General features: G+C 35.5%; 5 protein-coding genes across 10 annotated transcripts; 3 read left to right on the top strand and 2 right to left on the bottom strand.

Annotated features, from left to right (window-relative positions):
* Positions 1–206: 206 nt before the first annotated feature.
* Positions 207–12,162, bottom strand: LOC149074950 (uncharacterized). Of its 2 annotated transcripts, none has more exons than XM_089245904.1 (3): positions 11,767–12,162; positions 9,153–9,337; positions 207–2,647 (listed from the first exon to the last, which is right to left on the bottom strand). In XM_089245904.1, the coding sequence occupies exons 2-3, from the start codon at positions 9,271–9,273 to the stop codon at positions 297–299; spliced, it is 2,472 nt and encodes an 823-aa protein (XP_089102030.1). In that variant the 5' UTR covers positions 9,274–9,337; positions 11,767–12,162; the 3' UTR covers positions 207–296. The 2 variants fall into 2 exon arrangements, with proteins under 2 accessions (XP_089102030.1, XP_089102031.1); XM_089245905.1 differs by having other exon boundaries at positions 11,858–11,952.
* A 2-nt stretch (positions 12,163–12,164) lies between these two features.
* Positions 12,165–39,237, top strand: Uba2 (Ubiquitin-like activating enzyme 2). Its single transcript, XM_089245906.1, has 19 exons — positions 12,165–12,722; positions 15,391–15,474; positions 17,059–17,129; positions 18,519–18,583; positions 19,110–19,210; positions 20,660–20,781; positions 22,141–22,208; positions 23,766–23,872; positions 24,068–24,167; positions 25,875–26,026; positions 27,038–27,131; positions 28,540–28,652; positions 29,715–29,822; positions 30,118–30,168; positions 30,315–30,372; positions 32,044–32,082; positions 34,219–34,324; positions 35,402–35,523; positions 38,661–39,237. Exons 1-19 carry the CDS (start codon positions 12,579–12,581, stop codon positions 38,816–38,818), a joined length of 1,863 nt encoding a protein of 620 aa, XP_089102032.1. The 5' UTR covers positions 12,165–12,578; the 3' UTR covers positions 38,819–39,237.
* A 7,057-nt stretch (positions 39,238–46,294) lies between these two features.
* Positions 46,295–68,684, top strand: LOC149074952 (dietary and metabolic glutamate transporter-like). 4 transcript variants are annotated; one of them, XM_089245909.1, is made up of 11 exons: positions 46,295–46,571; positions 52,946–53,158; positions 57,749–57,954; positions 59,668–59,901; positions 61,853–62,036; positions 62,363–62,493; positions 63,469–63,618; positions 66,092–66,224; positions 66,936–67,091; positions 67,222–67,307; positions 68,364–68,684. In XM_089245909.1, exons 2-11 carry the CDS (start codon positions 53,053–53,055, stop codon positions 68,568–68,570), a joined length of 1,593 nt encoding a protein of 530 aa, XP_089102035.1. In that variant the 5' UTR covers positions 46,295–46,571; positions 52,946–53,052; the 3' UTR covers positions 68,571–68,684. The 4 variants fall into 4 exon arrangements, with proteins under 4 accessions (XP_089102035.1, XP_089102036.1, XP_089102034.1 ...); XM_089245910.1 differs by lacking the exon at positions 46,295–46,571 and adding an exon at positions 47,604–47,872; XM_089245908.1 differs by lacking the exon at positions 46,295–46,571 and adding an exon at positions 49,313–49,569.
* Positions 68,685–70,507: 1,823 nt separating this feature from the next.
* Positions 70,508–79,577, bottom strand: HDAC3 (histone deacetylase 3). The gene is made up of 2 exons (XM_089245912.1): positions 79,425–79,577; positions 70,508–73,408 (listed from the first exon to the last, which is right to left on the bottom strand). The coding sequence occupies exon 2, from the start codon at positions 73,316–73,318 to the stop codon at positions 72,035–72,037; it is 1,284 nt and encodes a 427-aa protein (XP_089102038.1). The 5' UTR covers positions 73,319–73,408; positions 79,425–79,577; the 3' UTR covers positions 70,508–72,034.
* Positions 79,578–79,769: 192 nt separating this feature from the next.
* Positions 79,770–105,091, top strand: LOC149074954 (uncharacterized). 2 transcript variants are annotated; one of them, XM_089245913.1, is made up of 10 exons: positions 79,770–80,017; positions 84,619–84,692; positions 85,646–85,796; positions 86,466–86,644; positions 93,826–93,991; positions 99,990–100,102; positions 101,076–101,262; positions 101,619–101,755; positions 101,866–102,026; positions 103,585–105,091. In XM_089245913.1, exons 4-10 carry the CDS (start codon positions 86,496–86,498, stop codon positions 104,967–104,969), a joined length of 2,298 nt encoding a protein of 765 aa, XP_089102039.1. In that variant the 5' UTR covers positions 79,770–80,017; positions 84,619–84,692; positions 85,646–85,796; positions 86,466–86,495; the 3' UTR covers positions 104,970–105,091. The 2 variants fall into 2 exon arrangements, with proteins under 2 accessions (XP_089102039.1, XP_089102040.1); XM_089245914.1 differs by lacking the exons at positions 79,770–80,017; positions 84,619–84,692 and having other exon boundaries at positions 85,647–85,730.
* Positions 105,092–124,604: the final 19,513 nt, after the last annotated feature.

Raw genomic sequence — 124,604 nt, forward strand, 5'->3', positions numbered from 1 at the left:
TTAAAAAAAAAAAAAAAAAAATACATAGAGGAAAATCGTACATGGGGGAAAAAATACATGACAGAATTACGTATTTTTAAAATTTTCTTTTGCCTCACTAGAATATTCATACGAATCCATAAATTTCAACTATAATAAATTCAATACAGTAAGATTACATATCACTATAATCTGGGCAAGAAAATAACTAAAAAAGAAAAAAAATATATGTTCACTAAAACAGATAACTAGGCTTTAATTTCTTTCAGCCGAAAATAACAAGTATTTCTCATCATTGTCACATTGAAACAGCACATTCAAAGCAAGTCTTTGAAGATGATCCTTACCATCTCTTTAACTTGAAGTGGTGTAAACTGGAAAACATGGCCATCAACTTTCTCTTGGCTGCCGTGTTGCGGGCTGTCGTCAGCGCTTTTAGGCCTTTTTCGTTTCTCTGGGAGTTTTTTTTTAGTACAACTGTTTTCTGACGAGACACCACGGCTACTTCCAGCCTCCTCAAGACCATCTGCAAAAGACAACTTTTTAGGAATTCTGGCGATTCTACTTGACTGTGAATGTTTTTCGGCACTCGATGGGGGTGGATTTTTTTGAGAACTTTGATCCCGAAGTGAACTGAAAAGTTCGACTGATGACGATGGACTGTTATAGTTTTGCAAAGCTGGTCCGTGAACAATTGGAGAATTAACAATGTATGTTGAAGTGACTTCCTTTTCTGACACGGTCCTATCATTGCTGCGGAATGAAGCGGAGGACACAAATTCATTATCAGCAATTCCTAAACAGGCATTCTGCGTGTCATATCCAATTTTATAATGTGAATCTTCAGCATTATTCTCTGTAATTGTGGTGTCAGGATCTGACGAATTCAAACCTGGAAATTTCTCCTGCGATGCTGTTTTAACTACATTTTCTGTAATCATGTCTAATGCTTCTTCTACCTCTGCTGGAACTACAACCAGCTTTGGTGTTATTGTATGTGGGTTTCTAGGACTGAGAAAGGGACTGGTGATTGCAGCAGGTACCTTTTCAGATTCTGTATACATGGGTGTTGACGATAAATACAGATTTTCTGGCAATTTGTCTGAAGAAATTGGGACTTTCACAACATTCAAATCATGACGAGCTGATCTCGATACATTTTCATCAACTTCCATTTCTTCGGTTCTGTCTGAAACTTTATCTCTGATACTTGAAGCTGAATTGATACCCCTACTGAAATTGCTGGATTTCATAGTTTTTTGCATATCATTACCGTTAGGAATGTGTGGTAAACCAGAATAGTCTATTTTTGATTTAGTATTTTTAAAATTTGTATCGCTTGAAGCAATGGGTTCACTACTATTTGCAGGCTGGATAGAACTAACAACATTTGCTTGGAGGTTTTCAATACCTGTAACCTGGGCATTATTGTTTGAAGTATTACCTGAATCAATCTTTTGGTTAGCATTATTCCCAGCAACAATAGACATATTCAAATGTTTAACAACTTGAGAAGATGAAATTTCACTGGCAATATTGGTGACTGCTGAATGTAAAATATCAACAGCTGGAGCAGTACTCGCAAATGAACTTTTATGTCCTGCTGTCTTCTCTATAAGTGGGACAGCGACACTATTAAGAGCAGAGGATGATCTACGATTTACAACTGGACTTGCTTTTGTTTTAATAGATGGTATGTTGCTGCCATCTGAGACAGCTCTTGATGAGCCTGGAATCAACATACAATTATTGGTTGGATTTACAGATGATTGATTAGTCAGTTCCGAGATTGTGGAATTATCTTTCTGTGGATTATGATAAGCAATTTCGTTATTTTTAGTCATAGAATTACTAGAAGTTTCTGCATCGACCAAGCTATGAATTTCTTTTGCTTCAGTTATACTCTGAGTCTGCGCACAAGAACCGATTGGGGAATCAACATGTCCATTGTAAATTTCAGAATTGATAGGATTATTAACCATTTTCTCTTTGTTTACTGAATCAGCTTTCATTACTTCATGATGATTGCTATCATCAGTATGATCACACTGCTTATCCCCTTCATGAATTTGATCACTAATTATTTCTTTATCAGTTAAGCAAGAAACTCTGGGGGATTTGGGATTAGAACATTCTGAATTTTCACAATCTGAAGAATTTATGAAACCTCTTTTGGTCCCACACTGCTCCGGTAACTTCACAGAATAATTAATGGGAACGGTTCCGGCTTGTTCTTTCAGTAAATTATCTTGCAAATTACCAATATCTTCTTTTGTCTTTTTCAATATACTGGTGAATCTCTGCATTGCAACATTACCCATCGTTATTAATGAGGAGGGCAAATTGATATTTGGTAATGATTTACGCAAATTATCATTCAAAGAACAGGGCAAGTTAATTAAGGATGGCGAGATGGCTTTAGAATTGTAATCAACGGGTGCTTGATCTTTATTGAGAAAAGTTTGGTCACATGGTTCACTCAAGGTAGACACAAAATTTGACCTGGGTAAGCCATCTTTCTCTACAGTTGGAGGAGCTTTCGAAAGAGTTTCAGAATGTGAAGACAGACCTTTCTTGTCAGCAGCAATGCCTGTTTCCACTGGTGTTACTTCTGTCGAGATTGTTTCTTTACCAACAGCTTTACTTGCTTCATTTTCATTGACCCAACCTGAGAAAATTAAACCAGAAGAAATAAAAAAATTAATAATACTTTACTGAGAATTTTTTTAGGAACTACATAACTTATTATATAATCAACTCAACGAAATCACTTCCAACACATATGGAAAACAACTAAGACAGTGGTTTTGGGGCACTGCGGTGAGCTGTCATTAATATGTACCTATTCAATACCATGAAACACTTTGTTACACTATTCTGAGGAACCACAGACACATATTCACTAGGGCAAGGGAGCCACGGAAAAAAGAAAGTTTGAGAACCACTGAACTAAAGCATTTTTTACTTTTTTGATAAAAATGAATTTTTTTTCTAAAACACGATGCTGGACAAATCCCAGGCGCCAGGTTGCTATGGTGTCTAAAATTTTCTATGTGTAGTTACTGAATTGGAATCTGTGAGGACAGCATAAAATTTTTGGAATTTATACCAGCATATCTATCAATAATGAACACAGTAACTGTCCTGGAAAACTTTAAAGAAATACCAAATATTTATCACCTAAAAAATTGTTCTGGCACCCAGATCTTTTTTTGTCAAGCACTGTTCTACAGTGAATTGAAATATATCTCACTAGAAAATAACCATTGAGTGTGGCAAATATCCAAGTTCAATATTCATGCTGTATAATGGACATCAGGGGTGGATCTAGTGCTTGATGTTGGGAGGGAAGTGATTTTACACTAAGCTCAGAGTAAAAATTACTCTGAGCACAGAGTGACCACATGCCCTGCATTTTGTCCTGTATCTTGTTCTTTTCTCAAATTTTTTTGAAAAATGTCACGGTTCTACCCGTTTTCTAGTTGAAGTTTTCTTGAATTTGTTGTTGCAATATTGTCATATAGAAGTACCGAAAATTTCATTATATCTCATTTCGCTTGGGGGGGGGGGATGATCATATAATTTATATTAAAAACATTAAACAAATCAACTTTATCTTTATCCAAAGATAAATTCAAATAAGCTCAACTGAAAAAAGACTTGACTTTCAGAAATTTCAAATGGTTAAAAATGCAGATAAGTCTTACAAAATACTAGTCATATGATCATCCTAAAAGAGCAACATTAAAACAGATGCCTACACTGGTTGGGATATATTCTCCAGCATGGCGGATTGCTGTGGGACGTGATGTAAGGCAGGATTGAGAGGAAAAGGCTCAGAGCCACTCACATCTCGATGCTACTAAATGAAGCAGAATGTGCCAGCTAAAACAAACTAAAGAACAAAGCCCAAGACATAATAGTGGCAGCTGCTCAATATGGGGGCAAACCAGTCTTAGGACTGATATACCATTGATGATGATTGAACATTAAAAACCAATAAAAAACCTATTCCTCATACTGAACTTAAATTTACTGTCTTGATAAACAGGTTTTTTTTGCAGAAAATAAAATTTTTTGCTTATTTTATATTTTGTACCTCACTCATTTCTACACCTGTAAAAATTAACGAGACACAATTTAATACTGTATTCAAATGATTATGGTTCCTGCAATCAGAATTTTTAACTGTCTTTGCCTAAATCTGTGTGAGCAAGCTAACCTCCTGGTTATCAGATAACTTGCAATGTCACGTTGAAAGTAAAATTGTGAAAGTGACCAGATAACTTACAAAGAATTATGTTTTTAGTAACTTAAAATGATAATAAAAAGAATCTCAAAACTGATGCGTTGCAGCAAAGTACTTCAAAATCATAGATATACCTTGAGATATTCAACCCTATACTTCAAGAGGTACTGCAAACACATCGTCTCTCCCTCTTGTCAGAAGCACGAATATGCATTGTCCTTGGAAAAAAGAATGTGGGAAACGACGCTTGATTGTTTACTCTACCCAAGTTACTCTATGGGAGTTATTTTCCTAAAATGTTTTATAAAAACGTGTTTCAATAGGGATACACATTCATGTCAGGGTTGGGTTTTTGACATGACAAGCGTCAAAAACTGTCGAAAACCGTCAAAAACCTAAATGAATGCCTTTTGATAATGTTTTGAACACAATGGGTATACAACATGATGAAAAACTTACTTTTTTGAATATTACAATGTTTTATTTTTAAACATTAATTTATTACAATAATTAAAACAAAATATCAATTATAATTTGTAATTTTGAATTCTTCAACATAAGATTCTATTCTTCAACTAGAACATGGTCTCCCAAACTTTTTGTGCCATCGCCCCCTTCTTCAGAAATTTTTTTCTCTCATCGCCCCCCCAACTTAAGTAAGCCCATAGGATCCTATGTAAAATCAGTAGGTTCTATCACCCACTTGGACCATTCCATTGCCCACTTTGGGAAACACTGGCCTAGAACATATAAAATATAATTTTATGGTTTATTTATCCAAGTTACTCATTACCTATGTTCAATTTGATAAGTGGAATAGAGCTGCTTACTCAAAATATATATGATAGGGCATCAGGGTTAGGTTTTTGACCCTAGAAACTAACTCAGGGTATTAAAACTATCAAAATCTTACATGTCAATGATGTCAAATAGTTTTTGTTAACTTGATAGGTATTTTATATATAAATAACAAAACACTTACTTTTATTTAGATTAAAGGGTTTTATATTCAGAATGATAATTACTGAGGAAAAATATCTATTTTGATATTTTAAATTTTCTGATCCACCCAAATTCCATATAAAAATTCTCACGCAGCAACTGTTAATGCACTAATTAAACTCATTTATTTTCATCTAAAAATTTCTCACATCTGGGTGTATAAATTCACAGAGCTTTAAAGAGTATTTTCAACCAAAGCAGAGCTGACAAGACTTGATACCCAAAGCATTTGTTTTACACGTTTGAATGGAAAACCATTGCATTATAAATACACTCAAACCTGTTTTTGTACAGTGGATAGGGACAGCATAAAAAAAAAAAAATCACACAAAACTTCACGAGTAGCTATAAAAAATATTTTTTGCAACACATTTAAAAAGTTTTTTTTTTTTATGCGGTGGATAGGGACTGCATAAAAAAAGTCTCACATAGAAAATAGCTCAAAACCTTACGACATAACTAGGAATTGTTTTTTTAAACGAAATCAAGACACGAGGCTTGGCAGCAGGGCCGCAACTAGATGCTTGGTCAGCCGGGGCAACAAAATGCATTTTAGCACCCCCTCATAATATTGAAAGAGAGATTAAAGAGTGAAATTTGCACCCCCTCTAGTACAGCGCCCGAGGCACCAGACCTGCCTGCACCCCCCGTAGTTCCGGCCCTGCTTGGCAGATACTTGGAATCTCGCCAAACCTTTTGGAATCTGATTTAGAAAATACACATGCGAACATTTTTAAATATTTTATTTACATATGTAATTATTTCACACATACAAAACGTTTTTGTATGCCTCTTATAGTGGATTTACCTAATCCAAATTCTTTACCAAGAGCTGTGGATCCTTCACCTTCTGTTATTTGTTTTAAAATCGTAGTCTTAGTTTCCAAGGAAATTGCCTTTCTCTTCGCTTTGTTTTTGCCCTTATTCATTTTCAGGGATTATGTCGAAAAATAAAAATCCTAAAAATTTATGTCTAAATGGAAAAAATAATAAATGCACCTTCAATTTACGATTTGAAATGAATCTTATGTTAATAGTCTAGGAATATGAAAGCACTTTGAGGGACATCAATTAAATAATGTGATTATATACTTCAATACATGTGTAATGTAATTGGCTGACGCAATACTTATGTAATGAAATATTAACAATAGAAAAAACTAAATGGCCGATCAAACCTACTAATTTTTTTTTATTGATAACTTCGTCAATTATGTTCTAATTTGATTGAAATTTTCATATAGCACACAAAAAAAATTGCACAAAAACAGGTTTGAGTGCACTAGTAAATGTACCATATCATAGTGCAAAAGTAACAATAACTAAGTTTGACATATACAAGCCATTGCCAAATTAAATGACATTTTAGTCCTACAATTTAGTATTTTGATCACTAGATATATTTCAGTGTTATGTACAATAAGAGTATCGTTTTAAGTATCAGTGGTTATCTAGATAATTTAATAATAACAGAAATCAACATTACATACATGATGTAATGAACTTTTTTAAACACTTATCTGTTGTAAAAAGAGGACAGCAGATATTTTATATCAATGCAAACATATATAAGCAGTTGAAGAAATTTTGGAAGGTCAAGAATCATCTTGAATCAAAGAATGTCAAATCGTTCCAGTTTTCCCTTCAATGTTCATGCTATACTTTATTCAAATTTTATAAGAAAAAAAACCATATATATTGTCCAAAATAATTCTGTCAAGAAAAGCAAATTATTTTAGAATCATATTAAATATTTATTCTTTGTATAACACAGCCACTTTAAACATTACATGCAATTAACGTGTGCATTTCCAATGGGAATTTTTATATCGAAAAACAATATTTGAGGTTTTTGACGGAGGGTTTTTGATGTAACAGTTTAAACTGCGGTTTAAACCGTCAAAAACTGCCATGTGTCAAAAACCTGCCAACCCTGATTTGTGTTTCAGGTGAAACTTATATAATAAAATAAGGTATCCAAAACTAGCTGATAATAAAAAAAAGAAATTAGAAAAAAAGAAAATTTGCGTACTCATGCTTCTGGCATGCAGGGGATGACATGATGTTTGTGAATCTCCGCTCTTAACCAAAAGAAAAAATTTGACATTTTTTGGATGCAGAAGTCACTCTTTTTCCAGCATTTATGAGCTTTTTAATTCACTTTCTATTTTTTTTATATTAACTATATAGCTGTAAGTTAATTTAAAAAAATGGTAATCAAAAACAAAAAATTGTATACAATAAATTGGTCTTCAAAATGATTCCCAATGACATCATTTTTTTTCCTTTGCTCTTCTTGTGCTCTTAGCTGCGCGATTTCCCTGATGGTAAAATACAATACTTTGAATGCAAAGCAGTTTGTGCGTAAATGCTCCAAATCTGCCTTATTTACGAAAGGTTTGAAGGTAATTATCACGGAAATGGAAAGTTAACAGTTTGTGTTGCCGCACGTTTGAGAATTATGATAGACGGCACAATGTTTGTCTACTGCCTCGTCCATTTCCTAGACCAGTGGTTCTCAACCGGGGCTCCGCAGCCGCTGCAGAAAAATTAAAGAAGTCAAATTCTAAAAACTAATTATAAATTTTTTTGAATAATGAAAATAAGTTAGCAACTTTGACGAATGAATAAAACATAGGACTAAGGGGTTCTGCCATAGAAATTATGTACCAAAATAGACTTCCTGTATCAAAAAAGGTTGAAAACCGCTGTCCTAGACAACTACCTTCATGGAAAATCCTTCGCAAATGACCTAACAACAGGTACTTATTGACTATCTTTCATCCAAGACATCCCAACTTCAAATCTTTATCATCTGGGCAGGCAAAAAGGCGCTACTATTAAACTGCACATGCAGCTTGTGGCAAAAAATGGTGGAGAGACGCCCTGTGGGACAGAATAACTTTATACAATGCATTTGTTTCTGACGATCAAAGAACCAAACAGAATTTCTATTATGATAAGGGTGATACCTCTATCAGGTATTAATACATTTATTTGGTTGTTTCAACTAAGTCATCTCAGGAGATTCAAACTGAAATCTAACTACTTTCACCCAAGGAAAGAAGCTTGTGTTTCAACCATAGACGTAAGACCTAAATTATGTCTGGTAAGGGGTTACCATATTCGAAAACTGAGAAAGGAGGATGCCTGAGTGCACACTTGTGATGTCATTTATTCCGATTTTCACAATAGATGGTGCCACTATTTCGACCAATAAAACTGCGGCCACAACAATAATTTTTTTGAACACTAAAACAGAACCACCAAAAAACCAGAAACAAAAAATTCTGGGAATTCTGACGGCTCTTGGTGAATGTGTGTAGCGAAAAAAAAAAAGAAAAAAAAACACCATGTGTTAAATGAAGTATATGTTTCAAAGTGCCCCACTTTGAAACATTGGAAAATGTTTCCAGAAAAAGAAGAAACATTATGGGAACCTGAAAAAGAGGCCAAAAGGGTAAAATTTCCAAAATGTAGGAGGATGCTTGAAATGACACAAAAAGGACGGCGGTTCATCTGTAGTCTAGTTTGGTGTCCAAGCTGATAGAATTAATCAGAATTTCACCTACATCAGTGTTTTCCCAACTTGTTTAGCGTTGAAGACTCCATGAACTGAAGCAAAGACTGATGCACCACCCTCCCCCATAAAATCCAAAATGTATTTTTTAATAATTTACATACAAAACTTGTTGTAAATTACAATTTCACAGCATCAAATGTGATCTTGTTGACTCCCCCTACGAAGTACTTTTTAACCCCAGGGGGTCTGCGGACCACAGGCTGAAAAACACAGACCTCTATGAAAGTACATATTCTTTGTTAAAAAAAATATTCACACACGTTACTGAAAAAGAAATATTTTGAGAATGGATAAAATTTGGTATGGAATGAGATTTTAATCAAATTAGTACAAAAATACCTGGTATACTGTTCAGCTGCTCTTCGTCCTCATTGTCCACTAAAAGGAGTCCTGTTGCATTATCCTCCATGTTGCGAAAAGAAAACGACTCATTTGATGGAGTGATACTCGACTGAGACATAGTCTCTATTCTTTTCACATAAATATACAGAGAAGAGCATACATCAACTCAATGAAGAATCAACCTGCAATTGATAAAACGATCATCAATGTCCAATTTTAATATTACAGTCAGACCATAAATTCATAAGCCTGTACCCATATAGCTGCTGGCATTTTTTTAGCATAGTGGAAAAAAGAATTTAGTGGCCCCAGCCAAATTATTAAACGCCTGAGTGGTGCAGTGGTAGGGATGCTTGTCTACCACTGCAAAGATTGCCATCACAGTCCCAGGTTCAAACCCGAGGAAGGACATAGATAATTCTCTAATGAGCTTGAGACAACCACAGATATATAGTGCCTTCATTTCCAATCCATCTCATCAATGACAGTAAATTGAAATAAATAGCGATACGACCACTGCTGGTATTTGGAATAGTAGCCAAGCTTTTTTTGAGGAAAAAAATTTAAAAAAAAAATTAATTTTTTTTTCCCAGGACTTACCGAATTTTTTTCCTGTTTTCACACTCACTGAAAAATTCCAGAAATTTTGTATTGTCCTTAGCTAATAATTTAATAACCATACATATAAGTTTCAGATACCAATACAGAATTTATATATGGGGTGCATTTATGGTGCCTGTGGGCTATACAAATTTTGCCCCCTTCTTCCATTCGAGTATAATTTTACCGACTCTAATTTGCAGCCCTGAGCCATAACCCTCTTGGCACCCCCACCCCTGTAAATACACCTCTACCTCTAGGTCACTTACATGTTCACACACTGTTTTAGTCACTAACATACTTGCACACATTCTCTACGTTCACTCTATTGGCCATTAACATGCTTTCACAATGTTTTTGTTGCTCACTAACCTAGTACCTTGATCTCTGTCAACGTCCACGCTCCTAAACTCCTTGGGTCACTATTTTTGCCACCCACTGACCTAATACCTCATTCTATTGGTTCATCTTTTGATAGCCCACTGTACCTCAATCTTTGTTCACTTTCTCTGCTTCTCACATGCTTGCACACCTTCTTGGTCACTCACTGACCTTGTCTCTTGCTCTCTAGGTCACTGTTTTGATCCTTCATGAGCTTGCATGCTCCTTTGATCACTCATATGCTTACAAATCCTGTAGGTCACTCGTTTAGTAACTCATTGACCTAGTCTCTCACTCCTAAGACAGAGGCAGACAGACTTATGGTTTCATCACTTGTGGGCTATAAAACTTTTTACCATGCTTTCCCTATTATAATTTTCTTTGCTATTCATTCCCAATTGAAAACACTGATCTAAATAAAGAAAAAACAAGCAATATTGAGAACAGGCGTGGATCCAGAGTGATGTGTGAAGCAGCCATGGAACCTGGGGGCTGAAGCTGTTCCAGCACCCCCCAAATAATTCATGAATATACCATGCACACCATTCCACCAGCTGCGTACGGGTTTAAGTCCCATATATAAGGGACCATTCAATTATATGTCAGCATCGGGGGGCGGTTCGGATGTGCTGACTTTTGATGACAAGGGGGGGGGGGTTGAAAGTTGCTTACGTCATCAACCACTCCTTTTTGAAGATGTGAAATATTCTAAGCTGCTGACGAAATTTTGCTCACAAGAGTGGGGGGTCAGTGTTTTGCTGACAGGGGGGGGGGGTCAAAAATGACTGAAAATCTGCTTACATAATACTTGAATGTCCCCTAAGGGACAAAGCACACATCAGAAGCAGAGATAGACTTCTGAAGTGTGGGGGGGGGGGCATGATGACAATGACTGATGAAGCTCCTATCTGCTGCTGTGAATGGAGCAAGGGTGTAGCGGAGGAGAGAAACCTGGTCTGGTTCCCCCCCACTGAAATGCGAGAAAATGACCGAAGAATGGGGAAAAAGATGGCCAAATCTATTCTATCACTTTGGTCCCCTAGAAATGGACTAGAAGTGGGCTCCCCCCCCCGAACGAAATTTCTGGCTACGCCCCTGGAATGGACATAGGCAGGGATCCTAGGTTGTGAATAGAAACGGAGACAGGCAACTTCAGCAGCGAATTGCACCAAGGCGGGCAGACATTTTCAGCTATGAAAATAGCAAAAGCAGGCATAAATCCAGGGCAATGTGCCGGGACAGGCAACTTGATCGTGTATGTTTGTTGAGTCACCTCGTGTTTCATGGGCCAGACAAATTTTTCCACGTTGTTCCACCATTAGGCAGTGCCGTCATAACGCATGGGGCCCACCCGGGAGCTTCTAGTGTAGATGGGGGGGGGCCTCATAACAATGAGATATGTTTCATATCATGGAGAGTAAGCGTGTGAATTGGATGACAGGCGTTTCTAGCCAGGTACGGCCGTCAGAAAAGTCTTTTTGGCCGGGGGTCCCCATGATGTTTTTGAGATGCCCCCCCCCCCTCTGGATCCGGGGCCTGATTGAGGGGTTTTTTGTTTTTTTTACACAAGCTTGATTAATCAATACAATAGTCCACGTAAATTTGAAATAGAAAATTCGAAAATTCATACCGAGAAACAACTGACAGCGCAATACAGATGGAAAGAAACTTTATACGGATGCAATTACAAAAGAAATTTATAAACAAATAAACATCGAAACCTTCTTTTCTCTTTAATTCATGAAATTTTTCATTAAACTCAACTTAGAAGTCCACGAAGCGCGCGGGAAAAACTGCTATATGTCCTTACAGATTTGACTTGACTCGACTAAATTAATCAACTATTTCATACGATGAAAATGTTTATCTTTTTCATTCATTAAACGAAAATAATGGGGGTTTTTTTCCGTGCACATTTACTGTTTATATCTCGCAAAAAAAAAATTAGATTTAATAAAATAATTTTATCCAAAATAAAACTCCCCTCCCCCAAGTATAGACTCGATGCTGATTGGTGGTCCCAAGTCTGTAGTCGATCCAAGATAAAGCTGCTTGAAAGACTCAATGTAGCTTTGATCCCAGACTCGTGGGAAATTTCCCATATTCGTGGGAAAAATTGGCCAAAATTAGTCCACATGGGAAATTTTTTGGCGTTTGTGGGAAATTTTGAGAGGTCATCAAACAAAAGAATTTTTGTTGAAAAAATATATAGATGCAAAAAAGCAATGCTTTTCTCGTGTAAAATAATTGACTACATATTTTTGCCGATAGATGACAGCACAAATCTCTGAATGCGTGGGAAAAATTTGGTCAAAAGGGAGATTTTCGAGGGAAATTTTGCGTGACGAGGTTACCATCACTGATCCTAGAGGAAGATTTGTTGTGGTTGTAAACTTAGATAAGGAACCGTAACTGAGCTAGAGGATTCAACAAAAATTGAAAATGGCCGCGCAAATCGAGGGAATTTTCGACAGTGAGACTCGAGAAGCTGTTTTGAGATCGAAATTGCTTTTAGTTGGTGCCGGTGGGATCGGATGTGAACTCCTGAAGAATCTGGCTTTGATGGGATTCACGGACATCCATTTGGTATGTCCATCTTGTCACTCATTTGTTATGTACAGCATGTGTGTTGATTGCAGTGGCTTTTTCTTTCGGGTGCAATGAAAAATAATTTTCTATTATGTGTTGAATCCACATGTTACCTGATATAAATGCTTAGTGATGACCAGTTCATTTAGAAATGAGTGAATTTCTGATTCGAGCACGCACTTGGGAAATAAATGCTTGAATCGAAACTGCGATATATTGCCCTTTTAACTTTCTATCTCGTGGAGTTGAATAGGTAGGGCTTGACAAATTAGTTTGGTGGGGGGGGGGGGGACTAGGCGCCACAGAAATTTTCTCTTGGAGCCATGCAATCTTTTTTTTCAGATGAACTCGCCAAAATTGTTTCAACTTTCCCATTATAGTGATTTCCCTTTCAATGTTAGATGCATTGATATAAAAAAAAAATTGTGCCCTCAGGCACAAATTTAGTAATTGCATTTTGGAAATTTTAGGTGCCAACACAAATTTTTAGCTGCTATAATTATAATTTCGTGAGTGAGATTGCAATTGACAGGTCCCCCCCCCTCCCCCAACAATAGTTTACCTTTGACTCTCAAAATTTTAATAGGCAGCCATCAGTGTTTTTCAAGTCAATTTATAATTCTTATCTTTTTTAATAAATCTTCATTCTTTTTCGTCATTAGTATCTTAGCCTTTTGTTATCCTGCTTGTTACTTAACACTGGAATACTAAGTCAAATGAAAACTGCATGTTAACTTCATACATGCTTACGTTTCTGAGATGTAGAGTTTATTTTAGGGTTAGTAGACGATACAGTGCTGGACGTTCATTAAATATGTGGCAAATTGTTGGAGTTATTGCTTTACACTATCAGAACAACCATAGTATAATATATTTTGGGAATTTTTTTTCTTCTGTGAGAAAGAATGTCTGCACTCTGAAAAGCAAAAAAGCGCTGTGAGCGCATGACGAGAAATTGCCAGGAGTGAAACAGAGTCACTCGTTCAGATGTCCTGTCGAAGAAAAAAAATCGACACATTGCCTGAAAGGGATAACACTATGGCTGTTAAAACAAACAAATGACAAACAACAAAAACAATAACATTCTCAGACTGAATAAGGTGGTCAAGATTTAAAAAAATATCGTAGACTAAATATACAGGATCAAAAAACTAATAAAAACCAGGACTCGTGTAGTTATGTTTCCCTTTCAATATAATCACCCTCCCAATGTTACTTCAATGGGACTGTCTGTTGAAATATGAAATCTGGACTCTTTTAAATAATACAACATTCAGGTCAAAAAAAGCACTATGGGTTAATATATAAAACTGCATAAAATCCTGCATAAAACACTATGCAGGATATAATAGCCAGTATGCAAAAAATTCATTAAAATGTAAATATACGAAATGTGTACAACACCTGAGAGAACCCATAAGTAATCCTGAGAACAAATGACATAGTGGGGGGGGGGGAAATGGTACAGGAAATACAACGTATAATGAATATAAAGAAATAAGTGTAGAAAATGTGTGCATTCTCGGTAATGGACTATTAAATTCAGATACTGCTGTAAAGCTTATTATAATTACAGCAAACTTCCAAATGTGATGTCACCTTCATACAATAACCAATAGCGAAAAAAGAAATAGCAACACAGAAGCCAAAGGAAGAATAATAGTCGGCAGAAAAAAAACAACAATGGAAGGAAATGGCCAATCCCTGAAGAAAAAAAAGCGATAACAGGCTAGAAAGAAGGTTGCCAAAAATAAAAGTCGTCAAAGAAATATGGGATTATACTATAGCTATTCCGCTCTACCTTTTGATAACATGAGAAATTATCACATAGTGAGTGCGATGCGATTTTGCTTTTATTCTGTCATGTCAGCTCATGCAGGGCTGGTTTGCATTTTTTACTTGCTGATCTGCCACCCCTTCAGCAAGGGTTTTTTTATTATCCTATGATTATAAAGTCTGAGGGGGGTACCCCACCTTACGGTTTCTAATTTTTTGAATAGGAACCCTGTGTTTGGCAAAGAATTAAAATTTTGAGTTGTCAAAGGACCAGAACCTTGATGCAATCAGAAATTAGCAAATATGAAAATAACAAAAATTACATGTTATTTAAATTATAAAACAAAATTAAATAGCGCAACCAACCCTTGAGAAGACTAACCGTACACTTCTTTTAAGACAAGATAAGATGCCACCTTCAGGTAATGGTGATAACTATTCAACGCACTTGCATAAAACAAAAGGCTTATGATACGACTTCACCAAACACCAACTCTGACCATATCGCTATATTGCAATTTACTGCCATTAGTGAGATGGGTTGGAAGTGAAGGTATTGTCTACCAGTGGTCGCCTCGAGTTCGTTTGGGAAAATATCTTATCTATATCCTCCCTTGGATTCGAAGCCGGGACCCTGACAACAACCTTCACGATGATAGACGAGCATCTTACCACCATGCCACTCGGGCACAGGCTTATGATACTAGTGCCCATCTAGTACCCGAGAGAGATAACAAATCCATCACCAGTAGGAAGAAAATAACAAACCTGCAAGCATTGTGAAGAAATCAAAAACAAGTTGCTAATGAAAAGGGATCATATTATATGTTTATTATCATATTAAATGTTTATTACCCATTGTTGATATTTTAATTTTTTTTTTTTGTAGATTGATCTGGACACAATTGATGTGAGCAATCTGAACCGCCAGTTCTTGTTTCAAAAGCAGCATGTTGGTAAACCGAAGGCAGTGGTACGTGATTTCGAATGATTTTCTTTGTTCTGTGTGTGTGCGCATTGACCTCATGTAAGAAAATTTGACGATCCATAAAAGTTTAAGTGAGGAATCCAACTAGTGCTCTATAAATAATTTTATGTTGCAAGTATGTACAGGGCATCCATAATTAAAAGACCCTATTTTAAAGTGGCCTAAATAGACAAAACCAGTCATCAGAAAATTTTGTGAATTCAGTGAAATTTTGTGGAGGACTTCTGAAGTGATGAGAATTTTTTTAAGGGAGAAAAAATTAGTTGCACATGTCACCTCCAGAGGATGTTTTATTAGGAAATGACACATTTAGGCAGATGTTTACAATTTTAACAATTGTTATACTTTTGAAATTGTTACTGCAACAAAACATGTTCTACATGATGGCCATCATATTCAGGTACCATGTGAAATCGCAAGATGGCATGTTCCACAACTGACCGAAATGTGTGCTGGGAAATTTTCAGCATGTGGCGTGAAATGCTGCCTTTAAGGGCAGGTAAAGTTCTTGGATTGTGGTGACTTACCAGACTTTTCAAATGTCCCCAAAGCCAAAAATCACATGGTCCAGGGATCGGGGAGGTCATAGATTAAGGAAGTGCCGGCTGATGACTCGTTCTTCTGTAAAATGTGTTTTAAGAACATTCTTAACACACACTGCAATGTGTAAAAGAGCTCAGTCTTGCATAAACATTGTGCCTGCAAGGCAGTGATGCGCTTGCAGAGCTGGAACAATTTCGTTTTGTAACTGCAATGCATATTGCTTCCCAGTGATCGAACATGTCACTTGGACCTGTAGAACGTAACTCTTCATAGAAGTAGGTACCGAGAATAAATGATGCAGTAAATCCACACCATACCGTCACTTTTGGTGAATGCAACAGAACCTCTAAGATAGCGTGCAGGGTATTCCCTATGATCTTATGGACAGTTGAACGTGGCCTATCCAACGCCTGTGCTACTCTCCTGACACTAGCGTTACCACAAGAATTCAAAGCTCTGTCCTCTTCCACGTGAAGCGAAACCTCCTGTACTGCATCTATAGAAATGGGGTTTCTTCCTCTTCCAGGATGAACAGCCAACGATACTTTGGTTTAAAATTTTATCATACTCTGAAGGTTTTTAACATTCATTGAACCTTTTCGAATTCTCTTCCAAGTCTGATATTTCCATAGAACAGTTACTGCGGAATTGCTGTTTTTGTGAAACAATTTGACCAAGAAAGCGCGATTTCGTAAACTTATCATCATTGTGAGCAGCAAACACATTGAGAAAAAAGATCTCCATGAATGTTTCTAGGTTTTATAACAGCTGCCGCATGACATAAATTTACATGTTTACTACAGGCATTGAAAGTGAAATGCCCTCTGGTGGCGACATATGCAACTAATCGCCCCCCCCTTCCCCGAAACAAATTCCCGTCACTTCATGAAGTCCACAAAATTTCACACTTTTCTGATGACTGGTTTCGCCTGTAGGTTACATTTAAATAGGGTATTTTAATTATGGACGGCCTATTGCAATATTAGTTTGCTTAAACCAAATTCTAACATTTAATTTTTGTTTTAGGTTGCCAAAGAAAGTGCACAGCAACTTAATCCCAAATGTAATATCACCACATATCACGATTCCATAACGAGGTACTTTTTAAACTATATCAGTTCTCAAAAGATTGACATATGGGTTGGGAATAGAATTTTAATTCATTAGTTATTTCGTAATTGAAAAAAATTGAGTTTCTAAAAATAAAAAGCTAATTATTAAATGTGATGGGTATTTAGCCTTTGCAGGGGGGGGGGATGCATAGAGTGAGACAGCTGGTAAAGAACCTGTTGACAATGCTTGGCCTAGTGAATGAAATTCTGGTTTGAAGAGTGAATCAGCTGCAGTGAAACCTTGATGCAATGATACTCGGTGGACCAAGAAAAAATATTGTTGTAAACGGATTTATTGTTATAATCTAGTGTCGTTGTGGTGAGGTTTCATGGTATTTGTTTTGTTGTAGGTCTTTATTGCAGGGCTTGATGTATAAATTTTGTATTGTCCGTTGTAAATAAAGTGTAAATACATAAACGAAATCATTTCATAGATCAACTAAAAGGATAATTAAAGCTCCCTTACTCTGAATAGTTTTTCCTCAAAAACTATTCATTCGAACACAGCCAAATTTTCAAGATATCTTAATGAGACCATGGGAGAGATTTAAAATAGTTCAATTTTTGATCACAAGGTGGAAAGGTGGCATTTTTTTTATTGCATTCTAATTTTTCCCCCATGGTTCATAAAGCATATATACCAAGGTTTCAATGGAATGTGTCCACCAGAACGGATGTTACATATCTGTGTAGTGTCAGTATACCGATGGTTGCTACATTGGTCTAAACTGTCAGTACACTAAAGCTGCTCAGACCTCTGTTGCGTACGTTCTAGTGGATGCATTCCATTGAAACTTGGTATATGCTTTATAGACCATGAAAAAAGTAAAATTCAGTAAAAAAGTGCCATTTTTCACCTGGTGCCCAAAAATTGAACTGTTTTTTATTGTACAAATCTGTCTCCCATGGTTTCATTGAGATATCCTAAAAATTTGGCTATGTTTGGATGATTAACTTTTGCTAAAAACTATTCAGAGTACTCGAACTTTAATTATTAATCCCCTGTATTTGTATGCCGGAAGTAAAGAGCATTAAGTCCATTTTCATCAATATTGAGATAAAGGCTTAATTTACATAGATATATATATTTTTCCAACTATTTCCATAACTTAGTAACCACTTTCCATGTTGAGGTAACCCTGCCAACATGAATTTGCAATTCATAAAAAATGTTTTCCAGTTTTATTTTGATATAAATTTCTAATGCATATTTTCTGGGAGTTATTGTAGTGATAAGAGTGTTTTTCCTCAAGTATGGTGATAGTAATATATTATCTCGTTTTTTCCTTCTTTTTTTTAGAAATTAATGTTAAAGTAGTCATTACAAAAAAGTTTATGATGGCAATATAACAGAATTCCATTTTCTCCCTATAGTTTGAAGTATGATGTGAAATTCTATGAGCAGTTCATTGCGGTTGCTAATGCATTGGATAATATGGGTATGAATGACATGATATTTCGATTATTCTGAAAATTGCTCTTTGCATTCTCATTCGTATGATAAAATAAGCTAAACAGACAAATTGTTGCTTTTGGTTTATTTTATTTTTCATTTAATCTCATCTATGAAGAACTTTTAATAAGTTGAATTTAATTCAATGTTTGAGAGCGCAAAGGATATTTCTCTTGCAACTTGAATAGTGGGATACAAGTTTCTATGTTGGCTAGAAGATACAGTGGGTTTTCATGTGTATTGTACATGTTTAGAAAAGCACATTTGAACACTAAACAAGGTGTATATTTTGCATTATGTACAGTAAAACCTGTTTTGCGGTCACCACAGGGACAAAAACATTTATCCATAAAAGGGGGTGACCATCAATTGGGGTTTGAAAAGCATAGTTATCTGTCAATTCTAGCTATTGAATATTGTCTATTATTTATATTGTGTAAATATTGATAATTTAATAGTGTATAAGCATTCACGTTCTTCAGTCCCAATATATATATATATTTTTTTTGTAGCTGCCAGAACGCATGTGAACCGAATGTGTGTTGCTGCAAACATACCATTAATTGAAAGTGGTTCTGCTGGTTATCTTGGCCAAGTAACTGTGCACAAGAAGGTAAAAGAAATGCTTTGTTCATTATTATTTGCTGTAACCCATGTAATTTTTTTTCTATTTACCAAATTATTTTACATTTACCTCAAACTTTAATAAATTATAGGGATGGGATGAATAATGGGCTGATGTTTTGGCCGAATGTCAATTTTCTTAGTTTTCATCACAATTATAAGTAAAATTTGTGTTTTTAATTGAAAATTAAATTATTGGTAATTTCAAACGATTGATATCAAATTTTAATTATGCAATTTATTAATTAAACAAATATAAAAACTGGTAATTGAAAAATGACTATTGCCATGATTCTGACAATCAAATTTAATGATATATTGTATTTTAATGTTACTTACGGAATCAGTTTTTTTTAACACTTGTTGCAATTTTATATCTAATTAAGAAAATGTCAACTATTATTTAGTCTCAACTAATAATGCATCATGGAATTTTTTACTTATTTTCTTATTTTTCTTCAGATGTTTTTGCCTCTCTCAGTAGCTCAATAATTATCTTGTCTAGGTACATCCTTCAGTTAGTGAACTTATGTAATTCATGCTCACTTCCACTTTATTGCAATAGGATTCTATTTTCAGTTTCATATTTTCCTTATCCTAGAAATTCCCCCTGACATAACCTCTTTCATAGAAAGGGATACACACTACACAATAAAATATAATTAGTATAACTTTTTAATTAGTGGGAAAAATTCTTATTAATATAATTTTTTAATTAGTTTGATGTACTAGATATTTGGCCAAATTGAATATTCGGCAAAAGGGCCGAATATTTGTCCCATCTCTAATAAATTATTCCTATTTTCATGATTTAAACTATTTACAGTTATAAGCAGCATTATCAAAACTGCCCTTTCTCGAAGCATTTAAAGCTATTAAATTTAATAAACACAATTTGAATTTCAAAGGTTTTAAATGAATGCCAAAATTTAGTCTTCAAAATTGCAACACATCTTTAGGCTTAGTAATTCTTATTCAACATTCAAATATTGCCAAACTGTACCTGCAGGAAAGAAGAAGAAAAATGAGAAGATTACTAAATAAATAAGTTTAAATGTGGTGTTTCTAATAATTGATATTCATAATAGTTTAAAAAACGCAGTGGTTTCACTTGTTATAAAATTGCTACAGTAAATTTGTCCACTTAAACTTGCCCCTCCCATCCGGGGTGGCAGTCAGTCAGTTGCATAGCAATAGGCTGGAGTTGTTGATTATTCCATGTTTATATGCACTAAATTTGAATATCAAGATATACTTTTGAAAATATTAGATATTATTATTACTTCATTCATAGTTTAGTCTTATTAAGCTCAAGATCATTGTAATCAAAGGTATCATTTAAAATCAGTTTTTAAATTAGTACTTATGTAAAGAACCACACAGACATCATTTTGAAAGTGATGATTTTCATTATTAATATATATTTCTTAATTTTCAGGTAGATTATGAATGTTTTGAGTGCATTCCCAAAGCACGTACCAAAAATTTCCCCACTTGTACAATTCGAAACACTCCATCTGAGACTATCCATTGTGTTGTGTGGGCCAAGCATTTGTTCAAGTAAGAGAAATTAGTTTTTATTTCAAGTATTTATGTCTCTTAATAATTACTAATCTAAAAATACTGGCCGAGTATTTTTAATGTCAAACACAAAAAAAAAGAATTGATGTTTTATTATATGAGAATTTCTGTACTGGCTGTGACCAAATTTATTATTCAGAAAATGTTTGTGTTCATTTATGTGAAATATTACTTGTACAGTTGATGTCAGTGGGACTAGTTGATATTCATAAGAACAAGACTTCATATGGAATAATTAATAATTTCTGTGTATCAGTTATGCATCTTAGACTACTGAGAATTTTCGTTGGTTTATTTTCATTTATCTTATAAAGTAAGACTTCTGTATAACGTCTATCATTTTTAATGTCACCCTGCTTGTGAAGTCTTTTATTTTGTCCTCATCTGTGGTTTTATACAGAGATCTGCCACAGTGATGCCTTGGCTAACAAAGATAATTTGTTCTTGAATAACATTCATTACTGTTACCACAAACATCGTTTTCTGTGGAAAATTGTTTAACTTTATGTTCTTAAATATTATATTATATTAATATTAGAATTAAATTATTTAGAAATTGTTATTTTATGTTCTTAAATAATTGTGATTTTGATGTTCTGGAAACAGCCCAAAATTTGAAATTTGAAGATTACTTTTATAAAACACTAAGGAAACACTAAAAAAGACAAATACTGATCGAAGGCTGAGATGAACAACTTCACAATTGGATGAAGGATAATTTAAGGAGATGAAAAACAATATATCTTTCATTTTACACTAGGTATGCAATGCAGTCTGGTTTGTGAGCCATTAGTGAAAAAAAGTGTGTGAGGTGGTGTGCTATGTGATATAGTCAGCTCATTTCTCTTTCACATACATGCAGATGGAATAGATATGCTCTTAGAATATACAGACTGGTATGGTATTAAGAGTCTTGCTATATCCACTGATGGAGTCAGAGACTTAAAAAAATTAATGTATTTTCCCTTTAGCTTTTTTTTAATCATTCATTCCTCATGAAATTACTCAAAATCTTTCTAAAAGAGAGGTGTATCTCAAAATGATTCCGAGTTGGAAATATATGAATCTTGCTCAAGTAACAGTTACACATTGGATTCATTTCTATTAGCAGGAAAATTTTGGTCACGGCAGAGCTGTTTTATATTAGCACCTGCATCCATATAAACTAAAATGTTTGTTAGCCGAAAAATTCTTAAGCTGGGGTATTCATTAGCCGAGATATCACTGTATATGTGTGCCAAAAAAAAACTTTATAGATGAATAATAAAGACACTGTTTTGATCAAAAATTTTGTTCCATTTCTTTGATTTTTTTAAAAATTTAAAACTTTTCTTGTAGCCAGCTTTTTGGTGAAGATGATCCTGATCAAGATGTTTCTCCAGATCCCACAGACACTCCTTCTGATGGTATTGTTTTACCTTTTCATGGTTATTGTTTAAGTCAATGTTTCCTCGGTTGTTTTGTGATTGAACTGTTGTGGTTATATATATAAATGAGTTTTGTTATAACTTTACTAATTACTGTTTCAAGGTGGAGATCTCCCTGTTGTTAAAAATCAAAATAATTAAGATAATAATTCAAGAATAAATATTATAGAAAAAATTTTGATTAAATAAATAGTTGACAATAATTGTGCCCAAAAAAAAGCTTTAAATGAGGGAAAACATTGTTGGTATTGGTTTTGTTGGTTTTAGGCTTTTTAACAAAATATCTCTCTCACCCAATTACCAGATAAAATAAAGTGCTTTATAACCCAAAAGGAAAATAAATGTTCCCCCCCCCCAACATTTCCTGGTGACTTCTGCAGGTTCATTTTGCATTATCTATTAAATCAATATCGATAACCATTCCCACTAAAAAACATTAAAATCAAGATTGGTAATTTTGATGTTTATGACAATGGTTTTTAAACCATCGCATCAAAAACGTCAAATATTGTTTCAATATAAAAATTATATATATATTGATTATAGGCTTGTGTTCAAGGTACTAGTGTTATACCGGTAGCAAAGACTTGATTTGATTATTAAGTAATTACACATTTTTTAAGCAGTAAAATGCATGCATGTAAAAAAAAGAATTTTTCTTTTATATAATATTACTATTAGTTATTACTTGTGTTGAAAATTCTAAGTATTTGTGACAATTTTTATATACATTATAACATTGCAATATACAGTGAAACCTCAATACAACTACTCTGTGAACCAAAAAAAAAAATAGTTGCAGAGGGTTTATCGTTATAACGAGAGGCAACATTATCATCACATGGCATCAAATTTATTGTTGTGGTCATTTTTTCTAAATAGGCATTGTTAGTACCACTAGAAAAAGTGCTTTTATATATTCACTACAAAAAATAGTGATTGATTATACAAATGTAAGGCCACAACAGGCAAAATGCCCAACTAGGTGACTGACTAGTTAGTTGATTAATAAAATTCAATTGAATACATTGCCCCTGCAAAGTTGTTTACCATGTTGCTATGTAATGTCATACACAGTAGTAATACCAATTATACTTCCTTAGCGCTTTCTGTAGTGCAAAATAGAAATATAATAAGATGCATTAAAAAGAATGAAAACAAGTGAGACATGATTTCTGTACAAATTATTAAAAAATATCTTTGTAGCTGTTTTAAAAAATTTCAAAAATATAACACAGATCAGTCATCACAAGATGACAGGTTCATCTCAATCATAACTCAAAAAGATGTCCTCTCTCTTTTTTTATCATTTTAATCTATATTTTTCATTAAGTTTTTTTAAAATTTGTTTTTTTGCAGGCTGAATATATTTCTCTAATAAGCCAGAGTATGTGTAATATGATCTCCTCTTTAGGGCTAATTCTAAAATTAAAAGTGTGGAAATTAGTTTTTTTCATTCTATCGTGAGTGAATTTGTGTAACCATTTGTGATTTGCATATGATTTCAATTTAATTTTTTTATTTGTATGATTTCAGTTCAAACAAATGCATCTGTAGAGAAAAAAAAAGACAATTTGAAGCGGTTGCCCACCAGAGCACAAGCCAAACAGTGCGAGTACAATGCCCAAATTCTATTTGAAAAAGTAATTTCCTCATCTATATATAATCATATGTGATGTCCAAAATCTGGCCAGTTGACTTCATTGAAGGTTCCTAATTTTAATTGAGCAGCCATTTGCCTCTTGGGTAGTGTTATTTTTGCGAATGTAACTGTTATTTAATAAAATAAATTGAAATTGGAAAAATTGAATGTATTGCTTTTTCCTTTTTGCTCTTAGTTCTTTCATGATGATATCAAGTACTTGCTTAAGATGGAACACCTTTGGGAAAACCGCAAACCACCTACACCTTTAGTATGGAATGAATTGCCTGATGCTGGTAATTTTTTTAAATTCAATAATCTTTAAAAAACTTCTTGTAGAATGATTGCCTTGCCTACAAATACATCAACCTAATTTTGCCCAACAGTCATGTCTCAGATTTGGAAACAAAACTATATTTTCTTAAGTAATTCTCCCATGTTTCTTCCATTTTATGAGTTTTTTTAACTATAGTTTTCAAAAGAATCACGGTAATTCTGCCATATCTGCTGTTAATTGGTTCAAGGCCCAGCCATTAGTAGTGATGAACAATCATTGTGACCTTAATTGTGTGGACATATAAAAAAAACACGGATGGATGAAACTGGCCTGTAGACTGATCTGACACATTTGAGAATTTTATCCAACCCATAAGCAGTATAAAATACTTGATTTTATAATTTTATCTTAATGTGAAATTTCGTGTAATAATGGGATACCTCGGCTTATAATTTTTCAGCTAACCAAGATTTTTTTATGATTTTTCTGCCTCTGCTAACAAATGCAGGTTCAGCTAGCAGACATTTTCGTTGATATGGGTGCACTTGCTAACATAAAAGTCATGTCATGAACTGAATTTTTGCGCCAATCATCACCAGCAGTCTTTTCCCAGATGTATCTACACTTTTCTTTTTGGTATTCTTTGAACCATTTCATGTGAAATAAAAGATTCAGATAATAGAAAATGCATTGAACAAAAAGGAAGCCTAGTTTTGAGAGCAGGTATTCTTTCAGTGCAAGACTTTAGGCATCAAGCTTAACATTCTGGACATTCTAGGAGATTCATTTTCCATCTGCATGCATCAGACGAAAATGAGCTGAACAAATTACATATGAATGGGGGATACGATTGTGTACATACAGGAAAATAAAAAGATCTTCATAAAAAAACTCATCTTCCTGTATATTCTCATTTATCCAATTTTGAAGCTGTTCATTTTAGACTTCAATCAGTTTTTGTCTTTTTATAGCATTCCTTTGTGTTTTAAGAAACTTATCTTTGAATTTTGGGCAGAAGCTAGAACAAATCAAGTGATTTTATATAAAACCTATGGGAAAGTGTTTTTTGGCTAATGAACATGATGCCAGAACAAATCTTTGTTAGCCGAGGTATCACTGTATTGTATACATATGGAATAGAATTATACAAACTACTAATGTTGCTATTCATAAAAACCTTTGCGCAAGTGTAGTTTTATGCAGCAGATGGAAGTAATCCTATGCAAAATATATCCCAAAAGCCATCAGTGTACCTACCTTTACATCGTATATTACGATTATAAAAAAGTCATGGTGCTTATTCATTGTAGAGATCAATGTTTATTTACACCTCTGAAATAGGGTTTGACAAGACTTTTCGTACTTATGTATTGCCTGCTTGAAACTTGTGCATACACATATATACGAAAACAAGGATATGGCAATCCTACTAAATATTTTTATCTGAAGTAAAAATGGTGTTTTAGAGTTTTTGTACGGTAGTAATTTGTTTCTGCATTTTGCAAAACCTTTCATATAATATTATGTCAACACAATTATATTGCCAATATCAATCAGTCAAGTGTTTTCTGTAGTCAGGAGTCAAAACTTTGAAAGTAAACTTAATTTTTTATCCATTTCTGAAGCTAAATTAATATTTTTTTTATGTATCTAGAATAAATGTTCATTTGTTGCATTAGTTTACGATAAAGAAAAGTATGATTTTTTTAATTTGTGAACTTTTTAGTGGCGAGCAGCAGTGACCAGAATCGTCCAGGTATAAGAGATCAAGAACTGTGGAGCTTGAGGGAGTGTGCGAATGTATTTGAAAAAACCCTTGTTGCACTTAAGAAAAAAGCTGATATGGCTGGTGGGGATGGTATTCTAACCTGGGACAAAGTGAGTTTTTCCATCACTGTAAATCTCTTGAGAGGTGAACTCTTTTAATTTATAAGAACTAGTTTAATGATAATGATTTCTGATTGATTGGTCATTCTAACCTTTAACATTTTGTTTTCAAGTCTGAAAAATAAGCATCTTGAAAAAAAAAAAAAAATTTTAGCTTTTTCTCTTTGCAAGAATTTTACCATTGAAATCCTTTTAACATGCAAAAACACTATGCAATGATACCTCGGCTAATGAAAGTAATTCTAATTCGTTCCAGAATCACATTCAATAGTCAAAGTGTGATTTCCCATAGGTTTCTGTGGAAAATTAATTTGTTCCAGGTACGACCTAAAATTTGAAGATATATTTTTTTTAAAACATCAAAGATGTACTCTAAAAAGACAAATCGGCCAAAGATTGAAATAAACAGCTTCACATTTTGATCGAAAATTCACAGGTTTGTTTTTTAAGCTTAGAAACAAGGATATTTTTATTTTACACTATATTCATGACCCAGTAGAGTTCATAGGTGTCCTCTTATGTGATGTGGTCAACTCATTTCTATGTCTCATACGTGCAGATGGAAAAGATAATCTAGAATTTCCAGACCATTCCATTCAATTTTGTGCTGAAAGTCTTGCATGGAAAGAACATGAGCACATTCATTCAAGTCAACTAAAATGTTTGTTCACAGAACCTGTATTTATTAGCCAATGTTGAAAATTCACTGTAGACGAATTTTACTGTAGTAATATAATAGTATGAATATAAAACTTTGTTAGCCAGAAAATTTGTAAGCAAGCTGGGATGTTTGTTAGCTAAGGTATCACTGTATTTGAAAATGAAAAGTTTGACCTCTAAAATGTAGAAGTGAATCTACTCCACACTTATAAAACATAAATGATACTTAGTTTCATTCATTTATCAGCATGTATTGCCTACACAACTTGATATCATAGTTTTAATTTACAGGCCCTATGGGGAAAATGAGTAGTAAAATTCTAATTTCGATTTCTCGCATAGGATGACAAGCATTCTATGGACTTTGTTGCTGCTTGTACAAATCTGCGTGCACATTGCTTCAGCATTGCTCAAGAAAGTAGATTCACTATCAAATGTGAGTTTATTTGGGAATGTCCCGATTATATTTGCAGAGTATAGTTACTCAATTTAGTTGTTCTGTTCATGTCTTTGTGTTTCAAAAAAAATTATGATCACATTTTCTTTTTTGAAGTTGTGTTTTAAGTGTTTTCTTTTATTTTAATTGATTTATGTCTAATTTTTATGACAAATGGGGGATTTTTTTAGGCAAACAATAAAAAATTTAGTTTTTAAACTCCTAGAATAGAAGCTTTGCTAAGATGTGATTCGATGTCCATTGAAAAATCTGTGCTAAGATGGCGCCCCAAAGCATAATGTTTTGCATTGTTCTGCAACGAGCCCTCAGCCAAGTGGAAATTTTCTGCAGTAAAAATCCCCATAATTTTTTTTCACACTCTTTTTTATAAAATTCTTCCACATTGTTATGCGATATATGCCGCAGATTTCGGCATATTATGCTTTGGGGAGATGGTGAAATGTCTTAAGTCACTTTTTGAAAAAATTGAGTTTGCATTCTAGTCTCGTTCATCAAAATTTTGGAAGATGGCAAAATTTTGCCTTTCTCATGAGAAAACATTGAAGGAAAATTGTAATGATTCTAAAGGCATTTTGGTAAAATATTATTTATGAATTTGCCATCATAAAATTTTGAAAAAGTGACGTATGAGAAGGTGTACCACCTGAGCACAGAAATATTAATAGACATATTTTCTTAATTTAAAAAAAAATTGAATCTCTAAGGTGTTTAAAAATTTAAATACATATTAATATATAATATAAATCAGGATCTGATAAATCCCAGGTATCAGATTGCCATGGCTACCAAAAAAATTGGTACTGGCACCTAAAATTTTCCATGTCTGATTAATAAATATTGAGTAATGTTGACTTGAGGGCAACGCTAAATTTTCCGAGTTTATATCAATGTTTTATCAGCAAAGAAAGGGTCTCCCAGTCTTGCAAGATTTGAGAAAAATATTACTTTTAGATCCTTTTTTTTTTTAAAAATCAGCTCAAGAAATTTATCTGGTGTGTGAATTTTTTTTGATTTTTCTAGTCATGACATAACTATGTTAATTCTCCTTTGTTTGAGAATGCTTTCAAATCATCACAAATAACTTGAGAAATTTGAAAAATAATTTATACATTGAAATGGTAAATCAGATTTTTGAAACAATTGAGAACAATTAAAATTTTTCAAAGGATATGTAACTATAATATGAATTTCTATAAGAAATACAGTTTGCCTAAAACCAGGTGAAATCTTGAAATTTTTTTTTTTTTAATGAAATGTGGTTACACAACAATCAAGTTCCAAAGTCTGGGTTTGATGCAATAAGTTTTCATTGTTTCTCTTAAATTTGTTTTCGATATTTGTTTCGATTCCAGGTATGTTGCTAATATCTCCCCCCTTTTCTTTTCAGCTATGGCAGGAAATATCATACCAGCTATCGCCACAACTAATGCTATGGTTGGTGGTTTGATTGCTGTTCAGCTTTTGAATGTTCTCAAAGGAAGATTTGATAAGTGTCGCGCTGTACGTTAAATTGCTTAATTACCTGAGAGTTAATTAGTTTGATTGCCTTCTAATTTTGCATATTTATTTGGCTTCTGTTCTTTTCAATTAAAAAGTAGTATTATGAGTACAGCCTGGATTATAATCCAGGCTGTACTCATAATACCAATTGCATATGTGCATTTGCATATTTTGGCATTTTTTAGCAATAATACATATAAATGCATAAAATCAAAGAATTTTCAGTATAAGTGCATATTTTGGAAGGTTTATTTAAGCTCACTCAATTTTTTCTGTAATTTTTCAAATAAATATTATTCATAATATTTTCATAACATCGGTTTTTTTCCCACAGGTGAAATTTAGTGAATTAATACATATTTATAAAGTATTTTACGAATATTAACCGTTTTCATCTAAGGCTATGTCTAGAGATGTCGAAGTTTTAATTTTTTTTAGAAATAGTGTCGGAATTCTTTCGTTACTGCTATTTTTGCTATTGAGCAGCTACATCGAACTGAAAATTAAAAATACAATAATAAATTAAACATTTAAAACAATAAAAAATATGTAGAAGTTATTTGCATTTCCCTACCGCACATGCAAATAACTTCTACATATTTATGATATATAAATATATAATATATATATCAAGGGATATTTTTTGTAAATATGTAACTAAGAAATAGAAAAGTTGCATGTTAAAAACATATTTGCTTCTCTTTTCACTGTGATTTTTTTTAATGGATATTTTCTCATTTTTTGCACATACAGTATTTCAGAATTTTTGACTTTTTCAAGATTTCTAGTGCATATTCTGCTATGTTTAATGCATATTTTGTTATTTTAAGTGCATATTTTGGGATTTTCAGAGCATGTTTTGGCATTTTAAGTGCATATTTTTAGAGCATATATTTTCATATTTTTAGAGTATATTTTGCCACTTTTTAGTGCATATAATCTGAGCTCTAATTATGAGTTTTGTTATTCAAGTATGAAATGTAGCATTAATTATATTTTGGTTTTATTTTTAGTGCTATATTTATTTGTTATGCTATATATAATAGTATATTTCTTTATCAGGTGTACTTGAATGCAAATACCACAGCAACAAGGAATCGGTTAGTATCATCCTGTCAGTTACAGAAAGCAAATCCACAATGTTTCGTGTGTTCGCCTGGAAAGCCAGAAGTAAGGCAATTTGTTCTTTAATAAGCATGTAATCTTGATTAAAAATTTATAGGTGGTCAAAATTATACCAAAAAATGATTGCAAAAGTTTTCTATGATGAATAAGAAAATAACTTTTTTTTTTCACGTGAATGTAGATGGCTTGTGTTTTAAGTATGGTATAACTAATTATTAGTTAAATTTAGTATTACTGAAATAACTTGCATATAAAAATACTTATTTGGGTTTTTTTTTCAAATATTTAATGTATTCATGGAAGTATACATTTCAGTGTTAATTCTGCTTTTATCCAACAGGTGCACGTTAGGGTTAACACATCGTCACTCACAGTGAACTCTCTGACAAAGGTAAAAATTTTGTTTTTCTTAGTCCTGTAAAAATCACATTTCTTTTCCCCAAAATATTTTTTCTGCTGTCAATTGTCAGTGAATTTATTTGTAAAACTTTCCTTGCTAATGAATGGCCATACACTCTTTCTGTTGAATTTCTTCAGATATTGACTGACCGACTGAACATGTTAGCTCCAGATGTTATTGTTGATGATGGAAAAGGTAATGGTTTGTTTGTTTGTTTTTTTAATTTATACTGACAGTTCCTTGATTATGTTTCAGGAAAGAAATTAATCTTTACAATATGGTTTGCCGTTTCTTTGATGCTGTCAGTATATGTATAATAGTTTATATGCCTTTATAATGGTTTGTCACTTTTTCAATCCTCCCAACAATTGAAGAAAACCCTGGCAGCACTGGGTATTATCGCTAGTACTTTATAAAATGATAAATCTTTCTACACAACAAATATATTCTTTCAAATCTAGCTTGGAGCTGCCCATTGCAGACCCGCCAACTCCCTAGATTTAGGCGGGAGACTCCGGATTTGTTAAAATTTCTCTGGATTTTGGCAGAAAATTAGATTCTGCATGAGCTTTCATGTTGTCGTGACGTCAATGACTGCCGTCGTTGTTAGGGAAATCACCCATAGAGGACGGCCGTGGTCATTTCCATCGAGCAGCCATTAAAAAAAGTCTTGGTGGCCACATTTAAGTAACTGGCAAAGGCGTGACTTTGTTTATGTAGCGTTTATCTACAATAATTTATCAGAGGCATGACCTTGGTTGCAGAAATTCCTGTATAATCGTTATTGTATTCCATTAACAGCCGTGCGGTAAACACAAGTGTTTTCGTCAGCAGCTTTGTATTTTAAAGTTTTTTAAATTGCTTCCTCCGATTAAATATGTCTTCAGAAAGAAAATATAAAACTTTAGGCTATATAAAGCTAAATAAGTAAGTAATGTAAAGCGTTTAAGAGTTCATATATCCAAGATTATCAATCACTGATAGCATCCTTGAAAGGAAACACTTATGTTTTATGAACAGTATGTAGATGTGATTTCTCTATTCTGCATGGAAAGACTGACATGGAATTATATTCTGCTCAGGAGCAATGCAGAGTCTGCCTTGGGGGGGGGGGGGAAATAATGAAACTTTGTCTTAATTGATTTTTAAAAAAAGCATGTTTGCCATTGTGTAATGTTAAACTCCTCTTGATACAACAATATCTTTCACTACAATAAATCCCTTGTAACAATATTTTTAAAGATATTCTGAAAGAGCTACAACGATATTTTTCACATTTTGCTCAGAATAGTCTTGAATCTAGTTATAATTTGTCACTCCTTCTGAGGGCTATTGGTATTTTGCACCATGCGATCACCGAATGTGTTGAAGTCTTCGTTGTTGTTAAATTTTGTGTAATGCAGTAAACCTCTTTACAAGTTTCAAACACCAATTTTAATATTAATAATCAACTTATCAATTATAATTTTCTGTGGTGAATAAATACTCAAACAAAGTTTCGGGTAGTACTAACAATGCCAATTTAGAAGAAGATATCAAAGAAACATAAATTTGGTGTTATATAATGTTGCTTGATATAACAATAATCTGTCCACAACTATATTTTGTTTTGGTCCAAGAGTATCAAAGTTTCTCTGTATTTCAATATGTACTTATATATCCCCATATATTTATGTATAAGTAGATTTTTTGTTTAAATAGTCTTTCCAAAATTGGGGTGAGGGTAGACTTTCATATGTACGGATTAATTTTTGCAGTGAAAAACATTGATCTGCATTGTGATTTCAGTGATTATCAAGAGTTGGCTTATACGAAAGTATGATTTTTTTTCTCCTTCCTTTAATTTTTTTATGTTTATTTCTGCAGGTACAATTCTTATTTCAAGTGATGAAGATGATGGAGCAGGTATTTATGAGGTTTTTTTGTTTGTTACAAAATTCATCTTCATTTCTCAACAATGTATGCCCCAAAGCAGAATATGCTGAAACCTATGACATACCGTCAACCAAGACAACTTCGCCACTTTTTCTTCTTTCAACTGCTTTATTAACTAATAATGTACAAAACTGCTTCAAAACCATCATAAAACATTAGTCTTGATCTGTAGTTTAACACTCTGTGGAAACACGACAACTTAAGTGAACATTTATACGATAAAAAAATAAAAAGCTGTGTTGGGGAAATCACTCTGGAAACAGGGCAATTTTGCCATCAGTGGAAATCACCCAAAAAACACCAGGTAAAAATTTTTTTAAATCTTTATTGTAAGGAAAAGCATGAAAAATATTTAAAACATTAAAATTGGAAAGTTTAAAATTCACAAAGTTCAAAGAAAAGCTTTACATTTTTGTCGAAAAAGGTAAATTTGTCACAGTTTTTTTAGTAAGGAAAGTCTTAAGCTTCATCAGGTATGTTGGAACAGTAAAAAAATTTCTCTCTGTCAGTCGTATATACAGTCGAATCCTGTTTTAACGAATACCGTTATAGTGAAAATCTTGTTTTAATGAACACTTTTCCAATCGTCCAGCTAAGTATACATAGAAGAAATGCAAACACCTGGAATTCTTTGATAACGAAGTGATTTATCCGGTCTCTTGGAGTTTATGACAGGATTCGACTGTATGATAACTCAAACTTTGCGTCCCCATAGGATTGAGTGAGTTTACCAACGTTATGCTTCATATTTTTTTCACCAAAAAGTTTATCGCTAAAACATTCTAGGCTATAGTTGTTTGAGAACCATGACATCAATCTCCTGGATCACGTTGACATTCATCATTTCATCTATGGTTGAATCATGCGTTTCTCAGGGAAGAAGTAGGAACAGCAGTAGGGACTAATTCTCATCAAAGCTCTTCAGTAGGTTCTTCATTTTGCTCGGGTTCTCTCTGATTCAGATGTGTCATGTAAAAACTCACAATTAGATTCATCACTACTGTGATGGTCATTTATGTGATTGTTCTTACTTTTAAGAGTCCCCTCAATCTGATTTGTTGTAGAGGTACTCGAAAGGGATTGGTCCTTCTCTCCCATCCAATGCGACTCGCCAATGGTTTCTCCTGGTGTCACATTCTTTCTTGTTCTTTTTTTTTCTTTTGTAGAATCTGGTTTGTAGCGTAGTATCATCATAATTTTGATACCTGCAGCCTCCCAGCTTGATGCTAATGTATCTTGGCATTTAAATGATCTCTAAAACACAAAAAATTCACTATTTGAGAAAAGGTATTCAAGAATTTGAGAAAATAACGAAATTCTAGGTTGGCAGGTTGGCAAAGTTGCCCCATTATCACTAAGCTTCCTGGTACAACATTGCCAAGTAATATAATTGAACTGAAATGCAACATAAAACTTGCATCTAAAAGGGATTCTGAAAGAGGATTATAACTGTGACAAGCAAAAGAAGTTGTTTTTACTTACCTTTGAATGAATGGGCAGGGCGAGACACTTATATAGAGTACTGAAAACTCCTATTCTGAAGTTGAAAACAAAAACACTGATGAAGACCTGTAAAAAACTGATGCGGCTGAAAATATGCAAAAAAGCTATCATTCGTTGTTTTTTCTCTGTGCGATGAAAACATTGACACCTCTCTTGGTTGGTTCAGGAACTAGACAGGGAGCAAATCAAAATCATTTTCAAAAGCTGGCAAAGTTGTCCCTGTTGACGATATTTCGAAAACAATCAATGCTGCTGCAGAACAATCTGGGAGAATTTTGGGAAGAATGTAAGAAATACTATATATATTATGCAGAGTTGCCAACTGCTATGGATTGTCTGTAGTTTCTACGAATGGCCGCAATGAACTACCGAGCTATAGAGGCACTCTCAATATGTAATCTTTACTGCAGAACATTTCCAGTCAGCTGAGGGCTCGTTGCAGAACAATGCAAAATATTTTGCTTTGGGGGATCGTGTCGTTTTTAATTTTGATTTATTTAGAGCAGATTTCCAAATTACGTATTTTAAACTGTGGATTGTCTTTTTTCCCCTTCTTAAGTGTCATAATCACTGAATTTATCAATCATTTTCTGTGCATTTTAGATATTGGCGATAAAACTTTGAAGCAACTTGGTATTCAGTCCGGGTATCGGTTACAATGCGATGATTTCTTCCAAAGATTCAACATCGTATTGGTGATTGAACAAAAGTGAGTGAGCTTACAGATTATTAGTATACTTGTAACGTCCATAGATTGTAAAGTTTTCATTGCTTATGTTCAAGATGAAATCATTTATCAAAGTGCCGTTTTTTTTATTTTCGATGTCAGTGTTTTTTTAGGCTGAAAATAGTTTTTCCTTATGATAGTTCCAAATGTCTGTGGTGTTAGGGCAGAACATGATAACTCCAAAATCACATTTTGGAGCATTTCCACTGTCATTTAAAAATCAAAAATAAAGCAAATGAAAATATATGTGAGAATGTTGTTCAGCCGTATGCACATATTTGTGCATTTATCTCACTTCTTATTAGTTATAATTAGCAAGAGACTTACTTTTAGATAGAAAAGTCATTATTTGGAGATATCATGTTCTGACGAAACACCACATATGTTTTCATATGTAAATTTCTTATGTAAATAACAGGTTAATGATATGTGTTCTTATTGCTACTATTATATTGTCCTCTTGACAATGATAAGACTCCAAACTTGTTTTGTTTGACTCTGCAAAACCTATCACCAAAGGTAAATTTTCTAACATTTGGGTTGTATTAGTTTCGCCACTGAAAAACTGTGTTTTTCATGATATGTGTCTGCCCTGCTGTGGTGAGACTTAAAAAAAATTAGCTTTGCATTTGTGTCTTGAATTTGGGAAACCAACTTCAGCCACCCAGCGCTATGCAGTGTTTGCAGATCAAACCTTAGCCTCAAGCATAAGAAACTATAGCTCTGTTTGCATGTGCAATATTCCGGTAGAATTAGGAGTTCTAGAACCTGCTTGATGACTTTTTTCCCTCGGAAGGAAAGAAATGGGGAGCTGGAATTAGTGAAAATTCTTTTAAGCCCGCTTTTTCCATTTTTCATGTAAATGGGACTCAAGGTGATAACCACATGATCACACAACAAGGAACAATCTCATTTATGGCGATATTCTATGCTTAATTTCTCAGTCTGGACGAAAAATATCATTAGATTTGCATTTTACTTTGATTTCAAGTATATTATGCTCATAGGTTTTTAAAGTATGTGTGTATACACATGTTCAATTTTTTTTCTTCTACGTAGCGATGATCTGGCTGATCAAGATTTTGAAATATCAAGTGATCTGTCTAACGTCAAGCCAGAAGAGGAGGAAAAACCACCCAAGGAAGATGAAAACAAAACTGTGGCTGACAAAACAGACATTGGTGAGTATTCTTGGATTTTATTTCTTTTACAGCTTAGACACCTGGAAATAGGTTTTAATTATTGACTGCGGTAATACAGGGTGGGCAAAAAGTACGTAAAAACTTTGAAAATTCATAAAAACCAAAATAAAAAATGTATCGCTAGGTCACAGGAATTTTTTTAACACAGGGAAAAAAAACAGCCAATAGCTGGCGCTGATGTGCACAGGTCAAAGAAAAGATACGCAAATAATGAACAGAATGCTTCCAAATTGTTTATTACAGCAGTATGTGTTCAACATGACCACCACCACAGGGCACACGTTGCAGGTGAGTCACAAATCAAGCAACGGCAGAGTGCAGCAGGTCCACATACGCGGTTTATAACGGTGAACTGCTTGTGGATTAGGAGCGCAAGTTCTTATAACTGTCTCATTTGCATATTTCCACCGAATTATTTCGGTTATTTTTTCCCGTTTGTATTAATTTTTAAAGTTCCTACAGACTTTTTGCCCACCCTGCATTAGACTGCATGCCAGGGATGCTCATATTTTCAGGCAGACTGGGAAATTTGAGCCACAGATTCTGGGTAATTCTTGAATATCTGGACTAAGAATCGATTGAATTGGTTCATTTGAGCATTGTATGTTCTCTGCATTTTATAATCCTTTTATGCTCTATGAACTATGTTTAGACACGTAGAGCATAGTCTCCCAACCTTTTTTGTCCCATCACCCCGTTCTTCAGAGATGTTTTTCTCCCATCGCCTCTTTTTATCTTCTCCCGTATATATTCGCCCCGTATTTTCTATTGCCCTTCCCCTGAAACATTCCATCGCCCACGTGGGGAATTACTGACGTAGAGCTTCATGTTTGCTATCGCAATTCTTGACTTGTTAAAATTGTTGGATACACTCTAAGCATATCCATTCGTTTAGATTAGATTAGCTTAACAGAAATATAAGTATATTTTTATATTCCTTGATCATGTGTGTAAAATTGAAGTAAATTTAATCAAATTCATGGGCAAAACAGGTTTACTACAGACAAACAGACAGTCGACTGCAGACCGCCTAGAAAGACCTCTTGGGATGGTCAGTGAAAAACCATTATTTTATTCTGATTCGCTTATTTATTCAGCACGATATAAATTGATGTCAGTTTTTTAATGTATACTGGGGTTCCTAGTTAACCAGTCATCTGGTTACGATGGAACGTGCTGCTGTGAAGATTTTTGGTCTAATTATTTAAATTTTTGAAAACTTAGTAATTACTTCAATTATTATAAATTTTTTTACTGATGGTTTAAAAATACAGTTAAGAACATGCTGAAGTCAGTTTTGATGTATTCATAAAAAATTTTAATCGGGAAAATATATAGTCATACCCTGTGTGACCCCCACCCCCCAATTTTGCGACGCCACAAATATTCAGTGAACAAATCCTCCATACATGTTTTAGCACAAGTTTGTTATGGTGCCAACTATTGTTTGGATGTATACAAAGTTTCTCATTTTCTGAGAATTTCCACAACATTTCTTCTATCATTTTTTTTCCTAAAGGAGTTGAGGATTTATCCTCTTCATCTCACCGCTATTATCAGTCAGCATAAAAATAGTTTATGTAGAGCAAGTGATTAAAAGAATAAAGAATGATGTGGTCGTCGGGGGGTCTTGGTCATTGGGGTGAAAGCACATTGAATATCTGAATGTGTGTAGGGACCAAAACAACAAACGCATTCAAACAAACAGATTTATTGATAAGGAAAAGTGCATGATGAGTGCACTGTACCAGTTCGTTCAAGGTTGCCAAGAAAATTTTTGCAACTATGCATGTTTTTACTGTCTGGTCATTACATTTGGAGTGCTATCATGTTTCTCGATTTGCTCCATTTAAATCATGTCGAAAAGAACTCTTCTTTCAATATCTGAAAAATTTGAAATTTGTGGTTATAAAACTAATGCAGATTAAAAAAAAGCATTATTTAGCTTTGTTACCGCTAGCATTATTTTCCTTTGTTTTTGTACTTATAAAATGTGTCGCTAAATTTATGCAGAATTAAAATAATTTGAAAGGTAAGTGTGTGTTTTTCTATCAAGAAATCTTTAAGTAATTGTACAGTGTTTACAATTTTACAAATTTTCTCATCTTAACCTATTTTATACACATTCAATTTTATTTTATTTATTTGTTATTATAATTATTTTACATATAACACTAATAAGACATTAAGATACAGCAGTTCATAATAAATGTGTGAATTTGTGTGATAGAGCTTCTCTGAAATCTTATTTTGACTATGATATGTATAAAGCCAAACTCGTTGTAATGCCTAAATTCTTTGTGACGGGTGATGGCATTACAACAGGATTCAACTGTATTTTATTAGCTTTGAACTTTTAAGAAAGGGGGGAAAAGAAGAAATTGATTGGCAAGATGACTAGTTAAATCTCACTTTTCTCCTCGGCATGTCTGCAGTTTGGCTACATATAAAAATTCAAGATGTGATTCAGATTCGCCATCTTATATTTTTCTTTGATTTCTAAATTTTACTTCTAAATTGTCAATTTTCTCATTCGAAAATATGTGTTTGATTAATTTTAAAAAGGTTTTTCTTGTATGAGAGACATCTTGGGCGGCAGTTCTCAACTTGGTGCCTTTTTGCATTTTCTCTTGACGTTACTGAGTTGCTAATGAAATATGTTTACTAATCAAGTTTGCTGAAAAATAAAACAGTTTATAAATATGAATTATTTGATTTTAACTATAAATTTGTGAATATATATATATATATATATAAGCACTTGGGAGAAAGACTGCATGCGTGTATGTATGGGATGGTTGAGTACCATATGTCTAAAGCAGTGGTTCCCAATACTTTTTGAGAATTTCTATGGCAGAACCTCTTCTGTCTTTTTTTTTTTTATTTAATAAATTTACTGTTTTATTTTATTTTTCTGTAATGACTGCAAAACCCCTGGAAAGTGCACACGGGACGAATGTTGGGAACCACTGGTCTGAGTTTATTTGTCACCTTCCAGAATTAATGTTTTAGTTTTCAGTCACGTTTTTTTCTTTTTCTCTCTGACATACTTGTTTTTTGCATCAGTGGAGACTGATCAAGCAAATGATGGATAATGATTTTTTTTACATTTTAAGTTACAGCTGTTGAGGAAGAGGAAATCACAATGGTTGGCGGTGAGACTTACAGTGCAGTGAAAAGGAAAACCGAAGATGAAAATGGATTGGTGCCGAAGAAGAGATCGAGATTGGACAGTCCATCGAGCTCGGGTGAAACAGATATCATCCTAGTTTAGAATACCTTATTCCTTTACACCTCAGAGAGCTGTAATTTATTGGCGCGTGTTTTTGGTTTACGTGTACATGTATGTATGTGTGTATGTTTGTCTTGTATTTTTCTTTTTGAAATATGTCTGAACCATTTTATATGACTGTTTTAAAGATTGTAAAGCTTTTTTTTTATATATATAACTCAGTGTGTGGAACAGTATTAATGTAACTAAAGTTAATATTCCATGACTTTCACCTAGAAATGCCTACGTAGGTATAAAATTTAAGTTCAAAATATAGTTTGGAATACTAATCTTATATTTTCATTCACTATTTTTTCCCCCTTCATTCCTGTCGAAGTATAGAATGGTCTCGGCTTCTGTCAAAACTTGTGCATATTTTGTATTTAGTTCAGTCAATAAACATTTATATTTTCAGTTTTGTATTTATATAGCTTTTATTTCCACTGTTTGAAAAATGTTACCAACATTATTTTTAGTTGAAATCATTGCCTTCTAATGTGGGAGGAAACAAGTATCTTTTTATAAGTAAATCCTGAGTAATACTCGTAGCACTATTTGAGAAATCTTCGGATGTTAATAGAATTTTTTTTTTTCTTCAGAACATTATATGGCATATGTGCAATTTGTTATTAAATTTCAAAGGACCAAAAAAAAAAAGTTTGTTAAACGTAAGGTTTGATTACATATTTGCCTTAAGGGAGAATCAGTTATATATTGTTAGTTCTTACGAATGTTAGCGATGATTATATTCGGTTACCAGTGTGAATCAGCTCTAATCTGTTCGTCTGTCTTAACGTGTGTGCTCGTTTCCTCAAGATCTAAGGATAATGGTATCAAATCCTGCTTCAGATCTTCTAGAGCAGAAATTCTTAACCTTTTCCTGCCGCGACCCAAAATCAACAAGATTAGCTTTTCGACCCATGGGACTTTATTTTTCAAAATTAGTGAAACCAGTGGCACAATAAGTGCATTTATAGCAGAATGGTAAGTGAATTTGTACGACCCATCTCGGAAATCCCTGCAACCCAGGTTTGGGTCATGACCCCCATTCTAAAGATAACAAAGTGTAGTTCTCTCCAACATCAAGACATGGATTTATCCTGCAATAATACTTTTAGGTAGGAGTTAAGTATGAGCAGTGGTGTCAAGAGTTTTGTAGCATTGGGAAAATTTCTCAGACCTTTAGCATTATATAAACAGCTAGAGTGGAAAATCTGCTACAATTTCCGACGTCTACTACATTTTGCTACAATTTCTGGCCATTTCGTACATTTTTTAAATTGCGTCGATTTTCCCTGACTGCTATATTTGATGAAGCATTCGTGCATCCTTTAGCACAGCGGTTCTCAACCGGTGCTCCGCGGAGCCCTTGTGCACTCTCTAGGGGCTCCGCGGCCGCTCGAGGAAAATTAAAATTAAAGCCATATCTTATATATAAATGTGAAAGTATGTATGTATGTATGTATGTATGTATGCTCTTTATACAAATCTACAGTTTTAGACCGATCGTCGCCAGATTTTGCATATATACCAAACAGGTCCGGGATTGAACCGTAGGCTACTTTAAAAGTTCGTCAGAGCTGGGCAAATGCCCGAAATGGGCAAAAAACTGTCGGGCAACAATGGTTTTGGGGCCTAAACAATCACTTTCGGAACGTTTACTTTGGTTACCGTGGTTTCCAACAATGCGTTTCAGACGTGAATATATGCCTTTACAATGGTTTGTCACACCTTTAATTCTGTTATTATAACAGTTTACTCCTTTATAACTGTTTGTAACTTTTCCAATCCTCCCAGTAATTGAAGAAAACCCGGGAAGAGCGCCGGGTATTTCAGCTAGCCGGAACAAAATCAACTTAAAAATCCTAAAAATTATTCCGGGAGACTCCACATCTTACAAATCGGTTGACACTGTCACAGACACAGCGCAGACAGTGCTGTATCTGTGGATATTGCGGGTGTGCCACCACACAACTTGACCCTCAAAGTCGGAGCACCTGTAATGCTTTTAAGAAATTTGTCGACACCGATACTCTGCAATAGACTCTGCGTGAAGAAATTGCACAATTACATCACTGAAGCAACGATTCTAACTGAATGTGCTGGAGGAGAAGACATCTTTATTCCATGTATCCCAATTATCACTGACGAAATGCCATTCACTTTCAAGCGATTAGTTCCCGATTCATTTAGCTTTTATCATGACAATCAACAAAGCGCAAGGCCAGTTGTTAGTAATGGCAGGTATCAACCTACTTGAGCCCTGTTTTTCACACGGACAGCTTTACGTCGCCTGTTCGCGTGTTGGTAATCCTAAAAGTTTGTGCATCTACACACCAGATGGGAAAACAAAAAATATTGTGTATCCACAAGCGATTGCCTGAAGTTTTTAATTAAAATATTTAAAAATGAAAGTAATTTTTTCTTACTTAATGCAGAAATATTTTGATTAACAAATAATTAATAAGCTATACATATATGAATTTTTTTACGGGGCGGGCAACGTCGCCGGGTATCAGCTAGTACTTTATATAGCCGCCCTGATCTGATGCGCCTCGCTAGGAAAACACAAACGCGTAGCGTGATTATGTAACACGTTTCTGTCGGCGCGAAATAGTCTAATTCGGTTCACGCTGCGGAACAAACCTATTCCTAGGAAAACCTGGCTTTACTGGTGAGTGGACGGCGTGTCGCGCTGGGCGAATCACGTTACGCGCGGCACAGGAAACCTGCTCCTAGGAAAACCCGGCTTAAAGAGCATAAGGAACCATCAAAAACAAAGCATTCGAATGACGCAGCCGACAGCACAAGTTTTCGTTCACAACAGTTCCCTACGACCCAAACCCACAAACTGAACTGAATAGCAAGTTCAGTTCCTAGAACTGAGCATAAGGAACCATCAAAAACAAAACACTCGAATGAAGCAGACGACAGCAATAGTTTTCGTTCACAACAGCTCCCTACGAGCAAAGAAACAAACTGAACTGAATGACAAGTTCAGTTCTTTCTTCGGAGTGTAAGGAGCCGTCAAAAACCTACAAATGAAGCAGAGGACAGGTGAAATGAGAATTTCCACTATTTGATTTCGTGTGTTACAACTAAACACACATTGTCGAAACAAGAAAAAAATCACGCACCCCGTCCCCAACTGTCGCATTTTTATATATTTTTATAATCTATGGACCCTGAAACTCGGAGTCACAGTGACATCGTGCCGAGATCTCCTATAATGGGGCCCACACCAAACGAATGCCCCCAAAATTATTGAATTAATAAACAAGATTTTTTTTTCAACTTATTTTAGTGGGGTCCTCAGGAAATTTTTGGGGCACCAGCTCCGGTTCACCACTTTGTTTGCAAAGTACTCTTCTCATATATATATATATATATATTTATAATATTTATATTTATAAGAAAAATATGTATATTTATAATATATATACGGGGTGATTATAAAAAAACTATCCCGACATATGGGCCCCTAACTATCATACCATTCACAGAAACTGAATGAAATTTTGGCATAAGGTATTTTGAGGTATGCGCTCAAGAATGATATGGAAAACAACAGTGTCACTCTAATAGTTACGGTTACAGTGAGAAAATATCAAGTGGCAACACCAAGTTTTTTGTATTGGAATGCGATCTGCATATTGAAAAACACTAAATAGCATTGGAATGGCACCTGTAGCACGAAAATCCCCGGAGCTAGGCAAGGAAAAAGTAAAAAGGACTTTGCCGTGCACCAGAGCATTAATGTTCGTTTCATTCGTCACACCGTTTCTTCGGCTGAGATCCCAGCCTGATTAGTTCTCCACAAGGTCATGTGGAAAATTTGTGAAACACAATAAAATGCTTTATTTTATGCTGCTTCTCTGTCCTTATTGGTTGTCCTTACTTTTAGCCTATCTACCGCCGGTGATTTTCATGCTACAGTTGCCGTTCGAACGCTATTTAGGGTTTTTCACAATGGAGATCACATTCCAATACAAAAAACTTGGTGTTGCCATTTGATATTTTCGAAATTTTCTCACTGTAACCGTAACTGTTAGAGTGACACTGTTGTTTTCCATATCATTCTTGAGCGCATACCTCAAAATACCTTATGCCAAAATTTCATTCAGTTTCTGTGAATGGTATGATACTTAGGGGTCCATATGTCGGGATAGTTTTTTATAATCACCCCGTATATTTATTTATTTATATTTTTTTTAATTTAATTACCAGAAAAATTTCGAATTTCATCCCTGTTCAGCGTCGCTTAGTTACGGAACGAGAAAAATTTTTTTGGGACTCCTTTTCCCTTCTCGTTCCTTGCATTATATATCTTTTATACGCATAATTTATGTCTACGACAATTTGCTCGAAGGAATATTTTGGTCGCTCACTAACCTGGTCCCCCCTCTAAAAATTCTCTATATTGCATGAGGTATTTTGTCGTTCAGCACAGATAGCGAAATTCTGTGCGCAGAGAAACAACAGGTCTGCGCAAGTGTCAAAAATAGAATGTGTGTCCTCCCTCTTCCCATCTGGGGGAAAAAGTCAGAAGGCACATTTCATGCAAGAATAAAATTTTTCCTTTCTCTGCGAGTGTCTCCGTGCACATCCATGGCGTCCTTTCCCTTCCCCCATACTGGAGCCAGGTCGCCCTCCCTAGACTGAGTACTTTGGTGGGCGAATTTATAGTGTAAAAAAAACCAATAATGATATTTGTCCCGGGGCCCATGCTACCATTGCGTGTGTGTGTGTGTGGGGGGGGGGGGTCATGGAACCTACTTAAACCATTGAGAGTGGATGTTTGATTTCGTATTTAGGAGACATTCACCGGCAACTCAGTTCAACCCCCATGAACATTGGCAGAGATAGACTAGAAACTCTGTGGGGGGGGGGGGCGATGATGATGACGTCAACTCATCGCATTCCTTTCCTATGTGAAAACTCCTGTGCGTGTATTCCTATGTACATTGCATACATTAAATCAGTCGGCTACAATGCAAAATTTTCTCGAGGGAGGGCTTTTCATTTGTTTTTCTTCTAGAGAGGGTGGGGGTTGGAACCAGGGAGTCTTAAGAGCACCATGCGTTAAGACTGCACTGGGTACAATGAATATTTATTTTGCACCGGCGAAATGTATATATTAGGCCTGGGAATCGATTAAAATTTTTGACTGGTTAATCAGAAATGTTTAATTAATGGAATGTTTTGAAATTCTAACCATTCTCTTAGCAAACGCAGTATTGGTAACTTTGTAATATTAATTGATGCTATACGAAATATTTTATTCATTTCACGCGCATTCGTTAGCTGTAAACAAATATAGGAATAGATTAAGTATTAAGAGAAGTCGAGGCTTTTCCCGCTCATTGAAAGAGAAATTTGATATGCTGAACATATTTATCAAATCTATGGGTGGAGATACGCCCCCCCCTCCAGCGTCAATGACGGAACCGGCTGATCTGATGTAAATGCATACATATAAATTGACATCGTCATATTATTATTATTCACTTGGATCTTGTAGTTTTTGGTTTTTTTTTAGAAAATCTGTTATTTTTAGGTTAGTCACTGATTCCGAAACTACTTTCAATCTTCACGGTGTTGCTTGTTTGGGCCCGTTCAAGTATTACGTCATCATCGATGGGGGGGAGGGAGGGGGTTTCCGATTTGCTGACTTTTGATGACAGGGGGGGGGAGGGGGTGTTTGGATAATGCTTACGTCATCAACCACCTTTTATGAAAATATGAGTTCGATTCAGAGGGGCAGAGTTGATGACGAAATTTTGCTGACGGGGGGGGGGGGGGTCAAAAATGGCTAAAAATTTGCTTACGTAATACTTGAACGGCCCCTTTCCTTTAGAGATTGTAGAAAATTGTCTAAAAGAGAGGAAGGGGGGGGGGTTTAGATCACCTACTAGGAACTTCCCGGAACACGCGAAAACTGCTTTTCACCCTGGAGGTAGTAAATTTCGGGCTTGTCTTCTAAACACTCACCAGACTCAATTTGAAAATGAGTTATTCATCATCCGTTTCTGTTGAATCGATTTGTATTCATTCTCCCACCCCCCCCCCCCCTCCATGATGAAAAATTAGATCAAAATACTGATTAAACTAATTTTCTACATGATCACTTATCTAAAATATTATGTACAGAAACATAATTTAACTCTTTACATAAAGACGATACTTTAAAATACCACGCTCGATTATTTTTTTGAACTAATTAATTGTTTCAAGAACATTGTTTTGTTGTCTTTAATCAGAACTGAAATGACCTACCAAATAATTTACATGATAAATATTTATTTTTATTACATGATAAATATTTATTATTACATTTTACACTTTTATTTTAATTTATTACAAATACAAATACACCGCCCCAACAGGCAAAATGCCCAACGAGGTGGCTGAGAAACACTGAGAGCAATTACAATTTGCTTCTCATTCTACTTTTCACAATGTCGCATATAAAGGGTTAACCCGTTTGCGACTGACGTTGGATGTTTGAACTAATCATTTGCGCAACGCTTTGTTTAACATTTTTTTGTGTGAAAATCAAAACTGATTGATGCTTATCCACAGGACTTGAACGAGAACTTAGCAGCGTAGCTACAATAGTTCCATTCTTATGTGAGGCATTAAATTCAGTGGAACAAATATTCTAAAAACAAAATTCACTCACAATCGGAACTATATAAAATAACTGTAGAAGACAAATTGAGAGAGTGAGCTTTTCCTTCTAGAGCAACGTCTCCTTTACAAGGTGTTGGCTTTTCCGAATGTTGATACCGGTTTCAGGACATTTTTGACATTGATGATTACGAATTGCTCTGCTGAGCATTAATTTTCTCGATTAAAGCATATAAAAAATCTTAACAGAGCAATTATGCAACACAAGGTAGGCTCGATGGTCTATCTTCACTGTGTACAGAAGCAGATGTGTTGCGGAACTTTGGTTTCGAAGACTTAATCAAGGATTTTGCGCCAACGAAAAGTAGAAGAAAATAAAGTGCGTATTTAGAAATATTCATATCACAAAATTTGGCTCAGATATTCATTACTCTGGAAAAAAAATATTTCATGGTTTCATTCATTGATAGTTCCAATATTGAGTGAAATATATTTTTACTAATATATACCTATTATGGAGGGGGGGGGGGCACCAAAATCACCCGTGCTTGGGGCCTTCAAACGTCTTAATCCGGCCCTGGATTTCGTACTCAGAAGATATTCACCGAAAACTCGGATGAACACCCTGTGATTCAATGATTATTATTTCCGTTGAAAAATATGTGAGATTTATTGTACGGGAGCTTTCCTTCTGTGTGGCGATGATATAAATAGTATCTATATTTTGAGCAGAAGTGCTCGGATTCCTCTTTTCTTCAGTTATGAACGATTTCCGTCTACGAGTAGGATCTTTTTCTCAAAGGCTATATTCTGTCCCTCAAGGAAGGAAAAGATAGTCACATGATTCGGAAAGCCCTATAGTCGAAAACAGAAAGATATGCCATTTCCTCTAATTACTGTAATGCTTATTATCATCTCAGTTAATAATCTATTCGCCATTGACTAATAACTGATGATGACATCATCATAACCCGGACGTATGTGACGGACGCTTGTTTCTTCTCATGTGTGTGTGTGTGACCAGCTTTGGAAAAAGAAAAATTCTTTCATTGATTAAACGTCTTCTTCCTGTTAGTAATGCGCTACTTCTACGTATTTTGGAATGAATATTTTCTTCTGTAAGTAAGTAAGTATCATTTTGGCTCAATAATAATATTGATATTCAGTAAGAAATTGTGCGTGCGTGCGCGCGTGTGTGTGTGTGACATCCCCCTATTCAAAGCTGCAACTGGGGGGGTGGGGGGGGGAAAGCAAGCCGGTCTGATCATCACCTCCTAGAGATACATATATCTAGGAGGTAATGGTCTAAGACACCAAAATACATACTTGCCCCAGTTGTATGTGTATACAGGGTGTCCTGTAAGTCAGGGCCGTCTTAAGAGCATCATGGGCCCACGGGGGGCCAAGTGATTTTTCTGAGGCCCCTACAAAGCAAATTCTCGAAAATTTCAACCAGATCTCATTTTTGTGAGGCCCTCTTACCTAGAGGCCCCCACTGCTGTAAGTCCTAATTCGGCCTTTATCTCTTCAACCGTTCGTCGCAGAGAGATATGGTTCTAATTGAAAAAAAATGTGCAAAATGTGTTCAGGAATCAGAGCCGTCTTAAGGGCATCATGGACCCCCCGGGCCAAATGATTTTTCTGAGGCCCTGCCTGGCCAATTTTCGAAAATTTCAACCAGTTCTCGTTTTTGTGAGGCCCCTCTTCTCTTGAGGCCCACGGGCCGTGCCCGGGTGGGCCCATGCGTTAAGACGACACTGTCAGGAATCACTCTGTACCAGTTTTGGAAGTGAAAATACAGTGTGCGTCATAAAATAAAAAAAATTTACGATAAAAATTAAACATTTTTATACTTTACCCCATGTCCTCAAATTTCCAATTGGAAAGTTGTTGCCCTGTCTCCCCTGAGGCCAACAAAAAAAATCAATGTTTTCTAAGTGCAATATTCGCTGAGATATATGAATTAAAAAAAATCAAAAAATTGGAGAAACGATGGGGAGGAAAACAGCATAAATGAGGGAAAGAAGCCCTTAGTTTATGCTGTTCTTTCCCAACTCTTCTCCGATATTTGAATTCAAATAGCGAATTAATTATCACTTGGAAACATGGATTTTTTTGTTCTCTGAAGCCAATCAGCTATTTTTTTGTTATTATCTAGGGCAATATTTTGAATTAGTGCTTACCAGGTGCAGATCCGGGATGATGTGTCGAGAGTGGCGAATAGTGTAAGTTCGTTGGATCGTCCCGTATTTTACGATATAGACAAACTTTTCCATATTATTCGGCTCTTGGGGAGGGGCGATAGGAACGACCGCTTCCCCCCCCCCCACTCCGGGGCCATTCCTGAGCGAAAGCAGACATCTTCAGTTGCGAATGCAGCAGAGGCAGGCGAGTCCAGGGCAATGTGTCAAAGAAGCTCCTTATTGTGTAAGTGTATTGATTCGTTTCATATTTTACAGGACAGACAAATTTCTCCCTTATTATTCGGGGGGATGGGGCGATCTTGCCCTCCCCCCGTATCTGCACTTGGTGCTTACCCGAGCATCCTTGACCAGACCACGTGAAAATCAAGAACATCCTGGTCTAAGGACATCATCACTTGCTATATTTTAACCATAATCTGCTTTGTTCTTTTCTGAAACACTTTTAGCATACCCATTAGCAACTACGAGGTCTGCGAATGAAATTTTATAAACTAATGCTGGAGGGAAGAACCCATAATTCATAGGCAGAAATACGGGGGGGGGGGCATGGGCAGTGTCAAAGGTGGAGTCGACTGATCTAATGTATATGTGTATATATGAATTGACATAATCATCATCGTGTCACCCCACTTTCAGACTTTCAAGTCTATCTCCGCCTATGCCATAATTATTATTATGTTCGAAGAGTTAAAATGAAAAACCTTGCGAATAAATGTTGTGTGATAATGCATGATTTTTCTTTCATTTTCATGTCATAAATGGCCATTATTCGGAAATCCTCGTTCGGAGGTCGACCTTAACGTTAATCCAATGGGATGCATTATGTTCCACATCTAGATTTAATTTTGAGGTCTCTGTTGCATGGGACATTACTAACAAGCCCCTTTTACATGGGAAATGGAAAAAGTTGTGAGCATTTCATTTAGCTAGGTGGAATTTTTTTTTTTGTGTGTGTGAAGCGCGTTATCTTCTATAGGCGACGCGAGAACTTTCAGTAAGATATATCTTGCGTCTAGTGCGTGTCTGGCTTCAAATCGTGAGCAATGACTCACAGTCACTTCACAGTATCCAGTCGAGTATGATTTCTCTGAACCTCGGGGCGTTAAACGCAATATATTATTCTGCACATGCATCTATAACTTCCGCTACTTCTTTCTACAGAGGACCGATAACAATTGCGATTTAGACATGCGTAACCTCAACCTTTCACCTTCCATTCAAATGCTATCGATCCCGATCGAACAGATAATCATCTCGAACTCAATTCAACAACATCTTGTATCGATAGCAGCAGCAGCCACTGTTGTCAAAATCTGATATTGTAACATTAGTGACATAATTAATTAGTTGACTTTTCAAGATTTAGTTTACTTTTACCACTTTATTTATCTTCTGCATTAAATCTAAACATTGACAGAAAAAGAGGTCTGGGACACTAGACGGAACAGACCCTGACCTAAATATATGTATAAAAAAAAGTTGAGATGCTTTCGATTCTCTCAGCGCACGCTCCAAAAATAAGTCTCCACTTTCCTCCCCGCAAGAAAAACATTATGAATGCGTTATTATTCGTATTTTTATTTACTCTTTGTACCTCGCTCTTCAGTAACGATGTCCAGAGATTTCGTTTTCCTATAAATAAGTTATCAAAGAGCTTATGCTGTCGTCTAATCAAAAAGCAGAGAATGATGATGAAACGCTCCGTTCATTCTTGTTGCCTGTTTGAGATAGAAAACAGGAGTTGTTACTGTTTGTCGGTGGTGAGGCCAAGATCTCTCTTCTGGACGTTTTCTAGATCCGCGGATGCACTTGCCGTTCCGAGGACGATAACATTATAATCATCTTAAGACATTGCCGAACTATAAGCGGGCATTGCGGTGCCGCTTGATGCTGATTTAAGATTTCTTCTTCAGATAACGGGTATGTACGTTTTCTCTTTTCGTATTATTCACGTTAAATTAACACTGAAAGCGCCTTTAATCCATTATTTACCATTAATCAGTGGGATTTTCAGTTTTGATTGTTGTACCTAAATTTTGAACTGACTGCTATATGAACACGTTACAATCTCAATAAAAATATTCTAAATTTTTTAATAAATAATGATTAATTAATTAATAATTAGTAATTTTAATTTAACAAAAACTCCCCCCCCCCAAACAGTTTTCCTTTCATATTTCATTCATGTTATAATTCTTATGCAATTTTTTTAAATAAAAAGTTAAATGTTAAAGTTTTGGCATGCAATGGGGGGTTAGTGAAAATGTTATTAGATAATGTATATGTTACTGCCAAAGCCCAAAATCGGTCAGTTCGCGAACTGGCCGGCCCAGTTAAATGTCCGAATTTCGGATTTTGCCGGCCGCTATATACCGATTTCTAAGATATCGACATTCCGATTGCCTTTGATTGTTAGTGTTGCCATAGCTAACCAGAATTATATATGGCTATAATTATCACAAAAAAAAAGCCAATGTGGCAATGACCCGAAATCATAGGGATCAATATATAGGGGCCGGCCAAAGAACGGCGAAAGCTCGAAATTTGGACATTGGCAGGGTCAACTGCCGAACTGGCCGATTTCGGGTTTTGGCAGTAACATGTATACTGTATAAGCATGTGGGAATTTATTTATTTTATTTATTTAGTATGCAAAACCTGTGAAAGGCCAAAGGGACACTAATAAATATGTTATAAAGAAAGAGTGTTAAAAAAAATGAAATAAAGGTTTGGAGTAGGAGTAAATTGAAACTTCACGCTTACTTGAGTCACGAGCAGGGTCCGATTTCTGCATGGGCAACGGGAGCACTTGCCCAGGCCCAGGGGCCCCATCTTTTAGGGTTATCCCTTTCTTTGGTTTCTTTTTACCCTCTTATAAGATTGGTGAAAATCCAAAAGAATATCCCTAAATCACGTTTTTACTCTTTCTAAAGTGCCCATCATTATCAAATATCAATTTCCACAAATCAAGTGGCTTATATTTTTCTGCTAATGCTTGAATTTGAATGCTTCTGTTTGATTGGCTGATGTGTCGAAGCATTGGATAATAACTTTAGTATAGTGAAGTCTAATAATGTTCAAACTACTCTATCTCAGCAACGTGTGTTACGAATAGACTAACGAATCTAGCAACGCGGTTTCTAAGTGTGTAACTCCAAAAATTTATCCACAAACTTAGCCCATTTTTTCATTGTATCAGCCCCATTAATATAGACTTCACACTATATTTTTGTGACAGTTTCTCACTGTATGCAAAATTAGCAGAAGAATTATGAGGTGAGAGCCAAAATTATGAAACCCTTCTAGTAAAGAAAACATCAGAGAGTAACGACCCAGAAATACTAAATGCAATTAACTACTCAAGTACAATATGCTTTAATGTGTCACCATGTTTTGTGCGATTCCTCAATTTCACATCTTTCTGACCGAAAAATGATTTATGAAATAGTAACAAGAAATTTTCTATGTTTAAATCAACATTATCCTTAAAACTACAAATTATCCTTAGTTCAGGTTGAAATTCAACACAATAAGAATTCGCAATTCTACAAAAAATAAGGCTGAAAGTTGAGAAGAGGCGTTTCCGAATGTTCAGAAACAACGTTAAGAATTTTTTTTAAACATTACCTTATTAAAAAGGATAAAATTATCAGCTCTCGCACAAATATTTTACAAGAAAAAATGTTCATCTTTAGCTTCATTGTGCATCGTAGCTGAGGCTACTCAAAAATTGTCTTTTGATATTATAAATGCTTTCAGTAATATAAGAGGGTGAAAGATTAATTTTGAGATATTTAATGAAGAATCGATATATTTTAATGCTCATTCAAATGTATTTTGTATCATTCTGTAATGTCTTCACAAACAACGTATTTTCTGATGTACGATACATTTTTGATCCTAGTCGAGAGGGGGGGGGGCGAATGAAGTCAAAGTTGAGCCTTGATGATCACGGGCTCTGTCTATGCCAGGAATGCTAAACCTTATGGACAGTACGGACCACTACTCAAGTGGTCGGTATCTTTAAACTTGTCGCGGATCGCAATCTGTCAATTTTAGAGGCGCTCAACGTTTAGGGAAGGTGGGTTGAGGAACGGTCCCGGCCATCGTAATCAATTAAAATGTTTTATGACTTTGAATATTTTTTTTGTATTTTTTTTCGTTTCATTTTATATTGCATGATGAAAATTTTGGAACCAAAATTAACATAATTTTTTTCTCCTAATGAGGCTGATGATGAACATTTTAATTTATATGAATGATGCATTCAAAGCAATTAAAAAGCAAGGAACAGAGTTGTTGCGCTGTCTCTCCTGAGACCAAGAACAAAAAAATTCCACGTTTCTGAGTGCAATATTCGCTGAAATATTTGAATTCGAAAATCGCTGAAAATGAGGGGAAGAACGGCATATAATAATGGGCAAGCTCATTGTATGCTGTTCTTTCCCCCTCTTTTCAGCAATTTTTTTAAAAAATTCCAATATCTTAGTGAATACACCCACTCAGAAACGTGGAGTTTTTTTTTTAGCCTCGGGAATGACAGGGCAACAACTGTTTATTTTGGTCATCATAAAAAGTTAATTTTTTGTTTTAATAGTTATACAAACCCTTGCAATATGAACTACGTATCTAAGATCTGTCTACACGCTATTTAGATACCTTTTCTAATTGGAAGTATGCCTCTAGGACCAACGTTTCGCCAGTAAAAGATAGCAAGAGGAATTATGGAATCAGCCAGTATATTTCGGGGAAAATGCAAAAGAAAGCTATCTCATGAAAAGTATCACCGTCACCTCTGTCATAAATCTCTTATGTGGCATTGAACACTAAACTGGTATTTTCTCGTTTCCAGAGATTAAAATTCATACGATCCATCCGAGGAGTGTCCATTGGAATAATAACTAATTTCTTCTTTACACTCGTGAAAGCACCCACTCGTCACGTGATAAGCTACCCTGTTCGCGCTTCTATTTTGTGTCTATTATATTCTCTGTCTATGGCTCCGGCCCTAAAAGTTTTGCCTTGGGATCCCGCTCATAGACGCATGGGCTCCTAATCGCAGGTTTATTTTTTACGTGTGAATTTTCTAAAATACATGTAGTTTCTTGTGGGAAAAATACTTTATTAAATATCATGTGAGATTTTGTTTTAGATTTCAAACAATATTGAGTTGCTTGAAATAATTGTTGAACTTCTGAAGAATTTCAGAAAGGAGTAAAAGCTTTTCCGGTTGTGTGTTTGTTTTCATTATTGCAAGATAAATAAATAAATTGGTAAATAATTTTATTTACTTTAGGCATCGGGGGGTAAGAAAATGTGCATCAAACATCAAGAAGCCTTGTTATGAAGATTTGTCCATCGTGATATGAATTATCACTGAAGATTAAACAAATTTGAAAAAAAATGAAAAACTCTGGTGATATTGAAGGTGCCACGAAGAATGCTGCATCAATAGAAGAAGCAAAATCACAAAAAATCGGTGCCCCCGTCAACAGTCACAAGACCAATAGTAAGGCTTATTTTGTTATTATTATTATTATTCTGCTCCAACTTGTGGAAAACTATTGTTGGAGGGGGAAAAAATATATATACATATACATATTATAAAAACACCGTCGAAGCTAAAAATCCCCCCAAATTGTTGAAATAAATTAAAAAAAAAAAACTATCGTTGTAACAAACATTAAAAAAAAAAAAGCAAAAATGAAAATGATATTGTTGAGGCAAAAATAAAAATATTGTTGTGGGAAAAATAAAAATACTAATGTTGACGCAAAAGTAAAGAAAAATCATTGTTGAAGCAAAAGAGTCCTCCTATTGTTTAAATAACCTTCATAAAAAATTACTGTTAAAGCAAAAAAGCCCCCCCCCCCTCCCCTATTACTGAAGTAATTCTTTAAAAAAGCTATTGTTTAACCGAAAATAAAAAAACTACTGTTCAAGCAAAAATAAAAATGCTATTGTTTACGCAAAAAGAGAAAAGCAATTTTTGAAGCAAAAATGAAAATGTGATTGTTGAAGTAAAAATACTGTTGAAGCAAAAATGAAAATGCAATTGTTAAAGTAAAAATACTGTTGAAGCAAAAATGAAAATGCAATTGTTAAAGTAAAAATACTGTTGAAGCAAAAATGAAAATGCAATTGTTAAAGTAAAAATACTGTTGAAGCAAAAATGAAAATGCAATTGTTAAAGTAAAAATACTGTTGAAGCAAAAATGAAAATGCAATTGTTAAAGTAAAAATACTGTTGAAGCAAAAAAGTTCTCTATTGTTAAAGTACACCTTTTAAAAAAAATATTATCGAAGCAAAAAAAAATGCTATTGTTAAGGTAAAAAAAAAAAAAAAACGTTTTTTTTGAAGTAATCTTAAAAAAAAACCTATTGTGTTAAAATAAGCATGAAGAGGCTATTGTGGAGGCAAAAATGTAACAGCTACTGTTGCAGCAGAAAAAAAAACTGCGAAGCGAAAATAAAAATGTTATCTGAGCTTAGTGGTCAGAGCACTCGTCCGGCAAGCGAGGGACCCGGGTTCGACTCCCGGTAGAGGCAGAGATGAGTTTTTTCCTTCCTTAAAAAAATTAACATCTCAAATAATAAATATCTTCACAACATCCAGTCTTCTGTATATCTTGTATAAAAATGTTATCGTTGAAGCAAAAATGAAAAAATCTACTGTTGGAAAAAAAAAAGAATCTACTGTTGGAGCTAAAATCTACTGTTAGGAGCAAGCCCCTAATGCCAGAGTCACCCTGTTCTTCTAGGTCAATGTCGGGCCTTGCGTACAAGCTAAAAAATGTATCTCTTATTAAACTTGAATATTTCTTCCAGACCAGGGCTACCCCTACTAGACGCGGGGCTAAGTGCGTCTCAACAATTGTGCAACACCCCCTATAGATACGATCTTATCTATGGGGGTGTTGACAATTTCGGGTCACCAAAAATTTTTTAGGACCCTTCCCCGCCCTGATTTTATATATTTCGGGTGGGGGAAATCGGTATCCATTATTTCAACATATACAGGAATGCAGAGAAATGTCCATACAAAAAAATTTTAAAAACACAATTAAATATAGATTAACACCCAGGCCCGTAGCCAGAAATTTCGTTCGGAGGGTGACCAAAGTGATAGAACAATAGATTTGACCATCTTTTTTCTTTTTAGGCACTTTCTCACATTTCGAGAGGGGGGGGGGACCAGACACCCCAAGTCGTCGTCCCCCCCGATACGGCCCTGTTAACACATATGTATAAAAATTTATGAAAAATTCACCTCTGAGAAGGTAATATTAAACTAATGAGAGATACAATTCTCGAAACTAATGAAAATTTTAGAATCGATCAACTCAAAATGATAGAAATAAATAATTCCAGCACCAACAAAAATTCAGAACCACTGAAAGAAATAATTTCAGAATTTATGGAAATTCAGAATTAACGATGTATTTATTTATTTATGCAACATTGTTGGTGCAGGGAAGAGCTACGCGTGTCCTTATTGGTACACGGGGCTCGAATTATGAAGAGAGACTTCATTTTTTGAATATGATCATCCAATTTACATTGGATGAACGCAGGTGTCCAGGAGATATGATCGAAGTGTTCAAAATTTTCAATGGGATGGATAGGATGGACCATGAACTTTTAGTACACCGCCAATCGACTGCTTTTACAAGGGGACACCAGTATCGATTGGTGAGGGACAATGCGCTATGGTGTCGCAGGGAATTTTTCTCTAATAGGGTTGTTAATAAATGGAACAGCTTACCCCCGGAGGTAGTAAATTGTAACACAATTGACACGTTTAAAAAGAAATACGATAAACATGTTGGGGTAAATCGAGAAGCTATCCATTCTTAGAATAAGACAACCATAATTATTCTTTATGGGCATTGTATAATATTTTATCATGTGTATATATTGTTTATAATTTGTGTTAATTGCATTTTTAATTGGGTTGCTGTTTTTTTTAAATATATGACATCCATATTTTTATGGGCATCTTTTTCTCAGCCACCTCGTTGGGCGTTTTGCCTGTTGTGGCGTTGTTTTTGTATTTGTATATTTGTATTTGTTGGCCTATACAATAGGATGCGGTTGATTTACACATAGATATTTTGTAACGTTGAACAAGAAATCAGCGATCGTAGGGGAATCAACAATAGCGGAGGGGAGTTTGCTCCATTCGACTATGGTATGAGGAAAGGTTTATAAAAGAGAAGATGTATTTAAAACAGTCGGTGCTTATAAAAGAGAAACTGTACTTAAACGATCGTAATTGTACGTAAACAGTCACTGTTTATAAAAGAGAACCTGTATATAAAACAGTCCCTGTTTATAAAAGAGAAGCTGTATATAAAACAGTCCCTGTTTATAAAAAACAAAAGCTGTGTGTATTAAAAAAAAAATTCCAGAATTGATGAAAATTCAGAACTAATGCAAGAAATAATTTAAGAACTGGTGGAAGCCTCCAATAATTTGCCGCGAGTGAGGGGCCCGGTGCGACCGCACCTGTCGCATACCCCTAAAAACGGCGTCAAATCATACACAAGCTAAAATGTATCGCTTATTAAACTTGAATATTTCTTTCGTCGACTGACAAGAGCCTTTTTTCTCTGGCCAGTCGTTCATTTTTTCGAGTGGCATTGTTATCAGTAGCACTCTCTCTCGTGACCGCTACTGAGATAAAACGCACATTGGGCTCTCTCACTTCCTGGTAGCCGCATTTTTTAACCCCACTATCGCTCATCGAAAGTTCAAAAGGGGTCGCAAAAACGCTATATACTCTTTCTTTGTTTGCTAATTGAAATATTGATTGAAGAAATCTCGGCCATCACTGGGACCATTCAATGGAGCCAATGAATATAATTAACCTTAATATGACACTGAAAAATTTCAAAATCGGTTTGATGACAAATTCAATATGCATTACAGCCGTTATACCTGAGCCTGGTTGATACTGCACGTTGCTGTTCCTCGACTGATTCTTACTTTGCCCAACTCGGCTAAGTGTATGTAATGTCTTGCATTAAAATTGATTTTTGAAGATTCATACGGCCATGGCCAAGCTACAATTTTTTCTTAAAGCGGAGCATTTGATGGAGAGCACCTTAAGGATATTGAAAGGTAAGGAATTCCATTTTGAAACCAACATCAAAATCACTCTCGACGACTTCAAGGTACCTATGATAGGTGGAAAAAAACGATTACAAATGCGTTGCATAAAAATCGTGTAATGTAGGGGTGCACAACCTTTTCAGCTCATGCATTATTTCTGCCGCTCGCGTTCCAGGACCTTATTTATAGAGTAATCATATCACGCTTATTTTACGGGATGTTCCAGTAATTTTGGCCGTTCCCTTTACATATGGTGTACCGTTCCCCCCCCCCCCCATTTTCAACAAAGCTTAATTGAATTTTTGAAATCAAGAATGAAGATTATTTTCATGAATTAATTATAGTAAAAAAAGCGATTTTCCAGAAATTTTAGTACCAATTCGCAACTCCACTTGCCTTTGGCAATTTTTTTGGATGTAATTAGCAATGTAACTCGCCTTTGAAAAAATTCTTAGGCTTTTATTAGCAGCTTTACTTGCCTTTGACTATTTTTTTTTGGCTGTTATTAGCAGCTTTACTTGTCGTTAACAATTTTTTTTAGCTGTAACTGGCAACATAACTTGTCATGGACAATTATTTTGACTGGTACTGGCAGCTTTACTTCACTTTAAGAATTTTTTTGGCTGTTATTAGCAACCTTAATTCCCTTGACAATTTTTTTGGCTGTTAGTAGCAACTTTACTTCCCTTGACAATTTTTTTCTGTAACTGACAACTTTACTCGCCTTTGACAATTTTTTTGCTACATCTTCGTGAAAGAAATATAATCAGCCTAGATATTTATCTTGTTATGCGCATTGATAATTTTTTACCGGAACAACTTTCGCGGGCCAGATTAAACACCCTTGCCAGGCCGCGTTTGGTCCGCAGGCCAGAGGTTGTGCACACTCTGGTGTAATGCATGTTCAGTTTCTTGGTCTTGAGATAGATATACCGTATTTTAATTTTATACGAATGACAAAATTGACGGAGAACCATCGTTGCAGGTTTCCGATGCGCCATACCGAAGAGATACATATTTTCCATACTGGGTTTCGCGGCCTGTTCCCTGGCAGTGAACTTCAACACTAATTTAAGCATCACCATAGTGTCTATGGTGAACCGCAGCGATTCAATCAACGATGTCCGAAACTCAAACGAATGTCTTTCACAGGATGCGTCGGATGACACGGAGATGTCATCCCAGTACAGAGTAAGTCTTCTTTTTTTTATAAAAAATTAATTTTCAGTATATTTAAGCTTTGTACATGGGCCCCCCACAAGGGTGGAGCTGACAGTGCCAGGGATAATTAACTACATTTTTTTATGCTATAAATTCATTATAGAGGGGACCGTTGAAAAGTATGGCTGGGGGCCCCAAGAAGGATTCCAGCCTAAAGGCCCTGCTCCAGGATGAGGGGGGGGGCGTGGCTTTGTGATTACGTAAAAAAGCAATATCTTGTGAGGTTTTTACATTCGAATCATTGCCAGAAATATCAGCCGCACGTAAATCAATAACACAAATGTATTAATCCATCGTGTGATAGGATATTCATAAAAAGTGTAGACCAATCTATTTTTTAATATCCACATCGTATACGTGTGAAATCATAATGTGGCAGAGGTTTAATTCCCGGAAGAAGTACGTGAATTTTCTTTCCGAAACTCATCTACATCTCCGCTTGGTCCCACTCGCTATGAAATGGTAATGGAAATTATTTTGATGTGACCACAACACTAAGCAGAGAGCCGCCTTAAGGGTGCATACATAGTGCACGCTGATTTCCGATTCCACAAATTCGTGCCGTTACGGATTGGTTGAAAAACCTGAAATTCGAGTTTTTTTACCCAATCCGTAGCGGGGGATTTGCAGAATCGGAAACCATCGCGCACTATCTGTTAGCACCCTTTAGCGACGTGCTACAGGTGCGGTTGCACCGGGCCCGGTACTTATGATTTTTTTCATAAATCCCTACTTTTCATCCAATCTGGAATTCTGAGAATTTTCATCTAGAAATAAATAAATTCCGGAAATATTTGCTTAATAAATTCTGAGTTTCCATCGATTCTGGATTTTTTATTCCACCTATTCTGGAATTGGTTCTTTCATTTATTCTGAATTTTCATAGGAGTTTGAAATTATTCCTTTAACTAGGTTTCACATTTCTCCCTAGGCTAGGATCTTTGATGGACCTCCCCAACCCAGACTTTTCACGGGCCCTTCTATAGTGAGTTTATAGCATGAAAAAAAACAAAAAATGATGGTTATTGTCCCAGGCCCATGGTTATTGTGGGGGGGGGGGCATGTCTCGGGCCACTGGTTGGAGCCCCCACCCTTGTCAAGATCATGGCCAATCGTATGGTCATTATTTCAACAAGATCGCAACTGGAAGGGCGGCGAATTCACCCTTTTTACCTTCCTTTGACCAGTCGCTCAACACTAGATTAATATCAGACGCACAAACCCTTGGACCGCTGAACATGTGTAGCCTAGTTTTTGTACCTAGTTGCGGCCTCGACTGCAAAAAGATTAGTTATCGGCAGATTCGCCGACTTTTTATGATTTTTGGCAGCATAACTTTCTCGGAGGCTTCAGAGAGTTACTGAATCAATGAGATTTCAAAAGGATTACCTACATTTTAAAGGTTTTGGTCGAATATTAAGGCCAATCTAGCTTTTTATGTGGAACAGTTTGGTTTTTATCGAATGAAGAAAATAAACCTTGACCCACCGACATCTAAAAAGAGATACAAGTTTATCTGGTACAGTTATTATTAAATACAGCTTGTTTTATTTTACGTGCAAATCTTTTTCAGAAAAATCTGAATTTTTACTGGAGAAACTTGATTCTTTCACCATTTAATATGTGCGTATTATTAAAGATGCACATTTGAGAGGAGCATAATTACCGGTTGCATTCTTTCAGTCAGGCCAGTTCCTATGGAGTACGGAGACCGAAGGATTGGCCATCGGGGCGGCGTATTACGGCCAGCTTTTCGGCTTCATTCCAGGCGGCCGCCTAGCTGAGCTATACGGCGGCAAAGCTGTACTCATCGGCTCCATTCTCCTGGCATCCTTCCTGACTATTATGCTGCCTGTCACAGCGAATTGGTCTATTCATGCATTCATTGGCTGCCGATTTCTTATAGGAGTTGGAACGGTACGTATTTATATTTATTAGAAGAAAATAACGAACAAATAGAATATACAGGATGTGTATGATTAAAGTTGCCCTCTTATGAGCTGCCTACAGTCTTAACTAATAATCGAAACTTTGGGAATGTCCTACTAAATTAATGGGTTACAGGATTCATCACTACAGAGCCGCAACTGGGGGGGGGGGGGGGGGGAGAGCAGATGGGTCACGTGACCCGGGCGCTAGACCCGAGGGGGCGCAAATTTCATTCTGAAACCTCTCCTTCAACATTACAAGGGACGTCAAAATGTGCGCTTGCCCCGGGTGACCAAGCATCTAGTTGCGGTCCTGCATCACTAGAAGCTGTTCTTTATGCAAATGGGAGGCACTTGTCAATTTTTTGCCAGCATGTGACCAAATTGCTCAAGCTTCATGGCAGGGTGACCAAACAACTTCAGCAGAACTACTCCCATTTCTCCATGCACGAGTATGACGTTGAACTTACAAGAACTTTTGCTAGTGAAACTCTTTCACAAACACTGTGATTCCGCAGCAAAAGCTTTGCGAGGATTTTTGATCCTTAATAAACAGACTTCGAAAATTCTCTCCCATCCATAGGCGGAGATGGACTTCAAAGGCAGGATAGTGATGATGATGTCAATTCATATACGGAGTGTATTCCTATAAGTGCTGATGCGGCCGTCGTAGAGGTATAGTTTTAATTAAAAAAATGCTCAAAAGGCGTTCAAAAGTTACCCGTACCAGTTTTGAGAGTGGAAATACAGTGTGTACAAAATAAAAAAAAATCTAAATTTTCATACGTTCCCCCTGTTCTCTAACTTCCAATTAGAAAATTGTTGCCCTGTCTCTTCTGAGGCCAAAAAAAATTTCTCATGTTCCTAAGTGCAATATCCACTAAGATATTTGAATTCAAAGATAGGAGACAAGTTGGGAAAGGACAGCATAAATGAGGAAAAGGAGCGTTTCCGTTAGTTTTATGCTCCCCCTCCCTATTACCGCCTATGGCCCTATCCCGTCGGTGATACGTTCCTAAACTTTCATAGAGTTTTTGATGAATAGTTAAGGCTGTAGACAGCTCAGAACAGAAACTTGAATTATGAAAGTGGGCAATATCGCCCCCGGTAGGCGATGGAATGGTCCGGGGGGGGGGGATAGAAGCTACAGGTATAACATGGGATCCTATGGGTTCACTTCAGTTGGGGGCGATGAGGGAGAATAAATTTTGAAGAAAGGGGCGATGGAACAAAAAGTTTGAAAAACTATGATGTACACCCTAAGTCAGAAAAGGAGCACGTCGCGGCTCCTAAGGTTGTTGCCAACCTGTCAGGGCCATCGCAAGGATAAACCAGGGCCAAAGATAAGCGATGACAAGGCAGGGTCGTCTTAACCAGGGCCTGTTTCTCATAAGTTCGGGCCCTGGGAAAATATGAATTCCTGGGCCCCTTGATATACAGTGTTCTTAGAAGGCCGCTGTGGTGGTCGAGTGGTCATAGTGACGGATTCGGGTTCAAACCCCCCCCCCCCCCTGTTGCCATAGTGGTGGTAGGCTGAAGTTGGTTTTCTGCGGTTCCAACTTTGAAGCACGAATGCGAGCCGATCTCCCCGTTAAAAAGTCTCGCCGCAGAGAGCAATAGGCCTACAACGTTACAATTATTCAATCATTACACTTCACTCGCTATGATTGCAGATGGCAGCACTACACATAACAAGCATTACATAGAAACAAACTGCACGGAAGGTTCGCTATACATACACACATATTATGGAAAAAATTTGAGAACCACTGCCCTATATTTTAGGGTTTGCAAAACCAGCTGAAAAATTTAGTGGAAAATACTATAATTTCTCTAGCGATATCTTGCTGATAGGAGACCACCCATTTCTCTTATGAAATACGGTTAATATTATGATAATAGTTTAAAATAACCCATTAATGGTTTTAATTCTTCTCCAGGCTCCGGCGATTCCTGTTCTGTTCTATCTCATTGGGAAATGGATTCCCACAACAGAGAGGAGTTTCCACGCCTCAATCATTCTAGCTGGGTACGGAGTTGGCTCTTTCGCTGGGTTCATCGTCGCAGGTGCTCTCTGCGGCAGTGAACTGCTCAACGGATGGCCATCTGTATTCTATCTGGGAGGTACCTTGATCAGTTTTATTAAGAAAAAGAAACTTCGAAAGATCCATAAACTTTAAAAATCACTATATTCATAGATTCACCATTGAATTTTTGATAACTTTCGAAATAAGTAACATATATATTGTAATCATTGGCGTACGGTACGCAGTGTGGGGGGGGGGGCACTATAATCTCAAGACGAGATTATAGTGTTATTTTGCTGGAAAAAACGTAACCCCCCCCCCCCGAGAAGAAACAAAAATTGAAACCCCCTCCCGAGAAAATTCTGCGTACGCCTATGATTGTAATAATCATAAATATTTACGATTCTAATCTAATGGTTACAGGTCTTACTGGGTGCATTTGGTGCTTTTTAAGCTATTTTTTGATTTATGAAACTCCCGCTGAACATCCTTATATAACAGCTGAAGAGAGACGTTACATCCTGAAGAATTTGCCCACAAAAGATCAGAAAAAAGTGAGTACGGATTTTCGTGATAGATTGCGACAGGGAAAATTAATAAGAGTACAGTCAGCCCCCCCCCCCCCCGTATTCGCGTTTTTTTTTCGCAACACTCAGAGATCGTCATTCACGTGTTTTGTTTACTATCATCACTAGAGCCGTGGCAGCTCCCAAGAGAGAAACAGTCACCTCGGGGTGGATTAACCGCCCACAATGTGCGCTAAAGGGCGCAACCATTTCTACAGAGACAACTGAAGAGACTATAAAAGGCATTGTCACGTTAACGAAACAGGTGGGTGGAGAAAAGGGTTAAATGATATGGATGTAAAGGAAGTCGAACAGAGCTAATTAATAGCAATTCAAAGGTATTGACCGAGGAGCAATCAATGCAGTTTACTGCTCCTGAAACTGAAGCGGTAGCAGATGAAGAAGATCAAGGTAAAGAAGTAGAAGACAAGTGTTCACCATGAGTAACATAGCGGAGGGGTTTCGCTCGTTCAAATCAGCAATAGAGTGTTTTCATGGTATAGATCCCTCTATGGTACACTCTTCACATGTAGAAAAATAGGTAGAGGAAGCCTTGTCATCATATTCCAACATACTTGATGATACGAAGAAGAAACGGCACACAGAAATCACAGTGTTCTTTCAGAAAACATCACCAACAATCGTTGCACCCTCGTCTAAATTCCCTTATACCTCTGCGTTACCCTGCTCTTCTCATGCTGTTCAATAAACGAGATATACAAGAAAAAAACTATGGTTTCGGTTATTCGCGGATTTCTCTTATTCGCGATCACCCCCGGAACGTAACCCCCGCGAATACGGGGCACCGACTGTATTCATAACAAAACAGAAAAATTCCGGTTGATTTTTTCCCTTCTAATTAACGTTAATTTAGGTAAGAACGTGAAAGATCTGAATATCACAGATGTATTCCTCGTTGCAGATGTAAACCTCGTGGAAATTAACTTTTATTAATTTTTCTAGATTTTGAAGATCCCATGGAAGGAAATGTTTTTTTCTCTGCCACTTTGGGCATTAGCCGTCGGATACTTCGGTCAGTTTTGGATTCTTGGACTTTTCAACACTGCTCATGCTCTCTACATGGGGACCATCCTAAACCTTAACATAGTCAAGGTAAGGGAAGATGGATGGCCAAACATATCCTGTGAACCATATTCTTAAATGCTGTGTATAATTTTAAAAAATGTTATATCCTTTTTTTAATGCATTTCTTTGAATTCTAACTTCTACGGAAAGAGCAGGAGTATTTGTATGACTGAGTAAAATGTCAAAGTAATAGATACAATTCTGCCAATGCTAGAAAAGCAGTAAAACATTGTGTTACAAAATACAGGGTGTTTCAATGAGAATCATCCGATTAAAAAAAAAATCATAACTATTCAACTTTTAATCCGTTTTGATAGGATAATGTACAGGTAGAAAGAGGGAAATCTCGAGTTTTTCACGCAGTTGCCGACAGGTAGCGCTAACGCTCTTCCTTCGGCCGCCACTTCAGTGTTTGTCAAGATTGGCTTTTCCAACAGTTAGAAACCGATTCGGATGACTTCATTGTCCAGCAGGACAGGACACCACCATACAGGAGCTTGGACGTTCGAAAATTTTTGAAAAATCGCATTCCTAAACGATGGATCGGCCGTACGGGACCTGACGATTCAGTTAAACCATAGTTTCCCAAACTTTTTGTTCCATCGCCCCGTTCGTCAGAAATTTCTTTCTCTCATCACCCCCCGAACTCAAGTAAACGCATAGGATCCTGTGCTAAATACGTAGCTTCTATTGCCCCCCCCCCCGGATCATTCAATCGCCGACTTTGAGAAATACTGAGTTAAACCATCACTGGCCTCCAAGATCGCCGGACCTCAGAGTGCGATTTATTCTTGTAATTCTTGTAGGGGTTTCCAAAAGACTACGTTTATGTGCCTCCCCTTCCAGCTACATTAGCCAAACTGAAGATACGCATTACAGCAGCCCTGGAAGCAAACATGTTCGAAAGTTTGGGACGGATTTGACTACCGTATAGACATATGCCGTGCATCCCAAGGTGGACATATTGAGCATCTTTAATTTGGTTTGTAAAAAACTTTATGATTAGCCATGTAATATAAAATAATCTAATGTCTATGCTCAATATTTTTCGTAATATACGCATTTCAAATCAGATTTGAAATGCGTTTTTCAAACATCCTATATATCTACTAACTTTGTCTTTTTTTTTTTTTTTTTTGTTGGTATCAGGAGAGGAAGGGCAAAAACTTTCTAATTGGGCTTTTGAGGATAGGGTGTCTGTATAAAGTTAGTTTTTTTTTAATTGTTATAACTATACAACACCTCGCAATAGGAATGACATAGAACTATCTAAGCTTAGATGGTTCTATGTCTACACGTTATTTGGATACTTTTTCTAATTGGAAGTATACCTCCAGGATCAACGGCTCGCCAATAAAATGTGGCATAGGGATTTTCCTTACTATATATACTATACCTTTAGAAGAGAGAGAAAAGCAGTATACAGTGTCCATAGGTAAAAGGGCGTAGGACATTTTACTGGCGAACCGTTGATCCTAGAGGCACCCTTCCAATTAGAAAAAGTATCCAAATAACGTGTAGTACTCCGATATGTCGTTCATGTTGAAAGGGGTTGTATAGTTATTAAAGTTTTTAAAAAAAAAATCAATTTTTTGTAGTCTCCGTGTGCCTAAAAACCAAAGCAGCTCAAGATCTTTAATACAGCTTTGTCAATAACCCAATCAGAAAGTTGTTGCCCTGCCTCCCCTGTTGCCAAAAAAAAAAAAAAAAAAATCCACGTTTCTAAGCAGTGTTGCCAAGAGTCAAAAAATTTTCCAACTATATTCTTCATCAAAAACAGCCAGAATTTATCTTGGAGATTATTCAGATGACCATACATCCCGTATTTACAGGACACGCCCGTATTTTCGCGTAATTTAGCAATGGACTGCTCCAGTAAACAGAAAAAATTAAAAAAAAAACTAGTTAAAACTAGCAACTAGATGAATATTTTTTCCAAATAAATGGCCGATAAAAAGACCCAAACATTATTTTTCATTAATTCTAGAATTATTTCCTCATAAATTATAGAATTATTTCTTTCATAAATTATAAAATTATGGTTATCATAAATTATAGAATTATCGTTATCATAAATTCTGGAATTTTCGAATTATTTATTTCATTTGTTCTTGAATTATCTTTTCATTAATACTGGAATTCTTTCATTTTTTCTGGAACATTTCATTAATTCTGAATTTATTTAGTTTATTAATTATAAAATTATCTCTTTCATTGATTCTGGGATTATTGCATTCTTATAATTCTAGACTTAACCAATGTCTGAAGTCTAAGCTCTTAAGAACATTAACTGTAGATGTTCTTAAGACCTTTCTGGTTCATTTAAATGCAAATTGTTGAAATATGTTTCGTTTCCAAAACTTATACTAATAACTGTATACCTATAGTTACTATCAACCTCAAGAACAACATTGCCTAAATTTGGGAGAACCCAGATTTACTGACACCAATAAAATTCATTAAAAATTTACATTAATTCAATAAAAAAAATTGTTTTCAGAATGGCCAGTTGTCCTGTTTACCTCATCTTGTGAGAGCCCTGTTTGCATGTGTTTGTAGTTTTCCAGTTGACTACGCAATGAGAAAAGGATACATAGGAAATGGATTTGTTCGGAAAGGAGCTTCAGTGCTAAGTATGAATTCTGATTAAAATTTATCTCATTTTTCAATATATATTTTCTAAATCTCTAAAACTATATAAACGAGAATATATTTTGCATCTAATAATAAAACCTCTCACAAAAATAAATTTTTACACGCGTATATTCAGATAAAGTTGGCATTCTTTTGTTCAGTTAAAAGTGGAAACAGTGGGAGCCTCGAAGAAAAAACATATGGTCTGAAATAGGCCATGGGCCAGAAAATATTTTATTAGAGGGCCATGCTTACACAACATATTTCAGCCTGCACCAATTCATTCAAAATTCTTCAGAGGATACTTTAAGAGGTCTATACATGGTTTATGCTATAGTAAAGGCATGAAAGTAATTCATTAAATGCCCACCATTTAGACACCAATCCGAATATCCTACAACAGTAGTTAATGGAAACAAAATACCTTTTTTTTTAAAAATTTAGGTCATTACTGAGTGATATTAAGCAGCGAGAAGGATTAATGCGAAATAAATATTACACCCACTTTGTTTCGGAAAATCAGAGCAGAATACAAAAAAATATGAAGAAATTACAAATGCTTTCCTGAATTACGTAAAACTTGGACAGCAAAATTTTAAAATGATGGTACTTTAGTCAGAATAGCTGTTTCAATCTTGCATTTCAATGCATTTCTTTCATGAAAAGAGCATCCACAGGGCTGGTATATATTTACTTATGCTTTTCTACAGACACGGTAGTATCCTGTGCTGGCTTCATAGGAATACTCCTAGCAGGCTGTGATCCAGTCCTCAACACAGTGTTCTTCACTATCGGGGGACTACTAGGCGATTTTGTTACCTTTGGAGTTTGCATGGCTTGTATCGATATCGCTCCAGATCTCTCAGGTAACCTATATGAATTCCTTTCCGTTGTTTCATAACCAAAAAGAAATTCCAATGAGATAAGTTAAGATTGGTTGCAATAGTTGTATAATTCTGTGAGACAATAAACAATACTTTGGGGTTTTTTTTTCAGGTACAGTGAGCGGGTTATTAAACATAGTTGGTGTGGTGCCGTTTTTCCTCATCCCAGCTATAGTTGGATGGGTCACAATGTATGAGGTATTACCATTGATTTTATTCTCATGAAATAGGTCTTGCAACATTCTTTCAAATAGGGCTTGACAAATCAGAAAATAATTGACACAATTTTTTGGAGTCACGGGCACTTTTCTCAAGAAAAACAGTTCAAAATAATTTTTGACTTTTCCAAGAGAATTGTCATCCTTTTATATGTTAGCAGACACATGAGATATTTGTAAAAGATTTTGTGTTGCTCAGACACTTATTTAGTAATCACTAGGAATACATGATTTGAAATATTTTTGCAAATGCGAAACTTTTGTTTTGAAATTTCTTTTGCAAATGAATGCGAAACTTTTGCTTTGAAATTTATTTTGCAAATGAATGCAAAAATTTTTTTATCATATTTTTTGCTAATAAATTTAAAATTCTCATTCTTTAAATTTTTTGAGATGAATGCAAAATTTTCCATTTGAAAAATAATTTTTGTATTTACGAAAATCATGCAATAAATGAGAATGTTGCCATTTTTGATAAATAAATGCAAAAATATGATTTTTACCACTTATGAAATTTTGATAAATTTACCCCTTTTCGAAGAGAAAGTAATTTTACAGAGCACTTCAATATTTGGCCTCGTAATTAAACTTTAGAAAAATTTGTGACATTAGTTTGTTTTTGTGGATGAAATGCAAATTTTTTGATTTGAAATATTTTTGCAAATGCGAAACTTTTGTTTTGAAATTTCTTTTGCAAATGAATGCAAAAATTTTTTTATCATATTTTTTGTTAATAAATTTAAAATTTTAATTCTTAAAATGTTTTGTGATGAATGCAAAATTTCTGATTTGAAAAATATTTTTGCAAATAAAAGCAAAAATTTTGGAGATATGGATTTTTTTTTGCGAAATTCGGATTTTATATTTCCGACACATTTTATTTAGACACTAAATAATTTTTTATTATTAAGACACTTTTAATTTTTTAGTCACCCTGGTTACATGGAATTTGTCAAGCCCTGCTTCAAAATTAATTTAAGCTACTTGTTTTTAAACTTCCAATTTTGTTAACGTTCTGATATGCAATATCTTACAGCGTAACATGAGACAATGGAGCTATGTGTTCTATACCACGATTAGTGTTGCTGTGATAACAACCTTGATATACGTTGTCTTTGGAACATCCGATCCCCAACCTTGGGCTTCAAGCACCCCGGTGAATGAACAAAGAAATACGAAAGATAAAACAGAAGATGAAGCGGAGGTCATCAGGCTAACTGACGAATGTAACATGGAGTCGTAACTTATCAAAATGTATCAATTTATTGTACTTATATATATACACACCATTCACACAAACATCAGTATTCAGTGCTGTAAATAGTTGACAAACAAAAATAAATATTCATACTCATCAGCATTCATTTCATAAATTCTGTTACCCACAACAGGTTGGAAGGTATTTCGTAGAAATTCAGAAAGTAATCTCAACAAATTCCAATCATGGTATTTACATTGTACTGTATTTACTTGAACTTCAAGCACACTTTTCATCACCGAAATTGAGCTTGTTTATATGGGAGTGCGCTCGAATCAGTGAGGAATATAAATATCAAAATTTTTTTGCCCCACACAAAAGGTGTGTTAGTTTAGGTGGGCATGGTAGATTTGAGTACATATGTAAATAAATAAGTAAATAAATATATATATATATATACAAGCATACATACAGTAGAACCTATACTAACTGAGGCACATGGTTAGAACGATATCAACCAGTAGGCAGACCTTCCACACCATACTTACTTAAACATGAATATTCAAGCATCTACTACTTTCACTTCCAATAGCGAAAGAGAGATGGCAGCACTTACACACGCGTAAATTTGACATTATAAACACATACAGTGGATCTCAATTTTAATGTCTTCACGATGAAAAACAAAACTATCATGAAAAAAAATGTAAGCGGGGAAAAAGCTTTAAACAGGAAATCTTAATGAGTATTAGTAAGAGTTGGAACCATGAAAATAAGTAGCAATAAGCTGGAAAATGTTCTAAGTGGGGACGTTATAAGCGGGATCCACTGTATACACACAAAATACTTTCTGACATGCACATTAGAAATTCCCCAGAAGAATGATTGTGAGGTGCCGTGTACGGTCAAGCAGTAGTAGTTACATATAGGCCTACCTTCCAGTGATGCAGCATAATGCATGACAGGCCCCAAAGCAGAATGTTTTGCATTGTTCTGCAGCAAACCCTCAGCTAATTGAAAATGTTCTGAGGTAAAAATTATCATAATAGTATTTTCTATACGCAAGAGCGTACTTCTCTAAAAATTTTCATTAAGATTTTTTTGGGACGTATGTCACAGTTATCAGCATATTCTGCTTTGGGGGATAACGGGCAAGGAGAGCACTAGTCAAATCAGTGAGTTTTAAATATTTTTATATTGAGGAGCCATCTGTTGCAAAGTGTTGAAAATTTTGTCTCGACTGAGGTTATTAAAGCCTGTCCAAGCTGATGAAATAGGCGGCGTGTTTCTTCCATCATTAACGAGATCAGTCAGCTTCCTCATTGATACTGCCCCCTTTATACTGATAATTTGTTTGTAAATAAATTTATCTTTGATAGGAAAATTTCTATTTTTCACATTTTCACAGATCCTTTGTATCAACCGAGGATGTTATCTAAAAGGTGACTCTAAAGGACAAATCTCCAAAAATTTACATGCTCAAAACAATATTTTATATAATAGCGTCGCGTCATACACATGGTTCATTGAAAAAAAAATGTCCAGTCATGTTGGGCAATAGATTAGTCCAGCCCTGCTCTAGAGCCATAAAGCTCCCGCCCCACAGGTTAATAGAGGTTCTACTGTACATTTATATTCTAATATACCCAACCAAATTTGTACTTACAATCATCACATAACACAGGAATGCAAGAATAAAATCTACAAAATTCATATCAAGTCAATAGCTAACCTTAAAAATTTATATCGTTGAAGTAAAAATATGAGAAAAATGTCTGTTTGTTTGGGGTTGTTTAACTTTTCCCCCAAAGAAAGTATACATGTATTTAGGATATTTTACTATACTAACACATCATTGAGACTTAAAAACATAAAATCTAGCAAAAGTGGTAGAGATAACAAGTTTTTCTGGACAGTAGTTTTACAGGACATTTTGACATAAAATAAACACATCAATCAAAAAAGATTTTTTTTGTTTTTTTAAATACAGTTCATGCTGCTTAATGTGATCACATCAGAACTCAGGTTTCTCATAACAATAACCAAATGATAACTATAGCCAAAAAATTCCTGTTTACAAGTACAGTGACCATACATCCCGTTCGATCGAATGGGACATATGGTAAACAGGTATTGGCAAAATGGGACAACTGTTTTTCTTTTCCACATAATGTAAGTGCAAAATGTTCAATTGTTTCTATTTTTTTTTAAATTATATTCTACAACGGAACCTCTTTTTTTTCCTTTCCTTTAAGCTAAACTTTTGCATTTTTGTTATTCAGCTATTGTGTGACATTAGAATGAAACTGTCCAATGTTTATCACAAATTACAACTTTTTTTAATGTGTACAATAAGCTTCATAGATCCCTAGAGAAAGTCTCTCTGGAAAAGAAATTCGAATCTGGTCACCTGAAAGAAACTGATCAAAAGTTTTTTTTGTCATATATATTTAACTTCACTATAGGAAGGCCATTGCAAAAACAGGTCCACAAAGCCTGTAACTAAGCTAGGGCAACTGGGGTACTGCCCCAGGGCCCCCAAAAAATTCACTTATTTTGCATAACAATAACCCTTTCTAGAGCCTCCCTCCAATAAAAAATCTGCCTCAGGGAAACGAGAAGGTACGTAACAGCACGAAGCTCCATACGTATATGGATCAAAGCAAATGCTATGGACTACGACATTATGTATTGGAAATGTTTCTCAACAAGGGAAGGGGGACAGAACGTCTTCTAGTCTCCTACACAGTCTTGCAACTTGATAACAATAACTTACAGGAAAAAATCTAATATTAGTTACGCTTCAGAATAAGCAAAAAACTTTTGACAGGAAAAAAATTGATAACATTATCCAAAGTTCAGATAACTATAAAAAATAATTTCTTTCCCATGTTATGATATTGGCCAGTTCCATTAATTGCAAAAGTGATGGCAATAATACTTAAATGAAATTATCCATGATTCTAATGAGTGGCATCGACTAGTTAGTTTTGGCTAACATTTGTAAAGGTTATATATAAAGCAATTCTATTTTTTCTTCCCAGTGACAATTTTTAGTAAAAATCACAGAATATATGAAAAAAAAAACATAAATTTATTCTAATGTGAAAATTTATTTATGAACCGGAAACAGCATCATATGCCCCAGGTCGATATGAAGGAAGACTTATTCTCAACCTCTTAATTTTTGCATGTTTATTGACATAAATGAAACACAAACATTCTACCTGATCTTATCATGGAATGCAACCGAGTTGCCGGTGCCGTGTTCGGGTGCTCTAAATAAAATGATATGATGATCAGTTAAATGAAATGAAATATCAGTTAAAACCAGCACTGATATCACACAGATTTCTCATCATTATAAATAGGGCTATACAGGTATCGTTAGCCTTTTATTTCTTCACTTTCACATCTGGTTAGAAACAAATTTTAATAAACACCCAATAATGTTCTCTGATAATTTACTAACCCGAAGTAATTAACTACATTCTGACCATTTAACCTTGTCATACATCAAGAACATCTTGATCCTTATCCCCATCATAAAACTCATTATTAGGTTCAACTTTAGCAGCAGCTTCAGCGGGAGTCATTTTTACGTCCGGATCAGGTTCCTTGGTCTCTTCAAGACTCAGAAAATCGGGAGGAACGTCCTGCATCTGGACACTGGGAGCATGGGCGAGACACTTCAAGTTTTCGGTTGCGTATTTAACTATAGATTCAAGATACTGTTTGCTATTTGCACTGTCCTGCCTGGTGACAATATCAGGGTGCAGAGTGAAATCTGGAGCAAAGTATTCAAAATACTCATTGTATGGAATATCGCTGCCAATATTGTCCTCGAGCAAGAGGGAAGTTTCATATGTCCAGCAACGGGAAACATTCCGGACGGTATATCCACCTCCCCCTAGAACAAGGACAGGCACGTTTAAACTTCTGACAAACTTAACACATTCACCATGACCTTTAATGCTGAGAGCAAAACATCCTAATCTGTCCCCAGCGAGAGAATCTGCTCCACATTGCAGAACTATGCACGTAGGTTGATAATGTTCCATGACGGCTTGGACAACCGGTTTGAATGTCTGAAAGTAACTGTTGTCATCGATACCTTCTTTCAACGGTATATTCACTGAATAATAACGACCGCTTTCTGCCCCGATCTCATACATATCACCAGTACCCGGGAAAAAGAAGTTCCCATACTTGTGGAAGGACACAGTCATCACCCTGTCTGTGAGGTAGAAGGCTTCTTGGACACCATCACCATGATGTATATCAATGTCGATGTACAAAACACGAGCGTGGTACTTCAAAAGTTCTAAAATAGCAATCACTATGTCGTTAACATAACAAAACCCGGATGCCTCGAATTTCTTGGCATGATGCAAACCTCCAGACCAATTTATTGCAATATCACAGTGTTGATTGTTCAACTTGACAGCACCTTCGAGTGAAGCACCGGTATACATTGAGCAAAAATCAAACAAACCATCAAACACTGGGCAATCATCACCGACATTGAAATGGCTCAAGCTCTTTGTAAAGCCCTGGATATTCTGAGGCGTTACACGCTGCAAGAAATCTATATATTCCTCTGAATGGAATCTGGTCATGTCGTGGGCACTGGCGCGATAGGGCTTGTAGATCTGCATCTTGTTGAAGAGGCCATAGTTGAGGACAAGGCTATGTGTCACAGCCAGGCGATGAGGCTTCATCGGGTGGCCTTGTCCGTAATGGAAGTTCCCGACATCTGGATCCCAGAAATACACAACGTTACGCTTAGACATCGTCCCCTTCTATCTATATTAGATTGTTGTGTGATTTTGAAATCTTCAAATGGACTTGACTTGTTTTACGTCTTTTGTACCAACCTAGGGCTTTAGGACGAGAAAAATAACACACAGTTAGTGTATTCGATGGTTAGTTTTTTATAATGAGAAAGAAATTGATGCATTAAAAATCAGCATATAAATTGGTAGATATTTACAATGTATATGCAATGATGTATTTACAAGGAGAGGGCTTTGTGGGCTATAGCCCAGGGCAGCAAGTTCGGAGGGTAAATTTGAGAAATGAGTGACAGAGGAAATTAATAGAGCAGCAAAATTTGTATAGAACACCATATGCCTCTGACCAGAGAACAATGGAAAGGACCTACGCCCCCTACAAGACGATAAAACAAAACATATTTTTCATTCACTGATTTTTGGCGCACCACAGAAATTTTCTGCTCACAAGGGCTAATTAGACCGGGACCTACAATATATTGCTGATTCTGAACAGCAGCCTGTTTTTATACTCACCGAGAGGTTGGTGCGCTAACCCCTTGATGTGGGACACTCTGTGGTAGCAATCTTTTCCTGTGTTCATGCCACCGTTTTCTGTTGTACCCTTGTGTCAGGAAAGCATCTGACAAGGACGAACTGGGGTGGGCGTAATCGAACTCGCGACACCTCTAAACATCCTTTAGTACTTTAGGCAATATCTTATTGACCTGGGCTACAGCGTCCAAAAACATTTTTAAATATATTTGTAAAATGATTAAAACATAGAAAGAAAATGTGCATTTATAAGCTATATTAAATTGATTTCTGTTAATTCAGAATGGTTTTTGAAGGTAGGTAACTGATAATTCTGTGTCCCTAGCAAACAGAGTATGCCCCATCTAAAGGTCAATCCTGTTTATGCCTCCTGGCTAGGTCAGAAATTAACAAATCGAGAAAAAAACCTGAGCATAACTAAATATGTGGTGGGTAAAAAGTCTAGAAAATTCAAATATTCATAAAACCGGGAAAATAACCTAAATAAAAAATGGTTTGCAGGGTCACCATCACTAGGTCACTGGAATTTTTTTAAGATGGGGGGGGGGGGGGAAGGGACAAAAAACAGCTGATAAGTGACGCTGACAAAACAAAGCTGATACACAAGTCAAAGAAAAGATATGCAAATAACAAACAAAATGCCTCTAAATCATTTATTACATCAGTATGTGTTGCACATGACCAGCACCACAGGGGTTAACACATTGCAGGCGAGTCACAAATCCAGCAACTGAAGAGTGCAGCAGGTTCACGTACACGGTTTACAACAGTGAACAGGTTGTGATTAGGAGCGCAAGTTCTTATAACCATCTCATTTTCATATTTCCACTGAAGTTGCTTGTACCAACACCACCTATCCGTTGTTTTTTTTTCCTGTCTTAAAAAAATTCCTGTGACCTAGAGATGCTCTTCCTACAAACCGTTTCTATTTCAGTTATTTTTCATCTTTTTACTTATTTTTAAAATTTCTACAGACTTCTTGCCTACCCTGTATTTTATAAGCAGAACGTATTTCTTTTGTTTCATTAAGCTGCTACTGCTACTACTAAACCAGACATGCACCTCATCCATATTCCTCAGCGGAACTTGTAACAAATTGGTACACATTGGAATGTGTGTGCACGTATAGTGAACCTTCCGTGAAGTTTCTGTGTAATGCTCCTTATGTGTGGTGCTGCCATCTGCAATCAATTTTTTAAACTATGAGTTTTTTCTCAACTCAAAGTTGGGAACCGCAGAAAACCCACTTCAGCCGACCACCACTGCAGCGACGGTGGGTATGAACCCGGATCCTCATGATGCGAGTCTGTCACTATGACCACTTAACCACCACAGCGGCTCATTAAGCTACTGCTCTTTTCTCTCTGTCCCAGCCTGCTTCATCATATTATAAATAACTGCTTTACTGTGCCTATTCAAATATATTTTTTTCGCTCTCTCTCGATATTTTCTTTTAAGTATTGGAAAATTTATAATTTAATTGTAAACTTTAACTTGTATGGTTTTATCTTAGGGGCCATTCATGTATTACGTAAGCAGATTTTCAACAATTTTTTATCCCCCCCCCCCCCGGCCTATCAGCAAAAGTCAGCAAAACACTGACCCCCTCCACGTCAGCAAAATTTTGTCAGCAGCTTAGAATATTTCATATCTTCAAAAAGGGGTGGTTGATGATGTAAGCAACCTTCAAACCCCCCTCCCCCCTTGTCATCAAAAGTCAGCAAATCTGAAACCCCCCCCCCCTCGATGCTGATGTAATACTTGAATGGCCCCTTAATGACTGGGGACAAATAAGTTATGTTATGTTGAGCTAGTAATCATACATAGAAAATATTAGGCACCAATAAGTTCTAAGTGTTTTAGTCACCATGTCAAGATGTTGCCAGGGATTTGACAAACCCTCGACTATGTCAGTGAGTGACCAAAAAACAAGTACTGGCTTAGTGAGCAGTCTAGAGATTGTGCAAGCATGTGAATGATCAAAAGAGGGATCTAAGGCACGCATAAGTATGGGAGTGACCAAAACAGCGGCATAGATAGCGAGGGATCCAGTCAGTGTGCAACTAAGGAGTGACATCTAGTGTGTGCAACTAAGGAGTGACCTCTAGTGTGTGCAACATGTGAGTGACCTCTAGTGTGTGCAACATGTGAGTGACCTCTAGTGTGTGCAACATGTGAGTGACATAAAGAGTGTGTGAGCATGTGAATGACTGAAAGAATGACCTGGGCAATGTGTGTGTGAGCATGTGAGTGACCAGCATAGCTACCAACTTCGGAGAATGAAAATTAGAGAGATTATAAAAATTATGAAAAAAATAACCATGAATCAAGGGATTTTTGACAAATATAGGGATTTCTCATTAATAAAAGTAAAATTGTAGGGATTTTTATCTTTTCAAAAGCATGACATCGTGCAAACCATCGCAGATTAATGCCAAGTCACCAATTATCACAAACCAGTTGATCAAATTATAATTATATACTCGTGTATAAGCCGAATCCCAAAAATCAACACATTTTAAAGAGGAAAAATTACATATTTTCATGCAATAAAAATTACAATGAAAAATTATTCAAACTTTCTAATCCCCTTCTTGTGATTCCAAGCTCCATATTGAAAGCCAAGTCATCATATGGTGTGGCATCTTTGTTTTCATCTCTAAAATTGTGCTGTTATTGCCGTCGTCACTTTGCAAAATGATGTCCTCATCAGTTCTGTCTATCACAATGCTTTTAAAAGGTTTTTCATGAAGATTTTGGTGGAAACAGAATTCAACGCCTTGTGAACCCACTAGGTCAATGTCTCAGGGGTGGGAAGTGACTAAGTCCATTTCGGAGCAGCTTTAAAGCAGCAAAATTCAGGATTCGGAGCAGTTTTGGAGCAGCAAATTCAGGATTTGGAGCAGCAAAATATGGGATTCGGAGCAGATATTTATAAATTGGAGCAGTGAAATTAACAAGAATATTTTCGTTAACCCTCAACCCTTTTCAAAATAAAACTGCACTGTCTTTTGTTATCAAACATCTTTTTGTCAGCTTGATTTTTGCTTTTCACACCTTGTTTGAAAGAGCGGCTGTCATAAAATTTTTTGCACCCGTCTATTTAAGATGATTTTTGCTTACTGAGGGCGCTATTTGCTGCCTTGAAGAGCTGAAGAGCAAGCAGCACTTCAAATGAGCTAAAAAAAATTTATAATTTTTCAATTTTTTTATACTTGGAAAGAAATTGTTGCAAAATGGGAGAGAATTTCGGAAGAATCAACTTGATGTTTGGCGATTCAGCACTCATTATCTGGCGAGATTGGCGATCTGACACTCGCTATTTGGCGATATTGACGATTTAACGCTCGTTATTCGGCAAAGTTTCTAAACTAACATTCGTAATTCAGCGAGCATGCGCTTTTCACTCCCGGAATGAAAATTTTTTTCACGAAACATCGGGATTTAAAACAATGACAATCGACTACAGTAATTTCTGCTGCTTCCAGTGACGACTTTTTTTTTTAAACGGAAACACTCGAATTTTCACTTTAAAGCTGAAAGGCATTGCAAACCATCTTCAGTTCCACGATCACGGATAGTATCGGGGTTTCACGATGGATAGCCCGATCAGGGGCTGATAGTTTAAGTACAGTGGAATAAAACACGCTCTTCTCCTAAAGAAACATTTCGTGGCTAGCAGGAACAAAAATTTTTTGGCATCCTTTCCGAAATTCCGGGCATACTGAAACAAAATTCGCTATTTGGCGCAGAAAAATGCAAAAATACGCTATTGGAGCAGGATGGCGCAAGATATTAGTTTTGGGGCAGTGCGCCGCAATTGGCGCAGAGTTCCCACCCCCTGATGTCTGTTTCTTTTAAGGCACTGCTTTTTGTTGTTTTTTATCTTCATAACTCATCCATTCAACTGTAAAATCAACATCTCTCAACTGGGTATAAAAGCCGACAAGGTTTTTGATTTTTTTGCTGTGGCTTTAACATTACTGGTTTTGCAGGGTTTGAACATAGTTAAAAAAATCACTCAATCTGATTAGGGACGCCATCTAAAGTTAAGTTGTCCAATGATGTCACGAATCTTCAAGCTAGTCGTGCAGTGGCCATGTAGCTGAATGATTTGGTAAAGTGTGGGGGGTTGATATTTTCTCAAAAACTGGCTCGTGTATATAAGCCGACATCCCCCCCCCCCCAAATTAAGGAACAACATTTTCCAACAAAAAACTTATACATGAGTATACATGGCACTTGCCATTGCTGCCAAAATCAAACCTCACCAACAAAAAATCACCATTAGGCCTGAAATGGGACATACAGGTCAAAGCACAGATACAAGCCATTTCGCCAATTTCGGATGTCGCAAGGCCGAACTGATGTCAGCTGTTAGGCGAATTTTTTCTTTTACCCCTGAAAATTGAATTTTTTTTTTTTTTTTGTGATTTGATGCAATTATTCACATCATGTATATAACGTCAATTTGGGGATTTAAAAATGAAAGTGGTGTTTTTTCTGGGTAAATTGGAAATCCCCTCCCCCTATAAAATAGGGATTTTTTTTTTCATAGTCGAAATTCAATATAAAAATCTTTCGGGAGTCCAAGAGATGGATTAAAAAATCCAGGTGACTTGGCAGCTATGGAAATAGGAACGTAGATAGCCAAAGATCAGGACAGTAAGTGACATCTAGTGTGTGCAAAAATGTGAGTGATTAAAAGAGTGACCTAGAGAGTATGTGAGCTGGAAGAGTATACGAAAATGCGAGTGACTAAAAGAAAGACTTAAGTTCTGTTTTAACGTGTTAAGTGATTTAGTAGTTAAAGTTTAAATTGGTAAGTTCTCAAACAAAGGTTCCTCGCATTAAGTGGATTTAGTAAACACTGATTTGATTGGATGATTTTCATACGAGGCTATGGAAATGGAGGCTATATATCATCACTGGTACATAGGTCTACTTACTTGAAAAAATAGAATCGGGTTTATTTATTATAAATACTTACTCACCAACTAAACGGCACATACACAGCCCTTATCATCTACATTTTAAAGCACTTGATAACTTAAAATTTAATTAATTGCAAAATCACTTAACGCTTATAAACGGGCCTTTTGAGACACAGTTGTATTTACAAAAGTTGGGCCCAGGAGGGGCTACAGCACAGAGCAGAGAATTCGAGGAATGAGCGATCAAGAATATTAGACTAGAATGGTAGAAAAATAGTTGTAGCCCCACAGGTGGCGAAATTGCAAATACGCCTCCGTATACATGAGATATTAACTAACATATACATACAGGCCTATATATAAAGACACACATGAAATTATATATCAAAATGCACAAAAATCAAATCAAAACCACAATATACCAGGGCTTGACAAATCGAGGAAAAAAAATCTAGGCGTAAACAAAATGTGCAATGTAGTCTTTTTCCCTCAAGCTACATAGGAAAACACATAGGAAATTTTAGGCGCTAATACGAATTTTTTAGTCGCCAAGGCGATCTGACGCCTGGGATTTGTCAACCCCTGCAATATACACAGCACAAAATAATTTCAAGAGACATAAAAACTGCAGTACATACAAATACATTGGAGAATCGAAAATTAAATACTTGCAGGATCTTATCTCTCCAAATGGAGATTAAAGTAATCAAAAAATCTATCTAGTGACACATGGGGGGAAAAACAATAGTTGACAGTAAACAATGTGCCGTTTCCTAATGCCACTCACTCGCAAACAAACAAAAAAAAAATATCTCATATCTTTTTTTTTTGTTTTCAATAAAAATTGACATGAGATGTGAAATTTCTGTAAAAACGACATAAATAATTTTACAAATCTTTTTTTTTCCGGATATTTTATGACGAAAGTGTGAATTTATGTCGAAATCTCATTAACGAGTTTCCAATTTTTAAGGAAGAGCAAAACTCCAGTCCGAAAATGGAGTTCAATGGCGGCTGCATAGCCAAGTTCTTTGAACTCGGTGAATTAATAGGCTTTACGTTATGATTTTTTTAAATTAACGCAATACATATTTTTTTTGGAAGGAAAAAAACGGGACAAAATTTTTCCCCGACAATTTATTCACAAAAACGTCACATTTCAGAAAAAATGTGGAGAACCGCACCCTTGAAAATGAATATCAACAAAGTGAAAGGGTTGCCCTAAAACTGGGTGAGTTGTGAATAATATTGGCGGAGAAGAAATTGAAATAAAATGCCCCCCTTTAATTTCTCTTGAAACTGAAACGAGGGAGAGAATGGGGATTTTATGAATCCGATTGTTATCACTCAACAATGCTTTAGCGAGCCCTTCACGATAATAATCGGCGTAAATGCACACATTGTTGTGATAAGAGTCCTTTTAAATGGTCCCTTTAAATGCTTCATCGCAAAAGGACTCATCCCTTTTATTTTCTCTGTTTGAATTTTAAAAATGCACTATTTATTATTTATTAATCAACTTGATGGTCTATTGCAATAGTTAGTTTTCATAAATATATTGTGTTGAATGTACATATTTTATTTTGTTTCTCACCTACAGCTAAAATGTTTTCTCGAGATGGTAATTATGACTTTCAAAACTATACTGTTTGCAATTGTTGCGCTTCGTAATTGTTAGAAATGGTCGGGAGTGATATGATTTTACAACGATGTGTATCTCTTGTTTTAATAGAGCTTTTGCAGATGCCATACTTTGGAGGGAATAAAAACAGCTGATGTTAAATAAAATTTGAAATACATAATTTGACGAGCAAAAACATTAAGATAAATTTAAATAAAGGCAAAAAATGAAGTATTCATGAGTTTAATACAGTGAAACTACTGCATAATGATATCAAGAGTCAGATAAGTTATCGTTATGCTGGATTTATGATTCTGGAATACAGTGAAATCTTGCTACTACGTTACTCAATACAAAAATAAATCCCTCTATTTTTACTAAACCACACAAGCACCTCGTCCAAATTCCTCTGTGGTAATTTCTAACGAATTGGTACATGTTTGAATGTGCATGCATGTGTTGTGAACCTAACGTGAACAATGTTACTGTGTAACGGCTGGTTATGTGTAGTGCTGCTATAAATTTCTTCTAACTATGAGTGAAATGCGATGATTCAATAATTGTACCATTGTAGGCCTGTTGCTGTCTGTGGGGAGACTTTTTATAGAGGGAGATCTCAGCTTGCATTCGCACCCTCAAAGTTAGGAACTACAGAAAACAAGCTTCATCTGACCACCACTATGGCAAAAAAAAATTCCTCTTTTACAATACTTTTTAAATGGTAATTGAAATTGCTAGTCTTATGTAAAACTCCCCTTGATACTATGGTATCCTTTACCATGTTAAATCACTCTATAACTGTTTTTTTAGGGGATTTTGAAACTACTACAACAACATTCTTTACATTTCACTCCTAAAAAATCAACTTCAATATACTTTCAAATTTCTCACCAGTTTTTGTTCTTTCTTGGATGTGTATTAACATGTGTATTTTGCACTATGAACATGTTAATGGAATTGCCGTTAAGCTACTTTATGGGGAATACACAGAAGTATTGTGTGGTAAACTACTTTATACAGGGAAACTACTAACTGAATTTTATTTATCAACTATAATTGATAATAATTTATCAATTATAATTTTTTGCTGTCAGTAAGCAGTCATAAATGCATTTTATGATGGTGCTAACGATGCAGATTCCAAAGAGATGCCAACAACCGCATAAATTTGGTGGCTCCTGATGATATGTATCTATCCATCTTGATGTAATGATAACATCTCCAACCATGGCCCCCCACATAGGGGGGGGGCTGACAGGGCTCTAGCCCTGGGGCCCGGGACGGTTATAATTTTTTTTACTTTTTCACACTACATATTAACTACAGAAGGGGCCCGTTAAAAGTCTGACCCAGGGGCCCGCAAAAGATCCCAGCCTAGGGGCCCCGCTACAGGATGTGGGGGCCATGTCTCCAACAATATTCTTTCTTGGTCTGCAGAGTATCATTGTATTGAGGTTCCACTGTATATTAACTAACACAACATATGGAAAGTGTTCTGGGACTGTAGAGTAATGGTTGTGTAAAAGTTTAATTGTCATTATTTATTTTTTAAATAACTGTTTAAAACAGTTATATGAAGGACAGTATAGAAATTTTAACATACTGCACTCTCAAAAGAATTTATCACTGTTTGTATTTTCAACACTTTTCATGTTTATTACCGGAACTATAACACTGTTCATGATATAGGGACAAAATAAATGCATTCACTAGTTCTGTAGACAAGTATATATATATTAAGGTAAATGTGATGAACTGATGATTAGCCATAATTGTCTGCTATTATCCATAATCACCAATTGTCTCTAAAAGTTGATAAATTCTCCTACATTAATCACTTTTATCGGTAATCATGCATAATTCCTGAATGAAGTTGGTAAGTATGATAAATATGCAAGAAATCATGCAAAAATATCTCTTGGGCTGGGATTAGCCTACACTATAAAAGTTTCAGAAAGTTCTTTTATAAAACTTCAAAAATGCAACCAATATGCATTTCAGTTTTAGTGAAGCAAATATAACCAATAGGCTTATATTGGTGTTTTTTTTCAGGTTTTGTAAAAAGTCTTTTATCAAACTTTTATAGTGTGATTCGGGTCTTAAATTCAACCAATTTTTAATATTTCCCATATGTGATGGGTACATTACACACATGAAGTACAGATGACTGTATACCAAGTGAATATAATTGGAAAGAAAAAGTCGGATTCGTGTATGGAATTGAACCACCAACCTTGCAATTTTCGGGCACGTGTTCTACCATTAAACTACAGAGGACAGACATTTTCTTTCCTAAGAACACAGTGTTCCTTTGGACTGAACGAGACTGCACGATAGACAGCCTCCTAACTCAGCATCAGCTTGTAACAAAGCACAAATGGCAATATAGAATGAAACAATGAACTTCTCCATTAATTGTACGAAATACAGACATAGGCGGAGATAGACTTGGAAGTCTGGGGGGGGGGGCAAGATGATGTCAATTCATCTATACATATATGCATTAGATCTGCTGACTTCACCTTTGATGCTGGGGGGGGGGGGCGCAATGTCCCCCCCCCCTGTATCTCTGCCCATGAATACAGATGACTGGATACCAAGTGAAGATAATTGGAAAGAAATGTCACATTCCTCTGTGGGGAATTGAACCATCAACCTCACTTTCTAGGCTCGTGTTCTACCATTAAAAATTAATGATATTAAAAATTTTAACGGTAGAACTTGTCCGGAAAATGCAAAAGGTTGGTGGTTTGATTGCCCACAGGAATGTGACTTTTCTTTCCAATTATCTTCACTTGGTATCCAGTGTGTCATCTGTACTTGGTACAATTAGCAGAGAAATTCATTATTTTGTTCTACACCACACATATTTTTCTCTAAAGATTAAAAATGAAGTGAGTATTTTAAGGATAGAAAACATAATTACTCTCATTCTTATAATGTTAGCTTTCTCCACATTTATCAACATTTTTAAACGCAAACATATTCACCATCACCGATCGAATCCATCATCGCAGACTACTACTATTAATAAACCACGCATGCACTTTGTCCATATTCCTCTGTAGAACTTCTAACGAATCGGTACATGTTGGAATGTACGTGTTGTGAACCAAACATCAACCCTGTTTCTGTGTAATGCTTGTTAATTGTAGTGCTGCCATCTGCCATCAATTTTTCTAACTAATGATTAATAATTGTATCGTTGTAGGCCTGTTGCTCTCTGTGGCCAACTTTTTAACTGAGAGATCGGCTCGTATTCTTGCCTCGAAGTTGGAACTGCAGAAGATCAACTTCAGCTGACCAACACTGTGGCAGCGGTTGGGGTTCAAACCTGGGTCCACGTGATGCGAGGCGTCACTATGACCATTCAACCACCACAGCGGCCATCATCCTACACTGAAGTTTGAGCAAAAAATGTTTGGTAAATTTAAATAACTCATAGACAATCCATCATGGTTTACCTATGCAAGCTGGAGTTATGTACAATTTCTGGTAAAAATACAATAAATTTATAAAAGTTAATTAAACTTGCCAAAATTTTTGGTTACATGCATAATTGCCGCTATTATGCATAAAATCACCAGATTTATTACATTTACTGTAACATAGCTATATATATCAAATGTTATTAGTGAACATGCGGAATCACCACATCACTGCCTTCTTGCCAACAAACCCTCGTACAATCAGAGATTTGCCCATGCACCATAAATTTTGTTATTTTGAGAAAAATGCTAGTTTTTTTAAAAGAAGTGAGTTCTTCATAAAGATGTATAAACGAAGAGATCACATAATATAGGTCTATAGCCAAATCGCAGCTGTTTACATAAGTGGTACTTCTCTCTTGTTAGAGGTATTTTGTTATCAATATAGTCATTGAAATTTTCATTCCATGCAATTTCATTTTAATGAATAGCTTCACCGTTCCTGCAAAATGTGATGCGTCAAAATTTTAAATTTTTGTTTATGACACTAAAAGCTTCATGTTTTTCCTTGTTCTGTAAAAATATCATAAATACATATTTACGGCTGTTTATTGGTCAGAAATATATAAGGTTTTATGGAACATGAAGCACATTTAAAGAAGCTTTTAGTGGCATAAAAAAAATGAATGTTTTGACGTATGACATTTTACATGAATATGGTAACGATATGTAAAATGTTTTGGCCATTACTTGGCAGTAGTGTAATTAGTCTATTTTTTTTAGATAAAACAAGTCTTGGTTCAGTTTGCTGGGACCCGTGGGAGTTTGCATTTAGCCAGTCAAAATCTATTTCCATAGTAAGTCTCTCATAATTTGATAAAATAAAGTCATTCAAGGAATTTCTGTTGGAAGTTTATTGGTCTTCCAAGAGTACAAGAAGTTTTCTGCGACAAACGAAAACCAAGATACAGAGAATCCAGTTTAATATGTTATCATAAGCACACAGTAACAACCTATTGTAGCTGTGGTGGTCACGTGATCATAGTGACAGACTCGCATTGCGAGGACCTGGGTTCAAACCCCACTGGTTGGGTGAAATTGATTTTCTGTGGTTTGTAACTTTGAGGTGTTAATGTCAGCTGACCTCTCTGTTTAAAAGTCTCTCCACAGAGAGCAACAGGCCTACAGTAGTACAAATCTTCAATCATTACACTTCATAGTTTAAAAAATAGATGGCAGCACTATAACAGAGAATTACACAGAAACAAATGTCACGGTAGATTCACTACACGCACATTCCAAGACCTACCAATTTGTTAGAAGTTTCGTAGAGGAATATGGATGAAGTGAATATGTAGTTTAGTAGTGCTAATGACCTATTAAATGGGAAAACTTGTTAAATGTAAAAAAATTGGGGTCATGGAAATGACTTCTTAAATGATAAAAAATCTAGAGCACAGAGGAAAATGTTGGTACTAGTCAGTTATTTGGATGACTGTAGGGAAGCTTTTTCAAGTTGCCACAATTTACAACACATTCGATGGCACCCTGAGATTTATGTTTGTGATTTAAGCAGTGCCCTGTTTTATCCACAAAACAATCTCTCATAAGGCTTGTGTTTTTGTATCACCGATTGGGGGCCGATAACCACCAGTACAAAAGCATCTTAAACTCTTTCTCAGATCACTTGCATTGACTTTTACTTGGTTGAAAAGTTTTAATTTATGTGTTTGATTCTTACATTATCAACATATTTTATTGAGAAAGTTGCTTTTTTTTCTAATAATTTTTTTTCTTTCTATCATTTCAGATCAAATGTATGTTGATATGTCATTTCAGTATAAGCTTATTATATTATGCAGCCATGATTGGTGTAGCATGAAATATCTAAAAAGGTAACACTTATAAAGATTGCAACATGTTGATGACTAAACCAAGTAGCAAAAAAACAAAACAGAAAAGTATGTGGTAAAAAAAAGTTGTTAATTAGAACCTCTATATAATGAAACTATTAAACGAATTTCTTCTATATACAAGGTTTATTCAAAAAAGTATTCAACCATAATTTTTCATCCTTGAACATGTGAGCATGTACAGGGTGCATGTATCTGAAACGGTTGTACCACTCCTTTATTGGTGTGATGACCATTTTCTCATCTGTGAAGGTCTGTTGAATCTTGTAGATTGTTTCCACTCGAAATCAAGCTTCACACAAAATTCAATACCTTAGTGTTGAAGTTTTTCTTTCCATTTTGTCAAGAATGAAAATGCTATGGTGCTCACTTACACTTCCTTATTCATAAGTGGTCTGCCAACAACTGGCAGCTTCTGCATGCAGGTAAATATTCAAACATGTACACTAGGATTTTATGCATACATGCACCAAACCATGCTTCCCTAGCTTCATTTGTTTACGCACCAAAAAGTTATGGTCTGACACTTTTTGAAAAAACTTCTTACAGTCTGACTCGATGTAACAAATGCCAATTTAATTTTTTAGGTATTTCTGCATGTGTGCTATATTTATATATGCATATATTTATATTCTGCATGTAGTATATCTATGTTAATCACAACCTAGATGTGCTTCAAAAATTCAAAAAAAAATCTCCAATTCAATTTTTTTCCAGGTTGGGTGAGTTTTAGCAAAAGGTAACGACATGGTGGTGGAAATAGGATCTAGAGCCTCATCCAGATATACCCCATCAACTGGGATGTCTGCAAAGGAGTTGTGTGAGAATGACGACCTTGCAACCAGTCTGGTTCTGGATCCTTACCTGGGCTTCACTACTCACAAAATGAACCTCAGGTGATGAAACTTAGATGAATACAATAATTTTGGGCTTAACTTTGTTGATCGCAACAATATTATATCATGAAATGGTCGCAATGTATCAAAATGATACATTTAAATATTTGATAAAACTGTACAAATACTTTAATACATTGATTTGAATACGTTGATTTTGTACAAAGATTGTTATTATTTTATGATTTGTTAATATTTCTTTCAGTTGCAATTCAAAATTTGAATTTTTTTTAATTAAAATATAAATTTATTGCCTATTTTAAAAAAGTCAGTTATAAAATATTAGTTATAATATTATAAGATTTTTTTATTATAATGAATATTATAATTATATTATATGCTTAATGACTAAATAAATATTATGATCTGTGAAGAAAACATTACATGGCTGCTTGTTTACAGAAACTTTTATTCTGAAACATGAATGTATCAAACTGATACAAAATGCTCATAGCTATATCCACACGCACAATAAGACAGCATAAGTTGCGCTAAAATTAGCATAAAGATGAACAATGAAGGTACTGACGAGGTGTACCCTCTCCATCTTCAACAGCAGAAATGGTGAGGGAAAATATTTTACTTGTATCATTCTGATGCACATACAACCGACGGAGGGTTAAATCTTCACATAGTCACAATTAATAAAGTAAAAAAATATTCATATTAAAATCTTAAATGATTTAAATTCTTCAACTTACTGTATTTGTTACTGATGTTCTCTACTTTTTTATTTAATGATGAAATAACTACACTATCTTGTAATTGGCATGATAACTGGGTTTTGTTTTTTAACATGTAAAATTAAATGTTTGACAACGATATGAAAAATTTTACATAAAAATTGTATGTTCTGATATCATCATGCAATGTTCTCTCTAACTTTTATTTTATGTGCACAATCCTATTTCTTCTGGTTAGGAATAACATACTATGCCATATCTACCAATGGTGTATTTTGCTATTTTATGCAAAGCATTTTAAAGGGAATTTAATGGTCACATACCTAGCAATGCTCAGCAAGATCACTCCTTGAGGGTTGATTTCCTCTCGCAATTTTTGTTCTTAACATACATTAACGATCTCCCTAGAACCCTCAACTGCACCACTAGATTTTTTGCTGACAATTGTGTAATTTACCATAATTAATCTGAATTCCATCTTTGACTGGTGCTCAGCATGGCAAATGCCTCTCAGCACATCAAAATCAGTTTTCATGAGTTTCACGTAAAATATATTTCCTTCTGAATTTTCATACTCCTTCAACCAGTCAGCCAACAAATTACTTTTTCCTTTTTCCCTTTTCTAAAATAGAGTTTGATGCTAATAAAATATATTTTCCTGATTAAAATTTTTTATGAATACGTTGAAACTGACTTCATGTTCTTGACTGTGATTCTCTTATTACTCAATGACTTATTTCCTGATTAACTATGGCTACATAAGCTTCTCTATGATCATCTTAACTTTTATACTTCTGGTACTACTAAGCCATCCCATTTCTTCAGCAGACTTAACCATCCCCAAAAATCAAATGCTATTTGCTTTTACTGACTGTTTTAAATATAACTTCTTTCCTCATACTATATAGTTGACTAGAACAAACTCCCTTCCACCAGGCCTGTAGCCAAAAATTTTGTTTTGGAGGGTGACCACATGCATTTTGAGGGGGGAACCAAAATGATAGAATAATAGATTTGTCATCGTTTCCCCCCTTTTTTTCAGTTACTTTCTCACATTTTTGGGAGTACAGACCCTCAAGTATCCCCTCTCATTATGGCCTTGCCTTCCACTATTATTGATTTTCTAACAACCTCTGAATTTATTTATGCAACATAAAACTATATTCTCTATCACAATCAAACCCCTTCTCTTTTATAGGCCTCAGCATATTACATAGCTGCCAACTTTTGAAAATGAAAATTCGGGAGATTTTCGCGCGAACCCGTATTTTATGCTAAAACCACTACCTAATAAATACAATAGGGATTTTCCAAACATAAAAGTTAAAGCGTAGGGAATTAAATCCCTACTTAAAAACTAGTCAAATTAAAATAGGGATTTTACTCACATAGAAGTTAAACCCTTGGAAATAAAATTCCTACGCAAAAAACAAGTGAAATTGGAGGCCAAAACTTCAGTGATGTAAAAATAAATATTGTGTTCAATCAGAAACGCTGTGAACAAACATTCTGCGCGAATGACCCCAAAATCATCGGAAGATGAAGGAAAACACCGTCAATTTTTGAAGAACACTGACTTTTTGTGACACTTGCTTGGTTTTTTTTTTCATTTCACATGAGTGATTATGTCAGTCTTTCCATGACCGATGTTTATGTCCATAACAGAACTTGTACAAAAAGGAAAAGTCGGCCCTCTTCTGGAACGTTTGATGAAAGGAAATTCATCAGAATAAGTATCTTTAAAATTGATTAAATATGTTTTTGCTTATCAGTATTCATGCTTTGTTATATCGCACGTACGTAACTTCAACAAAAGAAATTTTGACCATATGCGCGTCACTATAATCTTATCCAATTATTATCCAGGACTATTGGCTGCTAAGAAATTTCCCTGTAGGATGACAAACAACTTTGTTACCATCAGAGGGTTTGTAAAACTTCATTAAAAAGGGAATTTTCCCATTTACGACGTGTGACGTCATTTCAAAAGGAAAAAAAAAAGGGCTTCATGCCCCACAAGAAATTTCTTAGGGATTGTTTTCATAAGTGGGGATTTTTTTTTAATGAAGTAGGGAATGTTTAGGGACAATTAGGGATTTTTGTGATTTTCGTAAAAATTCGGGAGATTTAAGAACTTTTCGGGAGGTCGAGCAATGAAGCTAAAATTCGGGAGACTTGGCAGCTATGATATTATATTGTATAAATAAATAAGGATAAAATTGTGCCAATTGATTTGTGATTATGTTCATTTTCAATAATTATAGCCTCTCTGGAAAGTCAAGTGTCAATAGTTCCAAGATCATTGATGCTTTTTGATAATAGCAGAGTAGTCCCGAGAAAGGAAAAAAAAATTACACTAGCAGTGAACAGGGTTTTGGGGATTAAGACCTAGATATATATACTGCAAAAAAGTTTTAACAACAGCCACCCCCCCCCCACATCTTTATATGCATTGGTGACTATGGCTGAACTGGCCAAATAGGACAACTTAGAACCATTAAAATACATATAGAGTAGTGACAAAATGATGATTTTTAGCTCTGAACTCATCAGAGGAAGCATCTAAAAAGAAAATTGAAAAATGTGACGATTGGTGAGGTGTATACGAAGCGACGAACATGAAACATTCCTTTATTTTGCATTAACATGCGAAACACACAACCCTTCGTGATGAAGGTTAAAATCGAACTCTCTAGAATGTCTTCGTCTCTCGATACAACTTAAATCTCACGTGTCTCGTGAATAAAGTATTACTGTACATCCTTGTTAACAGCTTGCCTGTTACATACTCCCCCTCTGGTTTCGCGGACGTCCCGGCAAGGAACCAGCAATAGGCGTTATGGGAAGTTGTTCAGTGTTCTTGTTAGTTCCAACTTTGAGTGGTCGTCCCTTCTTTCGTGATGACACTATGGATACAGCATCCGGTTCGCACATGGTGTGAGAGCAGAAGTACGATATACGCTGACAGAGACACCCGATTTGGCCGGATCAGCGACTATGTACCTCGTAGGCGATCTCTGGGCTAGCACAGGGTACGGTCCATCTCGTTGTGGCGTGAACTTTGTCGACCAGTTCTTCCTTCGAGAACTCGGTTTGGAACCGTTGTCAACATAACCTTTGCGTTCATCCCGTTTTTGTTCCACTTTCTGCTTCACAGAAACTCTTGTAAGGCTTTGCATGGGAGTCAACCTGTTTTCACGACTTCTTTGGGCATGGCTGCGACTTTCTGATCGACGCGCGTTAGGGGTTTGATCCGAATATTTAATGCCGCTCCCCCTGCATTTATCGTTCCCTTCTCTAGCACTGCTTATACTTGTTTGGGTCCTTGACTCATGGAAGCTATTGCTAGACGTTATTGTTTGGCTTGGCATTTTACAACGATGCAGTATCTGATAATATCCTGGTGATCCTGGACTGCGTCGCCTGGGACCGGAAAGTTCGACTCGTTCGTTCCTGCGGAAACGTAAGTCTAGTACTTGCCTGCCTGTCGGAGTAACTCGTGGTTGCCTTTGCACCGATTGGTGATGAAAGCTTCTTGCGGATCGGTGGATTTCGCTATGGACAGCAGGACGTGGATAGCCAGAAACATGACGTGGATAGTCACGGACGCGACCTGTTTGGTTCCTGAGACGTCTAGACCGATCGCACCGCTGAGGTTCCGATGCCATATCACCATGGTGAACTTCGTCTTCGGGAGTGTCTCCTCCCCCTGGACTGAAAAAATTTTCATTCTTTTTCCACGACCTGTTCAGCACTTGTTTCCGTTGCTCTCCTTCAACTTGTCGTAGTTGGCAAGAATTCAAGTTAACATGCTCTACTACATGTTGAACAGTTTTAATCGTAGACTCGTTCACAAAGTGGAATCGCTTCCGAGTATTTTCCCCGAAGAACCATTGCCTTCGCTTGAGATCCAACACGATACCAGCTTTCTCTAGAAAGTCGATTCCCAAAAGAGTTCTGTTACCGACGATTCCAGGAAGAACTATAAATTTCGTCCTTAGTCGCTTCCATTGGATGTTGACCAATACCGTTGTGGTCCACACATTCACCGTTGATTGCTGTCCGTTTGCAAGACGCATCTCGATAGTTTCCTGATGGAATTTGGCGTTTTGCTCTTTCAAAATACGATGCAGAGTATCACTTGCGATACAGTGCATAGCACCGATGTCGGCACAGGCAGTTCCCACTTTGCCATTTACATGAATTTTTAACAATGTTACGGGTTTTGTTACAGAAGAGCATAGATTCAGTTCCAACTGACCAAACTGAGCGGTTGTCGCTGTCATTTCGGGATTACAGGTCGGACACTGCGCTCTAATTACCCCCGGATATCCACATCCATAGCAGCTTAGAGGTCGCTGTTCATCCAGGCTGATCATGGGAAGTGTCTGTTCATCTGCACGAATCACTGGTTTTGATGAGGTCCATGGATATTTCCTCGGTGTTTGCTTTCGACGACCCTCGACATCGTACTGTTGGTTGAATTTCTTTGGGAAAGTACTCCTGGCATCTTCATACGCGTCGAGTTTCTCCGCTAGTTCCGATGGGGAGATCAACATGGCCCATACATCGATGAAATGTTCTTTCACTTGTGGAGGGCACTTCTTCTTCATCTGATCAGCTATGACTAGATTAATCAAGTCCTCGAATGTTGTGACCTTAACTTCTGTTAACCACCCTTCAAGATACGTTTTCAACTCAAAATAAAAATCACGCCATGAACTCTCCGAGTTTTTCCGATGCTCTACAAAAAGCTGTCGAAATCTGTCCGCATGTAGCTTAAATCGCTTTAACAGCAGTTCCTTGAGATACCGATAGTCCTTGAACTTCTCGTCAGGCTCCCTGGCACAGATCCTAGCCACCTCCTTCGGTAAGCTATTGATGAGATACGTAATCCACAATTCTTCCGGAATCTGGTGTAATCCCATGTGTCGTTTGAACAGGACCAGGAACAATGGAATGTCATCTGATGATTCAAAACGCGGAACCGACACTTGAAAGTCCCGATTTGTCACAGCCGGTCGAACGGAAGCTTGGCACTTCTCCACTTCTATCCTCAGTCTCTCGAGTTCGAACTGCATTTCTGCTCGCCGGTTCCTCTCTTCGGCATCTTCCCGTCGAATCCTCTCCTCTGTTTCTTCTCGTCGAATTCTTTCTTCTGCTTCTTCTTGTCGAATTCTCTCTTCTACGAGGGTCTGTAGCACTCCTTTTGCGAAGACCTCATCGTATTCTTTACTGGACGTAATCAGCTTCTTCAGCTCTATCACTTTCATCTCGGGTTCGGTAGATTCGCCCATCTCTTCGGCAAGGCGACGGAGTTCGTCTTTTCGATATTTCGCCAAGTATGCCATTTTCACTCACTTGGTACCTAATTAGGATGTCCGCTTAGCTAAAAACACTCACGCGTCTATTTTAAACGTTGGGCGCCAATGTGACGATTGGTGAGGTGTATACGAAGCGACGAACATGAAACATTCCTTTATTTTGCATTAACATGCGAAACACACAACCCTTCGTGATGAAGGTTAAAATCGAACTCTCTAGAATGTCTTCGTCTCTCGATACAACTTAAATCTCACGTGTCTCGTGAATAAAGTATTACTGTACATCCTTGTTAACAGCTTGCCTGTTACAAAAACTGAAAGAGTAAATAAATGTTTTGGTCTCTGAAATAGAAAGTAAAGCAAGGTTGAAATGAGCTGGAAAAATGAAGCTACAAAAAAGGCTGTCAGGAAACACATAAAAGAGCTGCAAATACTGAAGGAACAATGTTAAATGTGAATCTCTCAGAATAAATTTATGCTAAAAATTTCCAGAAAATAATAAAAAGAAGAGAAATATGATAAAACTAAGAATATATGTAGATGATAAGGAGAAGACATACATGCATAGAAATAATTGTAGATTTATTGACAAATTTAGAGTTATTAGATAATGAGGTATTGTGATGAGATGGGGAAAAAATAATGCAGCAGAGTAGTTAAAACAATCCATTGACTTGGAATAGCGTTTAATAGCTTAGAAAGCTCACTGAATGGGTTAGAGGTCATATTGAATCAGAAGAAATTACGAAACAGGAGAACTTCTGGGGTCACAAGAGAAAATAAATTGCTGTTGTAATGTTGAACCAAGATGGACTTTATGAAAAAACAAGAGTATAATGCTGGCATGAGGCAGAAAAGTTTTAAAAGGGATGTTGTCCAAATCAGTCTTCCATATGGAGGTGAAACAACAGTTTAAACAGGCAAGTTAAAGAAGACAAAAATATTAATAATAATAATCTGATCAAATTTGTCATTTAGAAGTACCTGAAATACTAAATATAATATACCATACATACTCATGTATAAACTGAACCCCCTCCCACCTCGTTGGGCATTTCGACTATTGGGGCCTTGTATATATATGACATTTTCTTGCATACTTGTGTGTAAAATTCTGCTGCATTATAAGTGGCATAGGAAATAAACTAGGTTTTCTTTTTCATTTATCATACAGCTTCCAGCCTTTCAATGTGGACACAAAATCTCTCTTGAACACAGTAGTTGAGTTCATAGATCATCAGGATTATAAAAAGGCATATCGCCAGCTAACTTCATGGGATTGGTTCCCAAGATATATGCGATCAAAGTCACTGCATCTGCAAAACCCTTTGAAAGAGCATGTGAGTACAGAAACTATTAGTTTAATTCTTTGTGATTTATGTAAATTAAATTAATGTATATGTGAAATGAAGATAATTTGATTTCAGCAATACAGTGATACTTTGGCTAATAAATACCTTGGCTTACAAATTTTTCCTCGGTTTTTCGAATTTGAATATCTCAGTGAATATCACTTAGAAATATGGAATTTTTTTGTTGCCATCAATTAATTTTTTTGTTTTAATAACTATACAACCACTTGAAACATCGACGTATAGTACTACATGTTATTTGGAAACTTTTTTAATTCGAAATATACCTCTGGATCAGTGGTTCACCGGTATACTGTCATAAGCCCTGTTAACTATGCACCCTGTATATTTTGGCCACACATTGATTACTTCATGAAGAGCTTATTCAGACATTGATTGAGACAATGAATTCAGACATTGATTGAGACAATGAATTCAGACATTGATTGAGATAATGAATTCAGACATTGATTGAGACAATGAATTCAGACATTGATTGAGACAATGAATTCAGACATTGATTGAGACAATGAATTCAGACATTGATTGAGACAATGAATTCAGACATTGATTGAGACAATGAATTCAGACATTGATTGAGACAATGAATTCAGACATTGATTGAGACAATGAATTCAGACATTGATTGAGACAATGAATTCAGACATTGATTGAGACAATGAATTCAGACATTGATTAAGCATATTAACTGTAGATGTTCTTAAGAGCTTTCTGGCTTATTTAAATACAAATTGTTGAAATATTTTGCTACGCTCCCTGTATATATATCTCTGGAGGTATTATATTTCATATACAGTGAAACCTTGCTACAATGATACTCAATATAAAAATTAATACCTCTACAACGATATCTTTTCAAGTCTTGTTTGGAAATTCCTATACCCTAATGTTAAACTGCTGCTTCTCTATATAATGATAATCCCTCTACAAAAATTCTTTTCTTAGTCTGCACAGTATCACTATATCAAGATTTCATTGTATTCAGAAAAATATTGAGCTACAGTCGTCCCTCCGTATTCGCGAGGGTTACATTCTAAGGCTGACTGCAAAGAAAATCAGTGAATAACACAAATCCTAAACTTTGGTTTTTAGAGATCCCAATTTTATTGTACCTGCTTTGTGGGGAAGAAATAGAAGTGTGGGGGTCCAGTGATTCAAGGTTATGCTTTCTAGAAAGAAAAACATAATGTCTGTGAGTCGTTTCTTCCAAATTCCAGTTAATTTGTTAGAGTATAGTAATAAGGTTTCCTTTACCAATTTTTTTACATGTAAAAACATACCTCAGATGGGTCTATTTCATGGAAACAATCCATTGCTGATTTAAGAAGCCTTTTGCTATGTTGCTCATAATGAAATTGTCTTCTAATTCTCAGGATTTGCAGATTCAATAATGATGGCTATAGTGTGCAAGTTATGTAATGCATAACTAGCATATTTTTTTATTGCACCCACAGAAAAATAGAATTTTCTACATGAACGCATCAGACATGAGAATTCAGAGCTATATAGTAGCATAGTAGCAGGTGTATCCAGTGCCGCTCTAATGCATGGGTCCACCCAGACATGGCCTGGGGCCTCAAGAGAAGGGTCTCACAAAAATGAAATCTGGTTGAAATTTTCAAGAATTTGCCAGGTAGGGCCTCAGAAAAATCCCCTGGCCCGAGGGCCAATGATGCTCTTAAAATGGCCCTGGGTGTATCTAGAACAATGGCGGATCAAATTTTACATTCTTATTTCTTGATATATATTTGACTGTATACTCATTGATGCCATAATAACAGGAAACCACAGCAATGAAGCTAACCTTTGCTAGTTTTTTATTTTGAGAAACATTTGAACAGCAGTTTATATAAGTATTTTCAGAAGCACCAGAAAAACCTTTGGGAGGGATATTTTAAGTGTTTATTTAACACTTACAACTTATATTTTGTTCTGATACGAGAATTATTACCTCAGTAGTGTTTTCCAAAAAAAAAAGGGAAAGAGACCAAGCATACAAAAACCGTGAATATGAAATCAGTGAATTTTGAGGTCCAGTGTATTCCATGTAAAATGAAAGGTAAGCTAAGAGAAATTGCATTATAAAAAAAGCATAGCCTTGAAGCATACAAAAACCGTGAATATGAAATCAGTGAATTTTGAGGTCCAGTGTATTCCATGTAAAATGAAAGGTAAGCTAAGAGAAATTGCATTATAAAAAAAGCATAGCCTTGAATGTTTTCATGGCACCAAGCTTAAAACAGTCTAAAAAGATGAGAGATTATCTCTCTTTTCCATCTGCATATATGAGAGACATGAATAAGAGCTGACCACAGCCCATATGTGCACATCTACGAACCCCTTATTGGGTAATGCACATAGTAAAGATCTTCAGTATCTTTATATTCTTCATTCGGTTGTGAAGCTAATAATGGAGAGCAACCCCTTTCAACCTTGGGTCAGTGTTTGTTTTTTTACAGTGCTTCTTAGTGTTTTATAAAACTTATCTTCGAATTTGGGTCGTCCCTAGAACAATTTCCCATAGATTTCATAATCTATGGATTTTTTTTATAATCTTTATTAATAGATTATGCAGTTTAAAAATTTGTGGTAAAATATTTGCTGATGATTGTGTTATAATATTCCAGAGAAAATTACCAAACGCTCATTAACAGTATTAATAGTGACTTTTTAATTCTTCAAAACTGGTTTCTTGATAACAACCTTGAGATAAATATTTCTTAAAACTAAATTCATTAACTTTTCATTAACAAATGCTCAGCTAACTGGTTTTAATCTAACTTCCCATAATTAACTCTGTTCCTGCATCAACTCATGTACATGCTAACCTCTTGATCAAATTTCTACTCTAAGATATCTTGGTGTATATAATTATCAAAATTTAAAATTTCATTCTCACTTAGAATATTTTCAAACAAAGCTCAGTGTTTTAGTGTCATACAAATTTTTTGTTGTAAAGTTTCTTTTTGGATTAGTGATGTGATCGTACTTGTGCTTTCCATTTCAGTTGAGAAGAAAAAGAAACTATATTTTTTTTATACAAATACAAATACAACGCCACAACAGGTAAATTGCCCAACGAGGTGGCTGACTTAAGAACATCATGGATCCCCGAGCCATTTTTTGGAGGCCCTACCTACTACTACTACACCACACATGCACCCCGCCCACACCCCCCCCCTCGCGGAACCCCCAAAGAATCGGTACATGCGGGAATGTGTGTGTACGTGTAGTGAAACCTGACGTGAAATTTTGTTGTTTCTCTGTAATGCTTGTTATGTGTAGTGCTGCCATCTGCCACTAGTTTTTCTAACTATGAGTGAAGTGTTATGATTGAATGATTTATCGTTGTAGGACTGTTGCTCTCTGTGGCGAGACTTTTTAACGGGGAGATCAGCTCGCATTTGCGCCTTGAAGTTGGGAACCACAGAAAATAAATAATAAATTATATATAAATTATAAAAGAAAGAAAATAAATTATATATATATATATATATTTTATTTATTTATTTCATGGTTGGTTTCATGGTTGGTTTACATTGATACCTCATGTTATAAGTATGTTGTGCTTAGATTTGATACTGAACACATGATTTAGGGAAAACATCAAAAAATTCAGTCAAGCGTCAAAGAAACATTAGTTTACAGTTCAGAAGTCATCAACCTTTTTCCAGTTGCTAGCGCTGCCTGTACCCATCATCAAAAGAAGAGCACCCTTGCAACAAGTTTAACATATGGAGGCATGAAACAATGATTTCCATCCTTGAATATAATTTCTCAATGGCATTTAATTGGAACGCTGATCAAGTGCTTGCGAGCACGAAATCAGACATGAGCATTGAGAACTCTAGATACTTCAGGGGGGAGCATTGTGGTGCTCACGAGTAATGGGTTGAAGATGCCGGTTATAGTTGTTGTGGCTGGAATCAATAAGTAAACTATTTTCAATGAATTTTTTTTACAAATCGCAAAAAATTACTGTCTTCCATTTGCTGAACTAAAGATGGAAATGCTTGAATTTTCATGTTATGTCAGTATTGTGGTGTTGGTCTGCCTGCTCTTTGCAGAGAGACTTTTTCAAATGGAAGACCAACTCGCATTCGCACCTCGAAGCTGGAAAACCACAGAAAAACAACTTCAGCCGATCACCACTGTGCCATCAATGGGGTTCGAACCTGGATCCTCAGGACAAGAGTCCAGTACGATGACCGCACAGTGTGAGGAAGTGACGACAGTACTAACATTGCTCCTCTGTCCTCTAATTTCTTTTTAGAAAAAAATTGTCAGACTTATAATAAATGATTATAACACTCCTTCAAAAGAAATTTTCAGTCGCTTACAAATACTACCACTTCGATGTCTTTACTATCTATTATTTAATTATTATTAAGATTATTGATATTTTTATATAAATATAATTAATAATTGGTTATAAATTTTATTTAATAGATTATTAAATCTGTTTCAATTATTAAGAAAAATCAGTACTCACACTAACTTTAAACTATTCACGTACTTCTGACCGATGTAATTTCAATTACTCATTACCGGCAGTCCATAAAACAATACTTAAAAACATTTCATTTATCATATTCTGGAATTTTACAATACTTTGCCAAAACAAATTTGAGACATCCTTCAAGAAAAAAACCTCAAAACTCACCTATTTCAAATCACCAGATATTAAATAATATTTTTAATTTTAACCTCATAACCTGCATCTCTGTATGACTTGGTTGATATATTTTTTTGCCCCTTCCAATCTGTAATTTATACATTTTCATTATATGGGAAAAAAAAGAAAAGAAAATAGATAAAAAGATTTCTTTCAACCTTGCTCACATGCCTATAAATATATATGACATCTTTTATTCTCCCCCCACAACCATTTATTATGCCTGAATTGCTTTACTTATCTGAGTGCACCCCCCGCCCTTCCTCTATGGTTGCACTTTAATCTTTCTTTATCTTTTCTGTTTGCTATTTTTTTTTCCTTTTTTTGTTTTGTTTATTTTTTTTGTATGTGTTTATTAATCAATTTAATTTTTTTCCTCATCACCATTTGATTTACTTGTAACAAGTGTTATATATATATATAGTTTTGATTTCATTCAATTTTAATTCACAAGAAGTCTTATCTTACTTTGTAAACTTACTGCAACTTATTGCAACTTTTTTGTAATAATCAGTTTGAGATCTTTGATCTCCTTGGTTGTATTTCCTGGTTATTTGTATTTTATACTGTACAAAAAAAAAAAATGATAAAAATAAATAAATAAATAAAAAATACTTATGGGAAATCGGCTTTGGCTTCTAAGAAATGTGATTCCAGAATTAATTATCTTCATGAGCCGAAATGTAACTTAATTACCGGAATTAGCTATATTATCCACAGATTATAGGTTAAAAAATCATCTGTTGTTTGTATAGATTATATAGATATCTTTTTTCCCAGAGGTTGGGATGGGAATAAATGTTTTTAAAATAATCCACAATTTTTTAAATAACAAACTACTTACCAAACTTTGTAGGAGAATTAAAATTTGTTGCGAAATTTTTTTTACCAACAACCATTTTTATTGTGTATGATTAATGGGCAGAGATACAGGGAGTGCCCCCCACCCCCCAGCGTCAAAGGTGAAGTTGACTGATCTAATTTATATATGTATATATGAATTGACATCATCGTGCCCTTCCCCCCAGACTTCCAAGTCTATCTCTGCCTATGTTATGATTTCATTTTTGACACTACAGAAAGCTGCTAGAAATTTATGTTTCACAGAATAATCATCTATCAAATATATATCACGATTTCCTTCCCCCAGCAAAATTTTTACATACTCGGATGATAGTCTGCTATTTGGCAAGAAATTATGGGATTGATTTAATTTTTTTTAAATTTCATAAGATCTGAGACAGAAATATCTGATATTGAAATAACTTTTATTTTATGGTTCTTTTTTAGATTATGCGTTATTTAAGAATATTTGACAAGGATTCTGGCTTCAAAATCTCACAGTGTTCAAGGTACTCCATGGAGGGATGCATGGGAGCAAAGATGTGTGCAACCAAAAAATGGTAAGTCAATTAGTTTGCCATGCAGATTTTCTTGGGTATTGACACAGTCACATAATGTCAGGTGGGAAGAGATAGAAATGGGCATCTATATGAGCCACTGGAGAACCTTTGTATGTAATGATACATTGCTTTCATATCAATTACACATTTTGTTCTCACACATTCAATTACGGATTTTGTTCAAAAGGCGACATTGACAACTAATGTTTCATACGGGACTAAAAGAGCAAGAACATCAATGAAGCTACTGAAAGTGACTGTCCATTAATACCAATGACGACCCAAATCGTGATACAAATTTCAAATTGTTATCCTACACTTCTAATGGGATGGTTTTATTTTTGCAGGCACTGAATAGACACCCGTGATTCAGTTTATCAATTCATTATGCTATTTTTGATTTATGGTATATTCACCTTGATGATGTTACAGCTTTTTGCCATTGTTGCTTGTTTTAAGGAATTGTTGAAATAATTCAAGTTTCAAAATAAAGAAACTCAGATTCGCCCATCTTTAGGGAAACACTTCGATATCTTGCAAAAGATGTGAGGCGGGATGAATCTGGTTATGTTATGGTATCTTGACATTCAGTTTCATATGGGTTCCACTATATTGATTACTATTAATGAAAATTTTGGAGCATGTGGGCACTACCATTCAGAGTAGTTATGATAGAAGAAAACAGACTTTCACTGATCCCTTAAGTAAGTAAAAGTTCAAAACAGGAACATTTATGAGTATTTTTTTAGCTTTTACCAGTTTGCTCTGGTAAATTCTAGTTTTTATTGGTCTTCTGGATTTTTTACCACAACATATATACCTCTTAAAAAACAGGTGAAAATTCCATGAAAATAAAATTAGAATAACAAGAAATAATTTCACAGTATGCATCGTCTTTTTTTTTAATTAAAAAAAAATGCAATATATGGATAGTTTGTTTTTTTTCAACCTAAAAACTTTTTTTATTTTCCAGGTTCAAAAATGACAAGATACCATTTTTAGTTGGCTGTATAGCTGAGCTGTCAGAGGAAGAAGAATCACAACTCTTATCACCAGGCAAAAATGATTTCAGTGTAATGTACTCTTGTAGGAAGAATTGTGCCCAACTTTGGCTTGGGCCCGCTGCTTTTATCAACCATGACTGTAGAGCAAATTGTAAGGTAAAAATATGGAAATATTGTTATTAAAAAGGTGAAGGGGTAACTATTACTCGCCTTTCTAATTAATTCCTCCTCCTCCCCCCCCCCCTATAGAATACCTTGTATGAGCTATGTTTGAAAAGTAAAGATTCAATAATTGCTTGGTTTACATTATCTTCAATTATCTCAATCATGATCTTCAGCTCTGTAGGTCTGGTCTTGAATACCCTATGAAGTAAAGCTGTCTTTACCTATCCATCAGGAATAGACTTTCTGAAGTCTTGGTGTGATCATCTCATCAGAAAGCATAAAATGACTGTGGTGTGATGAAGTGAACATTGCGTTGATGGATTGATTTTTTTTTTGATCTTTTGCAGTTTGTAGCTACTGGAAGAGATAGTGCATGTGTTAAGGTACTTCGTGATATCAATGCTGGTGAAGAGATTACATGCTTTTATGGGGAAGATTTTTTTGGTGATAACAATTGTTATTGTGAATGTGAAACATGTGAAAGGTTCGATTTATTTTACATCCTTCATATTTCATTTTTAGCTAGTTTTTTTATACATATCAGTGAATTGATTTTTCCATTTTCCTTTTTTTCATATCTATAAAATATTTTAGGAGAGGGACTGGTGCCTTCAGAGATCGCAAACCTCAAGATGATATCTACCAAGCACGCAAACTAGCTTATAGACTGCGAGAAACAGATCACAGACTGAACCGGTTCAAAGAGCAAGCTAAGAATTTGAACAGTTACCTCAATGGTGATGGGATGATGTGCAGTAATTATCATTTTTCTCCTTCAAAATTTACAATTGGAAACTTATTTTTTTACTATAAAGCTTAGGTATCAAGATTTATTGATATCTAACACAATAGGCACATATAGTTTTCTAATGATACGTCACTTTGCCCCAGGACTTCAGAGTTGTATTTACGGGGAAGGGGGGCGGCTAAGTGGACTTTATTCTAAGGTGGCAAGTTGAGAGAGGGTGGTAAATTCAAGTAATTGGTGGTCAAAAACATCATATAGTATGATTCAATTTGAATAGCCCATAAGTGGTTCCTCTACAGGGCACCTTAATTATCTTTAAAAGAAAATGCAATTTTGTGGAAATTTGGAATTTTAATTTTTGCCTTGTATTTAAATACAGTCAAGTTCACTTATAAGGAAAACTGATATTATGAATTCTTACAAATTTTTCCAATGTCCTGCAAATTTTTGTTGCTTATCTATGTTATTTTGATTGCTTATAATGAACACAGATTTCAGCAAAGTACTCATACAATGACTTTTCAACCTGTTTTCAAACATAAATTTTGACAAATTTCTTTCTAATCATATCTAAACCTTCTTGTCAGTAAATCTAATTTTCTTCAATGTGTAGGTATTTAAATAATGATGTACAAAATAATTATTTCCATGAAAGACATTCTAGTAGGACGTTTTTGAGTGCTGTGAAATCCCATTCTGCTTCACTTTTGTTTATATTTTTTTCAGTGTTGCATCTTATTTGGTTTTTCTAATCTTTAGTTGCACATTTGGGATGTTGATTGTGATTTTATCGTGACAGAGTTAATTTTTGGGAATTTCAAGCTCAAAAATGCTGTCCGTTGCTTCAAAAATTGAAGCTATATAATTTTTTGAAATTTGCTATCCTTGATTTGAAAAGGCAAAGAGGAATTGAAGAATAAGTTTTCAGATAGTGAAGGGAAAATCCACAAGAACAGATTCACAGGAGCACTTTTTAAATGGTTAAAAAATGAGGAACAAAAAAAGGTTCAGTAACTGGGCTCTTGGTAAAAGAAAAAATTATGTTTTTCCACGTTTATTAGGCAAAAATGATTTTGATGCAAAAAGTTTAACGTCTGCAATCATATCATGAAGATGGGAAAAAAAAACAAATATTTTCATGTATTTACTAAATTAAGTAAAATTTTAATTTAAAATCTTTTAATTAATTTAATCTATTCTAAAAATGCTCAGGTTATTGAAAAATGTGTATCATGCATTTAAATTATGTTTCATTTTGCTCAAATGCATAAGTTTTTAAACCGATGCAGATATAATGAGGTTTGCATATAATGAATATTATGAACCATTTTGTAGTTTTTCCGGACTTTGTTATATGCAGGTTCAACTGTAATTTCAAATTTTTTCATACAGAGGTTGCTTCTGTTATAAATTTTATAAGTATGTTATATGGCATATCTCCATAGGAAGTTTATTGCCAGGCAAAAATTTTTAAGCTAAACTATTCATTTTGTATAATATTTTCAAAGTATTAAAATGAAATTAAGAATGTTCTTCCCCGCCCCCCTCTATTTTCCTCCATTCAGACGGTGAAAAACCAGTGGTTGAAGGAAGCACACCAGATTTGCTTTTGGATACCCAAGATAAAAATGTAAAAAATCGCCGAACAAAAGTTTCTCAGAAGGACAGTGATAACAACAAAGATGTCCATGGTGAATTGCTGCAAGCACCCGAATCTCTGTCATCTGTGAAAGCTGCAGTAGATGACGATGTGCAGTCTGCTGTGCAAAAACTATCAAATCAATTGCTGGAAGATATGGAAGACTCAAGGGAAAGCGCTGGTAGCTGTGTATGCGATCAGCCAAGTAATGAAGAACAGCTGAAAGCAGATGATGTTAACATTGAGCATTCACACTGTGATAATAGTCTTTCAGTTCTTGTAGATAAAGGGGAACAAAAAACTTCTTTAGAAACAGAAGAGAACGGTTTGATACCAGTGACTTACGACTCGCAAACTGTACTTTCAAATTGTGAGAAAATAAATGAGTTTAGTTCTTCCAAGTATGAGAGTTTCAAGTCATCATCTGTGATAGATGTAACTACACTAGACCTGATATGTAGTCCTCTGACACCTGGTGCACATAGTAGTGATCTAGAAATATCTATTAAACGAGCTATTGATCTCTGTGAGGAGAGTATTTATTCTCCTCCGCCCAATTTGACTTCTGATGAAGCTTTCGATAACAGTGCACCTGATATTACGTGCTCAGAAAATGAAGAGAGCTTAAGGACAGTTGACAAAAACATTGCCCTATCGCAACAAGAAAATTGTTCTGTGACTTCTGTTGATTTACTCACATTCACTGAAAATGAAGTTCCCGAATCAGTTTCTGTGTTGGTAGAAAACAATGTTAGTCATCCGTCCATTGAGCAAGTGGAACCATTGGAGGATAAATCAAATAATCTTAGCTGTGAAGTTCCCTCACTTGTTAAAGAGGACAGAAGTTTACAATCCCCTAGTGAAAACTGCTTGAAACTTTTAGTTCGAGTGAAAAGAAATGAATTTGGGACTTTTTATTCTACTGAAGACAAACGTTGCATTATTAGTGAGGCAAAAGATTCTTTTTTGCAGAAGACTGTTATTAGGAACTGTAAAAAATTTAGTTATCATCCTAGTAAAAGTAAGAAGAAGAAATCCAAGCACAAACGCAAACACCATCGTCACCGCCATCACCACCACCACCATCATAGAGCAGCATCGCACAAAAGGAACAAACATAAAAACAATATAGCCGAATCTTTCAAAGATGGCCCTCCTAATATAGCAAATATGAGTTTTGAAACTGAAACTTTCAATGAATTTTTGAATAGGGTAGGTCAGCCAAGGTTCAAACGCATCAGGCTGCATTATGGTGGTAACTGTTCGCTGACAATAGACATTCCTCCTAGAAAACACAAAAAAGTATCTTGATAATAATTTCTCTATTTACATTTGAAATACAATTTCGACTGTGGTAAACATGGAGAAAGGTTATATACAATTGTTTTTTAAGACACACTGCCTTTTTATTATGCATGTTATTTGTTTGTACTATTGTTTTAATATTGTCTGTAAATATTGTTGCACACCCTACTTATTTATATATAAATATATATATATGTATCAATATGAATTGATACACATCTAAGAGTTACTTTGTTGACAAAAAACTACGGGGAGACTTTTTTAAAAAAAAACTTTACTCTTGTTTTCTTTTTGAAAAATTTGATTTTATTTCTATAATCGGTTTTACTCTGTGCGACTTAAATGGGCAACATGCTTTGGCTGTGTCCAAGACTCAGACTCAAGGTAAATGAAATTAATTGGCGTAGTCGTAAATATATAATTTTTTATGTGTATTTAATTTATTCAGAAGGAAAATTGAGATTCGGCTCTTATGTTTGCTAAGAACAAAATGAGTTTTTGATAGAAATCAATCTTGATTTATAAAAAAAAAATCATTCATTTATTTTAACAACATTAGGCTCATCACTTCTCATAATTTATAGTATAAAATCTAAGGCAATTCAACATTGTGAATGATGTGCGAGTCCTTTATACCAATATGCTGGTTGATGGCTATGTAAAATTATATATTTGGTTGAGATATATTGGTAATAGATTAACTCATGATTTCTCATTTCACCAGCAATAACTTTACTTAATCTGAAAATCATCTTAAACAGCTTGGGTTGTATCAAGCATTTTCCTGATCGTCAAACTAATTATGCTACTATTCTTGATATGAACCTTAATAAATTGAAAATTGAGAAATCGGTATTTAAATTCTGTCTTGTACTGCATGATTCAATTGTAGTGGCGGTACCTCAACTGACGAGATGAATTCCCTTATTGAAAGTTCTACTTGTATCATGTAACCTTCATATCCCAAAGCAAGTATACTTGTATATAAAAAGAATATTAATAAAAATATCAATAGGACAGTCGAAGCAGAATATAAAAGTAGTTAACTCGCATTATAATTGCAGTGAACTTTATCATGCCCCCCAACCTATATCTTGGAGCCGTGCCATTCATGGGCTGAGATCTTCACCTTATTTTTCACAGACCCATCTGCAATAAATTTATATTGTAAAAAATATACTGCTATATTCATCTTGGGCTGGAACCCTTTTATGCCTCTCTTTTGAGGTGGGGCGTGAATTAATAAATGAACAATGCTGTTGGCTTAGACCAAGGGTCTTCAACTTTTCAGATATTGCAGGCCAAATTAAACTTTCCATGAAGCCTGCAGGCCACCAAGTCATACCATTTCATTCGCTGCTATCATAAACAGGGTTACCTACATTATTGAACCCTTTTATTTACTCTGAATTTATTTCTTTCATTAAATTTTCATTTTTATTTATTCTCAAATAACTTCCTTTCATTAATTAATTTCCTAATTATTTTTCATTAAATCTGAAATTTGTCCTGATAATTTGGAAATTATTTTTTCATTAATTTTAAATTCTTATGAATTATAAAATTATTTCTTCCAAAAAGTCTTAATTTTTTTAAATTATTAATTCTGAAATTACTCGTGACACTTCTGAAACTATTCTCAATACTTCTGAGTGCTATTATTTCTATTAGTCGTTCTGCCATTATTTCTTTCAGTAATTCTGTAACTATTTTTTCCTTTAATTATAAATTTCCATCAATTATGAAATTATTTTTTAATGATTGAAATTATTTCCTTCATTAAGGTATTTTTTAGCATTTCTGTGAATTCTGTAATTATGCATAACTTTTGGATGCCGAATTTGACTTCTCGAAATATGTAGCCTATATGAAATCGTAGGTAGGGTTACCAGGCATCCTCCTTTGGGAGAAGTCTTTTTTTGTTGTCATTTCAAGTACCCTCCTACAAAAATGTGTCGGAAAATTTGTCTTTTTGTCCCCCTTCTCAGATTTCTGAGATTATTTTTGGTTTTTTTCCCCTTAAGGATTTTTTTTTCACTTTGAGAAACATATATCTCTTTATTGATGTGTTTTTTTTTCATTGACCAAATCCCTGAATATTTTCCGTTTTTGCTTTTATTAGTGATTCTATTTTTGTTTAAGTTAAAAATTATTGTTGTGGCAGGTTTTAATGGTCAGAACATTGGCACCATCTGTTGTAGAAATTGGGGAGAAATGATGTTACTAAGGGTGCTCTTACAGGCATAGTTCTTTCTCGGTTTTTGAACCTGGTAACCCTAACCATAGGTCTCAAAAACTGTTTTGGCTCAGGATCCCCAAATTCATTATGACAACTCTTTTAATGTATCAAATGCAGTGTTACTATTAAATCTGGAAAGCATCTCACAGTTCCAAATACAGCAGTTCAGATTTCAACACTGGAGTGGCATGGTGGTAAGATGCTCGTCTACCACCATGAAGGTTGCTGTCACGGTCCAGGGTTCGAACCCAAGGGAGGATATACATAAGGTATTTTCCCTAGCGAACTTGAGGTGACCACCAATAGACAGCACCTTCATTTCCAACCCATCTCATTAATGGCAGTAAATTGCAATATAGTGATATGGCCAGAGTTGGTGTTTGGTGAAATAGTAGTAGTAGTTGTTCAGATTTCAATAACTTTCTCTTTTTTAACAATTTTTTTTTGTAATTTAATCTTTTTTCTATGTAAAGTAGCTATTTTCTAAAAATGGTGAGTAGGCCACAGCAAAAGGCTCAAAGGGCCAGATTTGGCTTTCTGGCCATCAGTTGAAGATCCCCTGACTTAGACTCTCTCAAAGCTTTGCTTAATAAAAGAGTCTTCCCTTCCTTTTTACGTTTCATGCTGGTTAGATAGGTATTTGCTTGTAACTTGGATTATAGTCCCCTCTAACCATGAGACGAGACCTGGTTATGGTACGTCATAGCTCTTTATGTCATTTCATGTTGGACGATTCGTTCTTCTTTTTTTTTTCTGGAAGGACAAGTTAATCTTGAAAGCTCAGTCGCTGATGAGCTATTCTCGATGTGCAGTCATTTTACCTAGAAGAATTTAATAAAATCGTTTGCCATGACGTAGCCAAGTCTCATCTTGTAATTGGAGGATTATATTCGTAAAAAAGACACATTCGAAGGTTGAGGTACAGCTGTATTCAATTTAGTTTGTAGCCCAAGTGTATTGAATTTTTCCTCTTAATCAATTCAAAAATTTATAATTTATTGGAAAAAATATTTTTGATTATATTAAATTTATTTTTTTGACAGAAATTCGAGACAAAAAAATCTATTATTTCTTAAAAAGACTATCATTTTTACCCAAAGAATTAATTTTTTATACGTTTTTTTTTGTTCGAATATATTCTTATTAATTTACCTTATTTGTTGGAATCTTCTCAGTGACGTTTTTTTTTTACGTGTAGAGATATAATTAGGTTTATATTCTGTAAAAAAATATATATTTATGTAATTTAGTGTATATTTCAAGATTTTGATTCTTTATCTGCTTTTTTTTATGTGTGCTATTATGTCTATTTATTGTGCTTGGTGAAAATTTTATAGAGATTTCTTCACTGTCTCCTTGCGTGGTTTGGTAATGAGTTGACATCTTTATGTGTAGAAGTGGTTTTTATTTTTCAAAAGTGGTAATCTTGTTTTATATGTTTTTTTTTAAATATATACATGTTATATCAGTATTTAAGGTTTTGCTATAATTTGCAGTTTGTATCATGTAGATGACTTTTTTTTTCTCCCGTCTAAGTCATCATCAGCTCTTTTCTATTAACAAATCACCCGTAGAAGATTGATTAAAAAATATCGACATTCAAATACGAGATTGAGAGAGTTATGATGCCATTTGGTTCTTTAAATAATTTTAATGAAATATACTGTGTTATGTTAGTTTGTAGCGTAAATGTTTAAGGTGGCTCATATTAGAGAGAGAGAGAGGAAAAAAGGCTTGATATGTAGGTAAAACCTGTTGAGTGGAATGGAACAAAATTTACTTTGTGTACGTACAGTGGAACCTCTCATAACAGACACACTCTGATAGTAGACACTTCCTGTTTATGGAAACTTGATTCCTGTCAAATATTGTTTCAATGTATTTCACTAAACTACCAGGGATGCAATCAGGAATGAAAAATTTACTCTGTCGCCCAGGGCTGGTATTTGTTTTGGTGCCCTCTCTCCCCGTAACTTTTAGCCGGAAAAAAGTGAACTCAGAGCCCGGGGCAGCAGCCCCCACTCTTAGTTACAGCCCTGTTATCTATTAACGGACACGTCCCATTAGCAGAAAAAATCTTCAGTCCCACGAGTGTGTGTTATCAAGAGGTTCCACTTACCAGATTATAAGAGTTGGAATTTTTTTCTATTTAGAAAATTAATACCACAATTTCTTGCATGTAATCCACAGATGAAAATTTCTCTGCTTTCAGGAAAAAATGTCATGGTATAATCTGCAGTGGTGTATATCAGCATATGCAAATTTCTTTCACCCATAATGGAATATTTAAGGAATGGAAAGGGATCATTGTACACATTTTCATGTATACAGAATCTTATAATTTGGCCTTTCATATTGTAAAGTCCTGATTCAGCCTTTATCTCATCAACTGTTGGTCATAGAGGTATGGTTTCAATTTGAAAAATGCTCATAATATGTTCAGAAAACACCCAGTGGTGAGAGTGAAAATACAGTGTACCACAAAATAAAAATAAAAAATCTACATTTTTATACAGTACCCCCTGTCCTCTAACTTTCAATTAGAAGGTTGTTGCCCTGTCTTTTCTGAGTCTGACAATAAAATTCCAATGTTTTGACTGCAATATTCATTGAGAAATTCAAATTCAAAAGTCGGAGGAAAATTTGGGGAAAGAACAGCATAATCCCTAATGGACAATGCTTCTTTCCCAACTTGTCTCCAATTTTTGAATTCAAATAGTCAACACTGCAGTTAAAAACATGGGATTTTTTTTGTTGGGCCCAGGAAAGACGGCAACAACCCTGTTAGCTGTATAATTTTTTTTATTTTGTGATACACAGTAATTTCACTCTCAAAATTGGGGCAACATGATTTCTGAACATATTTTGAGCATTTTTAATTATAACCTACAACATTTAATTAACTCTACAACAAATGTTTAAGGAGATAAAGGCAGCATTATATAGGGCTTACAGGACACCCTGTATAGAAAAAAAAAATCAAATTTTCATACTTGAATCTCTATGCCATCTATATAAACCTGTTGAAAATTATTTTTCCCAAATAAGTTTTCAAAAATATTTATTTCTATTAAAACCTCCGATAAAAAGCTGCAAATAGTGTCAGTGGTATGAATCTTCACTTGAAATTTCGATGTTTTTTTAACCCTCCGTTGGGCACAACTGATCTAATAGGCACAGCCTTCACATTTTCTCTTTTCTCTCCTTTCCTTGATGGCACTGGCACTATTGAGTAGCTGTCTCTTATCCAGTCAGGTTTGAGTGTGTAACAGTCAGTTCACCCAAAACCTTACCATACAAGGGTGGTGAACAAAGTGATCTGCTAGGCTCATTGTGCCCGAATAGGCAACATTTTGAAATTTAGGTACTTTCGCAGACTCAACCTATGCATTGGAGGAAAACCCATACACAAAAAAACATGTATTTCTCTCATTTACCAGCAGGTGACAAACAATTTTTTTGAGGTTCTTGCTAATTTCCTTCCTTTGGGCTCATTGATTTGACAAGCGCAACACTGCCATTTTTTCCCCTTGCCCTGCCGCATTAACATATGTTCGACTGGTTTTATGTCAAATGCATGTGTTTTGTAGACAATTTTGTGTTTTTTTTATTGACACCCGTAATAATGATGTTCATTATTTCACAAGTTGTATAAAATGACTTTAATTAGGTGTTTATTATTTTTGAATGTGTGCCAAGCACATTGCACCTTACAGAGGGTTAACATAATTTGTGGATTATCTACAGGAAAATATGAGAGTTCCAAAATTTGGTACTGATGAGTTGAGCAATGCAGGATATTGATGCTGAGGTTGTGTTCATTTTTACATTAGCATTCAAAACCTCTAAATTTTGTAAATTTTGATGAATTGACATCAATATCTTGTATATGGGCCTGTTTAGGATTGGCATAGCTCTGATATGACTCTTTAGATGTCATATCAGAGACACAATTGAATTGTGTCTCTGAAACACAATTTGAAACACAATTCAACTGTGGCAAACACAGAGAAAAGCTATAAATTTTTTTTTTTAAGATGCACTGCTTTTTTCTTACGCATGTTAATTTCTCAAAATCTCACTGTCTGAAAAGTATGAGACTAAATTTGATTTCATTTGGCCCAATAGTTTTTTCATATGAAGTTGTAAACAGGGTGGCCCATAGCAGAGATGTGGAGCCTAAAGTGAAAATTATTGCAGGCTAAGGCAAGCCTTTTTTTAACATGTTAACTGGTGGGGATTTTGGCCCACCAGCCTTTGTTTGGCCCACCAGTAGAGAGGAAAAAGTTCACTTATGGGCTACGACCTATGTTTTTTTGTCAATAATATATAGGAATCGGACTATAACAGGAGGTGAGCCCACACCATGCATGGTCAAGTTTTTCAGGGAAATAGTAAATAAATACACACAAATATACACAAATTAAAGATATCATTAAGAATATTTCATGTTTTCATAATGGGTGTCAGATAACGTAATCATCATTTAACCTTCCCCCCCCCCCCCCCCGTCATCAAAAGTTAGAAAATCTGAAAAAAAAACCCCATGTTGGTGCTGACGTAATACTTGAATGACCCCCTATCTTAATAATTTTAGGTCCTCACAAATGTTTGGATCCCTTCAGCTCAGATTTTAAGAAATTAAAAAAAAAAAAGTATATCCAAAAAAATGTGAACATAACTCAATGTATATTGACACAAATATTAATGAAAATTTTGGAATTTATTAAAGCCTGCAATAATTTTGGACTCTCCTGGCTCTCGGAGCATGCATCACACATACCTGTTATTTTTCTAGTAGTTACGACTCCGTGGTGTAGTCTCCTATGAATGAGTTTTCCTAATGTTAATTCGTGTATTTGCATAGTTGAAGCTCAGCTGCTTTGTTTCACTTATTACAAAAAATATAATAAATAAATTGATGTAAATTTCTTCATTTCCATTACAGTGAGTAAGGCCTGGTGCAATCACACCTGTCGCACACCTTTAAGGACAATTCTGGTTGCAAACACGTCCTCCGTAATTGTGACACTTTGTACTTTTCTGTTTTCTCATATTCAACATAAATTTCGCTCAATGAAATCTTTAACATAATTAGACCTTTATTCTTTCTGCATTGCATTGTTCTGAAATTAAATTTCTGTCAGAGAGATCATAAATTTAATCATAATTTACTTTCATTTGATTAATGTTAGACTTTTATGCACACTTTTTGGCCAAAAGAAAGGGGTTGCATATTCTAAAACTTCATTAGATCAACTTCAACATGAATCTTATGTATTTTCAATCATATTTGTGACAATACAGTAGAAGTCTGACGAGTATGGCCTATATAACGAGAATCTCGCTATAACAAGTGATTTGCAAGTAGCTGATGTTAAAGATACAGAAAATATTTGGTTATAGTGAGTTAAAAATTAGGATATATATTTGCTATAATATCAAAAAAATTCTTAAAAATGCCAGTTTTTCTCTTTTTTTTTTTCTCTTCAAGAATGAAACATGATGACTTATCGTTGCTCGTGAAAATTACTCTGAGGTACTTCGAACTCAGAATAAACACGTCAAAATTTTTAACCCCTTCTAATTTTTGGGTTTCCCCACTATACATAGAGGTATGTGATGTTTTTTTCTATTCACTGATTGTATTCAGTCGAATCAATAATTACTATTATCAGACTTTTGTTACCAAGAGACCACAGGAACCAGAATTTAGTTTAAAATAATTTCCGAATGACTGAAAAAACTCGTGCTAGAAAAACATTCCAATAAGCTGAAAAATATCGAGTCTGTACAACCATGGAAGTGAGCAAGCAGTAATATGATGAGAATTTTAATTGTTCAGATGGTTGACTTAATTGTTTTGATAGTACGAAATTATGTGTGCAAAAACCTCTTAGTGAATCGGACCAAAAACTATTTTCTTGAGTTCTATTTATTCATTAATATTAGAAGAAAATAATTTAAAAGACATTTTAATTCAGATAAAGCAGCAGTTTCCTACAATTTTATACTCTTATTGAGTAAAAACAGGAAATTCGCTTATAATGAGAAGTTCATGAAAATGATCATTTTTCTTGTTATTGTGAACTGTCATTATAATGGACTTCTACTGTATTTCTCATTAAGATCCTTGGTGGATTCAGAAAGAGTTGAATGAATCTTCTTGGATTGATTGGATATAGGTCGGGCTTGGTCTGTAGCAGTCTAAGTGTCCTAATGCTGACTCCTGCTCTTTCAACCGATTTTACAGTTTCAGAAAAACTTATCTTCCCGTATCATCATTTTAGAATATGTCATTGCTTTCAGTTGATGAGTAAATATGGTCTATAAGCTTGTTGAAATATTCAGCTGATTCTATTTTATCGCTGATCTTATTTCAGAACTACAGAAATATTCCCAGATTATAAAATTTCTTCCTGAAGTTCGCACATAGGTAAAAAAGAATAGACAGTGATTCCCTTACTTATGCCAGTAATTCGTTCCAAGACTGATGTCAAGTCGGAAAGCACGATAAAAAAGTTGTGAATGCCCTCGCTATTTGCAATGCATGTTTTAGTTTTGGAATGCGGTGCATTTTAATCTAGAAGTTAATTTCAGTTTTTTACTGGAAATGTTTCTCCACAGAGAGCAGGCAGGCTTCTAAAGCCTTACAAAAATTCAGACATCTGTCCCTTTCACTTCCACTATGGAAGACAGGTGGCAGCAAGAGTATGTTAGGGCCATACACCAATTATGCGTCAATTTGTTAGAAATTTCCCTCTGAGGAATGATAATGAGGTACATGTGTGGGGTTTAGTATTATATTTTACTGTTATTTCATATAATACAGAAAACTAATTTAAAAAATAATCTTGTACCAATGATAATGAAAGCAATAAAAACATTGGCTTTTAACATGTAATATAATCTCCGTTATCCAAAGCTATTCTTAAAAGAAAAATAAACACTGTGTTTAACATTGGGTAAAAGAGAAATCCCAAATATTTCTATATTAAAAATCATATATTTTACCTCTCTCATGGTCTAGTACAAGTTCCTGATATCGCTTTGTCGTGCTCAGATTTGTTTGTCAAATGAATAGCCGATTTATAATGGCACAAATTTCTTCATTAATATGCGAGATGTGTTTCCTTCACATCAGTGTGTGTGCCATGACAAAGCTACATCTAAGTGTACTTCCGCACTGAATCATTAGTGTGCAGCACCTATGCATTCTGTCATTTTTAAACCAGTGTTTATGTGTATGTATTAGGGTGTCTCAAAACTCCGCATTTAAACTTTGGGGAGGTGGAGATCATAGATGTGAATCATAGCCACATAGTAAAGCATGACTATGCTACCTGCAGGAGATAGAAGACACAGAATAAAACATAATACAGGAAGCAGTGTAAAGAAGTATTCTTTGACAGTACAAAAAGTGGTAGACAGAATACCGTTACACAAGAGTGGGGGAGGGTGTGCTCAATGTTCTGACCATTTTGCACTGATGCATGACAGACACCAACAGCAATTAAAAGTTACCCTTTCGCTGGCACAAATTTGATATGGATCAAAGAATATTTTCAAAAAGACACTTTTTGAGTTTAGCAGATGCTGGCAGCGTCAAAAGTGCCTCCACAGAGAACAGGCAGACCTTCAACACAATACTTACAGAACACAAAAATTCAGGCATCTGCCACTTTCACCTTCTAATATGGATGACAGATGGTAGCATCACTAGAACACGAAACATGCATAACTCTGATATCATAAATATGTTAGACACACAATACATTCCAGCATGCGCCAATTCGTTGGATATTCCCTAGAGGCATGTGTGTACAAGGTGTATGTATGGTAAAGTAGTAGTAAATATTAGCAGTAAGTATGGAAGTTATGTTCTCTGTGCTGCTAACAGGTTTGAACCCTATTGGTGACAAGGTGGTCAGCTGAAGTTCACTTTCTGTAGTTTTCCAACTTCGAGGCGTGAATGCGAGCCGGTCTCCCATTTGAAAAAGTCTCTCTGCAGAGAGCAGGCAGACCTACAACGTGAGTCTTAAATAACATGAAAATCCAAGCATTTACCATCTTTAATTCAAAATATAGAAGACAGATGGCAATACTAACAAAAACACAAATCAAGCATAACTGGCAATATATATATAATACCTTCGGGGGGGGGGGGCACCTACACTCAGCTACACACATTCCGGCATGTAACAATTTGTTAGAAATTCCACAGAGGAATGTGCAGGTATGGGGATTCTCACTACAAGGTCTATGCCAGAAGCAATGGTTTCGATTACTAAAATTTTATGAAGTCCCCCTTTCCTACACACATACGGAGAAAGAAATTTATGCTGGATAAATCAGGATGAACATGAAAGGGGAAAAGCCCAGCAATAGGTCCATCGCACCTAATACATTGGCCCCCAAATACCCACATACAGGAATGACGTTGGAACACTATCGTGTAAAACCACATCTTCGTGTGACATCACAAATAACGAAGAGAGATTCAGACTTGATGTTTCAGCATAAAGCACCACCTATCAGTTTCTGGTCATGCTTTGCTATGTAAGTGTGGCTCACATCAATATTTTTTGTGTGTCCCTCTTAGTTTTTTACATGGCGTTTTGAGATGGCCTGTATATATATATTTTTCGTATGTTCACCATTTTTTTGTTGTCTTTTTTTGCTTCATTTGTAATTAGCTTTTTGATAGACCCATGAAATGAAATATTATTGTTTAAATTATGACTTATACAATCATTCTGAAGATGTCTTTTTTCTTTTTTTTTTAATGTAATGAATATAGACTGTTGTTTGCCGATTATTGTATAAACTGCAATATTTTACAGAGATTTGAATAAACATTTTCAATTGAGTAAACTTTGATAGAGCATAAAAGAAATTCATTTGCAAATGCTCATCAGCCAGTTTTATACTATACTAGCTATAATACCCGGCGCTGCCCGGGTTTTCTTCAATTACTGGGAGGATTAAAAAAGTGACAAACCATTATAAAGGAATAAACTATTATACATAATACTAGCAGCAGTAAACAAGTGACAGATCATTGTAAAGGCATATGCATGTCAACACTTTGCTAGGGAACTATGGTAACCAAAGTAAACATTCCGAAAGTGATTATTGAGGTCCAGGAACCATTGTTTCCCGACAGTTTTTTTTGTCCATTTAAGACATTTTCCCTTTCTCTAACAAACTTTTGAAGTAGCCTATTGTTGAAGTAAGGGTCCCATTTAGTACATATGTAAAATTTGGCGAAGATCAGTCCAAAATTGTAGATTTGTATGGAGAACAGACACAGAAAATCATATATATATATATATATATATATATATAAAGATAAGATATGAAAAGGCGAAAAACAATATCTTATTTATAATTTTGAGTTATGTGTATAAAGAAGTCTTTTTTGGCACTATACTCTAACTTTTAAAGTTTTACATTGAAATCTGGTTTTTGTCAATTACTCTTTTGATGCATACTATATATATAGATAGATATATACAGTGTGTGTGTGTGGAACACATCTTGATAACTTGGTACCCCATGGGGATCAAAAAAGATGTTGACTTAAGCCAGTATTTCCCAAAAAGTGGGCAATGAAATGGTCCAGGGGCGGTAGAAGCTACAGGTATAACATAGGATTCTATGAGTTTGCTTGAGTTAGGGAAGGGGGCAATGAGAAAAAAATTTTCTGAAAAAGAGGGGCAATGGAACAAAAAGATTGATAAACTATGACTTAAGCAGATATCAAGAGTTAGCAAGGTTTTATTTCAATTCACCTTTAACAATTGTTAAAAACCATGTATATGTGTGTGTTCCTGTATATCAGGATTTCTTCAACCTTTCATACACAGAAGGCCAAATTGAAACCTCATGAAGCCTGTTGGGCCACCAACTGATAATTTAGTGTCATCTTAATAGAAGGGGCCACCCCCCCCCCCCCGAGTTAAACAGGGACACAAAGTAATTGAAGACTTATTATATTTATTCTGAATTTTTTTTTATTAATTTTGATTGATTCTAAAATAATATTTTACTAATTCTGGAAACGTTTTTGATTAATTACTGACTAAATTATTTAATTCTGAGATTAATTTTAAAATGAAATCGCTTTGAATTGCTCTAATTATTTGTTTTAGTCATTCTGAAATTTTCATTATCAATGTGTCTTGGAATTTTTCTCAATAATTATGCAATTATTCTTTTATTGATTGTGAAACAGTTTGTCAAATTATTTCTCTCGTAGATTTATGTTATTTTTCCCTAATTCTGAAATTATTTCTTTCATTAATTTTGAGCTTTCATCAATTTTGGAATTATTTCTTTCATTAATTCTGAAATTATTTGTTATGAAAATTCTGGAATTATTTCTTTCATTTATTCTAGAATTACTTTCATCAGTTCCAAAATGCCTTCTTTCATCAATTCCAAAATTAATTGTTTTTTTCAACCACATTTTCTGAAAATGATAGACAGGTCATAAGAAGCTCAGAGGGCCATGTGTTAAGACCCCTGCTGTTGAACAATTCTATACTACATTATCCGCAACTTCATTAAATGTTTAGATTTGAAATTTTTAATGAAAAGCTTTTATATTGAGAATATCCCTGAATTAGGTGGAAAAAGCATATTTTACTTGCCGAAAGTTCCGTTATTTGTGAATGAACACACACACACAGTGCAGTTGTGTGTATAAAGTAACTTTTCTCTTCTCACTTAGAATATTTTGGTCTAACTCTCTCGCTTAAAAATTTCAGAAATCATTCACATCTATCTGTGGCTTTCGCAGTTCCACAGGTTGAGTTTTCAAGGTCCCAACAGAAGAAACGTTTTTTTTTTCGAAATTTTAATAACAATTACTGATAGTGTCTACTTCTGGCAACATTTTTGACGATAATTGGCAATGTCTTGTATTTTATCCTATTTAAGATCCCAGTTTAACATATTTTTCTCAATGAAATAGTCATCTGATCATTTGAATTTTCCCCCATGAAATACATTTGTTTATTGCAATTTGTATATATATATATATATAGCAGTCCTTCATTCCCCCCACCCTGCAGCAATTTCAACAGCAATTAGAAAATTTCATGTGAGGCAATAAATTGTATTTCTTGACTAAATTTTATGACGCACCTCATATTTATCACATTTGTGGTAGAATCGCAATCCCTGACATTTTCCATGATGATGTATGTTCAACCCAAGTTTGAAGGTAATTTTATTTGAACCCATATGGAAAAAAAAAAACTAACATCAATTACATGGGTTGAATAATTTTTCATTTAGTTAGAATCAATTTTGATTAGAATTCATTTTATCAAGTCTGCTTGCGAAACCGCCTATACCATCATCGCGGACCACTTCTGGTCCGTGGACCATAGGTTGAGAAACACTGGTGTAGGGGAAGAATCTTCAGGTATCAAACAAATGGCAGAAACAATGAATTTTTGAAACACAAGTGATGTCGTAAAATTTTTCAAACTGATCAACACATGGGCGATTTATAAAAATAGGTTACAATAATGCATATGTAAATCGTAGTCGAGTTCAGCGAGATGTGATCATGTGTTATGTTTTCCCCATTGAATTCAGTATCGTGCCAACTGGGAATAATAAATGTCAAGTTACCAGGGTGGTTGAGTTATGTCGAGTTATCAAAGTCACACTGTGTGTGTGTGTGTATATATATATATATATATATATATCCAGTGATCAAGAAATTAAGAACACCCTGCTACTCAGCACTATTATTATGTGGGGACCTCCTCTGACTTTGATGACAGCAGACTTGCAGAGTCCAGGCATGGACTCTACAAGTTGCTGAAACTTGAGGAGGAATATTAGCCCATGGTAACGAAATGGCAGCTCTTAATTCCCTCAGATTGTCAGAGATTAGAAGGTTGTGTTTCAGAGGTTTTTAAAGAAAACGCTTCCCAGATCGCGATTCTGCCACCCACTTGAACAGTTATCATGTGGCATGCCGGATTTATGGCTTCGTGCTGCTTGTGCCACACACGGATCCTACACAGTGTCATGGACCGCACGAGGGACAAAAGTCTGGTATAAAAGCCCCATATGCACAAAGGGAGAGAACTCTGGCATATAAGCCACACCCAGTTGATTGCTTGCTATGGCATAGGAGATCACAAACATTTTGATGGGATTAACTATACTCTTCATTTAATTAAATACTGATTATAAATAATTATTAATGAATTTTATTAATTAAATTCATTTTTTAGCAACAAGTATTTATATGTTCTCTCATAAACAATGAAATCAGCGCAGAAGGAAACTGCATAAATAGGAACTGCAGTGTGGACTACTACTTAACCGTACATGTGTGTGTACCTCCTACACATTCCTCTACAGAATTTCTAACAAATTAGTACATGCTGGAATGTGTGTGACCCTTACGTATCTAAGCCGTCGAGTTGTGCTTGTTTTGTGTTCATGCTGCCATCTGAGTCTGGGGGAGGAATTGCAGCATGGACTACAATTTCTTACCAGACCAGATTAAAATTTTTGCCATGCTTAACCCTCAGGACTGGTAGGATTACAGACGGGCTAGTAAACAGTCTAGGAAGGTGCATTTAATGTAAGTCAGTAAGTATATGTTTGTGCATGAGAAATATTTTCACAATCGGGAAATTACAAATTGTTGGTGTTCTGAAAAATACTGAGAAGAAACATATCTGGGATAAATAGTTTTTAGAGTTTAAAGACAACTCTCGGCTAAGAGTCTTATCAATTGACTAGAATATTCTCGGCTGCAGTGAGGAATTTGTCCAGCACTGCTTTTTATCCTTCTTTGAGCATCACTTCATAATATCCTTCAGGAAGGACCTTGCAAACTCACACATGCAATATGTTGAGTTGGATCTGGCCACAGAATCATCATCAGGCTCCAGGGCAAAGTCATCACACTTGCACGTGTATAAGTTAGTACTTTGGTGAACACAGTTTAAACTGCAATCGCAGGTGAAAGGATTGAAAATCAAAACAGATTGGCTAAATTGAGGATTTTAACCAATCCGTGTCGATCGCTAATCGTTTAACTTGTGATTGTAGTTTAAAATGTGTTGGTGAATATGGCGTTAGTTTGCTTGTTGATTAGGCTGCTTCCGAATAAATTCTCACTGGCTAGAATTTTTTCAGAGTTTTTCAAAGTTGGGAGATCCGCTCTGCAAGTCCACAAAACTGCACTTGGAAAACTTTTTTGGAGTTGGCACATGTATTTTTTCCAAATTTCTCGGCAGCTCAGTAGATGTGCGATCTTAGAAAATTTACACTGATAGCTGGATTTTGCTTTCTTCATGGTTGCAAAACGTTTTCCAAGCACTTGGCGATAGAAATGTGGTGTTAGTGATCTTTTCCCGATTTTTCAAATGTGGCGAACTTAATCTTTTCATGAGATTTTTCTAGTTGGGGGTTTCTAATTCTCGAGCTGATATTGTCAGTTGCTTGCAGCTCGGCCAATTTATTTATGTGCCTATGCACATTTCTTTTTAGTTTTGTTTACTGCAATTTCTTAGTTTTCATGAAAACATTCATCTTTCTTCCCTTTCAGCAAATTATGAATGTTAATGCGCTAACTAGAGTAGAGAATGTTACTTTAAAACGTTCAAAGTTTATCATGCAATTTTTTTTTTGAAATTTTATGCAATACTTTTCTAGTTTGCTTTTTTCCCCAGCAAAATACTTGACTGAATACTTTTACCAATAAACAACAGAACATTAGTTTTGAATTTTTATGGAAAAATTTTGAGGGATATTTTTGCTCGTTGAGGTCATCATGATTGTGCAAGAAAATCTGCCACTGCTACTTCCATAACTCTCACAGCAGGTTTCTGAAATTAAGTATGTGACTTGTGTATCTAAAGAAGCTTTGTGTTTGTGTGATGAAAATACAAATTGTTTTTGTCAAATCAGAAATAATTTTCTTCTAAATTAATCACAATTTCATCATTCGAAACTAATGTAAAAAATATAATAGTTTTTTGGTCTTGGGCCAGCAGTTCGCTGCCCCTGTTGTAGAGCGCACAGATATGTTTTGCAATTTTGAGTTGTATTGTGCTGAAATTTGCTGCACGTAATGCGTGTCAGTCGCCTAGCACGCTGCTGTGGTGGTCGAGTGGTCATAGTGGCCGACTCGCAATGCGAGGTCCCAGGTTCGAACCCCACCAACGCTGCAGTGGTGGTCGGCTGAAGTTGGTTTTCTGTGGTTCCCAACTTCGAGGTGCGAATGCAAGCCGATTTCCCCATTAAAAAGTCTTGCAGCAGTGAGCAACAGGCATACAACAGTAAAATCTTCAAACATTACACTACACGCATAGTTCAAAAAATATGCGGTAGATGGCAGCACTATAACAAGCATAATGTGAAGCTTGTTGTGTAAGGTTCACAATATGGATAAGCATATTCCAACATGTACCAATTCATTAAACGTTCCGCAGAGGAATATGGACGAGGTACATGTGTGGTTTAGTAGTCGCCTAGCACCTCTTTTGTTCACTACCATTTTCCGCTCAGTTTTTTGGCTTAGCTGCCATTCTTTGAAGACTCAAGATGAGGTTAGAGGCTTCGGAGATACTGGAACCGCCCCTACTTATCTATTTCAGTTTCAAGAGAGGAATTCCTGTAAGCTTCGGACTGCTCAACCGCCCCTATTGGCACCCACAATCATGCCACATTTAAAGTCACTCAAATCCCCCATGAATAGGCATATTGCAATGTTACCTGGTGCGTCTGACCAGGAGAAAGCTTTTTATCAGCAAATCCAGTTTATTGTCAGTGTATGTGCTGCACGGATGAGTCAAAGTTTGAGCCGGGGGAGGGTCTTTCTAATTTTTTGGCCACTGAGTGTATATAGAATGTTCATAAATTGTTTGGAAAAAATTAGAGGGGTGAAAGTATCCATTATGATAAACAATATTTGCAATGAAACCTTTCATAAATATACTCAATTATAAGTATATTGAGTCTTCCTGGAGGATGTATTACTCAGATTGTTGCAGCCTTTTCCGCTCATCACACAGAGAGAGACATGGTTTTTGCAAGATGGAGCACCAGCACGCTTTAGCACTGCTGCTCTAACATGTCCTTTATGCCAAATATTTCGGACGGTGTAATGTCATTTTTATTCCTATTTTTCTGTTTAAATTGACATAAATTATTTTTTTTTGCTTGAAGAAATGCAGCAGAAATGTGGCTGTATGCTGCTTGTCACGGAAATCACTGCAAGCATTGCACAAAAAAACACTGGTTTCAAATCCACAGCCTGTAAAGTTTCTAACCAGCCGTTGAGCACCTTCATTAAATGCTTCACAGCTTCATATGTTATACTTTCTGGCACAAGAAAATTGGCACCAGATGCCCTAGGGCAAAATTTCCATATAATCAAGTTCAATGATTCATTGGGGGTTCTGGGGAACCTCCAATTTCGAACAATTGTTTGAGTCACACTTGGGGCTGAAAGGTCTCTGAACACATTTTTTACTTCATCTCTGTGTTACATGAGCTGAATCAACGCTAGAACTTTGCCACAGGACTTATCCCATTGTCGAGATCTCTTCCATCCCAGCTTTGTGGTAGAGTCCTGAACACTTTATGTGTCACGTGAGCTACAGCCACCTTAGAATTTCTAAAGCTTTCTTTAAACAATTTTCACACCAGAATACAAAATGTGTTTTTTTAACATGTGTAAAATAAAATAAATACTGTAATTATGTACAATTATTATGATTCATCTTCAGAAGGGAAGTTACTGTATTCTACTTTGCCAAGTTATTGGTAAGCCTGGGCTCTTGCCAAGTAAAACGAGATATTTTTACACATCCAGAGGCGGATTTGTTGTTTTACTGCCTGTGTGGGTGGGGCCTACATAAATTTTGCCACCTTTCTCCCACCCCAGTTTGATTTTCTTGACCACTCATTCCTTAAATTTGCCACCCTGCAGTTTTAACTCACTTGTTTACACCCCCCAGAACGCTGTAAATACCAGTCTTCAAGTCACATGCTTGTCACCCACTCAGTGCCGTCTTAACGCATGGGCCCACCTGGCACCTCACAAAAATGAGATCTGGTTGAAATTTTCTAGGATTTACCAGGTAGGGCCTCCAAAAAATCATTTGGCCCTGCACCCACTCCCATGCTAACACACATTCTAGACCAGGAATCTTCAACCCGTTGCTTGCGAGCACCACAATGCTCCCTGAAGCATCCAGAGTGCTCGATGGTTGTGTCCGATTTCATGCTCGTGAGTACTTGATCAACATTACAATTAAACATCTTGTAGGAATTGTATTTAAGGATTGAAATAATCCTGATTTCATGCATTCTAATGACAAATTTGCAGTAAGGATGCTCTTGTCTTGAAAAAGGTTGAAGACCTCTGCTGTAGGTCAGTTTTCCAAATTTCTTGTTCCATTGCTCACATTTTCAGAAATTTCTTTCTCTCCTCGCCACAACTCAAGAGTACCCATTCATAGTATCCTATGTTATATCCATAGCTTTTACCCCCTCCCCATCCTCTGGACCATTCTATTGCCCACTTTGAGTTGACCTATAGTATTTCCCATTCTTTAGGTAACTCTCGCGGTCATTCACATGCTGTAGGTCGTTTTAGTTGCTCACTGACCTAGTCCTCTCTTTTGGTCACTCGCTGACCTGTTTCCTTGTCTGGCAAAGTGGATGGACTTGATTTTTACTCCCTTCGGGCTATAGATTAATTTTCTTGACCAATCATTCCTTAAACTTGCAGCTCAGAGCTATATCCCCCCCTGTACATATCCTTTCCAAGATTTCGGATACCTAACAAGCTATAGAGGAGCGAGTGACTTCACTGTACCCTATAAATTACAGGTGTACCAGGGCACATTTTGATAGTTTCTGGTGTATGTGGGGATAGGGAGGGATCAATCCTCCGAAGAGCTGGATAATACGAGAAAAATTTGTATTGCAATTACAGGACAATCCTATGAACCCTCACAATTAAAATTTGTTACCCCTCCAGACACATTACGTCTGGTGGAACCAGCACTTGTTTCTTGTATGTGAACAGGGTCTAAAAAATTAGAGGTATTTTGCCCATGCTTAAAAGACAGCCATCTCAATGAACACTTATACGGCCGAACTCAATGCAAGACCAACAAAGCTAGAGATCATGTGACTTTATCCATCGGCCTAAGGAATATATTCCCCCGTTCATTCCAAGCGTGTTAAGCAGGATGTCTAACCCTGCTGCTCTTGCGCACGTGCAGCGAGACATGTTACGTTGAAGCATTCGATCATTGTCCTGGACGACTGATCCATGAGCTTCTGGGCGAGTCCCAGTCGGCAGTGGGAACGCTTGGTGTCCATGATTATATGAGAGGATGTGTCAC

The sequence above is a fragment of the Pholcus phalangioides genome, unplaced genomic scaffold, assembly GCF_987345545.1.
Source record: "Pholcus phalangioides strain wild (caught in Gottingen) unplaced genomic scaffold, Ppha-v1.0 ptg000016l_1, whole genome shotgun sequence".
NCBI lineage: Eukaryota > Metazoa > Arthropoda > Arachnida > Araneae > Pholcidae > Pholcus > Pholcus phalangioides.

Excerpts from the sequence above, each read along its gene's own strand:
- LOC149074950 (XM_089245904.1), bottom strand. The coding sequence starts at position 9,273 with ATGTCTCAGTCGAGTATCACTCCATCAAATGAGTCGTTTTCTTTTCGC. Across the intron at positions 2,648-9,152 it reads GCAGCTGAACAGTATACCAG|GTTGGGTCAATGAAAATGAA; the intron begins GTATTTTTGTAC and ends TAATTTTCTCAG.
- Uba2 (XM_089245906.1), top strand. The coding sequence starts at position 12,579 with ATGGCCGCGCAAATCGAGGGAATTTTCGACAGTGAGACTCGAGAAGCT. Across the intron at positions 18,584-19,109 it reads TAATGCATTGGATAATATGG|CTGCCAGAACGCATGTGAAC; the intron begins GTATGAATGACA and ends TTTTTTTTGTAG. Across the intron at positions 20,782-22,140 it reads TGGGCCAAGCATTTGTTCAA|CCAGCTTTTTGGTGAAGATG; the intron begins GTAAGAGAAATT and ends CTTTTCTTGTAG.
- LOC149074952 (XM_089245909.1), top strand. The coding sequence starts at position 53,053 with ATGAAAAACTCTGGTGATATTGAAGGTGCCACGAAGAATGCTGCATCA. Across the intron at positions 53,159-57,748 it reads CAACAGTCACAAGACCAATA|GTTTCCGATGCGCCATACCG; the intron begins GTAAGGCTTATT and ends CCATCGTTGCAG. Across the intron at positions 66,225-66,935 it reads GAAAGGAGCTTCAGTGCTAA|ACACGGTAGTATCCTGTGCT; the intron begins GTATGAATTCTG and ends GCTTTTCTACAG.
- HDAC3 (XM_089245912.1), bottom strand. The coding sequence starts at position 73,318 with ATGTCTAAGCGTAACGTTGTGTATTTCTGGGATCCAGATGTCGGGAAC.
- LOC149074954 (XM_089245913.1), top strand. The coding sequence starts at position 86,496 with ATGGTGGTGGAAATAGGATCTAGAGCCTCATCCAGATATACCCCATCA. Across the intron at positions 86,645-93,825 it reads ACTCACAAAATGAACCTCAG|CTTCCAGCCTTTCAATGTGG; the intron begins GTGATGAAACTT and ends TTTATCATACAG. Across the intron at positions 101,756-101,865 it reads GAATGTGAAACATGTGAAAG|GAGAGGGACTGGTGCCTTCA; the intron begins GTTCGATTTATT and ends AAAATATTTTAG.